Consider the following 144179-nt stretch of genomic DNA (forward strand, 5'->3'; position numbering starts at 1 on the left):
TAGCTCTCATTGTCACCCTCCTTGGTCACGTCCAGCATGACTCCATCCTCTTACCAGCCCACCTGCTACCATCAGGGTTCTTTCCCATGCTCAGAATTCTTCAACCAGCAATTCATCCATAAATAACACCTCAGCTTTTGTGCTTGAGATTTAAGCTCCTCCAAGGAAGTGGTTCCTACCTTGCCCCTGGGCCCAGCCACCCAACTTCATCCCCAGTGCATGCACTTTTACTCCACATATCTACATAGTTCTTGTATGCTGCTGCCTCCATGTATAGAAGGAAGAGCTCGATGATTTTAATGGGAAGATTCAAATCATAATCCGTCATTTACTAACTTTGACTTGGGAAAGGCTACTTTCCCCCTCTTTTCCTTGATTTCAACATCTATAAAACAGGAAACCAAGAAGTATGCCTACTTTATATGGTATACAAATGAGAATGACACATCAGCATCTGGGTGAGAATTACTACACATATGTACAATCCTTTCCCTGTTAGATGCTTCACTCCTGTACCTAACTGTCCTGCCAACATTTTGATATCTGCAAAACCTCAGATGTTGGACCTCAGTGAGCATGTGCTGGGTTGAATTGACACATTCCATCTTTTAGGCCCTAGCAATTACAAAATGTATCATTTATGGAAGGCATTTAGCTTAGCAGTTAAGACAGTGATTAAGCACGTGTCTCCTATCGTAACGGTGGGTTTGATTCCGGCTCTGTCTTCTGACTCCAACTTCCTACTAGTGCGAATGGTGAGAAACAGCAATGGTAATCAAGTAATTGGGTTCCTGTCACCCATTTGGAGACCTTGACTGAGTTGTTGACTCCCAACTTTGGCCTGGCCTCGCTCGAACTGTTGCAGGCTTCTGGGGAGTAAGCTCTGTTTCTCTCTCTCTCTCTGCCTCTCATGTAAATAAAAATTTATAAACACGATCAAGCTTTTGGTTAAGACACTGCTTGGGAAGCCCTCATCCCATATCAAAGTGTTTAGGTTCAAATCCCAAGCTGCATGTTTTCAACTGAAGGAAATAAAATGAAAATAGAAAGAAAAAGAAGGGATTCCTCCTCTGTTCATTCTTCATTGAATCCCTGCATTTTTGTTCTGGAATTTTCTTTCCTTTCTTCACAGGGGATGGTGTCTGAGAAGGAGGGGATCAGAGAATATAAATTGTTTAAAAGATTTATTTATTGGCCAGCGCCGCGGCTCACTAGGCTAATCCTCCGCCTTGCGGCACCGGCACACCGGGTTCTAATCCCAGTCGGGGCGCCGGATTCTGTCCTGGTTGCCCCTCTTCCAGGCCAGCTCTCTGCTGTGGCCAGGGAGTGCAGTGGAGGATGGCCCAAGTCCTTGGGCCCTGCACCCTAATGGGAGACCAGGATAAGTACCTGGCTCCTGCCATTGGATCAGTGCGGTGCGCCGGCCGCAGCGGCCACTGGAGGGTGAACCAACAGCAAAGGAAGACCTTTCTCTTTGTCTCTCTCTCTCACTGTCCACTCTGCCTGTCAAAAAAAAAAAAAAGATTTATTTATGCATTTATTTGAAAGGCAGAGAGAGAGAGAGAGAGAGTGATCGATTCCATCTGCTGGTTCACCCCTAAATGGCTGCAGCAGTGAGGTCATGGATAGCACGGGTCCCACTACTTGGGCCATCAACCACTGCCTCCCCAGGCATACTTGCAGGAAGCTGAATCCCAAGCAGAGCAGCCAGGGTTTTAACCAGCGCTCTGATGTGGGATGCTGCCATTTGTGGAGGTTGCTTAACCTGCTGCACCACAACCCTGGCTCCAAGAACATTGATATTGAGAGCTGCAACTTTCCTTATAGATCTTCAATTCCAAGCTCTTTATCTTTACAAATGAAGAAACCAAGACAGAACAATGGTAGCGGAATGAGCCATGGACCTAAAAGCTGATAATGGCCAGCCAGCTTTTTGCTAAAGACTGGACAGTTATTTTCAATGCCTAGTTCCTGATAGAGCAGACATTGCTGCTTCTGTTTCTGAGAATGGGGTCTTCATTACTTAGGGAGTGTCTCCAATGTCCCCAGATGTGCTTTTCCTAATGCTGTGAACAGCAGTCTCTCAGCTTTACCTGACACTCCCACTACAATAGCTGGGACACTACCCCAGGCCTCATAGAGTTCCTGAGCTTTCCAAGGCTGCCAATTTACCACGAGAGAGGGACTCTGAATTCAGGAAGATTAGATTCTTTATTCTTTCATTGCTCTTTTGTTTGTTAACCTATAGCCTTAGCATTTTCCATCATTATACTTCTTTCCTTCTTTTTGACCCTGAAGCTGTTCAATAAGTAGTGTAAGCTCACCACCTCCCTTAACTTCACTTCCCACTGTTTAATCAGCTTTCTGGCTGCTTTCCATAGCCAATATTCTGCATGTCAGGGACTTCCCTTGCAGATTCATTTGAACATCTTAATCTTCTCCCTCTTGAGTCCTTTGCCATAGCAGATGAGTTTAACCATTGCCCTTCTGGAAAATCTCTGGCCCTTTCTTTTCTGTCGACTGGAACAGCAAATTTGCTGGCCACCGCTGGCCATCCCTCTAATGACACCTCATTCTTCTGTCGATTTCCCAGGGGACCTACTGAGTCTCAGGGATCTTATCACTCTTCTCTCTTGGCATGTTGATGGTCTCAACAATGATGTCAATATTAACCATCCCCAAAGCTTGATTCTTAGATTCTAATCTGATAATTCTAGCTACTCCCTCCATCTCTTGCTATATACCAACTTATAAAGGAGCCAAACTCACCATAACATGAACTAAACTTGGCTCCTTTCCAATATACCATTCAGAAAAAAACTACAAGTTTTCAAATTTTATAACTTAAACATTATCAACTTTGCTCCTATTTTTAAAAATACTTTTGAATAATCACAAAATTCCATTTTTCTAATTTTTAAAATGAATTCCTTCATTTATATACCTGTTGTCATCAGGTGGTCCATTCCAACATGCATCCACTCACCTAACCTCATTTCCACCTTAAACTTCTTCTGGAAAAACCTACTCTGGATGAAGCCCCCTCAATGTCAACTTTCCCTTCATTAAGTATATTACGGGTTGCTAGGTGTACTAAGCAGATCCCCCTGAGAGAAGTGCTAGTCCTAGACTGCCTGTCACCTGACTTTGCTCTAAGTAAGCCCCACGCCCTCCAAGTTGTCCTCTTGCAAACAGGAGGAAAGTTGGAAGGGTAGAAGCCTAAAGGAGCTATGCAAAGTCATTCGTTCTCTCCTCTGTGTTGGGAGCAACTCCATGAGGAACAACGAAGCTGGAGAGAATCACCCACCCCCAACAATCAGAGTTTAGTTAAGAATGTCCTGATACCAAGGTCACCCTCGCTCTTAAGAAATTATTGCTTTGTAATCTCTAGTTGTCGTTTCTGAATTTCGCTGGTGTTCCACAGCTTCCAACAATATCGAGCACTTGGCTGCTCTCCATGGACAGGCCAACTTCCGTGCCAGATGTGTGTGTCATTCTCTGCACTTTATAGCTGCAGTCTCGGCATGGGTCGGCACCTCGGAGAAGAGGCGTCTGTGTCCTAACCCTTCAAGAACACTAGCCATCTATGAGGTGTCTCGAGCATTCTGAAGCCCCCTTTTCCCATTGTTTCAAAGGCTGATTGATGCTTTGACTTAGGGATTCAGGCACTTGACAGAGCTGAGCTCCTGCTAGTGGCTGCCAGGTGCGATGCTTGCTTCTGAGTGTGCAGTGTTGATACAGACCCTGCCTTCATGCAGTGGGGAGGGGAGACACAGATCAATCTCAAGGAGGGTCCTGTTAGAGGAAATGCAGAGCTCTCCGGAAACGGGGTGTCAGTGTCACCAGCTCAGCTCCACAACCCACTGGCAGTGAGACCACAATAAAATTGCTTAACCTCTCAAGGGCTTATTTCCTCACGTGTACCACTGTGGCCTGTACTAACAACGGCTTCCTAGATTTGTCCCAAGGATTCAGTGTTTCAAAAAGGCACAGTATTTATTAACTGGTAAATATGCAATAAGTATTAATGGTAAGAATAAAACAACATGCATTTTTCTATTGCAGCCATTTTTATTGGGTTAACTTTCACCTCAAAAGCAAAACTGGCTTTAGCCTTAAATCTCCGCAGCTGTGTTTTTCACTCCTGGTACAGGCTTCCCAGACACAGGGGCAGTGACAAATCATCACTGGAGAAAGGACAGGGCCACAAGCAGTCTTAGCACTGCATGAACACAGTTAAAGAAAAGCAGATAATACTCATTTATCAGAGCAAGAGGCAAACAAGATTCAAGTTACAAAATCGGAGCAAACTAGTACCCCCCCCCCACTGTTGTGGAAATATTATGCTTTCTTCTAGAGTCCCAGATACTAAAATAAGCAAAGAATAAATATTAATTTAAAGCCTAAAATATGTGTCTCTGATGACCTTCTTCCTCGCTCTATGAAGTAACTGGGGAAAAAAGCGCTATTTATTATAGTTCTACAGTGTGCTACTTCATACAAATAATGACAGTGTAAATATGGTAGCTATGGGATTTTTTGTTGTTTTTCTTTTGTTTGTTTGAGAAGCAAAGAGACAAAGAGAGAAAAGTAGCTCCCATTCACTGATTCATTCCCCAAATGCCCAAAATTAAAAGCCAAATTCAGGAGCCAGAAACTCAATCCACAGGGATGAGAGGAACCCGGTTCCTTGAGTCATCACCTCTGCTCCCCAGGGTCTGTATTGTCAGGAGCTGGAGCCAGGTAGTGAACCCAGATACTACTCTGATGTGTGATGAAGACATGCTAACTAGTGACTTAACCCCAAAGCTAAATGGCTGCCCTGGGCTCTAAGTTTTAATAAAGAAAAATGAGTTCATTTGGAGTGTTTTGGGGGTTTCCAGTCTTCCCGGTTTGCCAAGAATTGAAGAGTTTCACCAGACAGGATTTCAGTGAGCTATGTAGACCAATGATGAAGTATGTCATCAATCACAGATCATGATAAGTCTAATTTGGGTACAAGGCCAAAAATTTTAGTTCTTGAACCTTGAAGAGCAAGGTGCTCTGTTACTTTCTCTCCCCTAGCAGCAAAATAAGGGGGAAAGAATGGTTCCACAGTAACCTTGGTGTAGTTACAGGGGAGATTTTCCTTTTAAATGTTGTCAGTAGTGAGCCTTCTAAATTCTATTGCTGCCTAAAATAGATAGAAAGGTCATAATTTAGCACCTATGTCTCCAGAGGTACTTAAGTAACAACATCAAGAGAGGGAAACTAAAGATGAGAGAAAGACCACTGAAATGATGATTAGATACATGGTAATAGGCGTAGAATGAGGAGCAATGCTAAATTAAATGCTGAACTCCTGAAATTCTTGCTTTTTTCTTATTATTCCCATGGAGGTTGATACACTATCCAAATGTCTTGTTCAGCTTGTAAACCTTGAACCTTAATACAGCATCTAGCAAATATTAGGTTCTACATAAATAGTTGTTGGAAATTTGTTAAGGCATAAGAGATTTAACTTTAAATTCTATTTTTTTCTTTTTACAAATAAGTAATACAAATTTACAGATCAACTTTGAGATCATTGGAAAGTTCTAGAGTTAGTTGTCACATAGATGAATTCTCATATTGGCATTCATTCACTCTCCTATCACTTGGCACCCTTTACCAGCACAGCTTTGGAACATGACGTAGCCAGTTTCCTGAGCTCACACTTCACTCTACGGACAGTTATCCCCAATTGTTGCTAACCTGATATGGAAAAGGCAGCCCTGCATTTGGCAACTGTTCCAGTGAAACATTCTGCAGCTGTCTGGGCATCACAATCTATGGTCTTAAATAGATGTATCTGTCATCGGCTTGACTAGTTTTGCGCACTATACATCATGCATAGGTTTTGGGTGTCAGAAATGGTGCTGGCAAATGTTTTTCTTTTTAAAGGCTGTGTGATTACCTGGCTATTAACTTTGTTCCACAAATTCAGAATCCAGGAGCAATTTTGTATTTTAACTATACAGTTCGTCTATCACATTTTCGTTGCTAATGCCAGAGTCCACCTGAGATTCTGAGAGATGTGGTGGAAATGTGTCAGAGATGTTTGCACTGTGTCATTCCCTAGTTGCCTGTGAGTATGGGCTTTAAGGAGAGCTGCAGTGCAGGCAGGAAAACCCTTAAGCTGTTCGGGAAACTGTAACTGACTGTCTATTTCCAGCAAATTAAAGACTGCACTATTGATTACTGTATATGTAATCAGCTAATACATTTGAGGCAGTTTGTAATGGAAGTATAGCTAGGCTAACTTGAAATAATTACAAAAAAAAAACAAAGGGGAAAGAGAGAATAGTCTACATTAAATAGTCCTTTATAAGTAAATGTATAAGAAAAATGCACAAGTCCTAGCACTGAGCTTCTTAGTTCACAAGTGAAAAAGAAAAACATGGCAGTTGCAACATGTTGCTTAGAGAAATGACTCCCAGGAATTGGTGCTGTGGTGTAGAAGGTTAGGCCTCCACCTGTGGTGCCGGCATCCCATATAGGCACCAATTCAAGTCCCAGCTGCTCAGATCCAGCTCCCTGCTAATGCACCTGGGAAAGCAGTGGAAGATGAGCCAAGTAGTTGGACCCCTGCACCCATGTGGGAGACCTGAAAGAAGCTCGTGGCTCATGGCTTCAGTCTGGCCCAGATCTATAGCCATTGTGGCCATTTGGGGAGTGAATCAGCAGATGGAAGATCTCTCTCTCTCTCTCTGTTTCTCTTTCTCTCTCACACACTTTCTCTATAACTCTGCCTTTCAAATAAATTTTAAAAATCCTTACAAAAAAAAAAAAAAAAGAAAGAAATATAACCCTAAGGCCCTTTATCCCTTCTTCTCAAGTCTTTCAAGAATGGCCAAAAGGATTGAGTATTTTAAGTGGGAAAACATTTTTTTAACATCAGGAAAAAATAAATTTACGCATTTAGGAATATTCTTCCTACTATCATTGATCTACATAATACTACATCTAAACAGGATTATTTTTCCCAGAATCTTGAGAATTAGAAAAGGCCATTCTCAGAGGTTCTACAGAAATCCCATTTCAATGGTGATGAGAAACACATTTGAAGCACGATGTGGATACATTATTACTTGCCTCCTGTCTACTGCCAGCATTTGACTAGAGTACTTGGAGGAAATCCATATCATGTTTAATCATGAAGTTGTCAACACTGTAAGAAGATTTTCCTTGCCCATGGTAAGGTTGCCAGTCTTTTGGTTCGGGCTTGGTTATAAGGTTGACTAGGGATCTCCATACAAACTCTGAATAAGTATTCCCTTGATTTCCTATGCCACATCACCAGCAATGGTCCTAAGTTCTTAAATATTCACCACAGGTCCTAGTTTACATATATTCTGTGGACTTTCTCCCCTCATCTTCTCCTTCCAGGACTCTTAGTTTTCATTCTTTATTATCTCCTCATTTCTCAAGTAAGGAGTTCTTAGGGTGAGTCCATGACTCCCTAAAATTGCATGCAAGACATTCTATATAAGTACACATTTTTCCTGGGAAATGGCACAGTTTTAATAAATTTTTACAAAAGGTGTATGATCAATAAAACATGTGAAAAACTACTCCATTAAAAGTACCTTCCCTCTCAATCTTTTCTACTGGAATTCTTTTTCAATTGTTATTATCTGATCTGTATGTTGAAGCTATAGAACTGTCAGAGCTTCATTTACCATTCAACTTCGGATGAAATCTTCATCCATAGCCAAGAGCTGCCACACCCAAGCTCACTTTTAAGCTCTTGAATTTTATGCCCAAATACTACTGGTTGGACCCCTTACAACCCTTATGTAATTTCAAAATGTTGATTGAAGGCCAACACAGCTAAGGAATCAGCCAGACAGGTCAGTCTCTGCCTTCAAAGACATTGTCATTAACCCATTTACTAAGTACATGATACATTCTAGGAATTGTGCTGAAGATTTCACTCATGTACAGACTCATTTAATTCTCACAACAAATATTTAATCTCTGCAGAGGAGGAAACAGAAGCTTGGAGAGGTTGTACGACTACCTTGAACTTACTGAATTATGCAGCTAGGAAGACTCTCTTGGACTTGATTTTGCCTATTTCTAGTGTCCATGTTTTTGAGCATCGTGTTGTACCACCCCTTGAATAGTGTAGAAACAGTTCCCAGTGGGAAGCAAGCCATTGCAAGCACAGATATTCTATGGCAATCACAGGATCTTCTCCCATTTTCCAGCGGCCTCAAGGATTATGTCCATCCTAGGTAGCCCTCTTTGTCATTTGTCTTTAACCCGCTTCTGCTCCTCGGGTGCCAGCACATCCCCCCCCACCATCCTAGCATCTGCTGACACCAAACTTCTGCACCTTTCTTTCACACAGCAAACTCTCTTTTTGTACCTCTCTGTCTCGCCTGTGTCATCCAGTAGGCTGGAGAGTCATGTGCACCACCTTGTCTTCCTAGAAGAGATTTCTTTGCAATACCTATTAAGATGAGTACAACTTTCAAGTAACTCGCCCAGACAAAATTGGTTCCTCCTCGCCATCAACACTTAGGTTCTTTCCATTGACCTTGAATTTTATACTTTGTTTACTGTTCTTTCTCCATGGAAGAAAGGAGCTCTGTTCCTTTTTCTAGCACATGTGATCATAGTGTAGCTCATAGAACACAGGCAATACACGTTTGTAAGGTGAGTGGTATTGAACCTAACCTGCCTTTGCTGAACATCTTTATACAGAGAGAAAATCTCGATATAATAGACCTTCAGTATGGCCATTTTTCTGAAATGTTCATATAATTTGAATAATATTAGGCAGTTGTTCCTCAAAATGTAGTTATGTTCTTGAAGTTTGCCCCTAACTCTTTAACTGTGACAAGGTGAAAAAAAAATATGAAGGGAAAACTCTTATATGGTTACTTGTAGGCGATTTTTCCTAAATTGCTTGCTTGGTGCAAGTTGTTCTGGGCAAGAAATGAGATTTTTTAAAAAGCCATTTGAAAGGCAAGAAGAGATTTGGAAGAGCTAAGAGAAAGCCCATGATAGTTTGCTTAAATTTTTATTTATGATTTTATTTGCTTGGAAGGCATACAAAAAAAAAAGAGGGAAATATCCCATTAGCTTGTTCACCCCTCAGATACCTGCAACAACTGGAGCTGGGCCAGACCAAAGGTGGCAGGGACTCAATCACTTAAGTACTCACCTGCTACCTCCCAGTGAATGCATTAGCAGGAAGCTAGAATCAGGAGCAAAGCCTTGACTCAAACGCTGGCACTGTGATATGAAATATGGGCTTCTCACACTGTGTTTTAACCACTATGCCAAGTTTCCACCCCTCTAGTCATCTGTTTAAAATGAAGAAGACATTCACTGATAGTGGAGACAGAATATCCATGCCATTCAATGAGAGAAAGAATGGTTTTTCACCAATAGTGCTAGGACCAGCAGATGTCCAGATGGAAAAGAATAAGATCTGATTCTTGCTTTTCCAAATTTACAAAATTAACACAACACAGACAGAATATTGACGTGTAATAACTAGAACTATAAGAATCTTATAGGAGGTCCCAGTTGTTCCACTTCCAATCCAGCTCTCTGCTAGCAGCCTAGTAAAAGGTGCAGAAGATGGCTCAAGTGCTTGGGCCCCTGCACCCATGTGGGAGACCCTGAGGAAGCTCCTAGCTTTGGATAGGCTCAGCTCTAGCCATTGAGGCCATTTAGAAAGTGAACCAGCAGATGGAAGTCTTCTCTCTCTTTCTGTAACTCTGCCTTTCAAATAAATAAATAATTCTTTATAAAATGAAATCTTAGAGGAAAATATGGAGATAAATCTTTGTGACCTTGGATTTGACAATTATATTTTAGATATGACTCCAAAAGCAACAGCAACAATAGAAAAATGTAATAAACTTTATTGAGAGGAAAGTTATAAAACAACCTAATTTAAAATTAGACAAAAGATGTGAATAAATATTTCTCCAAAGAAGTTACAAAAATGGCCAATAAACACATGAAAAGCGCTTACCTCATTAGTCATTAGGGAAATCAAAATCAAAATCACAATGAAATACTTCCATAGCCTTGGGAACTCATGACAAGAGCCTAGGGTGATTACTGAGGCCATAAACAAGAGTGTCAATTTGTTAAGTCAACAACAGGAGTCACTGTGCACTTACTCCTCATGTAGGATCTTTGTCCTTAGTGTGCTGTACATTGAGATTTAATGCTATAACTAGTACTCAAACAGTATTTTTCACTTTATGTTTCTGTGTGGGAGCAAACTGTTGAAATCTTTACTTAATGTATGCTAAACTGGTCTTCTGTATATAAAGAGAATCGAAAATGAATCTTGATGTGAATGGAAGGGGAGAGGGAGTGGGAAAGGGGAGGGTTGCGGGTTGGAGGGACGTTATGGCGGGGAAGTCATTGCAATCAATATTCTGTACTTCGGAAATTTATATTCATTAAATAAAAGTTAAAAAAAAGAATTCAAAGATTAGAGATGAAAAAACACAGTAAATTTTATGTGATGTATTCAAGAACACTTTGGAAGAGAATGCCAAAGATTAAAATTCAAGGCCACAATCATGAAATGCTTCAAGGGCTTTTAAACATGGGGAAATAAAGCAGACCTAATTTCCTGAAATGATTGGCTTCTACTGAGTTTCCAATTGTTGTTTTATTTTTTTAAGATTTATTTATTTATATGGAAGACACACTGAAAGAGAGATGGAAAGAGACACATTCCAAGAGACAGAGATACAGTTAGATAGAGTTAGAGATGGGGATGATAGAGATCTTTCTCCAACTGATTCAATCCTTAAATGACCGAAACAGCCACTGCTGCGTCAGGCTGAAGCCGGGAGCCTATCCATCTGGGTCTCCTGCATGGGTGGGTGGCAGGGGCCCAAGTACTTGAGCCACTGCCTCCCAGGTGTACCAGCGGGAAACTGCTTCTGAAGCTGAGCAGCCAGGACTTGAATGGGTGCTCTGATATGAGATGCTGCATCCACCATGAGTTTCCAGGTTTAGATTTGTTTGTGCCAAACCCTGGGAAAGGAAGAAAAAAAAATAACAACAGAGAAGGAAAATATAAAAGGGGGGAGGAAGAGAAGAGAAAACTTGAAACACAGGAGAAGTGGGGAAAACAAAATGCTAGGAAGTAAAACTGTGGGTAATAAGCCAAAGCTATGTCTGAACACCAACGACCATAAAATAGCTCACAGTGTGAATCTTCCTTTCTGACAGTTACCATCTGCTTTGGAAGATTCCTAGAATATGATCACGCTGAGAAATGGCTCTATTCTCACCAAGGCTGAATTCATCATGTCACGTAGGCATGACTTGGACTAAATATGCAACACTGAGGGCCAGCAACGGGATACAGCGAGTTCAGCTGTCACCTGAGCCTTGCCTCCCACGTGAGCTCTGGTTCGAGTCCTGGCTGCTCCACTTCCCATCCAGCTCCCTACTACTGCACCTGAGAAACCATTAGAAGATGGGCCAAGTGCTTGGGCCTCTGCCTCTCTCATGGGAAACCACAACGGGGTTTCTGTCTCCTGGCTTCAGTCATTCTGATGCAGCACTAGCTATTGTGAACATTTAAGGAGTAAACCATATGAAAGATCTCTCTCTCATTTCTCTTCTCTCTCTCTCTCTCATTCTGTATTTCAAATAAGATTTATATATTTATTTATATGTTTATATATTTATAACTTTCTTTTTTATCTAAATGACTCACTGTTCTAAAAACTCACCAACACCAATTAAACTTCCTCACTCATGAAAGCATAATAGATACTTGAACCAAGTATTTTTATTGGAACTCAAAATCCCCAAATTGTAAGAAATAAGGTCAGGAGAGTGCTGTGGTTCCTGTGGGGAGCAGCTCGGACTAGACTAAGTTACTGGAATTAAGACTTATTCTATGCATCTGCTCTCCTCTGTGGGGAGCAGCTCGGACTAGACTAAGTTACTGGAATTAAGACTTATTCTATGCATCTGCTCTCCTACAATATGGCGCTGGGAGAGGAGAAAACAGCTTCTACCCAGCTGCCTCCAGTTCAACCAATAAACTGTAGGACTTGCTCCTGATTGGAGAGCAGCATACTCGGCGTGTGGGCAGCCGAGTTGGGATTGGCAGAGGAGGACTATAAAGGAGGAGAGAGACGGCATTCACCAGGAACATCTATGGGGAACATCTAGCTGAAGGAACACCTGTGCAGCCCCCGAGACGAGCCGGCCGGCGGTGTGCCGCTCCCCTGCGGAAGTGGGGAATGCGGCCAGGGGGAACTGCCCTTCCACGGAGGTGGAAGGGATAGTAGCCAACCCGGGAAGAACCAGCAGCAAACCCGGGGAGGGCCGAGCAGACGAAAGAACAGCGCAGGGTCCTGTGTCGTTCCTCCACGAAGACGGGGAGCGACATAATGGTGCCGTGACTCGGATATGAAGCCTAGGCAGGGCTTAGTGTCGTTCCTCCACGAAGAGGGGGAGCGACAGTTCCCCTCCCAGTTTCTTCGTAGCACTGATGGCACCCAACTGTACCCACCTCCAGATGTTTTGAGTGTCGGGCGAACTAGATCAAGTCACTCATTTTACTTCTAAGAAAGACCCCTGGCTGGGCCGGCACTGTGGTACAAAGGGTTAAAGCCCCAGCCTGCAGTTCTGGCATCCCATATGGGCACTTGTTCTAGTCTTGGCTGCTCCTCTTCCGATCCAACTCTCTGCTATGGCCTGGGACAGCAGTAGAAGATGGCTCAAGTGCTTGGGGCCCTGCACCCACATGGGAGATCTGGAAGAAGCTCCTGGCTCATGGCTTCAGATCAGCTCAGCTCTGGCTATTGCGGTCATTTGGGGAGTGAATCAGCAGAATGGAAGCCTCTCTCTCTCTCTCTGGCTCTACTTATCTCTGTAACTGTCTTTCAAATAGAAAGGAAGGAAGGAAGGAAGGAAGGGAGGGAGGGAGGGAGGGAGGGAGGAAGGAAGGAAGGAAGGAAGAAAGGAAGGAAGGAAGGAAGGAAGGAAGGAAGGAAGGAAGGAAGGAAGGAAGGAAAGAAAGAAAGAAAAAGAAGGAAAGACTCCTGGCAAACTCAGGGGCATTCTTGGGAACCAGAGCTTTGCAGTAGCCACTAGATATGCACTGTTCTTCCTGAACTATTTGTCCATGAGAACTAATACCTTGCAAAAGTGTTTAGATCTATATTATCTGAGTAAAATTAATGACAAGATAATTCCTCAAGGTAATGTTGACAATTGCTCGGCACATCTCCCCATGTAGGATCTCTGTCCTTAATGTGTTGTACTAGGAGAATTAATGGTAAAACTAGTCTTCAAACAGTACTTTATACTTTGTGTGTCCATATGGGTGCAAACTGTTGAAATCTTTACTTAGTATATACTAAGTTTATCTTCTGGATATAAAGATAATTAAAAATGAATCTTGATGAAGAATGGGATGGGAGAGGGAGTAGGAGATGGGATGGTTTGCAGGTGGGAGGGTGGTTATGGGGGGAAAAGCCACTGTAATCCAAAAGTTGTACTTTCAAAATTTATATTTATTAAATAAAAGTTTTCTAAAGAGAGAGAGACAGAGAGAGAGAGAGACAGAGAGAGAGAAGGGTCAACATTCTGTACTTCCTGAATTCATTTGACTAAAACTTTGTGAACCATTTCATGATCATGGTCTTGAATTTTAATCTTTGTCATTGCACTTTGGAAGGTACGAATGAAACTTGCACATGTGTGTCAGTTAGGGTCCAGTACAGCAAGCAGAATAAGCCAGGTATTTGAAGCTTACAGATTTCATTCAGGGAATTAAAAGTTTGTAAAACAAATGGGAAAGCCAGCAACAAATGGCCAAGGCAGGGCATCTGGGAATGTTTCTGGAATTCTGTAGAACTGACCAACTGGAGGAACACTTTCTTCTACCTCAATCAAGAGGTGAGAAATGCAGAAGTCACTACAGAATTTACCAAAAACGCATGGCAGTAGCTACAACTAGGGGATTAAGCAGCCACTGCTATTGCTCCTAATAGCCTCTCTAAGCCATTACATTAAAACGTGGACACTGGATGCCAGCACAGAAAAATCTTTGCACAATCTTAAACAATGTAAGCAGCAAGAAGATGACCTCCACTTGACTTTCATCTCCAAATCTGAGGCAAATCTTAATTTGCTGAACCTGATTTGTGTTTGGAACTTTTAGGGCACAGAAATCTGGGCAATGCAATGTTTAGCCTTGAGCCTCTGCAGAACAGAAATACATAGTAGAAGGGAGTGACGATGGCGCTTGCCAGTTGACTGTATCCATCAGACCGAGAATCAAAGATCCTAGAAATCCCTATTCTAGGTCACAGAATTTGCAAATGCTGGAACAACAAACCTGAGTGCAAAGACGCTGGCCTCTTGCCCAGTTCTCTTTCCACTACATCAGTCCACGGCACTGATTCTCCCTGAAGACATTTGCCAAAGGAGACATATTTTCAAATCTTGTGCTAATTATATTTTTCACTGAAGCATTAATTCAGACATCTGTGAATACTGTTACCTTTTAGTCTTATGTCAAACCGAGTTCTTCTTCCAAACTTGGACTTAATCTTATTTTACAGTACTTGCAGTTAAACCAACACTGTGAGGGTTTAATACCTTTGAGTGTGTTTTCTCAGCAGGCTTGCTGCTTAATCCATTTAATGTCAGCATCACACAAACCTTCTTATGAAAATGGAGGCAAGGGTGCTCGCTCTTAGAGACTGCATCATTACCTTGCTTTCTGCTAGGTAAAAACCGAACCATACGGCAATATTTCTACCTTATCTTTATTTTAATATGTGCTTTCTGGTGACTCAAAACAGAAAAACATTAAAATAGGTAGGATTTGGAATGTCAAATCCTCTTAAATCTTAATCGCACATAAAAGAAATATAGAACAGAAGCTCTTTTAAGCAAATCTTCCTAGGTATGTACTTGAAATAGAAAACACGGGATATTCAAATAGAATATTTGGATGAAATGAATTTCACTACATCAGTATTTATGTTCAATTACATCATAACATCATAATCTTCTTTTCAAATGTATTTTAAAGTAACTTTGGGAATGTTGGTTGATATACACATTTCATGATGTAAGTACAAACAATTGTAATCTATAACGTAAAAGACAACGTAAATACTGGTTAGACATAAGTAATTCTAGGTTCAAATTAAAGAGGTGGTTAAATTAATACTGATTAGTAAAAGATGGGAAGTTATGGTCAGTATAGGTGGTTATAACTGGTTTATTCTCCTTAAACAGGGAAGTGGTACTGCTGGCCAAAAGTTGTTAGAAAAAAACGGCACATAAGTTTTGTATTAAGAGGTGTATTGAAGAATATACAATAGGGAAACAATGTATCCAGTTGATGAAGAGCAAATAAATGAGATGAAATTATCTGCATCCTTATAGCAGGCTGGGTTGCATCACTAACAGACTGCTTTCCTCAAAATGAATTAGAAATGTTAACACAGAATGCAAATTTCCTAACAATCTAATACATTTTTAAGTCAAAAGGAGCTCTAATACTTAGCATACCACGTTGTGAAGGCTTATATTGTCCCAGGAAGAAGGTTTTGTTTGTGTGTGTGTTTGTTTGTTTTTGGTGGGAGGGTTTGGGGGGATTACCAGAAGAAATAATTGATCCTGAGAAAAAGGTAAGCATTTGTGTTATTGGCTCCTGCCTTTCATAAAGGACTACAGTTTTCACTCCTGAAAGATGTGAAAAGATTATAGGCATACGCACGCTTATGACACACATGTTAAGTGTCGGGGGAAGGAGAAAGGGGTATTAGAGAGATCACATGGGCACAAGTTTTCCTTTGCCTTCATGTGGATAACTAAAATCCTAAGTTTAATTTCCCTTCATATTCCTTAGGATTAGATAAAAATAAAAATGTTGTAATGGCATATCATTAGTACTTTTCCTTGAGAAATCTTTCACAGTAAAGCCTGCTATATTATTTAACAAGTAGGCTGAATTGTAAATTTAGGTCACCAGCTCTGTTATCCAAAACATATAGTGTCCTATAAAATGATTAGAGTATAAATTATAAATCAGAAAACCTATTTGGGAACTTTATGACAATGATGATTTTTATATATGTATCTATATGATTTTATATATGTGTATGTTTGTGTAAATTCTTTTTTAAAAGTCACTTTACAGGCAGTGTTATTCAATGTCAACAGTATTTTTCAGTAGAATGATGAAGTATGGATGATCCTTCTAACAGCTAATTGAAAAATCATCCAATTCAACATTCCTTTTCTTCACTATTGGTTTCCTTTCTGACTATGCAATAAAAAAGATGTGTGGCAAGTTAATGATTCATTTTTTTACAATGCATACATGTCACCTATTTTTCATGACCATATGGAAGTAATACAGAATTCAGACATCACAGGTTTAAACAAGTCATTCATATTATTGATGATCAAATTAGCAGTTAATATTCTAGTCATTTACTAAGCTGTATCAATGGCTTCCCAATAAAATGTAGACCAACTTTCATTGAGAGATTTAGCCTATAAGATGTGAGGGCATCTTAAGAGTGCTTAGCTGTAAAAAGTACGATATTTGGCTTTGAGTACCCATGTTATCTCATCTCTTTGAGAGGATACTCAAAAATAAAGGATAGGGCTATCAAGTTATAGCCACTAAGTCCTATTTCTTGCTATGATTGAAAAGAAAATCTTTCAATTGAATGACATGACAGTAAGTTAGAAATAAAGAATGAGAGGCTGTTCGCCCTGAAACCCACAACCTAGTTCACAACTGGTTAATCTCTTCAGTTTGAACAGACTTACCTTCCAAGCACGACCTGCTGGCTGCAACAGAGGCTGTTGCCTTTATTGCTATTGATTATTAGATAGTTGAGGAAATTCTAGCAGACTCTCAACCCTTTTAATAAGCTAAAATAGACATCCTCTACGCTTGAAGCAAACCATGTGGGGGACTGGACTATCCTGCCAGAACCCCAGGATGCTCAGCATTTTGTTAATGCATTTCTTGCTGAAATTACAGTTTGAGGCCAGGCTGTTCAAGAGTAATTAAAAACAAAGTTAGCATTTTGTATATTTTTTTTTAACAGGCAGAGTGGACAGTGAGAGAGAGAGAGAGAGAGACAGAGAGAAAGGTCTTCCTTTACTGTTGGTTCACCCTCCAATGGCCGCTGCGGCCGGCGCACTGCGCTGATCCACAGCCAGGAGCCAGGTGCTTCTCCTGGTCTCCCATTAGGGTGCAGGGCCCAAGGACTTGGGCCATCCTCCACTGCACTCCCGGGCCATAGCAGAGAGCTGGCCTGGAAGAGGGGCAACCAGGACAGAATCCGGCGCCCCGACTAGGACTAGAACCTAGTGTGCCAGCGCCGCAGGCAGAGGATTAACCTGTTGAGCCGTGGCGCCAGGCAACATTTTGTATCTTTCTTACATTATCCATGTTCAGTCTCCAGGATGCAGGTTGGCATTTTTTCTAATTTGGATGTAAGTTACTCCATCCCTTTTTCCGTGGGGATTTGCTTTATGGAATCATACAGAAAATTGGCCAACAGCAAAAGGAAGACCTTTCTCTCTCTCTCTCTCTCACTGTCCACTCTGCCTGTCCAAAAAAAAATTTGGAATATTACCACGCACAACATGTGCTTAAATAAGCATTATGAAAAAACAATACAAATATTCAAAATACATATCTGAAAAGCATATGGTTCAGATGCACACTGTTTACACGGTAAAATAACCTACTTGGTATTTCTTTAAGCACCAAGATACTACAAAATAAGTACTTGATTTACAGAGTTTTTTCCTCCTTGAAACACATTATCTTTATGTGATCCTTTAAATATAGACTCAGATAATGAGGATGGATGAACCCCAAGCAGTGACTGAAAGAATATGAGATATTTATCCAGGAAGTGGGAAAAATGTGAATCCCAACCCACTCGCATCTGTGTTCTAGCAAGAAAGTCACTCAACCAAAGTTAAAAGTTTTTCTAGGGGACATTTCTGCAGCCTACTGTGGGAGGGATGGGTGGAGAGCATGCTGTTGTATGGGATACTCCACCCTCAGCTATGTCCCCTTGATTAAATATGTAACCAGGTCCACTCATCTTGATCAACCCACCAATCAGGTAATGGCAGATTTTTCTGATGCTTTGTATAGGGTTTGATTGATCTGTGGCACCTACATTGCCTAGCATTCATGTGAAAGATATAACTTGAAGTCAAGGTTAGCATTTGTTCCAAAAGTTTTTAGCATGCTGTTATTTAAGCACATAAGCCTTAGAGATACAAATTCTGAGTAGTGATGTATTATGCAATCTTACAGAAAAACCAGTGATCATATATAAGAAATTAGATATGGTAGAAATTTCACATGTATAACAAGTGGAAAAGTATTTGGAAGGTATTGGCATTTATGAGCATTTCAGTGTACATAAGTGACTGGTGAATATAGCAAAATGAATAATTTGTGGTTAGCGTGAACCAGCTGAAGTCCTGAAATACACAACTAACTGCACTTTTATTCTTTAGCCACACAGGCAGTACAACCGGGATTTAGGCTTTTTTGTTCACAGTCAAGAGAAGTGTAGAAAGTCACTTGTGTCTTTTATTTTCCACTTATCTTTCATCTGTTTCCTGTAATATCAAGAATAGAACAAGTCCTAAAGCTTTATCTTGGGCAAAAGCTGGGTGCCTCATGTTTCTGTCGTACCCACTGAAATGGCTATCAGTCTTTACATAATTACTGTGTCTCCAATTTTTGAACTTGAGAGTAGAAGGTTTTGTTAAATCTTGTGTTTTTTTCCTTTTAACTGTGAACTCTTTTAATACATAGAATGAATACCTGTACACCCTTCAAAATTTGTGTATGAACATACTAGAGCACTCTAAAAAGTGCATTAAAAATGCAGTACAAGAAATTTATTTTCATGCAAAAATTTGAAATCCATGCATACAAGGAGTCTTCAAGAACTTTGTGGAAATGTGTTTTCTGTAAGAATTATACATGGATTAATATTTTTTTTTTGCACCAGGGACAGGCATTTGACATAACTGGCTAAGCTTCCACTTCATATACTTACATCCCATACCAGAGTTCCCTGTGCCAAATCCTAGCTCCATTGCAGCTTTCTGCACCCAGGTAAGCAGCAGCTAATGGCTCAGGTAGTTGGGTCCCTGTCACCTACATGAGAGACCTGAAAGGAACTGCCAGCTCCTGGCTTCAGTATGGCCTAGCCCTGACTGTTTCAAGCATTTGGGAAGTGAACTAGTAGCTGGAAGATCACTCTCTCTCTCTCTCTCTCTCATCTGTGTGTGTGTGTGTGTGTGTGTGTGTGTTTCTTTGACTCTCTCTGCCTTTCAAATAAATAAAAAATAAATTTTTAAAAGAAAAAATGATTATTTGTTCCAAAATAAACTTCTTTTAATTCCATTTTCCATTAACTTAAAAAAAGATTTATTTATTTATTTGAAAGGCAGAGCGAGAGAGAGAGAATCTTATATCTCCTTGTTCACTCCCCAGATGGCCCATACTGAAGCCAGGAGCCTCATCTGGGTCTCCCTCATGGGTGGCAGGGGCTCAAGCACTGAGCCATCTATCTTCCTCTGCCTTCTCAGGGGCGTTATCAGGAAGCTGAATCTGAAGCAGAGCAGCTGCTTCCTGAACTTGAACCAGCACTCTGTTATAGGATGCCTGTGTCCCAAACACTGGTTTAACCCACTGTGCCATGACGCTGGCCCCTTCCATGAACTTTTTAAGTGCTCATGTTTGTGTATGTGTGTGTGTGTGTGTGTGTTACAACCTGAATGTTGCCACATGCATTTCCTAAGAATCTTCTCCTACATAACCATAAAACTATCATCTTTCAAAATCCCAATTCTCCAGACACAACTAGATAAATTGAATCAACATTTCTAGAAAGTATTTTTTAATGCTCCCAGGTGGTTGTAACATGCAGCAAAGGTCAGCAACCCCTGTCTGCAGATTGGTTAAGTTCAAGTTGAGCCTTCAAGAAAAAAATCCATTGCTTTTGTGTTTTAATATGTATAGGATGTAGGCCGGCGTCACGACTCACTAGGCTAATCCTCGGCCTTGCGGCGCCGGCACACCGGGTTCTAGTCCCAGTCGGGGCGCCAGATTCTGTCCCGGTTGCGCCTCTTCCAGGCCAGCTCTCTGCTATGGCGTGGGAGTGCAGTGAAGGATGGCCCAAGTCCTTGGGCCCTGCACCCCATGGGAGACCAGCAGAAGTACCTGGCTCCTGCCTTCGGATCAGCACGGTGCGCCGGCTGCAGTGCGCCAGCGGCAGCAGCCATTGGAGGATGAACCAAGGGCAAAGGAAGACCTTTCTTTCTGTCTCTCTCTCTCACTGTCCATTCTGCCTGTCAAAAAAAAATATATATATATATGTATAGTCTTTGTGTTTAGTAAATTTAAGTAATAGGTTTAAGTCATAGTTTCACAATAATACACATATCTTGAAGCTTTCCTCATCAAGTTAATACGATTTTCTGTTTAAAATAAATGTATTTGATCATTTCAGTTCCTTCATAACATGATCTAAATGCACTATATATTGTAATATTTATCATAAATACATTCGTCTCTCAAGCTAAATGGCTTTAAATAAAAATTATACTTTTACATACATTAACAAAATGTTTAAGAAATCGTATAGGAGTCTTAGCATGTGAAACATAAAGCTGTATCCTAAACTTTCTCATGGTCTGATTTCCCATTCATGAGAATATGAGAATAAAAGTTCCAGAAAGCAAAAAATCAAAATCTAAACAATGAATATTGATATTTTCATAAATAATGTTTTTTCATGTGTTAAAATTTTTGACATTTCTTACATTAAAACATTACCCCTGAAGCATAAATAAACTATTTTTTACTATTAGCAAATTATTCCTATATTTGAATTGCATTAGTATAAACCTAAAGTTTTATATCCAAAATTGTTTCATGTGTGTTAATTACTCGCCTGTGGCTTCTGTCTGTGACACTGCTGTGGAATATCCAGACAAGTAATGAAGACACTGAGCATTTAGCTTTCAGACACTTACCTCTGTTGTGAGGTCTTCAGCATTGATTCAAAGCAAGCCATGTGTGAACTGATTACTTTTAAGAAATGAATTATGACAATGCAAAGTAAGATTCCACTATAGATTTTAGACCGAAATACAAATCACAAGACCTAGATTCTAGACCATGAGGAGCAGCCACTTTACCTCTCTGGCCCTGAGGTTTCTCACCTTTTGGACGAAGGGTTGTGCTATGCCAAAGTTTTCCAAACTTTCTCTGTTCATAGCATTCTTAGTGTCCTCATAATTTTTTCATAACCCTGCAAGCTACAGCAATAACTAACAGCTCCCTTTATTAATTAAATAGGTTCAAACTTCTTTATGTCTATCCTAGCAACATAGTAGCTACATAACAAAATAATACATAAACATTAAAGTTATTTTTTAAAACAAATGTTATTCCTCATGGGACGTACACATCTATTGTACTGCGCCTCATACCTTCAATTGAGATAGAAACCACTACCTGAATTTCACACTCCACAGTAATTTGTCCCCAGTCCTGGTGTTCTCTCACAGCAATAGACAGATACTCAGCTGCACGAAATACAATGCCATCACAAGAAATAGAGAACAATTAAATGTTGAAGTTTTGGACGAGCTTGAGCCAGCAATTGCAGTTGATGTCAGTGGTGTCCACCTGATGTCGATGTGTTGGACTTAAATATTTAAAATACCCCATCATGGTTCCCTGTTTGAGTTTTTGTGGCAATGCTGGGGCACCTGAATACACTGGGTAGGCAACCTGGGCTCTGCTTCCCAAAATGCTTGATGCAGATACACGTGTGATCCAAGAGCAGCGTATGAGTGAAATGGGTAATTCTGAGGGCTGGGGTGAGGAGCTACAGGAAGGAACAGCATGTTAAAAACTGTGATGGTTTCCATATGAATGGACAAACCTTCTTGCTCCACTTCCCCTATGAGATGCCTGGCCATGCTTCCAAACTCAACTCAAGCGTCTCCCGAGCAAGCTCCGTTAATCTAGCCAAAGACACCTTTTACACATTCTCAGAGTCTGCATTCCACACTTACAATTACATACTGAGTGACATAACTGTTGGATTAACTCTTATCCTTCCCCTTACAATGAAGGCTCTAAGAGAGCAGGAAGGCGGCTTAGATCACCACTCTGTCACACAGTTCTTGATATCTTGAAGGAGCTAAAACACCGTGCTCAGTTGAATTGAATGAATGCATGAGCTATGACACAATAGGGTTAGCCTTCTTTTTTCATTATTTTTCTTTACTCTAAAACAACTGCAATTTATAGTAGTGTTCCAAAACCTTCTTTTTCTGACACAATTTAGCAGAAGAAAGGACTCCCACCCACAGATACACAGCTGTATCCAAAATCTCAAAATTAAGCCCACCTCAGCCAACTACAGGATGGCATTATTTTGAGAAGGCAGTCAAACGTTCCTGCACTCTTATAGGATATTAATTGTTGCAATTCATTTTGGCTGGCGCCATGGCTCAATAGGCTAATCCTCTACCTGCAGCACCGGCACACGAGGTTCTAGTCCTGGTCAGGGCCCCAATTCTGTTCCGGTTGCCCCTCTTCCAGGCCAGCTCTCTGCTGTGGCCAGGGAGTGCAGTGGAGGATGGCCCAAGTGCTTGGGCCCTGCACCCGCATGAGAGACCAGGAGAAGCACCTGGCTCCTGGCTTTGGATCAGTGGCCGCAGCGGCCATTGGAGGGTGAACCAACGGTAAAGGAAGACCTTTCTCTCTCTCTTTCTCACTAACTCTGCTTGTCAAAAAAAAAAAAAAAACATTCATTTTTATTTGAGAGGCAGGAAGGGAGAAGCGAGTGAGCACACTCTCATCCACTGCCCAAATGCTCCCCAATGGCCTGGCCAGCTGAAACTAGGAGCTAGGAACTCAATCCAGGTCTCCAACTACTTAAATCATCGCCTGCTGCCTCCAAGAATGCACCTTAGCTGGAAGTTAGAATCAGCAATGAAACTGGGACTTGAACCCAGGTACTCCAATATGGGGTGCGAGTGATGCAGATGGCATCTTCAATGCCCACCATGGAATACTAATTTGTTAAAAAAATCATGTTACTGCACTCAAATTGTTCACAGTAAATTTTAAAATCTTAACTCATGGCCACAAACCACATTTTGACAGACATGCTCTACATTTGTGATATTAGAAATAGAAAGCAACAGTTTCTAGAAAGTGTCAGCTAATTTTTTAAAAATAGCACCATACCACAAAGACAGGTTTTACTGACATGCTAAGAAAATGTTAAGGAGATTTAATGGCATCACTATGAAAATGAAATGGATTCTGGAAATTTTACTGCAATTGCTCTACAAAGACCAATATTTAATTAAGACTTTGTAATGGAATATAGTGTGATATGATCTCTGGATAATGAAAATAATTCTAAAGTAAAGTATAGAAAATAAGGGAATGAAAGTAGAACAGAATAAAATAGAATCATTGTACCAAATAACCTTCAAAAGAATACACATTTTTTTTAAATCATCAAGATTGGTTCATTGGATTTAATATATTTACTGCATCCCTTTTCTGAAGAGGAGTTATAAATTATAGACTCAGTAAACTTGGTTTTGATATGCAGTTTTTACACTTTTAAAGTTCCTATGCTATGAAGAATTTATTCTTTTATATCTTACAGATATAGGTAGAATGGCTATGGATAAGAACACAGAGATGAAGAAATGCAAGAGAAGGTAGATACAGATGGTTGCTCTGTTTCCCTGGAATTGCTAATCCATAAACTTCAAACTGCCTCGGTATGCGTTCTCTTCTCCGGGAATTTGTTCCATCGTTTGCCTTAAAATGAAAGCTGGCTCTCGCTGAGGATATTACTCTCTGATATGCTCTCCAGGTGGTACCTAATAGCTTCTCCTTTCAAGCATCAGGGAATCCAGCTGATAACCCCTTCTTTGTTGCTACTTCCTAAGTCACTCTGTATTAGGCCAAAACTAACAGGAAGACTATTAACCATGATTGATAGATAGATAGATAGATAGATAGAGAGATAATAGATGGATAGATAGATAGATAGATAGACAGATAAAGAGACCCAAAATCCAAAAAACAAACCAAGCCCACCCCTTTGTAGCTCATAATACAGAGGAGCCTTCCCATCCCATCTCCTCCATCTCTCTGATCCAAATTCACCAGTCTGCTACATCTCACCCACCAGCCGTCTTTCCTCTCGCTACTGTACTGATGGCTCCTCAAACTGCAAGTACATTTGAATCGCCTGAGTGAACTTGTTAAATTCAGATTCCAACTCAGTTCAGAACACCCAGAGGCTCCGAATTTCTCATAAGTCCTGTGATAAGCTGTGGTTCTCTTTGAATGGCAAAACATTGGAAGAGCTGTCTCTGATATCATCTAACCTACTGTATTCCTGAGAGTTCATTTGAGCTTTGACACTCATTTCTTCTTGCTTTTGTTATTTTAACATTCCTTTAGTGCCCCTTGCCTTTCTAACACAGTGTTCTCATTCTTTCATCCTCTCTCTCTCTCTCCTCCTCTCCCCTCCACCATCTGCTGAAATACCATCTTTTTTATAAAGTCAAAACTACACTAAAACATCCCCCATTTAACCCTTTATTCTACCCACCTACTACCTACCATCTAATGTCACGCCTTTCACAGATTTTTTTTTTTTTTGGTAGTTGATAGTCTGATTTCATTTTAGAATAGCATAAAGTAAAAGTGATCTAGGAAGTTGCAACAGTCGAGGTGGACAGGAACCATATATCCTGAAAGTGTGATAAGAGAAACTAACTGGACACCATTTCGCGGAGGTTATGGAAATGACCTGCTGGCATTACTATGTATTCATCTCTAATTCAATGTGGGTGTGGGCTAACTACCCCACAAACACAGCATTCCGTGAATTCATCAGTGACCCCACATTGGAAAGCCAAACATGACACTTTCATTCCTCACCTAGGAGAAAGTTCTCAACAACACTGAATGCTGTTAATCACTCCCAGCGTTTCTGCACATTGTCCTTGGTCAAGCAATAACGCCCTAATTTCCTTGATGCCATTCGAGGGACTCTTTATCATCTGCTTTGCAGGTCCAACAGCTTCTATCCAGCTATTAGATTCGGAGTTCCATTAAAGGGCTTCTCAGTCTTTCAGGTCTGATGCCTACTTCTTTGTCTGAATGCAAATATCTTAGATTTATGTCTCCAGTTTATATGACTTCTTTGAGTTTGCCTACTCAACACCTTAGATGTCTCAAAAATAGACATGAGATATGAAGCTAAATTAATAATCTCTACTCCACTAGACTATGCTATTATTACTTAACCAGATACACAGTCCAGAAAACTAAGATTACATTCTTAACACACTCTCTTCTCCCTTGCTACCAAATATCAAATCTATTTTCTCCATCTCTACCATCACCTGCACTCCAGTATCAACAAATGTCTTCTCTTGATAGGGCTACTGCAGTGGCTTCCTATGGAGATCTCCATTCCACTGTGCTTTTCCCTCTTTCATCTGTTCTACATCCTGAAGATAAGGTAGTTTTTTGGAAACAAACTCTTGATTATCCTCGCTTTCCTCTGCTCATACTGAACTTCTTCTAGACCCTCACACTTGCCAGATGCCCTCCCACCATAAGCATTTGCCTGCGTAGAATGTTCTTCCCCTGTTCCTCCTTCTGATCTCATCTCCATTACCATTGTATCAGTAAACCTTATATTCACCTCTGGGAGGAGGCCAACTTCATTCATTAGAAGACCATATAGAATCATGCACTTCTCCACCACATTTGTGACCCTTCCCAGAGAGCACAGTGTATTTCTGCTATTGTTTGCTTGGTCTTCTCAGTACCAGCTCAACTATCAGCCCTAAATAGGTACTCTCACGCTATCTCTTGGAAGTAATAAATACTTAGATACAGTAATTGACTAACAAATCTTGATTAATATGGCACTTGAGCTGGGCACTATCTCTCTGTTTCTACTGCAGAATAAGTGGAGAGAGATGAATCGCAGATACTTCAAAGAACAAATTCCAATGGTATTTGCTGAGAGATCTGTATATCATGACAGAGGAGTTTAAGTTGATTCCTAGCTTGATCTGAAGGATGGACCTGGAGAATGCTAACAGCCAAAGACAATGCAAGGGTTCAGCTAATGAAAAAGGATGAGTCCCATTGACTTATTTTTGGATACACTGAATTTTAGGTGACAGACTCACAGGCAGAAATGGCCTGAAAATATTTTAAAGTGTAGGAAAGGATGTGGTGTGAGGTATCATCTAGGCAACTTCAGCTCATCTGCCTTCCTTCTGCCCCTCTCAAGCAAAAGTATTTCTCTGCCTCCACTCTCTCTGTGTTAATAGCACAGAAAGAGCCAGACATCTTGGAGCCGCTCTTGTTTTTCTCTCATCCCATATTCCCCAATCCTTTTCTGTCACGGTCTGTATTTCCTCTCTTCTCTCATGCCAGCCACTTCCGTGGACTTTCACCTGCCGATTTCACTAGCTTCCTCTCTGCTCCCCTTGCATCCAGGCTTGTTCTCCTGTCATCCACTGTGCCTCTTCCTCCCAGGACCTTTCCAATACAAGCAGGATGTCACTTCCCTGCTGAGTATGTTTAAAAAGCTTCCGGGGCCTACAGCATAAAATCTGGACCTTTAGCTAAGTCTTATGAGTTATTCCTGAAATTCTTGAACAGGTTTTTCTCTGCATGACAACTTATTTCCGCTCCCTCCTTATTCCAGCTCCTTTCACCAACCCAACCCTAGTAGACCTCGTGGTATCCCAGCTACCTCTTGCCTTAAACATTCGCCTCCCTCCTTCTAGTCTTAATGAAAATTGACAGAGGAAAAGACATTGTATTGCAGTGTGTTGTATTTGTTCCTAGCGTAGAGACAATTTTAATTAAATTTATTTATGAATGATTTATTTATTTAAGTCAGAGTTACACACAGAGAAGGAGAGGAAGAGAGAGAGAGAGGTCTTCCATCAGCTGGTTCACTCCCCAGTTGGCTGCAGCAGCAGATCTGACGCCAGGTACAAGGAGCTTCTTCCGGGTCTCCTAGGTGGGTGCAGGTACCCAAGGACCTGGGCCATCTTCTACTGCTTTCCCAGGCCATAGCAGAGAGCTGGAGCAGAAGTGGAGCAGCCGGGACTTGAACCAGCGCCCATATAGGATACTGGCACTGCAGGCAGCGCCTTTACCCGCTATGCCACAGCGCTGGCCCTGACAATTTTATTTTTTAACTCGCCTCCAAGTCTAAACTCAATGTGGTTTTACAAAGCCTTCATCCCTACAACAGTTTTACCCCTTGGTTATCTGCCAGCTCACTGCAACAATGCTTAGCAGAAAGTCTGCTGAGTCACTGTCTGTCACATATGCGAGGTTAAGCTCATTATTTATCTCTTGACGCAGTCTGGCTACAGCCAGCTTGCTTATGCGGACTCTGTGGTCACACCTTTCTCCCAGGTGGCAAATACTGGCCGTGGACCTCACCAAGATGGCTCCCGGAGGGCGTCGGGACGGCCTACGTCATCACGCGCCCGGGTGAGGGTGGAGTCCCTCGAGGGAGAGTGGGCGGGTCCAAGCCGGGCGGGGCGTGGCCTCGCGGCGCGGCGCGGGGCGGGGCCGCTGAGGGGCCGGGGGGCGCTCCTCCATTCAGCCCGTGCGCGCGGCGGCGGCGGCGGCTGCGGCGGCGGGAGGCAACGTCGGGGAGAGTCCGCTCGACGCCCGGTGCGGCGACCTTGCCTAGGGGCAACGAGTTCGGAGCGGACGGAAGCCAGCGGCCACCGGGGCAGGCGCCGCGTGCGGGAAGCACCCCCGGATCGGGGAAGCCCCGGGAGCCGCGCGGCGCCGCTTCCCCTCACCTCAGGGGTCGCGGCGACGGTCACCGGGGCGACCCGGGCCCGGCTTCCGAAGCGACAGACGGCTCCGGCCCCTCCCCCGCCGGGCCGCCTCACCTTCTGGCCGCCGCCCCGGGGGAAGGCACCTGTGCCTCCTCGCGCGCGGGGGTCGGCCCGGGCAGCGCCCCTGGACGGGCGCGCGCTGCTGTCGCCGCCGTCCCCGGCCGCCACCGGGTCCCGAGGACCGTGCAGCCCGCCCGGGGCTGGGGAGGGGGTAGCTTGGGGAGAAGGAGTGGCCGCGGGCCGGGCACCATGAACGGCGGCGGCGCCAACATCACCTACGCCAGCCGCAAGCGGCGGAAGCCGGTGCAGAAAACGTGAGTGTCCCGGGAGCGTCCCCGCCCCCAAAGCCCGGAGTCGGGGTTGGAGAGCCGGCTTGGGTTCTTTTTTTTTTTTTTTTTTTTTTTCCCCGTTCCCCTTCCCTGCGCGAGGGTCCCCGTGGCGCGCGAGCCCTCCTCCTCCTCCTTTTCCTCCTCTTCCTCCCCCTCCTCGGGAGCGGTGCTCAGGCGTTGGCAGCCCCCGCGGCTTAGCGCGCCCTAAGCCGGCGGCTCAAATCCCCTGTGCGCGGGTGCTGTCGGCGGGGCGAACTGATTTAAAGAGCCACGCACGTGCGTGGCCTGCAGAGGTGGTCTTTGTGGGCTGCGGGGGCCGGCGCTCCGTGGCCCCGGCTCGCGCGTACCGACTGGGCAGGAGGTCCGACCGCGTCGGTGGCCGGCGTGGGGCTGCGGGCAGGTGCTGCGGTGTGGCGCGCAGATGCGGGCCCGCGCTGGTGCCTTTTTTTTTTTTTCTTTTTGCGAGGTGTCGGGGCGGTTTTAGGGTTTGCAAAGGAGGACTTAGTGAAAGAGGTTTTCGTTCTCAGCACCCCTATCCCCGGTTTCCAAGCGGTGCCAGTTCTGATGGAGGGATTGCACACTTGGATTGGTGTGGGTTTGGGTGAGGTGCGTGTTAGGTGAGATGGCAGGTTGTAAAAAATAAAGAATAAAAAAAAAATGCGTGCTTTGGGAACAGGTTTTTTTTCTTGCGTGAGTGGCTTACTCCTCACCATCGCCCTCCTGAGTTCCTTCATTTGGGTTCTTGGGATCTCACGCACAGTTTTTAAGAATGCCTCAGCGTTTCAGTGCGAGCGAATCGGAAGCGTGCGTGTTGCCCCCAAGCCCTGCTGTCACTGCTGCGGACCCGAAAGATGACAGTTGGGTATTTTGAGCGATGGTTAAAAGCGGTTCTGATTCCCCCTGGAAGTTCCTAGGGATGCAGACGTAAGAGTGGGCATTGAGTGGCCATGAGGACTCTGGGTAGAATTTGGACGGCTGAGGGTCCCAGGGGTCCCAGGAGTTTTCGGTGCTGGCAGCGAGTTAGTTCCCAGTGCTGTTCATTCAGTAGAGTGGTTTACATTAAAACCTGGTTGATTGCCCTTTATCCTCGGTGAGTTAAATGGGAGACGTCCCCGATTCCTGTCGTAGGTGTAATCCGCAGTAGGGATATTGGGGGGGGGGTGTTTATGGTCAGAAATTGTGAAGGTCTCCCTTGTGGGTTTCTAAGAGACCGAGTTTCAGTCTCTGTACCACCAAAAGGCACTGATGTCTCCGTAAAACGAAAGTACGTGCCTTAATTTTGCATTCATAGTAAAGATCACTTTTAGTTTCTCCTTTGAGCATATTGCATTTTGCTTTAATTTATGTAAGATGTACCTTTTAGTACATTACCTTAACATTTTGATATACTTCCTGAGGATTTAATATATCCTTGATTTAATAATTGATAGTGATGTGATGTAACTAAAGTATTCTGCGTTTATTATTCTGCGTTAATAGAGATGTCTGTCAGCTCTCTGCTGAGCACCGTATCTTGCTTCAAATTACGCAAATGCCTTAAATGTCAACTTGTTGTATAAGAAAAGCCGGGTGCCCCCATGTAACTGATCAGCTGAAAGTGTTTATATTCTTACTTGAATGAAAAATGGTTAAATTTATAATTCACTTAATCAAACTCCACTTTAGGATGTGGCTCATAAGCCCAATATTAAGTTTGACTTGAACTTTTAAGTTAAACTGCTAATTTGTGGCTAATGAAGCCTAAAACATGTCAACACTGTCTGGGAAAACTACATCTTGTTTGAGCTGAAGCTGCTATCAGACTGCTTACGCAATAGCCATTTTATTTTACTTTCAGAAAAAATACACTGCAGCATAAAAGTAGGACTGTTTTAACATAGAGACCCCCATTAAAATATACAAATCCATACAATTTTGAGATAAAGTAAATGACATAATTTTAACCTGAAACTCTTTTCATCTTTAATTCATTAGGCAAAATTTACTCCCCCTAGTGGCAGTTCCCACATTGAAAAATTATCTTTATCCTTGAGAAAGTTTTAAATGCATTAAACTTAAGCCCACTGGAGCATTGTATGTGTAGCAGGCTCTCAGTGTTTTCTTTCTCTGTGGCGATACAAAAGTTAGGAAATGAAAAGATCTGAAACAACTGAACATGGGATCCACATTCTTACATTTAAGAGGCAACTTTGAAAGATAACCTTAGGCATAGAATCTGCTGTAACTTTCCTCAGATTGTCATTCCGTCTTTAGCAGTCCTGCTCAAAAATGGAACAAGTATTTTTATTTAAATCCTGTCTTCTTTTACCTTGTGAGATGAAAGCCTTTCTGTGTGTTTTAATTATTTTATCTTGTGAAGAGAGCTGAAAGACCCGTAAAAGAAAAAAATGAAATCTATTTTTCTCTAGTGAAAACAACTTGGGATATGCTTTTATATTTTGAAGTTTCATCAGTACAGAAAAACTTTTACTGGTGTTTCAATTTAGAGTGTTTCTAGAAACTACTAAATGTTGGCAAATAGTGTTGAATAAATGACCTCCACACTTTAAAGTGATCCCAGCAGTGCTGGGGATCAAGGCAGCCGTCAGGAAGTGTCAGATTTGGAAGTCAATTCTGAGTCTTACCTGTTCCTTTGTTAAAAATGCATTCTGAGGAGAGATTTTACTGTATCAACATGCTAATAATAGTAACATAATATAAAAGCTGTGTCTTTCCTGCTATTCTTGTTAAATTGCTGTTCATTGTATTTAAACACCATGAATCTCAATTATATAATAAGGAGCTACTAAATTTTATTACATTATGTAATATCCATTAAATGCTTCCCAGAAATGTGATGTGATGCTGTTTACTAATAGATCTAAAGGAAAGGGCTAGGTCCTTTCAGTCACCCAATTCTCCATCAGCATTGTTCTTGGAGATAGCTTTATTTAGACACCTTATGTGCAGTGAGCATTAGACACCTTTGCACAGCACAACTCTGAAGTGCAGTGAAGGGGAAGTGTTTAGTGATAAGTAACATTAAATGGCAGGAGGAAAAACATGGCATCAAACTGGAGAACACTAGACCTGAACTAGAAGGTGAGGTCCAATTTCCTCAGTGGTGCAAATCTGGGCAAGTCTCCTGTTGGGGAAAGCGGGACAGTGAGTACCCTTGCTGCCTCCCTTGCTACTCAAACCAGCAGAACCAAAGTGTCTTATAACTTGCAAAAACTGCTGAAGGTTTAAATGAAATGGAGGTACACTTCTGTTTGTAAAGTAATTTCATCTTAAAATGTCACAGAACTATCTGTTCTCCTGTGAAACAGTAAGAGGCAGTATCAATTCCAGATACTGCTGAGATGTGCTGCTTCCCGGGTGAAGAAGCACACGTACTCCATGCTTGTCATGTTTTAATTAAAGGGGTTACTTAGAAACAAGGACGGTGCCCATCTTCCTACCCGGTCCCTTTCCACCTCCATGCTTTTAAAGTTGATTTGTCTCATCGGGGTTTCCCATAACAGAAATACGGTTCATTAACACTTTGATACTGTTGTGCATGGTGCTTTACTTACCTCATATTGTTATATTTTTATAATAGTAAGAAAGGTAGTGTTTGTGTGTGTGTGTGTGTGTGTGTGTATGAATCTGAGGATCACAAACAAAATTGCTCAGGTAGTAAGTGAAGGAGCAGATACTGGGGATTGGCTCACAGCTCTTTTGGCTCCAGAGCTTCTGTTCTTAGCAAGTTGGCAATACTGTGCAGGATACCTGGTAGCCCTCTCCTGGGCGATTCCTCTTGTCTGCTGTCTTTAGTGTTGTGCCTGAAATCACTTCTTCACTTTTTCCTGCGTGTGATATGTACTTGGCTCATCTCATAGGTTGTATTCGTTGCCTTTCCTCCTAGCTTACTGAATTGCCACCTGCCACGCCCTTTAAGCATTGTTTTTAATGACTGCGTAGTACTCTATTTTAGAATTTATATTTTCCTTTGAGGAGGAAATTCTGTTATTTCTGGCTTTCCAGTATTTAATTCATCCTTCAGAAACACTTGAAGTCATGTACATTTTTATGCAAATTATAATTTTCTTAGGAAAAGTTCCTGTGGGTGAAAATTTAGGCTGTAGAAGTATTTGTACTTCTAAGATTGAGCCAAGTATTACACTGTGAAATATAGTGTCAGACAACTCTGCATAAAGTTTGCCAGTTCTGTTGGCATTTTGTGAATGTGCTTGTACCCTTGCATTTTTGCTTAAAAATCTCATTGGAAAAATGTGGGCTCGATCATTGAGCTTACAGTGCTGTGTTGAGAGTGTGCTTGTGTTCAGCAGTAAGGACTGTGTCTGTTCACAGATTTTCTGCTTGCAGTATCTTTCACATGTTGATTTGCTTTGTCTTCTAGTTTTCCATCATCTTTCAGTTCTTTTTTAATTGAAATATTACTTGAAATTATATTCCTATTAAATAATATATGCACATTAAAATTCAGTAATGTATATGTAGTTGTATCTTAAGTTTAGCATGTTAGGTTTTATGTTTTGACATAATAGTGTGATATTTTGGATTTTAGTACTCTCTTATCTTCCCTTTACTTTTTCCACCTTTCTTCAACCTCCCAATATAATTTTTATCACAATTTTGGATTAAACTAACTTTGCTGTTTCGTTACTTTTGACTATGTAAATATTGTTTACCGCTGGACTGAGTAACGGCAGTTACCATTCCTTTCCTGCCCTGTGCCATCATCGTTTTTTTTTTTTTTTTTTGCTACCTATTTTTCATCTTCATATTTATTTGCATCTGGGTTTTACTGTTGCTTGGGAGTATTGGAAACAGAGTTTGTATTGTAGTCTCTGCTTTCCTGTGTGGGCGTGATTTTCTGGAGGAGAAGGATGGTTGCAGAGAATTCTGCATTCTCACATCATGAAGCTGGAAGGGTCTTGTCCGTTTTAGGAGCCTGTTTAGATGCCACATCTCCATGAGCTCTCTTACCTTGTTACAGGATGCATGTCTTCTAGTTGTCTTTGTTGCTGCTCAGGCTTCCTGGTGCCCTGTGTGTAGGACATATTTCACATTTACTGATTTAGCAGTTGACACCATTTAAAATTTTTCTGGTCACGATTTAGTGATTCTACAAGGGAAGAGAAGTTCCTTTATTTTTCCCCTTCTGATCTGAAGGGGAAATACTGGAGGCAGGGGGTATCCTTGCATAGAAGGAGGAGGCAGAGAACATTCTTAATCCTTTCTCCAGGATTATAGAAATTATGGAAATTTCTTGCTTACATTTTATTTTCCTGATTTTCACTGTAAAGTTTTTTGTTGGAAATTGTGCTGTAGATGTCTCAGAGTCTCTACTTAGTAGCAAACCCAGGAGAATGGGTACCCTCACCACAGCAGAGCCCAGCAGGAGGGGGCCAGAAGATGTGTGACTCACTGAAAGTAGCTTCCAGCCAGAGTTTTCAGGAGGCTGGTTTCATATAGGGAAACAGCATATATCCTGCTGTCCTCTGCTAACTGTGAAACATGACCTTATTTGTGTTACACATACTGCTGCAGAATTCCATTGAGCACACACTTTATTATTGTGGACATTGAAAATTAATATTCTGAGGTAAGTGTACACTGAAACTAAGGGGAGGAAATGAAGACTGAATGGGGTTGAAAAAGAGCTGGGCTGCACTGGACATAGTTAGTATGTAGAGGGATACTGTAGTATGGTAGAGGGCTATTGTTGAGGAATAACACTGCTTCAGATTTCCTAGCCATTGAATGGGGAATAGCGTCACAGCAGATACAGAGGAGGGATGACCCAAGGTCCAGGAAATAGGAACGAAAGGACGTTCAAGTACAGGGACTAGAACTAAAGATGGATAAGTTGTTAGTAAGTAGACCAGAGCACCGGGAATAGGTTCAGTCACCAGAGAAAAAGCAAATCAAGCAAACTCAGTGCCTAGTGTGAGGGGCATCTCTTGTCTGAAAATGTCATTTTGATTTCAGAGGAAAACTAAAACTGTATTTTGCATGTCATTTTGAGGTTTTATGCTACATTTATATATATATACATTTTCAGTTACACTATGATTAAATGGAGTTAATTTTGTTAGTGTTGGTTCCAACAATGGGTGCAGATGATGAAGCTAACCTTGTGGCAGCTCTGTCGGGCCACACTGCTGTACCTGTTGCCACCAGTAGTTGGAGCACGCAGGCCTTCTCTGAGAGAAGCAGGGCCGGCAGTTGGCTGGAGGTGATTTCACAGCTCTGATGTGCAGGTTGGGGCAGGATTTTTGAGGTTGCTCTTTTGCCGCATCACCGTCCCACAGGATCTCTTTCAGCAGATTTCTGAATGCTAGTTTTCCCAAGTTCGATTGTAAAGAGATGCTTATTTAGATTTCTGACACGGCCTTTTAGTTAGAGAATGATTGGCAAGGTACTTGGGTAGATGTAAAAACAATACAAAAGTAAAAGCACTAGCATAACCCACAGCAAGTGTAACTGACATACGATTGCTCGCTGTTATTTATTTTTACATCATTGGTGTGAATGGATATGTATGAAATATGTTCACAAGATAGTTCTGGGTATTTCTTACAAAATCAGTGGAAAAGGTGTGTCAGATGTGTTGCTTTAACACTGGAAGCAAGCAGTAGGCTTGCATGTCCAAGTCCCCTGGGTACTTCTCAGCCTTGACCTTACTTAATTCCTCTGTGCAATTTGACTTCCGTCTGTGACCTCCAAGATGTCCTACTCTGCTTCTTCTCCTCCTAAGAGAGGCCTCTCTGCCGGTGCCTCTCCCGTGCCCTGTGCTTCCACGTGGGTATCATGGAGGCCCGACCTCCAGCACTGTACCCCTTGCTGGTACCCTCCATCAGGAAATGTGTGGTGTTTTGTTTGATTGTTTTTCTGAGCCACAAGTCCTCACTTGCCATTTCCCTCCCTTGCTTCTTAGACCATGTCCATTTACTTTGACACAGCTCTGATCAGCTCTGCTCTGGACACTTCTGGCCAGCAGACATTAAGAGTCCAGGGCACTGAGGATGAAAAAATCATTACATTTACATAGTAATAAAAGTTATAGAAAAAATAAAAGTTATATAAAAAAAAAGTGTATGCAGTTGGATTGCTTAACACTGCATATATAGAAATTTAATCTTATTTTAAATATTTCATAAGATGCATGCTAACACATTGGAGACATGGGCAGTGTTTAACTGCACAAGAAAACAGCCTCAGGATCTGGTGCAGGGTTGAATACTGCCAAGAGCCAGCCCAGGCCCAGCAGTGATGCCTCTTGGAGATGCCTTCCAGTTCCTGTCAGTTCTTCCAGCCTGTCTTGCTTCACTGTTGTCACTGGTCTCTTCTCAGTGTCTGTCTGTCTGTCTGTCTCTTTCTTTCTTCTTCTTTTGTAAAGATTTATTTATTTGAAAGGCAGAGTTACAGAGAGGCAGAGAGAGAGGGAGAGAGGTTTTCCATTGGTTGGTTCACTCCCCAAATGTCTGCAACAGCTGAAGCTGCACCAATTCGAAGCCAGGAGCCTCCTTCAGGTCTCCCACATTGGGTGCAAGGGCCCAAGGACTTGGGCCATCTTCTGCTTTCCCGAGAGCATTAGCAGGGAGCTGGATTGGAAGTGTAGCAGCCAGGACTCGAACCAGCGCCCATAGGGGATGCCAGCACTGCAGGCAGCAGCCTTACCCACTACACCACAGTGCTGGCCCCTCAGTGTTTCTAATCATTACGGGAAAGCTACTAAGAATTTAGAAATCAGATACACTTCTGAATTGTTGTGAGCTATCTGTGTAAAGTACCCCTTAATGGAACTGTTGTATAAGACATTTGTATGAGATCCTGGAGACGTACAGGACAGAAGGAGCTCCCACGCCCCTTGCGACATAGGCCAGGGAAGCCTTCCTGTAAGTGCCTTGCTTATTGGTGACTTAAGGGGTGAGACGGAGGTGGGATGCTCTGTGCAAACACTATAGCACTGTTGGTAACCACAGGAGTTGCTTAGCCTTGGGGTATGGCAGGCAAGGAAGACTTGGGCTGGAGGAAACTCAGCAGAGCTTAATGTGGCTGGAAGCTATATATGTTGATTGTGTGCTGGTTCACAGCTACTGACAGTGTGAATCAGAGGAATGGCACAGTCAGGTGTATGGTTTAGAACGAAGTTGCTGGTGGCAGGATCCTCACTTCATTAAGTGCTGCCCTGCTCTCCGTGTTCTCTGGCATCAAAGTCAGCTTGATGAAAACATGACCGGAGCCTGCGCTGTGGCATAGCTGGTCAAAGCAGCCAACTGCCGTGCCAACATCCCATATGGGCACCAGTTCGAGACCGGCCTGCACCACTTCCAATCCAGCTCTCTGCTATGGCCTGGGAAAGCAGTAAAAGCTTGCCCAAGTCCTTGGGCCCCTGCAGCCACATTGGAGACCTGGATTTAGAAGCTCCTGGCCTTGGGTTGGCCCAGCTCTGGCCATTGCGGCCATTTGGGAGATGAACCAGCAGGTGGAAAACCTCTCTCTCTCTCTCTCTCTCTCCCTCCCTCCCTCCTCTCTGCCTCTGTAACTTTGCCTTTCAAATAAATAAATAAATCTTTATTTAAAAAAAAAAAAAAACCACCGGACTAATCCTATTAATCCCAGCTCAACCCTTGAAGTGACTCTCAGATATGAGAGTCCAGTTTTTCACCAGTACCTTGAGGAGACTCGCAGTTTGCTGTCTTAGACGTTCTGTCATCAGACCTCACTTGGGTCACTCCACTTCCTTCTCGCTATCTGCTATCTGTACTAGCGACTCCATCGTTCCTTAGTTCCTTAACTTGCTTCTGTCCTTCAACTGGAATTGAGCTCCAGGAGGTCAAGAGTTGCTATGTTTGTTCATTGCTCAGGGCAGCAGGTAGCGCAGGGTCAGAATTCAGGGTTTGGTGAAAGGACGTGGCCCCAGCCATCTTCCCCACTCTGCCTCTTTTGCCTTGTACTTCTCACTTCCCATGAGAGACTTCTCATACTTCCTCATGAATCCTGTTTGCCTTTCAAGACCCATCACAGAGGCCACCTCTTCTATAAACATCTTGTTTCAAGTGGCTGCTCCTATTCCTTAGCTTCTGTAACAGCTTTTGAGTATTTACTAAGAGAATGTTTTCCTAGGCTGCCCAGGATGTGGTAGGTACAAATTTTTTGACTAGGTATTAACTAGTAAGGAATTATATAGTGAAGTAGACAAGCCTATAAGTAAGGATGAAGTTTGGTTGGTAAATTGGAGAAATGCAGTAATTAGATATTTAATTTAATTATAAATACAGTATGATTAAGGGGAAATAGCTAGGGAAACAATCACCAATTTCTGTTAAATATTCAGTTATGCAAATAGTCTAGAGGAAGTATATTGTCAGTTCATTAACTTTTTTTGGTATAAGTGACATAAGCTGTAATAGAGAAAAATAGAGGAGTGCTAAAGAAATTACTTGCTGGTGACAGTGTGAAAAGTATGCTAAATTCCATACTTATTTTTCTTTATCTTTCTCCACATACTGGGTTGAAACAAATTGTCTAAAAATCTTTTGATTGACTCCATTAATAGCACTATACTCATTTCTGCTTTATAAGAGAATATAATTCCAAATGAGTTGTTAAAAATATCTTTGTTGTAGGGATACTCTGTAGTGCTAATGGGAAGGCATAGAGGCAGAATCCCCAAATCACATTGCTTGTTTTTCCAAGCAATCATCCCTATCTTTCAGCATGGATGTCTGATGTGTAAATTCACTGATTTATTTCTGTTCTAAAATCCTGACTAAGGCCTTTGTGTGAAGTTGTTCAGTTTCTCATTTCTGAGCTCAACTCTTACTCATACTCATAAGTATCTTTTCATTTAAAAAATGTTTATTTATTAGAAAGGCAGAGGGACAGAAAGAATAACAGAGACAGATATTCCATCCACTGATTCACTTCCCATACCAAAGACAGAAGCTGGGAACTCAATCTGGGTCTCCCATGTCGGTGGTGGGGACCCAAGGACTTGAGCCATCACCTGCTCATGTGTATTATCAGGAAGCTAGAAGCAGAGCAGGACTTGAACCCAGGCACTCCAGTATTGGATGCAGACTGCCCAAGTGGTATCTTAACTGCTGCAGCAACCCCAACTCCTTATAAGTAACTTTTCTCTGATGAAAATCATGGTAAATTGTTGGGGCTTCACTGAGCTTTCCAACTGATATACAAGCTATGAAAGTTAATAATTAAATAGAATTACTGCCCAGTCATAAAAATGAAAATTGCCAGTAACCACAGTAAACCTCTAATATTTGTCAATAAACAAGCACCAATAACTAAATTAAGTTTAATTATTTTTAAAATATTTGATGTCCACATTAGATGGCTGTAAAACCATCTGTCAGAAGGGTTTTGGGAAGTAATCATTTCTCAAAAATAAATAAAGTAAATACAGTAATAATAAAATAATAAAAAATTTAAAATATAGGAAGCTGGGGATGCTTAAAATATACTTTTTATTTTGGATTTTCTTGTTAATGTACAATATGAATAATGCTAAAGTACTTTTTGTGGAAGATAGCAAAGAAGGCATGATTTTCACATAATTTATTGTAGATTCCTTTTACTTCCTTCCCTTGACAATGACTAATTGTGTTTGAGGGGAAATCATCCTAATTGTTCATTGAGAATCACTTTATTACAAATGTGTAAAGTTATAAGTTGGATTTATCATTTTCCTGTGACCACTTCATAAGCTTTGTACTGAGGCACATGGAGGATTTTATCCCTTATTTTTCTTAAGATATGAAAGAAAGATTTTGGAAAGATTTATGTAAACTTGAAGTAGACTTTAAGTTTTTTATATTAGAGAAATATTTGAGGAAATGTTATCATGTAACATAAATTTACCCCTTTTATTTTTTAAAAGGATTTTTAGGGTATTTTGTTTGTTTTTCAGAGTAAAGCCAATCCCAGCTGAAGGAATCAAGTCAAATCCTTCCAAGCGACATAGAGACCGGCTTAACACAGAATTGGACCGTTTGGCTAGCCTGCTGCCTTTCCCACAAGATGTTATTAATAAGCTGGACAAACTTTCTGTTCTTAGGCTCAGTGTCAGCTACCTGAGAGCCAAGAGCTTCTTTGATGGTAAGTTAGAAGAATTTGGAAGATGCTTACATTAAAATGGCTGTTTCTATGTTTAAAAACAGTTTTGTTAAGTGGCAAAACCAAATGTATAATAATTCCTAAAATCAGCTTTCCAGTTTCATCATCAAACAGGTACAGCCATTTAAATAATATATGGTATAATTCTTTGAAAGTCATATATGTTGAAGTTAGGCTGAAATTAAGTATGTCCAATTGCTTAATTATTCCCTTTCTCCCTCCAATTCCATTTTTTAAAGTCTCTTTTTAAAAAATAAGGAATAAGGAAACTTTTTTCAGTATTTTTTATTTATATAAGGTGAATAAACTTCATGTATTTCATATATATATATATATATATATATATATATATACAGATTTTGGAGCATAATTATACTTCCCACCCCACCCCCTTCCTTTCTTTTTCTTTTAATTTTTACAATGATATACGTTCAGTTTATTTTATAAGCTTAACCCTCCACTAAATAAAGAATTCAACAAATAGTAAGAAGGAAAAAACACTGTTCCTCAACAGTAGAGATAAGGGCTGTAAACAATAATCAAATTTCAAAATGTCAATTTCATTCATATACTTTACATTTTTTTGTACTTTATTAGTTACCAAAGATCAGGAAAAACATATGATACTTATCTTTTTGGGACTGCATTATTTCACTGAGCTAGTTTCCAGCTACATCCATTTCATTGTAAAAATCAGGATTTCATTCTGTTTTATGGCTGAGAGGTATTCCACAGTGTATATATACCATAATTTCTTTATCTAGTCATCAGTTGATGAACATTTGGGTTGATTCATTATCTTAGCTATTGTGAATTGAGCTGCAATAAACATGGGGGTACAGATAACTCCTTCATATGCTGATTTCATTTCCTTTGTTCATTTCCCAGGAGTGGGAGGGCTTGGTAATAGAGTAGATCTATTTTCAGATTTCTGAGGAATCTCCATACTGTCTTCCACAGTGGCTGTAACAGTTTACATTCCCACCAACAGTGGATTAGTGTACCTTTGTCCCCACATACTTGCCAGCATTTATTGTTTTTTTTTTTTTTTTTTTTTTGTATAAAAGCCATTCTGATGGGGCGAGGTGAAATCTCATTGTGGTTTTATTTGCATTTTCCTGTTGGCTAGTGATACTGAGCATTTTTTCATGTGCCTGTTGACCATTTGAATTTCATCTTTCAAAAATACCTTTTCAAGTCCTTTGCCCATTTTTTATCTGGATTGTATTGTTATTGAGTTTCTTGAGCTCTTTATCAATTATAGATATTAATCCATTATCAGTTACATAGTTTGCAAATATTTTCTTCCATTTTGTCAGTTGCCTCTTCACTTTGTTGAGTGTTTCTTTTGCAGTACTGAAGCTTCTCAACTTGAGGTAATCTCATTTCTCTATTTTGGCTTTGATTACCTGTGCTTCTGGGGTCTTTTCTAAGAAGTCTTTGCCTATGCCAATGTCTTACAGAGTTTTCCCAATGTTCTTCTCTAGTAATTCGATGGTATCAGGTTGTAGATTTAGATCCTTGATCCATTTTTGAGTAGCTTTTTTTGGTGTAAAGTGTACAGAATGGGTCTTATTTCATACTTCTGCACATGCAGATCCAATTTTCCCAGCACCATTTGTTGAAGAGACTGTTCTTTCTCCAGGGATTGGATTTTGCTCTTTTGTCAAAGATTAGTTGGTTATAGATAGTGGATTGATTTCTGGGATTTATATTCTGTTCTGTCGGTCTACGTGTCTATTTTTATGCAAAGACCAGGCTGTTTTGATTATAATTGCCCTATAGTATGTCTTGAAATCTAGTATTGTTATGCCTCCAGCTTTGTTTTTGTTGTTTAAGATTGCTTTAGCTATTCAGAGTCTCTTGTGTTTCCATATGAACTTTAGCATCGCTTTTATAGATCTGAGGAGAATGTTGTTAGCATTTTGACTAGGATGCCATTGAATCTGTAAATTGTTTTCTGGAGTATGGGCATTTTGATGTTATTCTTCCAATGCATGACCATGAAACATTTTTCCATTTTTTTGTTTATTCTTCTGTTTCTTTAATGTTTTGTAATTTTCATCATAGAGATCTTTCACCTCCTTGGTTAAACTTATTCCAAGGTACTTAATTGTTTTTTGTAGCTATTGTGAATGGGACTAATCTTGCAGGTTCTTTCTCAATCATCTCATTGAGTGTGTATATAAAGGCTATTGATTTTTGTATTTTAATTTTATATCCTGCCACTTTACCAAACTCTTAGGAGTTCCAGTTGTCTGTTAGTTCTCCTATATGTAGAATCATGTCATGCAAATGGGGATAATTTGACTTCCTCTTTTCCAATTTGTATCCCTTTTATTTCTTTTTCTTGCCTAGTGACTCTGGCTAAAACTTCCAGAACTCTATGAATAGCAATGGTGAAAGTGCACATCCTTGTCTGGTTCCAGATCTTACTGGAAATGCTTCCAGCTTTTCCCCCTTCAATACGATGCTTACCGTGGGTTTGTTGTATATTACCTTGATTGTATTGAGAAGTGTTCATTCTATACCCAATTTGCTTAAGGTTTTTATCATGAAAGGATGTTGTATTTTATCAAATGTTTTCTCACATCTGTTGAGATAATCATATGGTTTTTATTTTTCATTTTTTAATGCAATGTATCACATTGTTTGATTTGCATATGTTGAACCATCCCTGCATACCAGGGATAAATCCCACTTGGTCTGGGTGAATGATCTTTCTAATCATTCTGATCATCTGTTGTTGCATTTCATTGGCTGGTATTTTCTTGAGGATTTTTGCATCTATGTACATCATTTGTATTGGTCTGTAGTTCTTTTTTCTCTGTTGTATCTTTTTCTAGTTTTGAAATTAAGGTGATGCTGGCCTCACATAGGAGTTTGGGAGGATTCCTGCTCTTTCAGTTGTTTTGAGTAGTTTGAAAAGAATTGGAATTAGTCCTTTAAAAGTCTGGTATAGTTTGGTGATGAAGCCATATAGTCCTGGGATTTTCTTTGTTGGAATGGTTTCTTTTTCTTTTTTTTTTTTTTTTTTTTTTTTTTGACAGCGTGGACAGTGAGAGAGAGAGACAGGGAGAAAGGTCTTCCTTTACCTTTGGTTCACCCTCCAATGGCCGCTGCGGCCAGCGCACCACGCTGATCCGAAGCCAGGAGCCGGGTGCTTCTCCTGGTCTCCCATGGGGTGCAGGGCCCAAGCACTTGGGCCATCCTCCACTGCACTCCCTGGCCACAGCAGAGAGCTGGACTGGAAGAGAAGCAACCGGGACAGAATCCGGCGCCTGGACCGGGACTAGAACCTGGTGTGCCGGCGCCGCTAGGCGGAGGATTAGTCTAGTGAGCCGCGGCGCCGGCCCCTATGTGTACTTTTAATCCTAGATTAAGTATGTTTAGGAGATGCACTTTAACAGTTCTTTCCACTAGAAAAAGCATCGCTGTGTAATTAGATTTCATTGTCCTTTGTGCCACTGACAAACTAACTGTTGGGCTTTAACCAAAGCAGGCAGTATCCCTCTTCCTAAGTTTACTCAGCTAACAGAGTGAGGGTTTTGAGATAGGTGGGTGTAGTGCTGTTTGTCACCTTTTAATAATGCAGAATTTCAGCATCACAAAGTATTTTAAATGGAAGTTTCTGTTTGGAAATCATAGTTTTGTGTGTTTCCTCATTTAAAATAATTCCTTGACTTTCATCTGGTTGTAAGCCAGAAATAGATTTTACAAGAAGTTTCTTTTCCAAATGTCAGGTTATTTTATACTTCACAGACTTTAGTAACAGAGTGAACCTGCATGGCTGTGTCAGTACTTCTCAGGCCTTAATGTGCATTCAGGTTCTAGTAGGGGTCCATTAAGATGCAGATCCGGCCTGCTCCGCCTAGCGGCGCCGGCACACCAGGTTCTAGTCCCGGTCAGGGCACCGGATTCTGTCCCGGTTGCCCCTCTTCCAGGCCAGCTCTCTACTGTGGCCTGGGAGTACAGTGGAGGATGGCCCAAGTGCTTGGGCCCTGCACCCCATGGGAGACCAGGAGAAGCACCTGGCTCCTGCCATCGGATCAGCGCAGTGCGCTGGCCGCAGCGCGCCGTCCGTGGCGGCCATTGGAGGGTGAACCAACAGCAAAGGAAGACCTTTCTCTCTGTCTCTCTCTCTCACTGTCCACTCTACCTGACAAAAAATAAAAAAAAAAAAAATAAATAAAGATGCAAATCCTTACTCAGTAGGTGTAGGTATGAACTGAGATTTTGCATTCCTAAAAAGTTCTCATACTACTGGTTTAAATCACAAGGAAGTGTTGTACCTATTTATTGTATTTGCTGATACTTGAGTTTGTAATTTATGTTTAGAATATTATAAAATACTTAATTTTTCTTTGAGTTTATGTTGCCCTGTTTTGGTGTCTTTAGTCTGAGCATTCTAGTTATTTGCTTGCTTACATGTACTTTCTCTGGTATGGGGAACAGACACACACTTACTTGTAACTTCATGGAAAATTCATATTTACAGATTTCATAGTGGACTTTTCCAGTTTTCTCTAATGTATATCTAAAAAGGCTTTCCAGCTTAATCCTGGAGATGTGTTATACACTATTAAGTGGACTGTCTGTGGCTGTGTTTATCAGCTGTTTGGTCATTTTGTGTTAGAGCTGAAACTAGAACACTAGTTTCCAGATTCCTGGTATATGGTTTTTTCTTTTCCTCACCATATCTCAGTTACTTCTTTTTTTTAGGATCCTTATATAGCAAAGCTCTGAGGATTTTCCCCAAGATCTGTGGTCCTCAGAGGCGTAGTTCCCAGACTAGCAGGATCAGAATTACCTGGGAACTTCTGAGAAATGCAAATTCTTGAGCCTCCACACCTACCTGTAGAATCATAAACTCTGATGCTGAGGCTAGACGCCTGCTGAAATTTGGAAACCACCACTGTAGGTTGTGGCTCCCAGCTCCGTGGAATGGCGCCCTGATCCTTTGGGTTTATGCACATGCTGTGCTCACTACCTGCCCATGTCGTGGGGGAGTCTAAGGCATAAGAGACATGGCTCTCAACCCTAGAGTTTACCCTCTAGAAGCCAGAGAAGCATTATTTGTTGACTTTGTAAAGATTTATTGGCCTGAGTCATTTTGCATTTCCATTTCCTGCTCCTCTTTATATCTGTTAAAAAGAAGGGAAAAAAATGTTTAGGTTATCCCTTGTTTAGAAGCAAAACAAAACTGAAGCTCCTTAGAGCAGCTGGCGTGGCATTTAAGTGCTAACATAATTAGTACCCTTTAAGCAGAAACACTTGTATATACATTTAATGTATGCATTATATGTGTGTGTACACACAGAAACACACAAGCCTGACTAGACATGCCTCCTGTTGTCCAACCCCTCAAGGAAAGCAGGTTCCAAAGTCTACTTTATAAAGAATGTCGTAGTTTAACAGGGCTCATCAAGGAGTTAATACTTGTTAAAAAGTATTTTCTTAGCTCTTCATTAATGAGCTTGTCCCTCTTTCATTCTGCTTCAGTGTATTTGACAGTAGGATCTTATTACCTACATGTATCATTTCTTCATCAAGTATATTGTCTTTAATTTGAGAACCTTTACGTATTGTTTTTCAAACATCAGTATGTATAAGAATTACCTGGAAATCTTAATAAAAAGCTATGTTTCTTGTATTCTGGTTCAGTAGATTCTGTGTAAAACCGAGGAATCAGTATATTAACAAGCACATTACAATGTCTGAGGCAGAGACTTACCGGGCCTTGATTATTTCCTGAATAAGTTTATCTTGTTTTGTATTTAGTGTTTTCATTGCATTCAGAAAAACAGATCGAAAGGTACAAAATGTTAGGAAAAATGTGTGTTTGTACACTAGGGGTGTTCATACATCTTAAACAGTGTCTTAGGTTGTTCAGTAAACAACATAGCGTAAGGTAGAAAGGGAGGGAAGTAATTGGTAAAAATAACAAAATAGATCCCCAAGTCTGCCGTACGTTGCCCGTGCTCTGGGAAGGCAGTACAACAGAAAAACACCTGGAGGTCACCCACCCACCTGAGCTGAGTGACTGCTGAGTGCAGCCGAGACAGACGCTTGTTGCAGTTGGTCCTGCTCTGTCACCACTAGGGAAACAGTATAGTGAAGGGAAGGGAAGCTCCAAGTGAATAACAGGATGCAAACAGGGGGTGTGTGAATTCCTGCGGAAAGAACAATATAAACCAGTAATCATACAATCTTGTTAGAAAGGAAACTCAAGTTTTACTATAACAATAGATATTTTTCCAAGAAAATACATCTATTTATTGCAAGTTTAAATAATCCAACTTGGATGGATCATCTTAAACAGCAGGGCCGTGACTACACTGCTGTTACTGTCTGCAAAGCAACACTTAACTTTTAAGTACAACAGTGATATGTATGTATTCCTAGTTAATTAAAGCATTCTGAAATGTAACTTTTGAGTACTTCATTGATGAAGTTTGAAGCAGTTTCTTTGACATTATTTGAGTATTAAACTCAAATATCACATTATCTCTGACATGCAAAGTATATAAACAGTTTAAGTAAATTAAAGTGATCACTAGTAGCTTGTTAGCACACCAGAATCTGGGTGGCCACGGCTTAACCTGTAAAATTTGGTGTTAAAGTAGGGGGTTGTTTTCTCCTGTGTTATCTTGCATATTTGTCCCACAGTAAGCATTGGGCTTGCTGACCAACCCGATCCTGTGTGGTAATGTTTTATTCGTACTAAGAATAATTTCAGCATATATTGCATTATTTGAATTAGATTTCCATATTACCGTTTGAAATGTTCAACATCTTGTATGTATTCAAATTTATTCTGATTTTTGAGAGTGAATCCCACATATTGAATTTTTGGGAAAAGAACCAAAAATTTGGAAATAGGTAATCTAGGTTTTCTATTTAGACGCATGTATCTAATGAGCTGAAAGAGACAGACAAATTTTTTTCCTAGGTGATGGTAGTAGGGGAAATGTGTGATGTAGTATTTATTCCTTCAATAAAATCTTCATAGTAAATATGGTACTATTTATACTCATTAACTATAAAATATTTTACATCCTCTATTATACCTGAGTCATGGGTTATTCATTATGGCATCTTTAGAATTAAGGTGTATATATTTAATTCGTGGAAAAGAAGTGTCAGAACAAGAAAAGGATGAATTTCACTAGGTTACCATTAAGCCTGTCAGAACTGAGTTAGGGGTTTGAGTTTCTAATTCTAAATTCCACACTGGCTACCATCAGGGGAAGTAGTTTTCTGGTTATTTTCAAAACCTGGTAACAGGGGAAATCTGAGTCTTGACTCATGTTTACTTGCTTAGAATAATCACTGTTTTATAAAGTGTAGAGTTAATGTTAGAATATTTTAAATTTCCCAGGTCTAAAAATAGTGTGAGAAGAGAGGATGCCAGTTACCATACTAGATGTCATGATCTAATACTTATTAGACGTGAAGTTGGATGTGATGTTAGATAATCAAGATGTAACGTTTATTGGATGTGAGGTTAGATGCGATGGTCTAACATTTGTTTGACTCATTGCTTATCATGGATCTTGGCTGACTTTATTTGGGGCTTTTCTTGTTGTCTTCCACAGGTGCTTTCATAATTGGCCCTCAACCATCACAGTTATTAATTTACTTACAGAGAGCTGTTGTGTTTATTCACCTGCAGCTGATGCATCTCTACAAACTTCAGTCCCGCTTTGGTACCTCTTTAAAGCAGAATATTGTTATTTATTCGTGGACTATTTTCATTTTATTTGAAAGGCAGAGAAAGAGAGAGAACTTCCATCTGCTAGTTCATTTCCCAGCTGCCTACAGTAGTCAGGACTGGGCCAGGACAAAGCTGGATCTTGGAACACAATCTGGGTCATTAGCCATCACCTGCTGCCTTGTAGGGTGTGCATTACCAGGAAACTGGAATCAGAAGTAGAGCTGAGACTCAAACCCAATCCCTTCAGCATCCCAAGCAAGGTTTTAGTCACTGCACCAAAGCCTACCCAAGAATATTGTTCTAGAAAAATAAATATATATGCATGTATATATGCCAAGCTTGAGCAAGCAGTAAAAATGAATTAAATGATAAAGCAACTTTTAAAGGTTGATATTTTATAAAGTCTAATGGGTTTGTACATCTGCTTTTTCATTCATGGGAATTCTATAATTTCATCTGCTGTAATGTTTAAGTTACCAAATACCAACTGATTTACCAATTTTAGTATCACAATATCATAGCAAATGTTATTTCTTAATTTTAGAAATATCTGAAGTAGGTTTGTTTATCTGAGTTTAGCATTGTATAATCAACAAATAAAGTGTTTGGTGAGTTTTATTTACCCATGGTACTATCCACCTTTGGATAGATTTTTGGTTTAATGATAAATAGTGTTTTGATTTTGAGATGGAAATTTGCTATTTAATTCTTTTTAAGCTTTTTGATGTAATATATATGGGGAGTGAACCAGCAGATGAAAGATACCTCTCAATGGAAGATCTCTATCTCTCCCTGTCTCTGTAACTGTCTTCCAAATAAAGAAGCTAAATATTTTTTTTAAAAATATGTAATAATTACTGATCCATATAATTTTCTTTCATCAGAAGTGGCACATACTCCATTTTAGACACTGTGTTCAGGGAAGAATGACATGGCTTGCTTTGGTGAGAATATAAATGATGGGCGTGGTGTGCTGTTTATTTGGATGCATTGAGAATTTTGTGTTACTGCCATGTGTTTCGTGTGTGCTTCAGTTTTTGTGTTTGTAAAAGTGTTATTAGGGCTATTGTTTCCTGAAGAAATTTCTACAAGTGTGTTCTTTAAACATGGTAATGATGAGAGACATAGAGAACATTTCTAAATTGTTTACTAAATCCTGAAATTCTAAGTCACTGGTTCACAGAGTAGCCCTGGTACCAGTGCTCTATGGGAACTTGTTAGCAGTAGCCCAGACTACATAGTACAGACTATGTCCTAGCCTACACTTACTGAATGAGAGACCTGAAGCATTATGGCTGACGCGGCTTTCCAAGTGATTCTAATATCCCTGACAGTGTGAGAATCCGTGTTGTCATTTATGAGTTATAGTCAGCTATAGTCATTTATGAGTTATAGTCAGTGCAGTTTGAATTCCCCTCTTATATATATGAAAAGTTAAATGCAAGTCATTTCTCATGGAAGAGGTAAATTAATGGCTCTTGTTGGCTTAGTTAATGTAGAGATTTAATGAATCAAAACAGAAGGCTTGCATGTCACTGTGTAACTAGAACAATGTTAAGTAACATCTTTGAAAGTCAGTTTCCACTTGAGTTGAAATAGGACCCACTTCTAAGGATTTTTTCTGCTTGAGAAATTCTTTTAGATTTGCTCAAAAGACAGTGACCACTTGTTTCTTAACCTACAGTCTTGTATATGTAAACTAACACTCACATTTTTAAAAAACCCAGTTTACTTTTCTGCTGTCTTGGTGATTAGAAATTTGTAGCAGAAAAAAAAGAAGACATGATCTGTATCATCAGAAACTACTGAACTATGTAGACCTTACATTTGTTTTCTAGGGATTAAAAACAACACAGTTTTATTTTCAATTTCTTCCTTCCCTCAAAAGGAGAAAGAACACTTCATTTACAAAAGGAAAGTGAAATGTATCTTTTACTCCAGCATATGTAAAGGAAACTCCCTTTAGGTACACTTAATGTCTTATTTGGAAATTATTTATAAATACGCCTTCATATCAGGCTAAAATAAACTAGGGATATTCTCTTTACGTGTAGGAAATAACCCCCTAATTAACCCTTTCTCATTCATAAAAGTTTATGTGGTTGGTTAAGTTTTATAATAGGTCATAGTTTTGCTGTCTTTTATGCTTATGTCTGTGTGGGAATGGAATTTAACTTTCCCTGCCAAAGTAATAAAGGGATGATAAATATTATTATAAAATCAATTGAATTTATGGCGATGATTAGGGATTTAGAAAGCATATGTTCCTCCTGGCAGGATTCATCCTGTCATTTTTCTGGTTAAGTGCAAATTACAATAACAAAGTACAAAATAAACAATAAACTTTATCACAGTCCAGTATTTTTTTACCATGAATTTTCAATCTTGAACAATTTAAAGCATTTTTTTTTGAAGAAGAAATATTTGGCATGTAGGGAGAAATGGACCTCTGAGCTTAAATATATAAGGAATGAAAGTTCCATATTAGGAAACATGAGTATGTTTAAATGCAAGTGGGAATAGGCTGGAATCATCTAGAATATGATATGTTTACACTCTAAATCCTGTCACTGATTAGATTAACTTCTTATTTGTGTTGTGGGGTTGCTTTATAGGCCTCTCAGTGAGCAGATAGTGGAAACACACTGTGGTTTACTATTTTGACATTCCACTAAATGTTCAAAGTCAAGTCCTTGGGCTTTGGAAAGTGGTGCTTCCTGGCTGGTGGAGGAGACTGTAACACGTATCTGCTACAGCACAGCACATGCTCCCTAAGTAGCAGAATCAGTTGATGACTTGTTTTCAGAGATTATACTTTGTTTCTCTGAATTGTGCATTTAATTCTTGAGATGCAGTGTTTAAAGTGTTCTAGATATCTGATAATTAATGCATGAAATTTGTATAACAACTTGCAGTTTTGAAGTACTTTCAACGCCGTGTCATTTAGTCCTCAGAACAGTCCTGCTAGATACTTGATCATTAATACTTCTATGTAAAAGTGGGAAAACTAAGTTTACCCCTGGTGTGCACCTTTATCTCAAGCTGTCTGTGATGACTTGAGGGTGTGTAAACTCAACATTGTTTATTATCTTTGCCCTTGACTGTCAGTGAGTGATTCCAGACTACTCAGGTACTCCACACGGTGTTTTGCCCTCATAAGAATTTGTCTCAAGGGCTGGTATTGTCCTCACTTGAAGATGAGGAAACTAGAGGTCAGAGGTGGATAATATAGTGGAGGAGTCCAGGAGGCAGTTCATAACAGCTCACATGTTGGCATCAGGCTCCCTGTGCTTTTATCTAAGTTCTGCCACTTAAAACTCTGGCCCTGGGGACGTGTGTTAACCTCCCCTAACTGAGTTTCTTCATGTGTTCCGTGCTGACGTCATAGGGCTGTTCTGCAGATTAAATAACACCGTCATGCCTAGGCAATGCTGGGTCTGCAGTTTGTGCTCAGTACCACACAGCATTGTGAAAATCATGTATTGAAAGTCACCCAGGCGGTAGAGATGTGATAGTGTCACATGGCACCTTCCTTCTTTGTCACTGCTTTCTAATCAGGGCAAGCAATGCATGAGCACAAGTAAGTGGTAGTAATATACTTTCTGGTAATTCTAAGAAGGGAGTGGTAGTTGGTGAGAGACCAAGAAATAGAAAACTTCACAGAAAGGTAAAACATTACATAGTCTGGTAAGGCCGGAGCATAAAGTGAGTTTCTCAGCAGGCACAGTAGTGTGTTTTAGATGACTCTGGGAAGGGAACACACCCTTCCTGGACACATCTTTGCATAATATTTACTTAAATCCTTTACCAGTGATTGACCTTAGATACAAGAGCAACAGAAATATTTGCTTTTCGTAGACCCTTCGGTGATCATTGCCCAAAATGCACTTCTTGCAATATTTAATGAAGTAGTTAATGTATTAAATATTGCCCTTGCAACTATTTACAATCCTGTGCATCGTCATTTAGAAGGAATTTGTTCCTATTTTTTCCTTTAAGTTCTTTTAGTACTGTAATTAAATCCCATCTGGTACTTAATTTTTTTTACACTTTTTTCCTGTTCCTTGTTTGCATAGATTAAATTTCCTACTAAAAAGCAGTGTTTGTCTACTGCCTACTTATATTGTCTCATAACTCCAAGATAAGTTCAAAGAGAAATCACCAGTTACTCTGCGATGAATGATGTCTCTTACTTCTTCAGCTTACCAGTGGTCAAGATGTTATCTCTCCGTCTTTTCTCCTATCAGGTTCTCTAGTTGGGATTAACTCCAGTTCCATTTATTAAAACTTAATTTTAAGAGCTGCTTCATGTTAATTTTAGGCACTTAAAATATGATGCTGTTGTTATATGCCTCTTTCAGGTTATTTTTTTTTTTTTTACATGGCAAGCAATGTACATGTTTTGGCTTTGTTCTTTTCTTTTTACTAGGAAGTCTTAATGATTTTTCAGTATAACAGAAACTATACCTATACTGGAGCTTTTGGAAAAGTAGCAGAGTGTAATTAACCCTGACATTCTGAGGTTTTAGTGCGTGTAAGATGTCCATACATGGGTGAAAATGTTTGTATGTGTAGTGGAATATTATTCAGCCATAAAAAACGAAATTCTGTCATTTGGAGCAAAATGAATGGAGCCGAAGGTCATTGTTGTGAAGCAAGCCCGAAACAGAAAGAAGAATGCTGTGTGTTCTCACTCATGTGGAAGTTTTAAAAGGTGCTTAGTGATAGCCAGAGACAAAGAAGGGAGGTTGGGTAATGGGCACCAAAAATATAGAATAACAAGTTCTGGTGTTACACAGCACAGTGGGATGACCGCAGCTCACCGTCAGATGTTCTTCTCTGTGTGAAAAGCTGGGAGAGAGGAGCTCATAGGCACAAAGCATGGAGAAAAGACCAGGAAATGTCGATTATGTTCATGACCTGGCTTGAACACTTTGTGTTGTATACATGTGTTGAAATATAGCACTGTGCTGCGTAAAGCTGTACAAATAATGCGTGTTAATCAAAACTCTTTTTTAAAAAGGAAGGAAGGAACAACATTATACAGAATAGAAATGGAAAGAAAGGCCATTCTTGCTCCTACCTTTCGGTCAGAAAACATTAGATATTTCCTCTGGACATGATTAATTGTTGGATCAATTTACCTCAAGCCATTTTTTGGCCTAAGGAAATCTGTTCTCTGGCCTTTAAAATTATCATATTGAGAGGCCATATTTCTGGCCTCCTCTTTAGAGAAAAATCTTTCCACTTCAACGACAGCTAGAACTTGGCATAAAGTCCCGGTGTGACACATGCTCTGAAGATTTACCAGAAAATACACTGCAAACACGAAAATGTTTTATATGGGATGCTTTATTCAATTTGAGAGAAAACTGGTGATTAGTGAATCTTGTATTTCACGGAGGCAGATTATTTTGATCTATAAACACAATGAAATAAGAAGTCTTAAAAGGACTGGCCCAAGATGGTTTTGTTTACTAATTTCCCCTATTTAAATATCCTAGATTAAAAAGAGATCACAGAAATTGAGAGATAAAAATTGAAGGTATCAGGCCGGCGCCACAGCTCACTAGGCTAATCCTCCGCCTTGTGGCACCGGCACACCGGGTTCTAGTCCTGGTCGGGGCACCGGATTCTGTCCCAGTTGCCCCTCTTCCAGGCCAGCTCTCTGCTGTGGCCAGGGAGTGCAGTGGAGGATGGCCCAAGTACTTGGGCCCTGCACCCCATGGGAGACCAGGAGAAGCACCTGGCTCCTGCCTTCGGATCAGCGCGGTGCGCTGGCCGTAGCATGCCAGCCATGGCGGCCATTGGAGGTTGAACCAATGGCAAAAGGAAGACCTTTCTCTCTGTCTCTCTCTCTCACTATCTACTCTGCCTGTCAAAAAATAAAAATAAAAAAAAATTGAAGGTATCTAGATGTTCATACCTTACATAGTAAGACAGTCATTAACCTCTGGGAATTATGGCTGAGTTTTTTTTTTTTAATTTTTTTTTTATTTATTTATTTGAAAGAGTTACAGAGAGAGGTAGAGACAGAGAAAGACGTCTTCCATCCACTGGTTCACTCCCCAGATGGCCGCAACGGCCGGAGCTGCGCTGATCCGAAGCCAGGAGCCAGGAGCTTCTTCTGGGTCTCCCACATGGATGCAGGGGCCCAAGAACTTGGCCCATCTTCTACTGCTATCCCAGGCCATAGCAGAGAGCTGGATCGGAAGAGGAGCAGCTGGGACTAGAACCGGTGCCCACATGGGGTGCCGGCGCTTCAGGCCAGGTAGTTAACCTGCTGCGCCACAGCGCTGGCCCCTATGGCTAAGATTTAAAGCTATTTTTTATTGAACTATTGATGTGCCATGTGCCAGGCACTTCACATATGTTCTCTAAACTCTGTAACAACCTTGCAGAGTTGGCTTTGTTTTTTTTTTGTTTGTTTGTTGGTTTTGGTTTTGTTTTTTTTTTTTTTTTTTTTTTTTTTTTGGTTTCCACTTCAGTTAACAGGAAACAAGCTCGAGGAGTGCACACATTTAGTAAATGGCAGAACTAAGATTTGAACCCAATTCTGTCCAACACCAATATCCACATGCTTAAAAATGAGAGCGTATTTGAAAGTGCTGGGCAAAATGCTTAACTAAGTAAATGGTAACTGTTGTTATTTCTGTTTAGCTGTGCTGCCTCCCAGACTGTAAGTACATCACACACACACACACGTGTGCATGCACACCTTGAGAGAGGATAGAGACCATCACAATTAACTATTTGGAGATGTGACTCACAAGCTAGTATGACAAAATGATAGACTTGAACCAGTGGTGAAACATTCTTGGAAAGAACCATTTGTTGATTTATAAATTTAACATGAGCCTAATAACAGCATTGGCAGTTTTTTACCCAAAAACTAGACAAGAGAATTCTCAATGTGGTAGAAGTATCTCTCAGTGAGGTGTGTGGTTGATTGTTGCTCCTCACCATTGCTAGTCCCTGAAGCTCAGATACAGCTCTGCAGACCTTCAGACCCTTCTAAAGGTCGCGTTCTCGGGAACTGTAGTGTGGGAAGTAGACTGGAAATGGAGGGAAGAGTTCGTAGCAGCACTGTTACTAGAAACTTCTAAGTTGTGTGGTAAAAATCAGAGTGAACCATCAAAAGTTGTCTCTGATAGCATCAGCTGACATCTTGCTTCAATTTTATTGTTAGCACAGAGTTGGAAACCATCATTGGCAAAAGGATTACCTGGTCATTACAGTACCAGTGAACGCCATTATTTCAAGTTGTCTTTTTGCCCCTGTGTTCAGAGGTTTTCTGTCTCAGTCCTTTAACGTTGCTTGTTTTAAGATCTGCTCTACTATCTCACGTGTCTTTCCATTTTTTCCCATAGTTGCATTAAAGTCCTCCTCTGCGGACAGAAATGGAGGCCAGGATCCCTGCAGGGCAAAGTTTGGAGAAGGCCTGAACTTGCAAGAGGGAGAATTCTTACTGCAGGTAAATTTTAGTGAGTATGATTCTTTGAAAGAACAAATGTAAATAGAAAAAGAAAACTAGAGCCATCTCATGTCCAGTGCCACTTTTACCTGAACTACAATAAAGATGTAATGTGAAGAAATTGTGTTACACGAAGTAGACTAATTAAGGGTTTAATCATCAACCCTGTTGTATTTCTTCATATAGCAATGACTCTTAGATTAGTGTAAAGTTTCCATTTAAGGTATTGAACTTGTATATACTTTTTTGCAGAAATGCAGCTCAGTTAAAATAGTTATATTTACTTACTAGTTAAAAATTCTTTTTAATCAGAATTTTTTTCTCCAATATTTTATCTTACATTTTATTTAAGCACCTGGGAGAAACTTACAGGCTGCAGATTTTCTCAATTATTGTTAGTCCTGTACATTTGGAGAACTTGGAGAGTTTCTAATAGATTTTTCTGTAAAAGCATTTTGAATACTTGTTTTCCTCTATTGTCTTTCTCTTAGAACTGACACTTGATTGTCATGCAACATTTTCAGATATTTATTTATTTTGTTGAAAAGAGGTAGAGGGAAGTAACCACAAGTTTTATTAGCTCCATTAATTCTTTCAGTGAATACTGAAGTTTAGACTAATAATTTTTGATGTTTTTATTATGATTCTGCAATTATGTTTAAACTCCAGATAACAGAAATTAACCATTTCTATTATGTTAAAAAATTGAATATATTCAAGCAAGAGTCCTCCCCTCAGCTCCAGCTGCAAATCTTTATGCATATATTTAAAAAAATGACTCTTTATTCAGGTCATAGGAAAAATTCTAATGATTGCTGCTTTATGTGATTATACACTTATTGGGTTATGTAGTCAGGTGGTCCTTTATTTCAATTGAAAATAGACAACTGTGAATTGATGGACATAACAGTTGCTAAATTGTGGACCAGTGATTGAGACAAACTGCGTACATATCTTTAGTCAAGGATGCAGAATAAAAATGTACTAATGCAAAGCTAGAGTTTTTAAATTAAATTTTAAATTATCTGGAAATTGTAAGTCTTGAGGTAGTTATAATAAAAGCACCTTGGGGGTGTGTGCGTTGATTTGGCTTTTGGTTAAGACTTCTGTTAGAACCATCTGCTTCATGCCTCAGAGTACCAGGATTTGTTTTCCTGGCTCTGCTCCTGACTCCAGCTTCCTGCTAATGCAGGCCTTCAGGCACAGCAGTGATGGCTCAGGCAGATGGGTTCCTGCCACCCACATGGAGACTTGGTTTATGGTCCTGGTTCCCAGCCCCAGCCATTGTAGACATGTGGGGAGTAAACCAGCAGGTGGGATCTCCTTCTCTTACTCTGCCTCTCAAGTGAATAAAGTAAACCCACCTGTTTTGAATCATGTTGGATACCATTTGTAGACCACAGTATTGTCTTTATCTGTTATCGCTTTATGAAGAAGGTGATGAAAACATTGTACACCTGTGAAATGGCACATTTCATTTTATACAGTTGTCATAACAGCATCTGGCTGTATTTTCTACCTGAAATTATTAGCCAATTACTGCTACAGCGTGGAAGATGTTTTTGCAATACGGCCTGGAACTTGTGATAAGAAGTCTTTTCTTTTGCTTTTTTTATTATTATTATTATTTTTTTAAAAGGTTTATTTATTTGAAAAGCAGAGAGGCAGAGAGAGAGAGAGAGAGAAAGTCTTCCATTCACTGGTTCAATCCCCAAATGGCTGTAATGGCTGGAACTGGGCCAATCCAGAGCCAGGAGCTTCTTCCGGGTCTCCCATGTGGGTGCAGGGGCCGTAGGTCTTGGGCCCATATGGGACCTTGGCACCACAGGTGGCAGCTTTACCCTCTATGCCACAGTGCCAGCACCATTGTTTATTATTAATTTTCACTTTACTTGAAAGAGAGAGAGATACAGACACAGAGAGATCTTTCAGCCACTGGTTCACTCCCCCAAATACCTGCAACAGCCAGGGCTTAACAAAGCCAGGAGCCCAGAACTCTATCCGGGTCTCCCAAGTCGGTGGCAGTAGCCCAAGTACCTGATCCATCACCTGCTGCCTCCTTGAGTATGCATTAACCGGAAGCTGGAATCAGAAGCAAAGCTGAGACTCGTATCTGAGCACTCTGATATAGGATGAGGGTGTTCCATGCAGCATCTTAACCACTGTGCCAAATGTGCATCCCCCTTTGCTCTTAAGAAAGGTCATAAAGAAAATGTTAAGGAATTCATTAACAGAAATTTTAGTTTCTACATTAGCTTGTTTATTAATATTTTATAAGAATAAAAATGACTTTTTATCTTTTCATTGTCTGTGTACTTCATAGTTTATTTCATACATTTCAGGCAGGTTCTAACTGGTACTGTTTATTTATGTCCCTTCATCCTATGTGTAGGACACCTATAAAAACTAAATATACCACTTATGAAAACTTTGCATAAATATTATGTCATTGAAATAGTCACAGAATTGAAAACTCAGGACTTAATGGGTTAATACTATACTTATTACAAAACTGCAACTTTATTTTTCAGTAAAGCAGTTAGAATTACATATAGCAATATTGTACTTTTCTTCTTTATATTAAATAGTAAGAGAACAATAACATGATTTTTAGATAAATGGGCAAATCTTTGTGATTAAGACTAAAAGAAAGATAATCCCTTTTATGATTATGAAATTACCTTTTTAATCCAATTTTTGAAAATTTTTTTATTTATTTATTTGACAGGTAGAGTTTACAGACAGTGAGAGAGAGACAGAGAGAAAGATCTTGCTTCCGTTGGTTCACTCTCCAAATGGCCGCAATGGCTGGAGCTGTGCCAATCTGAAGCCAGAAGCCAAAGCTTCTTCCTGGTCTCTCATGCAGGTGCAGGGGCCCAAGCACTTGGGCCATCCTCCATTGCCTTCCCAGGCCACAGCAGAGAGCTGGACCGTAAGAGGAGCATCTGGGACTAGAACCCAGCGCCCATATGGGATGCCGGTGCCGCAGGCCGAGGATTAACCTAGTGCGCCATGGCGCCGACTCCCCTTTTACTCCATTTTTTAATTCACTAAGATAATTTAACATAAATAAAAAGCTTATTTTTCACAGTATATAGGATCATCTTGAGATCTTAAGATCTTCTAAGATCATTTAAGATCATATTTAAAATGCATTGATGTATGAAAATTAACATGCAACTATTTTTAGTTTTTAATTTTATTTGTGACAATTAACATTTGTCTAAAGGAATTTTCAATTGTTTGAAAAAATACTTTCCCCAAATAATATGAACATGATCAACTAATAGTATTCTCTAGGAAAAAAAGGTATTTTTGGATGAAATAACACCATGATGGGTATGTACTGTTACTGTTACTGCCAACAAAATTTACTGATGCTCATTTTTGATGTGTTTATCATTAAACATTCAACTTCCTGGTGTACTGACTCACCACTCTTTATCCTGGCAAAATCTCTGTGTACTACATATGCTTTCTGCCCTCAGGGGCCTGAGAAGGCAGGTGTGGTTAGAGAGAGAGAGCTGGGTACCAACTTTGCAATTCGCAGTGTGTAGCAGGGGGGTCAGCGTGGGTCCTGGGGGAGGCTACAGAACCGTTCTGAGTTTGCCTCCTGGCTGACTCTGGCTCTGACCTTGGAGCATATTATGAACAGTGAGTTTACCTCCTATTCCATTATAAAACTGGATTACAGCCCTGCTTCAATGAGTTGCTGGGAGAGTTCAGCCCCTTGGATACTCTGAAACACTTAGCAGAAAGATTGTCGGAGAATAGGTATTATCTTTGTGGGCAAGATCAGAAGCACCAGAGATCCTGGCTGTGAAGGAGCGAGCTGAGAGAATCTGTCTGCCTCACCTGCAGTGCGGGTGCTCCCTAAGCTGACGAGCCCAAGGCTGAAGTTTCCATGAAGTCCTGGACCCCAGCACTGAAATATGTTCTCTCACCTGTGGTCGAAGTGGTTGTCACAGAAACTAAGTATTATTTCTGTGGCTTCTTATAATTCTCAAAGCATGATCGCATAAACCAGGTTTTGCTCATTTCCACACTCTGACAGTGTAGTACCTTACATCAGGGAGTGCCAGTTCTGTGCTGGGCAGAGTGCAGTGCGTCATCACCCACCTCTTAAAGTGACAGTTTTTGAAGTGACGACACCAAAGCTTGCAGAGCCACACAGCCAGTGAGAGACAGAGATAGGAGTCTAGTCCAAATCTGTGTGACTAAACCATACTACTGTCTATCCATTTGACAAATGAGAATCTTGGAAAGGTTTAGCCATGATCACATAGCAAAGAATAGATCGAGGACCAAAATCAGCTCCGGCAGGAAGCAGTGAGTTCCCATAGAACGGAAACTTGTAACAGTAAACACTAAAAGTGGCATCACATCTGTTTATTATTACCCAAGAGGAGCAAAGGAGAATTAACACTAGCTTGAATAACCACTGAAAGAACAGAAAAAGAGGGTAGAACTTTCAAACTAAATCAAGGAAAGATATGGAAAAAGAAAAAGAAAAATAATTAACGAAAGCAGGCAAAAGGGAGAGAAAAAGAATGGTGTTTCAGATGGAACAAATGAAGAAATAGCACTGATAGCAGGATAGATTGAGAGAGAAAAACACTGTTAGTAATGGCATTAGATGTTAGGGGACAGATTTGTTTGCAGGAGGTTTATATGTGTATTTGAATGTCATATATATGTGTTTGTGCACACTGTTGTTTCCATTAAGTCTTAAAACGTCTTAGAATACTTTGAGGATATCCAATTTCGCATTCCTTAAGTGTATGAAGTATCTGTACACACACAAAAAATTGTCTCCTATCTAGATTTCTCTTGTTAAAGAGTCTAATCAGCATCCGCACATACTATCATTCTCTAAAATAGCAATGTGAAAGGTTCTAGTGCATTCCATATACAGTTTATGTTTAAAAATAGATACAGTATATTTAAGGGAGAACACCTGAAGCAGGAGGGGGAAGAAGAAGCCTGTGTTCTGCTAAAGTGGTTGCAGTTAAGCTTTGAGGCTTAGCTGTAAGTTGTATTTTTTTTAATTTCTGAGATTGTCTTATGTTGCTTTTTTTAAAAAAAAATCTAATTTATTTGAGAGAAAACAAGATAGAGAGAGGGAGGGAGGGAGGGAGGAAGATGAAGCTCCTATTGGCTGGCTCACTCGCTCCATAGAGCCTACAACAGCTGGCCCAGAGCTCAGTCCAGGACTGTCACGTGGACTGCAGGAACCTGCACTTGAGCCGCCACTGGTGCCTCCCAGGGTTTGCACGAGCCGGAAGGTGGAATGAGAAGGTGGAATGAGGAGTGCACCCAGACCCTCTGATGCAGGCCATGGGCTTCTTAACCAGTGTCGTAACTGCTAGACGAAGCGCCCACCCCAGCGGGCAAAGCAGAAGGAGTAAATAGGTTTTTCTCACTCCAGGACTGTGTGATGTGTCTGAGGTACAATAATTTAAATCATTTTGAAAGGAAGCTTTTTCAGAGATAGAGTCACTATTTTTGGTTAATGTATTGTTGTGTTACTAACTTTGTAACCTTTTTACTCTAGGCTCTGAATGGCTTTGTACTGGTTGTCACTGTAGATGCTTTGGTCTTTTATGCTTCTTCTACTATACAGGATTACCTGGGGTTTCAGCAGGTAAATATATTTTTCTGATATCATTCACAGTAAATTTTTCTCAAAAAATGAACTTTCTACTTGTGATATATAGTATACCTTCAGATATACATAACATTTAAATATATAAATTATCAGAATATATAGGCTGTGGAATAAAAAATGATCTATTTGCAGCCAATATATTTTTTCTAACATTAACATACAGCTTTGTGATTTCTCTAAGTCTGTATGATTATTAACACCTGATTATTGTGTTAATTAATGTCTTATTACATTAGTTACTTAATAATGGCACTCATATATAAGGTTATTAATTAATGTACTTAGTACATTTATTACTTAAGAATAATTAATTATAGTAAGGAACCTTGAGTTCAGAAGAACTGACAAAAAACGTATGGATGACTTCTAGATTGCTGAGGATAGATGAACGAGGTACTAAGAGATAGTACTAGCAAAATTCTATGGTTTGTACCTTTAATTCTGATATATGTGGTTTATGGGAAACACTTAAATGATCTTTAAGCTGACCTAGAAAGTGTGGAGGAAGGAACAGAGGAGGAAGCAGGAAGCCCTGTGAGAGGAGACTGGGATTCCTTGAAGGAGGCGTATGTATTCAGGTTAACATCTGTGAATGATGGGCCAATACTTGGAGCTGTAAAGTATTCAGCCTATTTGAGGGGTGAGATTACCTGAGATAATTTGAGAACAGAGTGTAAGTACACTAGCGTGCTTGCTGTTCTTAGATATCTGGTTCTCAGGCTGCAATGTGTGTGAGAATCACCTGAAGAATCTAAAACCTCTGGGTTCCATTCCCAAATGCTCTGGTTCAGTAGGTCTTAGCGTGGCATGGACTTGCATTTCTGACAAGCCCACAGGCTCTGGATATGATTAGCACTGTCTGCATGAGACTTCAAGACTGTTTTTAACTCCATCACACATGCAGTAGAAACCAGGGGCAGCGCGTGCTTCAGTGTGTGTTTCAGATAATTCTGGCAGCTGGGCATTGGGTGCCATAGAAATGGTTTCATGGTAGAAGATGAAGTTCCTAGGGAGATTTAATGGAATCTGGCTACCACCACAAAGCCTCAATTTAAATTTTCTTGCATTTTTGCATTTTAAAATATATTGATATCATAGAAAACTTGTTTGAATTTTAATGAATTACATAATTGTTAACCATATGATGTGGTTTTAACTGTTATAAAAACAGAAAAGATTAGCCATTTTCCTGTCTTTTTTTTCTCACACATAATCATAGCCTAGATATTGTTTGTTTAAGAAAATATATCTGACATGAGTGACAGTTTAAAGCAGCATTTTTAAAACTGCAAGCTTTGACCCATTAGTGGGAAATTATGCAGTTGATATAGTGGATCAAACATCAAACTTTTTAGTTCCTTAGGATGAAATCAAATAAAATAATATAGAATACACAATGTCATCACTCATAATGAAGGAAAGCATTTTGTGAAACTTTTTTCCATGTGTATATGTGTGCATGATATAGATGGAAAAACATGTTTCTTACCATGAATTGCAGTTTTAAAACAGTTAGAAAAACTCGAATTTCAAAGCTAAGGGCTCAGCACTGTGATAAGCACAGAGAGGCAGAAAAGGGCAAGGGCTTTGATGTGGTGAAGGCATGATCCCTTAGTCTTACAGACTCTACTGGCAGTGAAAATGTAATACAAAGAAAAATTTGAGACTGTGAAGGAACTATGTAATAAATAAGCTTAGAGAAGTCATAGAGGACTGGATTTTCAGGGAGGGATTCATGGAAGAGGTAGGATTTCAACAATAAATGGACAAGGAACGTAACTAGATCTTAATACAGTACAGTAAGGAATGCGGAGCGTGGCTGTGGAGCAAGAGCATTCATGTTGGGAAGTGGTGGCGAGTAGCTTGCTGATCAGTTATAATCTGAAACATTCATGGTGGCTTTCCCAGTCGTGGGTGACTGGGCAGCTTTTGCAGTCATTCGATTTGCATTCATCACCACTAACCAGCACCCACTAATCCAGATAGGTTCTGAAATGATTTTAGTTATCCATGTGTTTTTTCATCAGTAGTTTTGTTTTATTTCCTTGTATCTTTTTTCTTTAGTCTGATGTTATACATCAGAGTGTGTATGAACTTATCCATACCGAGGACCGAGCTGAATTCCAGCGTCAGCTACACTGGGCATTAAACCCTTCACAGTGCACAGACCCTGGACAAGGAGCCGATGGTAAGAACATTTACCAAAAGATAGTGTGACTGTGTGGATGGGTTCCGTGAAAGGAAGCCTGGGCTCTTCAGGGCATAGAACTCCGTGCTGAAATGAGGAAAAGTGGAAAGACATGAGTCTGTAGCCAGGTCACAAAGAGCCTAACACGCTAATACGTTGTTTTGAGTTGAGAGCTGGTGGTGAGGGAGCGATGGCATACTCAGTATTACAGAAGGAACTGCTAACCTCGTGAAACATGGAAGGACTGTAGAAGATTGATCCTGGAGTGCGTGTCAGAAAGCAAACTATCATGTGCGAGTATAAGAAGGCTTTTCCCAGAAAAGTACAGAAACCTGTGAAAGTATTAAGCAAACCAAAAGATGGTAGAAAATATGACAGTGATGGCTCAATAAAGACAGAAACTAAGTCAAGTTCTGTGCTTATGAAGACAACTAAATTTTTTGTCTTTTTGGATCATATTTGAAAATTATTTAAAATTTTCAGGATATAGATTTTTTTTTCAGAAATTAGCCTGCATTTTAAGCAAAATGGAAGGTATATTTGTGTTGTTTTTATTTCTACAGAAACTCATGGTCTTCCACAGCCAGTATATTATAACCCAGACCAGCTTCCTCCAGAAAACTCTTCCTTCATGGAAAGGTGTTTCATATGCCGATTGAGGTGCCTACTGGATAACTCATCAGGCTTCCTGGTAAGCTGCAAAATCTTAGGACACTAACTCTCACTATGAGGATATAACAAAAAAAGGCCAGTGAAGCCAGCTTTCTTTGATTGTATTCGAGTTCTGTTTTTTTTTTTTTTAATCCATCGATTTTATAAAATCAAGTCGCTTCATAAAATCGTTAGTTCAGATTTTGAGTGTCTCCCAAAATTCAGAAAATCCTTTCCTTTAGGGCCATAATAAAGACTGAAATAAAATGGAACCTTATATTTTGACTAATTTTAGGACTCTTTAGGATGAAAATAGAGCATTGTCTAGCCTTCTTTTAATAGGAGAATGTATGCTATTTTGTAATTTAAGGCCTGTTAGCTGGGAAAAATTGTGACCTTTTCTACATGTCTGGAAAGATGATTATATATTCATGACTGCAGAGTCTTCATGTGATAGGAGATGCTCTGTCTTATTGCACAGGCTGAACACCTGCTGGGGTGACACCAGGAGCTCAAGTGGGGTGTTCTGAGTGGAGGTACCTGTTCTCTTGATTGTGTGCTTGGGCCCACTCACTCCAGTGAGTACAGGAGAACTTGTAACACAGACTGCCCATTCTTTGGATGAATTCTCAGGCAATTAAAGCAGAACCAAATTTTACATTCAGCATTTCCACTCAATGATTTTTGTTGTTTATTTCTGAAGATAGTTGTGGCAACTCAGAGTTAGAATTGTGCTTGATGGTAGTTTTCCTGGCACTGATGTTCAAGATCAACACTGTGAATCCTTGGGATGAATTTCTGCATGTAGTAGGATCTTTTCTTCCTTGTGCTACTCTGAGATTGGGGTCAGACTCATCCCTTTATCTGGCTGATATTGTTTTAGTGAAACAAATTGAGCATGTTTAAAATGTCTTCATTTCCTCTGTTTCCTAAAAAAATTATTTTTGTTCTAGTAGAGCTCTGTATTCTTTATATGAGTTCATAATGACTGATTTTAGTGTTTTAATAAAGCTGTATTTTTTTTCTTGTAGGAAATATCATGTTCCACATAGTTCATGTAAACTTGAAAATTAATACATAAGTGATGACTTCATCACTGTTCATTTACTCAGTGGGAAATGCATATTGAGTGCCTAGTATACAAGGGGCTATGCTGAGTAAAAGAGATGAGGAAAATGCTCAGAAAATGATTACAGTAGTCCTGTGAGGACCATTGGAAGCAAAGAGAAGTTCACTTCTCGGCACTTTTAGGACATTGCTCACACTAAGCTTTGGAATCATTTTAGTGGACTTCCTATGGAGACAGGAATCAGAGTAGCAGTTCTCAGTCTTAGTAACTTCTATGGAGTTAATCAGGAACCCCCAGAACAGCCACCATGCAGCCTTTCAATTTTAGTGAATGTTTGTGTGTGTGTGTGTGTGCTTTTAAGGCAATGAATTTCCAGGGGAGGCTGAAGTTTCTTCATGGACAGAACAAAAAAGGGAAGGATGGATCACTACTTCCACCCCAGCTGGCTTTGTTTGCAATAGCTACTCCCCTTCAACCACCATCCATCCTTGAAATCAGAACCAAAAATTTCATCTTCAGAACCAAACACAAACTAGACTTCACACCTACTGGCTGTGATGCTAAGTAAGTGAAAGTTTTCACTTTTATTTCATCAAAGTACATTTTATTTCAATAAGTCTCCCTTAGCATATAAAGCATATAATGTAGATTATAATATTGTTTATTATATTAGCTATTTGCTTGCATGTTCTTTCAGTGCATCCTTTTAAAGTAAGATATTTTCTCAGGCCCACAAATTATTTTGTTATTTTGTAATTGTTTAGAACACTTGCCACAAAAGGTGATGGTGATGGACTTCTATTAGTAAGGTTTATTATTCTGATTACAGTTATTATTGGTTTAATTTACATTTTAAATTTTACAAATACTATTTATAGCCCTAGAAATTTAGTAGCTTTCAGAACATTATGTGATAGAATCTGATGGTAAACATTCATATCATATAAAAACAGATCAATGTTTTTCTGCTTTCTAATGTGGGAATTTGAGATGTAATTTGAAAATCCTCGTCACTAAAAGATGAAGTATAAGCATTCTAGATTTTTATTCAAGGTCTTGTTTTGCCTACACAAACTGCTTTGATAGTTCTTCTAAATTTTATGGTTGTATTCAGGAGAAGAAAATAAGCAAAAACTGAGCAAAAGAGAACAGTTTAGATAGTTGTGGTTGATTTTTTTGCACCTTGTTATATGAAATTCTGAATTTGGTCAAGCAAAACATAATATAGAAAACAACATAATTAATGAATTTTTGGATACTTTTTTGTATTCGATTTTCATTTCTTCTTCTTTTACCCTGTTGTTCACCAGAGGGCAGATCGTCTTGGGCTACACAGAGGCAGAGCTGTGCATGAGAGGGTCGGGGTATCAGTTCATCCATGCTGCTGATATGCTGTACTGTGCCGAGTCCCACATACGGAGTAAGTTGGTGTTCCCCACAAACATGTCAGGACTCTAATGTCTGTTCCAAGGCGTCACTCATAGTGTGTGTTGAATGAAACTGTTTGGACAAACTTCTTCAGAATGACACTCTTTATTCATTGTCTGCCTTACAGCTGCCACACAAGAATATAATAGGTGAATTACTACAAAAGTGACCATTTTGGTCATTGAAATTTTACTCAGGGATTTTTTGAATAGTGTCATTATTCTTTATAAGGGTAGATTAATATAGATTTAAGCTTTAAAATCGTGAAGTACTGAGCTGTAGAGGAACATGCTATTTTTAAAATGAAAATAGTTTTTATCTTTACTTCCATGTGTTACCTCCAACATTTTAAATAATAAATTTTAGTATGCAATAGGAAAAAAAACCTGCAGAACTGCTTTCATTTCTTTCAATATATTGTATTTAAAAGTTGTCAAGATAGGGGCTGGTGCTGTAGCATAGCAGGTAAAGCCACTGCCTGCAGTGCTGGCATCCCATATGGGTGCCGGTTTGAGTCCTGCCTGCCCCACTTCCTATCCAGCTCTCTGCTATGGCCTGGGAAAGGTAGAAGATGGCTCCGGTCCTTGGGCTCCTGCTCCCACATTGGAGACCCGAAAAGTTCCGGGCTCCTAGCTTCAGATTGCTGTAGTTCCGTCTATTGCGGCCATCTGGAGAGTGAACCAGCAGATAGAAGACCCCCACCCCGCCTCTGCCTCTGCCTCTGCTTCTGCCTCTCTATAACTCTGCCTTTCAAACAGATAAATACATCTTTAAAAAAATGAAAAATGTTGTCAAGATAGTAACTTCTTTGGTCATAGATGCATCCAGAAATATGTCAGAGAGACTTTCCGGGATGTTCTTTAATATGTTTATTAGGAGTTTGATCATTTAATTTTTTAACTTTTTTCTGTTCTTTTTTTTTTTTTTTTTTTAGTGATTAAGACTGGAGAAAGTGGCCTAGCAGTTTTCAGGCTTCTTACAAAAGATAATCGATGGGCTTGGGTCCAGTCTAATGCACGCTTTATTTATAAGAATGGAAGACCAGATTTTATCATTGCAACTCAAAGACCTCTAACGTAAGCACAAAGACTCAGAATGTTTCCTATTTTCATTTTTTATTGTAATGACATTTGGTTCACAGGTCCTCTTACGTGAAAACTCAAAAGTCATTCTAAGAGAATTGAGTCTGACAGGTAAAACTGAAGTACACTAATGTGAGTATGTGCAGGAAGAAGAGGACTTTGGTGAGACCATTGAGTGGTTGGGATTGGCAGACTTAGTGCAGCCAAACAGGGAGGGCTAAGAGAACAATCAAAGAAAACTCCAAGGTGAAAAGCTGGTGCCATCTGTAAAAAAAGTAGGAAAGTTACCATGCTTTGTTGGGATCGCGATGTTCACCAAGCCCAGCAGGGATTTGGGAGGAATTTCTACACACTCTGGAAGTGAGTCCTTTGTCAAGTGTTTGCAGTGCAAATATCTTCTCCCACTCTGGCCAACTAATTTTTGAATATGGCTTAAGAGGAGAGCAAGGTTGGTTTTTCCTTTTTTTCCCCTTTTATGTATATCTAATTGGCCAGTCAGATTTATTTAAAAGACACTTTATGAAAAGGCTGTCCTTTACTCCACTGCAAAGGATTTTGATCAAGGAATTGTGCAGCAGTTCTGTTTTCTGGACTTTTTTGAAGTTGGCTGTTTTGTACCATCACGTTGTCTTAATTACTGTATTTTCAGGTTTGATATCTGAGTGCATGTCTTCATTTTGTTTGCTTAGCCCTTGTTCTTCAAGATTGCCTTGCCTCTTCTTCCCCTGTTATGCTTCCATATGTATTTTAGAAATCAACGATAATTCCCATTAGAAAATCTGTTGGGACTTTGAATGGAATTTCCTTGAAAGTATAGGTCACTAGAGAGAATGAACTCCTTGGTAATACTGAGTGTTCCAACCCATGAGCCTGGTGATGTATGTACCTGTGTGTGTGTACTGTGGAGGTAGGCAGGTGTACGGCTGTGTGTGTACCTGCACAGAGCGGTGCCCTTTCCCCTGCTCACTCTTGCTGGGATCTCATCATCTCTTCTACAGTTCCACTTGTAGTTTGTTCATTTTTGCTATTTTACCTTTGTGTTTTATATTTGCTCATTATTTCATACCTTCCACTTTCTTGGCTACAGTTGGCTATTTTTTCCAACTTTTTCTATTTTAATATATATTTAGACATATAAATATATGCACACACATATAAATTTTCTTTTAAGTACAGTTTTAACCAAGGTCCTCCTGTTTGATGTGTCTTATTTTTACCATTCACAATATTGGCAAAATTTCTTTTTTATTTATTTTTTATTCACAAGCTTCTTAAATATGGTATTATCTGTTTTAGAGTTAGGGGACTTTTCTGGTTGTTTTAAGTAATTAACATTTAGCATGATTCCATGATGTCAGAAGCATTCTCTGAGAAGGATTTCGGTCCTCTAAAACTCAGGGTGGCTTATTTTATGACATAGCGTACAGTCAGTGTTAATGAAATATCCCATGTGCTCTGGTCAAGAATGTATGTTCTGTTGTTAAGGAGTTTGGTGTTTTTTCCATGTCACTCTCTAGTTGGTTAATTGTATTGTGAGTATTCTGCATTGGTTTGTGGTGTATGGTTGCTCTGTCAATTCCTAAGAGAAGTTAGTTGTTTTCATTTTCTTAATGATTCAGGGCATTTCTTTATCTCTTTATGATATATCTTTTTTTTAATGAATTGCCAGTTAGTATAATTTGTCTTCTGTTGAGTGTTTTGGCTCTCTCTTAGACCTACTGGAGCTCTGTTCATATCTACTATGGATATGAAATTTAAATATATACATATATCTAATTATAAATTATAAATATACACATATGTCCCAGATGTTTTCCCCATGCCTTAATTTGGTTTATGACATCTTTTGCAAGGCTGCAGGGTTTCAGCTGACACACTGCCAGTCACACCAGTCTTCTCCTGTGAGCTCCTCAGGAAGTGTTCTTCTTAGACATGGCTCTTCTACTCAGATTCCTTTTCTTTATGCTAATGATGAACTCCCTGAGAGACAGATGAAGAAAGGGATCCCATTCAAAATAGCCACAAAAAATAAAGTATGTAGGAATAAATTTAACCTAAATCCTTATCATTTGTTTTTATATTTAATTTTTATTCCATACAAATTTATTTCTCTGGAGAATATCACCTGAGCTTGAAATCACCTACTATACCAAGTTTTGAGGGGGAAAAAAGCTCTAAATCATTTTAAAAATTTTATTTACTTATTTTTATGGATTTGAAAGGTAGAGAGACAGAGATAAATAGAGAGGAAGAGAGATCTTCTTTTCACTAGTTCAATCCCCAGATGCCTTCAACAGCCAAGACTGGGCCACACAGAGGCTAGGAGCTGGAAATTCCATCCAAGTCTCCAACATGGGTGTCAGGAACCCAAGTCCTTAAAGCCATGGTCTGCTGCCTCTTGGAGGTGCAGGAGGTGGAATTGAGAGGGGAGAGCTGTGGAGTAGGGACTTGCACCCAGGCATGCAAGTGGGATATGGGTGCCCTATGTTGCCTCTTACCCACTGCACCACGTGCCCTCCCCTAAATCATTTAAATGTGTTTGTCTAAAAAAAGTTTTCTAGCACTAACCATGAGAATGATTTGGGGCAAAATAAAATCTGTCTTCTATGTTGTCAACTCACTTGCAGCGTATTTTTCTTGCTCTTTTTTTTTTTAATATTTTAAGATATTTGTGATGGACTTCTGCTAACATATACAGACTTTCTTGTACCCAATTTTAGAGATGAAGAAGGAAGAGAGCATTTACTAAAACGAAACACGAAGTTGCCTTTTATGTTCACCACTGGAGAAGCTGTGTTGTACGAGATGACCAGCCCCTTCCCGCCCATCATGGACCCCCTGCCAATAAGGCCTAAAAGTGGCACTTGTGGGAAGGACTCTGCCACCAAACCAACTCCAAGTAAGGATTCTGTCCATCCCAGTTCCCTCCTGAGTGCCCTGATGCAGCAGGATGAGTCTATTTACCTCTATCCTCCTTCGAGTAACGCACCTTTTGAAAGAAACTTTTTTACTGAGTCTCTGAATGAGTGCAGTAACTGGCCAGAGAACGTTGCGTCGGTGGCCGGTGGCAGTGTCCTCAAACACGAGCAGATCGGTCAGTCTCAGGAAGTGAGCCCAGCGTTCTCCGGAGATCAGACGGTGCTCTTTCCAGATAATAAAAACTGTGACTTGTACAACATTATGAAAAACCTCGGTGTAGATTTTGAAGATATCAAAAACATGCAGAATGAGGAGTTTTTCGGGGCTGACTTTTCTGGTGAGGTTGACTTCAGAGACATTGACATAACAGATGAAATCCTGACTTATGTCCAGGATTCTTTAAACAAGTCCCCCTTCGGGAGTCCAGGTTACCAGCCTCAGCCAGCCACAGCACTGAACTCCAGCTGTATGGTGCAGGAACGCCTGCAGCTCGGACCGCCGCAGCAGCCTCCGTGCCGCTCGGAGCAGGCGACAGTGGAGCCACAGCAACAGCTGTGTCAGAAGATGGAGCACATGCAAGTTAACAGCATGTTTGCCAACTGGAGCGCTAACCAGCCGGTGCCTTTCAGTGAGCCTCAGCAAGACCTCCAGCCATACAGCGTCTTCACGGACTTCCACACGGCTGATCAAGCGTTTCCCTACACGGCGGCGATGAATACGATGCCTTATACACAGAACTTTACTCCTTGTAATCAGACTGTAGCACCACAGCATTCCAGGTGTACACAGTTGGATTTCGCTATGGGGAATTTTGACTCATCTCCATACCCTAGTACCTCTAATCTAGAAGATTTTGTCCCTTGTTTACAAGTTCCTGACAGACAGACACATGGAGGGAACCCACAGTCAGCCATGGTGGCTCCTCAGACGTGTTATGCTGGGGCCGTGTCGATGTATCAGTGCCAGCCGGGACCTGCACACACCCTCATGGGTCAGATGCAGTGCGAGCCACCAGTGCCAGGCCCAGAGGCATTTTTAAACAAGGTGAGTGATTTTGAACCCAGTAAACCCTCTCGTGATTCTTCTTACCTTGTAAATAAATAGACCTGAGTTATAAATATTTCATCTCAGTGGCCGATTTTCATCTATTTTCAGTAGTGTTCATGGAGATAGGGTTTCTAATTATATGTGTGACTACGATTTTTATAAGCCTGTACTTTTTCTAAAACATGCTATTTACCTGAATCTTGAAAGAAAGACGGCAAGGGCTAATGCAAAATGAATGTGTCCTAAATTACTTGGTGAAATTAGTTAAAAATGGGTTTAAATAGAGAATTTGTCTTGAGTGTTTCAAAACATAGAGCTTTTTAAGATCTCAGACTTGAAAATTTCACTCTTCAATGGTGTAACCCTGCTGGCTGGCTTGATACTGTATTTGCATTGTTTAAATATGTCCTCAGAACTCTGCTAGCAGCAAGTACACTTTAAATCCAGAAGTGATCATTAAAAAAAAAAAAGATAATGTAACATAATGATCCCAGCTGCTTTCTGTGGCCACCGGGGAATATATTGTTTGCACTTGTACTTTATCAGAAAATACACAGTTCATTTTAAAACATATTTGTTTAGCTTCAAAGAATATCTTGACTACAGTTAAGTTCACTGACCTCTGTGTATTATAGGAATTTGCAAATGTGACTTGAATCTTTATCCCTGATTTTTTTTTCTGGCTTTCTGTCATGCATTTGGTTTGTCTGATTGAATATGAGCTTTGTTAATAGAAAATGATGATGCGTTCTGATCATCCTTTGATTATATTAAAATTTAATAGTCAATTACAGTCTGTCTGACAACGTTGTTGTGACCTAATCATATTTCATTCTTGAGTAAGATGAATTGTGCAGAAGTGAGTGATGTGAAATTACATTTTAAATAGTGCGTCAGCATCACTTGAGTTCCCCCCCCCACACACACACACACTGCTTTTTATGCTTTTCTGTGAATAACAAAATACTAATTCTGCAGCATGCATTTTCCTCCATGGTGCCACTTGTTACCTGTGTCTGTTGGGCACTTGAAGTGTGGCTAGTCTGAAAGGAGATGTGCTGTCACCATGAAGTAAACACCCCGTTTTGGAGATTTGGCTTGTAAAAGCAGTGCAGAATGTTGATTTCATGTTGAAATGATAAAGTTTGATATATTAGCTTAAGTAAAACATTAAAATTAACTTCTTTTTTATTTTTTATTACTATTTTTTATTACTATTTTACGTGATTATTTGAAAAATTGAAGTTTTGGGCCTCACATTATATTTCTAATGGACAGCACTGCCCCATACAATATATTTAAAGAGACTGTCTTGCTTTTCTTCTGTTATATGGGATGAGAAAAATTCATTTAAAACCCGCTATTACCTGGGGAAATAATATTACCTTGTACTTGACAAAGCTGCAATTCAATCTGCTTGAAAGTTTTCACAACTTTTGGTATCATATACAAAAATGTGAAGGCTCTGTAATCTGTAACATTCTACAGAACTATGTATTTCCAGGCTGTTTGTCCTCCCTCCCTGCCTCCCTCCCTCCCTCCCTCCCTCCCTCTTTCCTTCCTTCCTTTAATTTCTATTTCTCTTTGCCTTTTCTTTTATTTTCTCTTTTCTTTTCTTTTTCTTCTTCCCCTTCTTCCCCTTCTTCCCCTTCTTCCCCTTCTTCCCCTGCCCTTCCCTTCCCTTCCCTTCCCTTCCCTTCCCTTCCCTTCCCTTCCCAATAGCATTATAGAAACCAAGCTAATTTCAGTGTAGGAAAACAAAAACGAATATTTTCTTTTGTTAATTGGACTCAAAGTAGAATGATGCTTTTAGTAGTATTCATTGATTGGCAGTTCTTATAGATAAGAAATTAAAGAAATCATACTCATGGTATACTATTTTAGAAATGCCAATCAACCTTTAGAAACTCAGAACTGGCCTTGTTGGAAAAGCCCAGGTCATCTGCAGGCAAGGTCACTGAGCCAAGCACTTGACTGGGAGCAGTCTGCTCAAAGCAAACCCACCTGTGGCCAAGCGTGTTTGTGACTCAGGAGTGGCTCTCGTGGAGCTGTCCTTTCCTGACCGACACAAAGGCAGTCTGAAAAGAGGCAGTTGTGTCACTCACCTGTACCAAGCTCAAAATGTCTTGTTACACTAGCAGAAAAACCAAAAGTTTATAAGTGCATGTAATGGATAATATGTAATCAGGATGTCGTCACCAAATGGAAGAGTTAAAGTTTGGTAGTAAACCAATGTGAAGTTTAACAATATGCAGAACTAAGATCTTTGCAACACATCTCACTATGTTTTCTAATGGCTTAAAATATCTGGAGGATTATTCAAATAAACTTCATTGCTATTTTCGTCTTCAGTTTCCGAACGGGGGCATGTTAAATGAGACATACCCAGCTGACCTGCATGACATAAATAACACTGTGGCCAGCACACACCTCCCGCCGCTGCACCATCCGTCCGAAGCCAGACCCTTCCCTGACCTGGCATCCGGCCGACTGCTGTGATTCCAAGCCCAGCGTTCACCTTGGTTTTCTGCACTGAAGTCACTTGTGAAGGATTACAGAGTATTAAACCGTCAGTGCTGGACAGCAGGTTCACCTGGAGGCTTCGGCGCATGCACCGTTACTCTAAGCCAAGTTTTAATTTCTGTTTTCAGAAAAGGAGTCTTAGAAATAATGCTGGCATTTCATATGCTATAGTCATTCAGATGGAATGTGTGCAACCATGGAATCGTGAGATACCATCTATATGTTACATGGCTCTGAGCACCACAAGCATGCAGACTTGTTCAGGGGATTTAAAGACTTAAATTTGAAAACTTTCTTTGAATTATCCTTTCAGGATAACAATGAAAAACTTTGACGTTTCCATCTTCTTTATTGTTAGTACACCAAATACAAAGTTACAAAATAAACCCATTTCTCTATCATTTTAGCCTCTGCTTTTGTGTCAGATGTTAAAATAAGTGGTTTGGTGCTTTTATAAGAAGAAAATAATCTCAGTGCTCTCCTCTTTCACTGTTACTCTAAGTGCCTCACATTTCTTTCTACCTGTAACACTGTAGGATGTATATTTTATATAAAATAGTCTTTTTCTTGTTTAAATTACTAGCATTCTCTCTGCACCCAGATATATTTGTATTTCCTAAATCCAATTGTTTTTATTAATTCAAACCTATTTTAACTGCACTACTCACCCACTTTTTTCAGGTAAAGGACAAATAATGATTGAAAAGATAATTATTTATTATATAACCTAGTTGCTTCTAGACTGTAACTGTTGCTATGTGCCTTATGTTGGAAACATTTGAAAGTAAAACATCTTCCCAAGTTATTTCTTATCTATATAAAGTTTAAAGCTGTAGCACTTAATGTCAAGGATGATTTCAGAAAAAGAGATACGCACTCCGCTGTATGCCTTTCTTGAAATCTCCATGATGGTGGTTGTATGTTGCAGTGTAAAAAGTCTGCTGTTAAATGCAACCATGTGTATTATAAAATTATGTTGAAAAGAAGCAGCACATGTTAGTTTGTAATTAAATTAAGCAAAGCACTCATTTCAATGTGTTTAAATTATCTTTGAAAACTGTTTTAGATCTGTAGTCATTAAATGTTATGTTGACTTTATAAATTTCACTTCTTAAAACAGTGGAAACTTTGTTTTTCCTCATTTGAGGAATGTTAAGATTGAAGATAGCAATGTTTGATGCAAAGTATTGTAATGAGTGAAATGGATGGTGCATTGTACAGATAAAATGAACAAAATTAGTTGTAAAATATTTCCAATCGTTCATTTAAAAATAGGGCCAAACCTTATATAGGCACATAAATAATTTGTTTTAGTTTCACGCATTTTATCAGTGTGTCTTTTTTAAGAAATCATATAATGAACTAAACTGCTTTTAAGTTACTATTAAGAAAAAGACAACCACGTAGTTTTTTACCTTCAAACGTTATGTCTTTATGATATAAAGACCTTTATTACAAATAGATTCCGCACTCTAGCAACTTTTCTGATCTCAAATTATTAAAAAGAAAATATGTCACCATCTGTCATTTTTTACTTAAATAAAGGCATCCAAAGGACTTAGACACACATTACATAGATTACTTAAAAACTGATGGAATCCCAAACTGAGATGCAGTGTTCAACTATAACATTTTTCATTTATAAGTAAATTTAATGTACATAAAAGTGGCTTCAGAGAAAAATCTCTCAGTTCCATGCAATTTTAGTCAAAATTCTGAATCTGTAGACTCAGTGTAAGTGTTGAAAAAGAAATCTGCCTAAAGCATTTCCTAATTTGTTTCCAGCTTGAGGTGTCACTAGGGATTTCAACCCATGGTTGTGATTACTATTCTCTTTCTGCATTTAAACCTGTCATTAAGAGCCTTTGCATAGCCACTTGTGTTGGTCTTTCCACATGGTAGCAGACGCATTGTGCAGTGGAAAACATAAGGCTTTTAAAATTGTGACTCTGATGACCATTATACACTTCTAAAACTAAAAGTTTTTAAAGCAATATTGTATATTTTTACCTACTTAAGTAAAATTTATCTCAGAATAATAAAATCATGTTAAACCAAATATACCTTTGTCTGTATTGCTAAGTGCCAAACCAAGAAGGCTTTGTGGCCCACTGCAGAGGGCTTTGCTTGCAGGTGACGTGCATGTCTAAGGGTGTGTGTGATATGTTTAGTGTGGACTCTTCCTCAACCTGGGAGATTCGCCAGCTTTCCAGTGTGTTACAAAGCCAGCCCTCAGAGCTATGCACGGACTCGTGTGTTCAGTATTACTAAACTGTAGATAAATGTTTTCATGGCTTTGCTCTTTTCCTTCAAAAATGTTACTGCTTACATATGCCATGCATAGATTGTTGTTTAAAATATGATTTATAGTCTCTTTATTATCAACATTGTATATAACAGTATATATGGTAATAAAGTAATCACCAAGTAAGAATATGTTTTAATGTAAGTTCTTTCTTTTGGTCTACGTAAAGGAAATGATCACTTAACATTAAAGGTTTATAACTGTTATATGGAGGCAGTCCACATTATTTAAGAAAGGGCTAAGTCAGTAATTCATAAACTTTTATTTACCTGAAAGGAACAAATTTCATGTATGTCATATCTGCAATTTTAAGAAGTTAATGATGCTTCCCACACTTCCCTCCCCGCTGGTTCCTACTCTCCCAACTTTGCTCTTTCTTTTTTCTTTTAATTTTTTCAGTGACACACTTTCAGTTTACTTTATAATCACAAGCTTGATCCTCCACTAAATAAAGAACTAAACAAGTACTAAGTAGAAAAGCTGCTCCTCAGGAGTATAGACAAGCACTATAAACTATAAGCAAATCCAAAATGTCAGTTTTGCTCATGTATATTACATTTTTTTCTACTTTATATATTAGTTACCACAAATCAGAGAAAACATGATTTTTGTCTTTTGGGGACTGGCTTATTTCAGTAAGCATAATGGTCTCCAATTGCATTCATATTGTTTCAAAATATAGGATTTCCTTCTGATTTTTTTTATGGCTGAGTATTCCATCATGTATATTTGCCATGGTTTTTTAATCTAGTCATCAGTTGATGGACTTCTGAGTTGATTCCATATTGTAGCTATTGTGAATTGAACTGCTATAAACATGGGGGTAGAGTTAACTCTTTCATATGCTGATTTCATTTCCCTTAGGAAGATTCCCAGGAGTGGGATGGCAGGGTCATATGGTAGGTCTCTTTTTAGATTTCTGAGGAATCTCTACACTGTCTTCCATAATGAGTATACTAGTTTACATTCCCACCAACAGTGTATTACAGTACTTTTTTCTCCACATCCTTGCCAGCAATTTCTTTTCTTTTCTTTTTTTTTTTTTTTTTTTTTTTTTGATAATAGCCACTCTAACCAATGGGGTGGCCCCTCATTGTGGTTTTTGTTTGAGTTTCCCTGATAGCTAGTGACCCTGAGCACCTTTCCATGTGTTGGCCTTTGTGTTTCATTGTTTGAAAAATATTTGTTCATATCCTTATCCCATTTCTAAACTGGATTGTTTATTTTGTTGTTGAGTTTCTTGAGCTCCCTGTGTATTCTGGATATTAATCCTTTATCAGATGCATAGTTTGCAAATATTTTCTCCCATTCTGTCTGTTGCCTCTTCACTTCGTTGAGTGTTTCCTTTGCTTTGCAGATGGTTCTTGGCTTGATGTAATCTAATTTGTCTATTTTTGCTTTTATTGCCTGTGCTTGTGGGTTTTTTTTCTAAAAAGTCCGTGCCTATGCCAGAGTCTTTCAGTGTTTTCCCCTAGGTTTTCCTCTAATAATTTGATAGTTTCAAGTCTTAGATTTAGACCCTTGATCCATTCTGAGTCAATTTTTGTGTAGGGGGTGGGATAGGGATCTTATTTCATACTTCTACATACAGAGATCCAGTTTTCCTGACACCACTTGTTGAAGAGACTGTCCTTTCTCCAGGAAGTGGTTTTAGCTCATTTGTCCAAGATTACTTGGCTATATATGTGTGGATTAATTTCTGTGGTCTCTACTCTGTTCCATTGGTCCACGTGTCAATTTTTGTCCCAGTGTTTTGATTATAACTGCCCTGTAGTACGTCTTCAGATCTGGTATTGTGATGTCTCCAGCTTTGTTTTTGTTGTTTAAGATTGCTTTAGCTATTCAGAGTTTCTTGTGTTTCCATATGAATTTTAAGGTCATTTTATTCTGGAACTGAAAGAAATCTTGGTATTTTGATTGGGATCACATTGAATCTGTAAATTGCTTCGGATAGTATGGACATTTTGATGCTATTAATTTTTCCAAATCATTATCATAAACTTCTTATCCAATTCTGACCTTAAATGTTTTGGCCTTTACCTAAATAGAAAAAAATACAGACTTTTCAGTAACATCAGAAATTAAAATGCTTCTGGACTGTTCTTTTAAACCCTATGTTATCAGTGTTACAAATGGAGTATTTTTAACATCTCAGGAAAAAATAGAGAGTCCTGTTTTTAGTAAATAACTTCTTGAAAATATTTCTGAAGAAATTTGAAACAACTTTTTTTTTTTTTTTTTTTTTTTTTTTTTTTTTTTTGACAGGCAGAGTGGACAGTGAGAGAGAGAGACAGAGAGAGAAAGGTCTTCCTTTTGCCGCTGGTTCACCCTCCAATGGCCGCCGCTGCAGCCGGCGCACCGCGCTGATCCTGGCAGGAGCCAGGAGCCAGGTGCTTTTCCTGGTCTCCCATGGGGTGCAGGGCCCAAGCACCTGGGCCATCCTCCACTGCACTCCCTGGCCATAGCAGAGAGCTGGCCTGGAAGAGGGGCAACCGGGACAGAATCCGGCGCCCCAACCGGGACTAGAACCCGGTGTGCCGGCGCCGCAAGGTGGAGGATTAGCCTATTGAGCCACGGCGCCGGCTTGAAACAACTTTTATTGGCTGTATTTTGTCATTGGATTCAAAAAATTCTTGCCCAAACCCAGATGCCCTCTCTAATAAATATTTTATACAAGAGCCCTTGCCCCAAATTCCTAATTGTTGAATGAAGATTCACCAGGAATTCTGCAATTAGAATTGATTAAAGAAAAATTCTGAGAAAACAGTTTTCATTCTCATAACAATTATGCATACAACCTTTTTGTATTTATCCTTTACACTTAGGTATTTTTCAGAACCAGGCTACAAGTGCCATCAAACTTAATTCCAGACATTTTAGAATGGTCTAAGAATGACATAAAATTCTCAGCCTTAACTGTTTGAAAAAAATCCAGTACTGTTTGCATTCAGTTGATGGATTCTTTTCTAAGATTATTTATTTATTTATTTAAAAATCAGAGTTAGAGAGAGAGAGGGAGAGACTGCGAAATAGCGAGATTGTCCATCCCCTGGTTCACTCCCCAGGTGGCCACAGTGGTCGGGACTGGACCGGGCTGAAGCCGGGAGCCTGAAGCATCTTCCAGATCTCCCATATGGGTAGTAGGGGCCCAAGCACTTGAGCCATCTGCTGCTTTTCCCTGCCATTAGCAGGGAGCTGGATCAGAAGTGGAACAACGGACTCAAACCCGTGCCCCAGTGGGATGACGGCGTTGCAGAAGGCAGCTTTATCCACAGCACCAGCCCCGGTAGATGGTTTCTGTCAGTACAACTGGTTCCATCTCATCAAGCCTGCTCAATAAACACTGGTCCAGGGCCTTGGTGACGCCTGATCCCTCTCTCACGGTCAGCAGATGAGTAAGGTCCCAGTTTTACTACTAGAACTGAGAGCATCATCCTAAGTGTGTTCCTTCACCCCAGCAACACCGCTGTTCTCAGTCTCCTGACCTCTGGTGTATGGGGAGAGGTTAGGTTGCCCGGATTCTAAGGTCTGCACTTATTTCTTACTGTGGTGCATGGAGCTTTACCCTTCCCTTGTTGAGTCTCCTCACAGGCTGTGCTGTGTGCAGGTATGCCCTCCACCCTGGAAAAAACATTACTTGACCCTGATCCCTTTTCTTTATTAAACTACCTCTCTGCTTCCTGTCTGAAACAGTTTTGATCTCCTGAAATCTGGTTTGGTTTTCCACCCTATTGTACATGTCATGTAATTTGCTTCTTACTGTAGGCTGATTTAAGTCTGGCTTAGCTGATATTGTTGTACCATTGGTAAGTGTCAGATTTTGCCCACTACCCCGTGGTTATATAAAAAATTAACATTAAAGGAATCTGGATGAAGGCAAATAAAGAGGCTGCAATTCAAAACTTCTACAATAATTTATTTAAGAATAATTTTCTATTTAACTGCGACATAGAAAGTACTAAGTGTCTGCCGTTACTATTTTCCTGTGATGTCTAAACGGCCTTTTTGCAGATGGAGGTAAAGCTATACATGGGCGCTAAATCTCCTTCTGTGGTTTGATGACTGGCTGAGGTTTTAGTCTCCTACGATCCTCCTTTCCATTGTGATCTCCCGACATCATCCTTGGCAGTGATCCTTCCAGCCTCGTGTTCATAGCTCCTACACACCAACTTCTGCATCGTGTTTTTCCATTCCACGTAAATACAGCCATGCCTGAAAACACTGAGCACTTGTAACTGCCCTACCTCTGTCCACTTGAAATTGCCTTTTGTTATCTCAGCCTTTCCTTCCCACCTCCCAGTCCTTTTCCCCATCTTCAGCCAACCTTGGGATTCCCAGACCCCTGGGTCTGTGTGTTTCCTCTACAGGCCCTCAGCCTGGACCGCCACTGCAAGCATGCTTGCATCCTGGATTTGTTCATTGCCTTCTTGGCTTCTGCTACTCCAGTCCATAGCCTTGGTCTAACCACTTTGTCTCCCCGATTAACCGATTGCTAGAGAAACGTCACACACTGAAATAATGGCCTCCCCATAGACTCTTCACCGTGCCTGTATTGCCAGTTGACTCCCCTTGTATCATCTTCCTGGTTCCTTCATCAGAGATTTATCACTGGTTATAGATTTCCCAGCCTCTTCTTGGGGAGAAGTAGCTAACAAGGGTGCAGGAACACTCAATGAAACAAGCAAGAAGCCACTGCTTTTCTGATGTTTGCTCTTCATACCCATACATGGCTGCAGTGGATGGAGATCCGTTATCTACCTTGATCCATGATGACAGAAGACATTGACTAGGTAGTGAAGCAAAGCCAGGTTGAGCCAAGGTCCTGCATGCCCTGGAGCCACTGAACCCTGCTCTGCCTGCCTCTACACTTGGTGTGTATTACAGAGAAACATGCGCACGCACACACACACCATGGGATCTGCCTCACCTCACTGTCTACAATGACGTCACCTCCAACTTGACTGAAAACGTCCAACATAACCTGTGGTTTGCTGGGTTTTTGCCCTTGGCATTTCTATCAGCAGTCCCCTTATATTTTCCTATTTTTTCTACTTTTTCTTGTATCTTCAGTCATTGAATGCTTTGGTTTCTACGGCTTGGAAACATAATCATCTTCTAAAAGAATAATAAATGAAACTGCCACTTCTTATATTTTTATTCTCTTTTTTTTACCACTGTATATCTGAAAAAGCAGCTGATTGATAACTTGCTGATCTTTATTTTTTAAATTTTCCATCTGAATTTAACTGGATCAATGTTACCTACTAAGTGAAGAAATTACCCCTGGATACTTGACTTGTTACCTTGGCTTCTTTCACATTGTGTGCCCCTAATTTCCTAATTTCAGACTCTGACCCTGTCGCTCCTAGAGTCCTTAAAAATCGCTAGCATGGTGTTCAGTACAATCAGTAGGCTCGAGGGGCCTGCCTCGGGCTGTGCCGTGCTCTGAGTGACCCTACGTCACCTGCCTCCGGTCACCTCCATTGGGTGAACTGCCTTTCTCTCCCTGCGTGAGCTTCGCTTGTCATCATTGTTATAAAGCAGCTCCATCTGGTAAAACCTTTGAGGAAGGGCCCTTTCCCATGTCCCTTCCATGGTGCCATGGCTTCTCATGGTGTGGGAGATGCAGAGCTAACTCAGATTTCAGACTTAGCAAAACCTTTGTCTCTTCCAACAAAGTGCTGTATCATTGATTGCATTTACCTCTGTTTGCACGGCCAGGAAGTGCAAAAATCAGTTTTGTACTTAGGTTCAACCTCCTCCCCTGCCTTTACTTGAGGGAAAAGTATTTGTGCTTCTGTATTACTGCGAAGCCTACTTCCTACTTCTTGAGATTGCCTGCTTTTGTTTTCAAGTTTTAATGTAAGCTGCACAACTTCTTTTACGGTTGGATAAGAATTACCTGTATAAGGATACCGTCAATAGGCCTGCACCGCGGCTCAATAGGCTAATCCTCCACCTAGCGGCTCCAGCACACCAGGTTCTAGTCCTGGTCGGGGCGCCGGATTCTTTCCTGGTTGCCCCTCTTCCAGGCCAGCTCTCTGCTGTGGCCAGGAAAGGCAATGAAGGATGGCCCAAGTGCTTGGGCCCTGCACCCCATGGGAGACCAGGAGAAGCACCTGGCTCCTTCCTTTGGATCAGCACGGTGCGCCAGCCGCAACACGCCAGCCATGGCGGCCATTGGAGGGTGAACCAACGGCAAAAGGAAGAGCTTTCTCTCTCTCTCACTATCCACTCTGCCTGTAAAAAAAAAAAAAAAAAAAAAAAAAAAAAGGATACCGTCAATAAATGAAGCAATGTTGAAAACTATTGGAAGAGACATAAGCTAGCCATAAGTGTCTTTAAACTAAAATGTGCACCAATAACACTCCACAGAACATAGGAGGTAGATGGGCCCAGTGTAGGTGTAGGACCTAAGGGAAAGGGATGGTGACCGAACAATGGTTTCAGTCCTGTCTGGCTTCCCAGAGGCTGTGACTTTTTTCCCCCACGCTTATTCTCTTTGACACAACTAACTTAAAATGATTTGCAATACTTTGTTTTTTTGTTTTTTTGTTTTTTTTAGCCACTCTAATATTCTCATCATAGTTGTCTTCTATCATCTGTCATTTCCTGTTCTACTTAGTTTCTGTTTTCTTTGCTGGACCAGAGGAAAGCAACAGGCCCAGAGTGGAAAGATGTGAGAGCTGATTGTGAAACTACCTGTGAAACTCTCTTCGTCCTCCCCTAAACAAGCAGGTGGGGAGGTTGCAAGCGTGCGAGGGCTTTCTCATTTAGGTCAGGTCATTTCGATACTTGAGTCGTTATGACCGTTTTGCACTGGCTGATGAGAAAGCCCAAGTTACACACTTGAAGATTAGCAAATGGGGGCCCAAGAGGTAGAGTGGTCTATTTGAACACACACAGGGTGGTGCAGACAGACCCAGGGTTTGCACTTGCTAATTAAGAGTGCTTTCAAAGGCACCAAATAAGAGCCGCTATCTCTGCCTTGCTCTGTTTGGTATTCTGCTAGTTGCTTAGTTCCAGCTATCTCACTTACTTACTGCCTCCCATGAAGTAAATCTAGTTATCCAAATTTTACACATGATTAAGCTATACTTAGAAAAAGCAGCCAAAATAATCAGTGTGCTTGTAGTAGACAGAATAATATCCCCCACCAAAAAAAAAAAAAAAAAAAGTTCATATCCTAATGCCCCAGAACCTGGGACTGCGTTAATTCAGATGGCAGATTGGATGCTGTGGTTTGGTTAAGGCTTTGGGTATGGCCTTCAGAGATCTGTGTGTTGGAAGCTCAGTCCCCAGTATTGACAGTTAGAGGTTGTGGGCCGTTAAGAGCTGGGTCCTAGTGGGAGATCTTTAGGTCACTGTGGTGCAGCCCTTGGAAAACACTAAGGGCCTTCTCTTCTCCCGGGGCACTGGTCAGTTCTCCCGAGAGGGCTGTTAGCAAAGGGAAGGCTGGCCCCTCTGCACTCAGGGCTCATAGAAGATGCTGGCAGGGCAGTAGGAGCAGTTGTGAGAGGAAGAGGTCCTATCGCAAAACACGAAGTCGGAGAGGCTGGGCTCCCACAGCCCTTCTCAGGGGCACACCCAGCGACTTAAGGACCTCTTAAGAGGTTCATAAATTCTGACCACCTCCCAGCACTGCCTCTCTGGGGCCCACACTTCTGACACATGAGCCCTTGGGGGCACACTGTAACCACATCCAAACCACAGCGCCTAGCTCCAGGTGTTCTGCGACAGCAATGGAAACCTGCTACAAGGGACTTCTCAGGCGGTTTTAGGGTTCTTCCGGATTACCTGGGTGGATCCAATGTAAACACAAAGGTCTGCCGGCGCCGTGGCTCAATAGGCTAATCCACCTAGCGGCGCCGGCACACGGGGTTCTAGTCCCGGTTAGGGCGCCGGATTCTGTCCCGGTTGCCCCTCTTCCAGGCCAGCTCTCTACTGTGGCCCAGGAGTGCAGTGGAGAATGGCCCAAGTGCTTGGGCCCTGCACCCCATGGGAGACCAGGATAAGTACCTGGCTCCTGCCTTCGGATCAGCGCGGTGCGCCGGCCGGAGCGCGCCGGCCACGGCGGCCATTGGAGGGTGAACCAACGGCAAAAAGGAAGACCTTTCTCTCTGTCTCTCTCTCACTGTCCCTCTGCCTGTCTAAAAAATAAAAAAATAAATAAAATTAAAAAAAAACACACACAAATGTCCTTATAAGAGGAAGATAGGAGTTCACAGAAGGAGGTTTTTTGACAGATGCATAGGGGGAGAGAGAGAGAGGCTTGAAGATGCTACAAACCAAGGAATGCAGCGATCCCCTAGGAGCTAAGAAAAGCAAGGAGATTATTTCTCTCCTTGAGCCTCCAGGAGGCACACAGACGCGCAGAGCTTGGAATTTTTGACTGCTCGTGCAGAGAGCATACACCTGTGTTGTCTTAAGCCACTAAATTTGTGATAATTTGTCACAGTAGCTTTGGGAAACTGATACAGTGGTTACGGATTTTCAGAAAGCCAGGGATGCACTCGGGATTGCAACATCTAGTCCTGGAGAAAAACAGAAGAGCTGTTCTCTCCACCTCTCCCTGACTATGGCCATTCTGTGGGGAAGAACAGATCAGAAAGGTCCAGTGGTACTTCTCATCCCCCCTGTCCACACCAAGTGAAAGACCTACCCCTACAAAAGACCGTCCTAGTATTATGAGGCCAACGGTGGCTCCTAATGGGCTCCAGCCTCGCCTGGGCATTGCAGAGACACGTGGAAGAGCACCACCAGCTCACAGTTCCATGGCAGCCTTGCCTTGCCAGATCTTCAGCTCATGTCGGAAGCCAGGAAATGCATCGCTTACAACCCCATGTGTGTTTCTGAAAAATGATCCTGATAAGCAGAGCCTGCTGTTAGCAAATAACGCTACAAATTAGTCTCATTCCTAGAAGAAAAAAAATGACTTCTCTACAATGGATATTATATAAGCAGTGTCAGTTTGTACATCTCAAGTGTTTTTTTATTCCCTGTGTTGAAAATTAACAAAGCTACTTTGGAGTCACCTTTTATAGCTATGTAGCTAAGGTGCTGGGAAAAGAGAAACAATTTTTTAAACTTATGTCTTCCTAGTATCACCCAATATGGTCAAAGGAAGGATCACTGCAAAGAGGAAGTGGCCCCAAGCTGTCATAAATGTATTCGTTCAGTGCCTAATTTGCATAAGGAGTTGCAAATCCATGGTTGGAATCGATTCTGACTCCCACTACACTGAGTGAGGAGCCACGAACTGTTGGTTGAACTGCTTGCATCAAGCATGCAGTTCTGTTGACGTCCACCTGTCCAGCTGTGGCTCAGTCCCTGATAATCGGACAAGAATAACATCACCGAACCTACTGAGGAATTCTTCTTTCTGCTGAGGGAATAGAGGCGACAATGTAAGATAATGAATGCTTTTCAGACTAGAATGTTCCTCATTTGTGTAGGAAATTAATATAACCAGGTGGAAGAATGATTTGGTCACTTGACTGATCTTTCAGATTGCTTTCCTTTTTTTAAAAAAAAAAAAAGATTTATTTATTTATTTATTTATTTTTGACAGGCAGAGTAGATAGTGAGAGAGAGAGAGAGAGAAAGGTCTTCCTTTTGCCATTGGTTCACCCTCCAATGGCCGCCATGGCTGGCGAGCTAATGGCCGGCGCACCGCACTGATCTGAAGTCAGGAGCCAGGTACTTCTCTTGGTCTCCCATGAGGGTGCAGCGCCCAAGCACTTGGGCCATCCTCCACTGCCTTCCCGGGCCACAGCAGAGAGCTGACCTGGAAGAGGGGCAACCGGGACAGAATCCGGCGCCCCAACCAGGACTAGAACCCCGTGTGCCGGCGCCGCTAGGTGGAGGATTAGCCTATTGAGCCGCAGCACCGGCCAAGATTTATTTATTTATTTGAAAGAGTTACACAGAGAAAAGGAAAGGCAGAGAGAGAGAGAGAGAGGTCTTCCATCTGCTGGTTCACTCCCCAATTGACCACAGCAGCTGGAGCTGTGCCGATCCAAAGCCAGCAGTGGAGATCCTCTGGGTCTCTGGGTCTCCCATGTGGGTTCAGGGGCCCAAGGACTTGGGCCATCTTTTGCTGCTTTCCCAGGCCATAGCAGAGAGCTGGATCAGAAGTGGAGCAGCCGGGACTCGAACCATCGCCTATATGGGATGCCGGCACTGCAGGCGGTGGCTTTACACATACGCCACAGAACAGGCCCCAGATTCCTTTCCTTGATTCAAGTGAGAGGTGAAATGGAATGTCTCTCATTGGCCATCTAGGATTCTCCAGATGGCGCTCTCTGGAGCTGGCGCTGTGGCGCAGCAGGTAAAGCCGCCGCCTGCAGTGCTGGCATCCCATATGGACCCCGGTTCGAGTCCCGGCTGCTCCATTTCTAATCCAGCTCTCTACTATGGCCTGGGAAAGCAGTAGAAGATGGCCCATGTCCTTGGGTCCCTGGACCTGCGTGGGAGACCCAGAAGAAGCTCCTGGCTCCTGGCTTCGGATCGGCCCAGTTCTGGCCGTTGCAACCATTTGGGGAGTGAATCAGCGGATGGAAGATTGATCTCTCTGTCTCTGCCACTTTCTGTCTATAACTGCCTCTCAAATTAATGAATAAAACAAACAAACAAAAAGTGCCTGGTTCGACTCCCTGCTTCCTTTCAACTCCCAGATCTGTGTCCAATTCCAACTTCCTGCTAATGTGCACTCTTAGAGGCTCAAGTACTGGAGCACCTGCCACCCTTGTCAGAGATCCAAACTGAGTGCCAGGCTCCTGACTGTTGTGGGAATTTGGGGATGAACCAGGGGATGGAAGATCTCTCTCTCTCTCTCTCTCTTCCTGTTTCTTTCTTTATTTCTCCCTCTGACTTTTAAATAAAATTAACAAATAAATTACAAAAAAGTTAAGGTATAGTTCCACTAGCTTTTTAGGATTTTTGAGAAAGTCATTCCATTTTACACCTGTTTAAAGTAGTTATTCCAAATTTCTATCCTGGCTGTGGGTATGCAAGATGTTTATGTTAATGTCTACAACTTTGTTTCCTGTAAAATTCTACACAGTGACATTTTCTTAGTGATTTTAACCTAAATAGTACAGTGAGTCACTCAATGTCTTCAGACACAATCTACAGAGTGTGTGTTTTTATGAATATCAGTCACACGGTGGAGCCGGTGGTGTGGTGCAATGTGGGTTAAGCCATCACTTATGATGCTGGCATCCCATAGCAGAGTGCCAGTTCAAGTCCCAGCTGCTGTGCATTTGATCCAGCTGCCTGCTAATGTGCCTAGGAAAGCAGCAGGTGAGGGCACACGTACCTGGGAACTCGCCACTTACGTGCGAGATCCAGATGGAGTTCCTGGCTCCTGGCTCCTGGCTACGGCCTGATCCGGTGCATGCAAGCCATTGAGCCCATCTGGGGATTGAACCAGCAGATGGAAGATCTCTCAGTCTCTCTCTCTCCCTCCCTCCCTCTGTCTCTCTCATCTCTCATTACCAGGATAGGCAGTTGGGTAACACACATTACTGAACTTACTGCGACATGGGACACGGGCATCCCAAGTGGCTTCTTAACTGCTACACCACGTGTCCACCCCAGCATGCTGGATGTTGTGACTGTTGCACACATTGCCAGAATGACCATCCCCATCGTGCAGATGCCACCTGTTGCAAAAGAAAGCCACAGGGCCACCTCCCCCTGTTCCTCTCCCGAAGCAGCTTTTCAGAGAAGCTGACCTGCAGGTCTGTTTCTGTCTGTGAGCTGTGCTTCAGGATCCTCCCACACTGACTACCTTGACGTTGTCAATGATGCCGGGAAGAGAGCTGCACAACCTCTCCTCCAGGACTCAACCGGGGTGGCCAGGAGCAAGCGGGCATGGCACGGGTGCCCCTCTCAGCACCTCCAGGCAGCAGCTAATCCTACAGAGTAGGCTGGGATGTTGGGTGTGCGTTCATGTACACACAATGTTCATGCAACCAGCAAGGCAAAGGATGCCACCGCCAAGCAGCAACTGAGAGAGGCACACCCCTTCAGTAGGCTCAGTTTCGAGGTAGGAGGTGGAATTACCTAAGAATCCAGTGACTGTTTATTGATTGACCAATGACTCGATTCCAGAGGCTGTGTATTGATAGCTGTGCGTCTATGGCACGCACTGGATACACACCCTCTCTTTCGGATGTTTACACGCACAGAGCCAAGCCAGACCCTCACGGGTAATATTGACAATGGAGGAAAGCAGTGGAATCCCTAGAAGATCAGAAAAAAAAACATAGAGATCCTCTTGTCTCCACTGCTGCTTTCAACAAAGGAGAACACCCAAGCCCAAGGGGTAAGCCAGTTTTCCCAAAGCAACATCACTAGTTGCACAAAAATGCCTGCCAGGTTGATAAGGGGAACATGCATTTTATCCACAAAAATTAGGGCTTGATTAATACGGAATGGAGGCTACCAGCAACGCTGCGGATCTTCTTGGTCTTTCCCACGTGGAGGAATCTCTGAAGGCTCTTGTTGCAATGGGGATTCTGATTCAGAAGGTATGGGAAGGCCCTGGGGTTCTACCCACCTCACTCACTCCCACGGGGATCTTGACTGCCAACCTACATGTCTGAATATTGAGCATTTATAGGTAACACCCTGGCCAAGTGTGGGTGCAGAAAAGCGCCCTCAGCTTTGCACTGTGCAAGAATTCTTTCCTGCTTTGTGGAGCAGTTCACAGTTCACATCAGAGAACTCTGGTCATGCCTCGGGCAAATAGATTTTCTTGTGAGTGCTTCTTTCAGGAAAAAAAAAGTCAATCTAATGAATCATTTAAATGTCTTCTATTTGTGTAAATGCCCAAGCCGTATTCCTGAGTGCCCTTGGCAGAGGGGCTTTGTCATCATTAAGAAAGTTCGCCTCCCACTTAGCTCTGCTTCCTCTTAAGTGATAAGCAACATTGCAAAATTGCAACTAGGCAACCAGCAAACCCTTCCCAGCAACCAGAGCTATGAGCTTTCAGAGTGGCGAGCTCCCTTCTCTAACCTACACTGCTCCCTGCTGCAGGCTCTCATTCTTGGGTTTCTCAAGCTCCTCCGAGCAGTTGACATTGTAGGATCGGTCATTCCTTGCTGTGTGAGGGCTGCCCCCCTGCACAGTAGGATGTGTCACAGCGTCTCTGGGCTCTTCCCACCAGATGCTAGTGGAACACAGGAGCCTCAGGGGCCGGCGCTGTGGTGCAGCGGGTTAAAGCCCCAGCCTGCAATGCCGGCATCCCATATGGGTGCTGGTTCAAGTCCCAGCTGCTCCACTTCTGATCCAGCTCTCTGCTACGGCCTGGGAAAGCAGTAGAAGATGGCCCAAGTTCTTGGGCTCCTGCACCCACGTGCGAGACCCGGAAGAAGCTCCTGTCTCCTGGCTTCAGATCATTGCAGCTCCGGCCATTAGGCTATCTGAGGATGAACCAATGGATGGAAGACCTCTCTCTCTGAATCCGTCTCTCTCTGTAACTCTGTCTTTCAAATAAATAAAATAATTCTTTTAAAAAAAAAGAACATGGGAGGCTCAGATATTGATAGATGTCCCCTAGGAGGCAAAATCACCCTCCAGTTAAGAACCATGCACTTAACAAATCATTTCTATCACGTTGGGGAAGATAATGAGCTTACAGTGTAGAATTATGTAGCTCTAGATCTGAAAGAGGTCCCTGCACTCACACGCTGACTTTAGAAAGATCCATTGGGTACAACGCTGTTGGTGCACATGGTGAAATCAATGTATATGCAATGTTCCAGCTTTAAACAGTGCAAAATCCCAGGTTCCACGTCTGCTTTGTCTTTGCTGATGTAAGGGACGTTGGAGGGAGTTAGTCCGAGCTTGGTAAAGGTTAGACCAGAGCTGTGTGCACCCTGCGATAGGTCCCCTGAGCAGAGATCATCCAGCTGGGTGGTGAGATGTTTTCTGTCTTACGTAAAGCACTAGTGTGCAAACATAACTTCGAGATAAATCCCTAATCCAGCCTTGCTGGATTCTGGAGCAGTTGACGGGCGCGGCAGTGAGAGTAAGTCGGTTTACGACATGCTTGTTGCACATGGTTTCAAGGGTGTTTTTCTTCCTGAAGCATTCGTGGAAAGAGTTTTATTAATAACCCATTGACAGCAAAAGAAGACAGCGAGAGGGAGAGAGTAATTAATCAGCCACTCACCTAAAGCTGAGCGAACGTGACCCACTGAATAACCTCTTGTTCTTGGAGCAGTTATCTCACTGTTAGGAGAACCCTGAAGGAAAACACTTCATTGCCTTACTTAGAAACTCATTGTCTGCACATTGGTTGTCCAACACTGTTAGGAGTTGGGGGGCCTAGAAATCTGCTATACAGTTGGGGGTTATTTATGGTAGCTGACATTCAAAGCTGGAGGCTCTGGGACAGAAGAGGCTGTTTCCACCTCTTGCAAAGACAGCCATTGTCTCCTGGCTGTAGGCTGGGGGTGACAGCCATCACCTTCCAACCAGCAGGACCTGCAGCTCTGCAGCGGCCAGCTCCACCCCCACTCACACTACTCAACCAAGATTTCTTGTCCATCCATCTTATGCTGGAGACTAACGCAGGCATCAGCCCATAATTATCTTATTTAACAACTTGGGGCATTGAAGAGCTAGCGACAAATCCAAGGGGAAGCATTAGTCGAAATAATACCAAGTCTATCTGAGGGTTCTCGAAAGAAGGAAAACAAGGCTTTGAATGAAGTGAAAGTGCTTGAATGAACTAGACGTGTAGTGTTTGCTTGCTGGCTGGCTCGGTTTCCTGATGCAGTCGGTGTGCCTCACAACTTGGAAGCAAATTGCAATTTTGCAAGCTGACTCACGTTTGAAATGTTTTAATATGGCTCCAGGGTGCTTAGGACTTCTGCAGTAAATTTGCTTTTAGAAACGAAGCATCCTTTGGTAAAACGACTAACCGCTCGCCCTGTATCTCATTTTTAATTCTGATTTTACCGAGCAACTTTCTCAGAGGACTCTATCCGGTGTCTTTGGAAGTCATCAATGAAATCTAAGTGAACAGATTTTATTTCTCTCTCACCGTTTTGTTTATTTATTTGAAATGTCAGAGAGAGAGACAGACAGAGGGAGGAAGGAAGTTGCTATATGTTGGTTCACTCCCCAAATGCTGGTGACAAACAAGGCTGGGCCACAGCCTAAGCTGGGAACCACGAATCACATCCGCGTCTCCCACGTGACAGGCACCGGAGCCACCACTGCTGCCTCCTGGGGTCTTCATTTACAGGAAGTTGGAGTTAGAAGCTGAAGAATGGTTTCAAATCAGGTGCAGCCATCTGAACTTTTTTTTTTTTAAAGATTTATTTATTTATTTGAAAGGCAGAGTTACAGAGAGGTAGAGAGAGAGAGAGGGAGAGCGGTCTTCCATCCACTAGTTCACTCCCCAAATGGCTGCAATGACCAGAGCTGTGCCGATCCGAAGCCAGGAGTCAGGAGCTTCCTCCAGGTTTCCCACACAGCTGCAGGGGCCCAAGAACTTGGGCCATCTTCTACTGCTTTCCCAGGCCGTAGCAGAGAGCGGGATCACAAGTGGAGCAGCCGGGACTCAAACCAATGCCCATATGGGATGCCAGCATTGCAGGCGGCAGCTTTACCTGCTGCGCCACAGCGTCAGCCTTGCATCTGAACTTCTAAGACAAACAGCCACATCAGGTGATTTTGACAGCCGTGTAGTGGCTTTTAGTCTCGGGAGTAAAAAAAACCCATAGATTGTCTGCCTCCTCTTCAACAGCTTTGTGACTGTTCAAACCAAGAGTTCAGCAGTTTTGATGGCAAAGGGATGGTCCAAGGCCCAGAAGTTGGAAGAACCAGGAATCTTAGGTGGAGCAAACATGCACTCTCAGAGGCCTGAGGTGCCATGCAAAACAGCCAACTGGTCCAAGGCTCAGGTACCAGCAGGAGCAGGGCCACGTGGGGAGCTGGTGAGTAAGGTTTGGCAATTGGTAGTCCCAGCTGCAGCCAGCCGTAAGCTCATCCCTGCCTAGCACCAGGTATGTGTGCCAAGAAGCCTCCAGCTAATTCCCACCCATCACCATGCAAGTCAGGGGCAGCCAGCCGCTCTGCTCCAGCTCCTACAGCCCCAGGAGTGGAGACAACCCACACCCACATGCCGCCATGGGACCTGGGAGCAGGAGGGAAGGGGGGGGAGAAGAGAGGGGGAGGGGAGATGAGTGGGAGGGGGAAGGGTGGGAGAGGCGGGGAGAAGGAGAATTTGATTTGGTGGTTTATTCCCCAAACACCTACAAGAGCTAGGCCTAAGCCAGGAGGCAGAGACTCAGCCCAGGTGTCCCACATATGTGGCAAGATCTCAAGAATTTGAGGCCTCACATGCTCATGTGTGTGTCCTTTCCCATAAAGGATGATTCCCTCTCTCGCCCTCTCCTAGTATTGATCTTGAACCGAACCGACCTCACAACACTTCACACTTGGTGGCCATTTCCAGAATTGACACAACATTACTTCGTACTGTAGTTCCATATGGTTCAGGAGAAGCGTCCTAAGCAGTGTTTGCTCTCCTTTAATCTTTCTGGAAATATTTTTAATTTTTTTTCAGACTTAGCAACAACATGATAGCATCCTTGGTAGAGAACCCGCTTCACCTTCATGTCTCTTTTTCCATTTCTCAATCACTGTGCCTCAATTTGCAAAGTCATTATTCCTCGACTCGGGGGATGAACTTCTTGGAATAATGGATTTCCTTAAACTGGTCAGTTGATTAACACTGACCGAGCAGTGAGAACTGCTGGATGAGAAGGGAAGAGACTCAGTTCTAGCCCTTCTACTGAGGAGGGACAGGCAGCAGCAGGTCACCTGAGGCTTTTCAGGGCACACCTAGAAAAGGAAACGATTTGTCTCAGGGTGGGAGGCAGGATGTGGCATTCTTTTGAAGGGCACTCACAATGAAATGCTTTTCAGGGGAAAGCTTTTATCTAACGGCCATTAACTCAATCAGGGGACTCTTGGACCAAGAATAGGCACGGGCAGAACCTTGGAATACAAACTGGTACTCAAAAGGCAACCTAAGAGAAAGTAACTTGCCAAAGATTGCCATCTAACAAAGCCCACGATGCCTTATCCCAGGCACTTGCGAGTGTCCTGTCAAGACCTTTTTGGGATCTGCCTCGGTCCATTTTAATGATTAACACAACAAACAGAAGAGAAAACTTGTGGAAAAATAACTTATTTAACCAAACTGTGTTCCATCACAAAGTTCAAATGGTGACATGTGGCCACACAGAATCTACCTTGGTTCTGAGAGCTTTCAAGTTGTGCCCAGCTGTTTTTCATTGCACAGTTCCTGCATTTGAGATGCTATGATCAATCATAAGATTTTGTTCCAGTGTCTTCCAATGCAGGTTTCAGTGAGTGTTCTGTGAGTGGTACATTTTCATTAATAATGTATTTTTATTCATTAGAAGTTGGAATGCATCTCCCTAAATTCTTTAAAGAAGGAGAGAAATTCCAAGTCTTCAGGTAAATTATGTATAAAATAGTCAAGCATATTAATTTTTTCTTCCCTAAAACCAAAGGACTAACCTGAATATATTAGTCAGGTGGTCAATATTGAGTTTTCATATTGAGACAGGGTTGATGATTATACACAGAAGGAATCTTAGCCAGATGGCTAACATGATTTGGATCAGTTGCACTGGTCATTAACTGAGGAGTTACCGTGACCCAATCTTAGAAACTTCGTAATTTCAATTGTGAAAACACTGACAATCATTATTCTCAGAATGTGGTTCTTGTCTCCGGGAAGTACACAAGACAGTCCATGAGAATACAGGAAATTAATACGGGAACTTACAAATTTAAAATTGTATATGGGGCCTGGCACTGTGGCATGGCAGGTAAAGCCGCCGCCTGCAGTGCCGGCATTCAATATGAGTGCCGGTTCGAGTCCCGGCTGCTCAACTTCCGATCCAGCTCTCTGCTGTGGCCTGGGAAAGCAGTAGAAGATGGCCCAAGTCCTTGGGCCCCTGCACCTGCGTGGGAGACCCGGAAAAAGCTCCTGGCTCCTGGCTTCAGATCGGTGCAGCTCCAGCCATTGCGGCCAATTAGGGAGTGAACCAGTGGATGGAAGATTTTTTCTCTCTCTCTCTCTCTCTCTCTCTGCCTCTGTCTGTGTAACTCTGACTTTCAAATAAATAAATAAATACATATTAAAAATGAATAAAATTGTATATGAAAAGGAAACAAGACATTGATTCACTCTTTAACACCAATGCTGTAGTTAGGGTAGTTAGGGACCTTTTTTTTTTTAAGGCACAGTGACAGGAAGCAGAGAAAGATCATCCATCCACTGGTTCACTCCTCAAATGGCCACAGTGGCTGGGACTGGACCAACCAAAACCAGGAGTCAGAAACTCCATCTGAGTCTCCACATGGGTGGCCTCGACTCAAGTACTGAAGCCAGAATGCACTGCTTCCCAGGTGTATTAGTAGGGAACTTGATTGGAAGCAGAGTAACCAGGCCTTGAACCAGTGCTCCATTATGGGATGTGGTGTGCCGAGCAGCGGTTCCACCCACTATGTCAAAACGCCCACTGCTGTAGCACAGTTCTGAAGTCACCAGTCATGGACTGCCTGTGAGGTGCCCCTAGGGTAGCAGTAAAGGGAGTCTCATCCGTAGTCACTCACTGCTTTTTACAGTTTGAGACCTGCCACTGTTTACTTATGAAAATTTTTTGCTTCAGTTTTCCTCTAGATGTCAGAATTACTGGCCTTATTATTGTTTTGGTGTGTGTCTTCTAATAGTTTTATTTACAGTTTTCCTTGAGTTCTTTAGTAAATAATTCTGAGGACAACAAATTTTAGGATAGCCCAAAAAAGAATGTGTAGCTTCTCATGTCTTAGTGAATGATCAGACAATTTGTATCTTTCATTCTGTTGATGTGGTTTATCATGTTTACTGATTTCACACGCTGAACCTTCCTTGAAGCTCTGGGATGATAATTTTCCTAAATGCGAATTCTCTAGGCAAATTACATATAAAATAGTCAAGCATATTTATTTCTCTTCCCAAGAGACCAAAGGATTCATATGAGTGTGCAGTCTACAGCCATACCACACTGAACGCGCCCGCTCTCATCTGAGTGTGTAACACACTCAATGTTAAATACATTATGGTAGAGTTGATCAAATGTTTGAGTCAATTTGTTCATGGTGATTAATCTTTTAACTGTGCTGTTGGGCTTGGTTTGCTAGTGTTGCAACATTTCACATCTATGTTCATCAAGGCTATTGGCTTATAGATTTCTCTTCTTGTGTGTTCTTGCTTTATTTGATTTTGAGTTTGAAAGAATTCCCTCCTATTCCACTTTTTGGAATAATTTAAGAAGGACTGGTATTAATTTTTCTTCAAATGTTTGATAAAATTCAGCAGTGAAGCTGTCGAGTCCTGGGCTTTTTCTTTGATAGTAGTTCAATCTTGCTACTTGTTATTGGCTTATATAAGTATTCTATTTCTGCAGGATTCAGTCTTGTAAGGTGCATTTATCCAGAAATGTGCCCATTGCTTGTAGGTTATCATATTGCTATATAGTTATTCATATATAGCAATATATAATTATATAATTATAATTATATAAATATAATATACTCTTAATAAAAAGTTATAAAACTTACAGCTTAATAAGGTATATTTGAGCTTTATAAATTTCAAATAAATTTTACTTCAAAAGTTTCATGGAAATGGAATTAAGAAACAAATTTATTTTATGCCAGAAATTTAAATCAATGCACAGTTTTTCACAACAGGCACTTTCCAAGAACTTTTTGAAGACCCTTCATATCTTGATTGAGTTTAAGCTTTTCTACTGTGTCTTTAAAAATGTATTTTAGGGGCGGATATTTGGCTTAGTAGTTAAACCACCATCTGCCTGTCGGGGTGCCCACGTCAATGTTAGAGTTCCTGTATTTGAGCCCTGGCTCTACTCCCAACTCCAGATTCCTGCTAATGCACATCCTGGAAGGCAGCAGTGATGGCTTAAGTAATAGGATCCCTGAACACCCACATGGGAGTCCTAAGTTCCTAGTTCTAGCTTCAGCCTTGCCTAGATTGGCCTTCGCAGGCACTAGGAGAGTGAACCAGTGGGTGGGAGCTCTGTGTGTGTGTATGTGTGTGTGTTGTGTGTGTGTGTGCCTTTCAAATAAAATGCATAAATAATTAATTTTTTAAAATTTATTTTCCCCCAAATAAACCGTTTATTTAAGGAGTACTCACTTCATGCATTTCATAAGTACAACTTTAGGAATATGGTGATTCCTACCCACTTTCCCACCCCTTGTCCTCCTCCCTCTCCATTCCCCCCTCCCAGTACCATTCTCCACTAAGATTCATTTTCAATTAATTTTATACACAGAAGACCAACTCCATACTAAGTAAAGAGTTCAACAATTCGCACAGAAAGAAAAAGCAAAGACAAACAAACAAACAAAAAAACTGTTCCTCAACAGTTGAGACAGGGCTATTCAAAGTCATTGCATCTTGAATTTAATTTCACTTTTTTTTTGGAAACGTAATTAACTTTAAAGAAGCATCCAAGAATAATGCATCTTTTGCTAGCACTTAGACATACTTATAATACAATTCTTTTTTTTTTTTTTTTTTTTTTTTTTTTTTTTTTTTGACAGGCAGAGTGGACAGTGAGAGAGAGAGACAGAGAGAAAGGTCTTCCTTTTTGCCGTTGGTTCACCCTCCAATGGCCGCCGCGGCCGGCGCGCTGCGGCCGGCGCACCGCGCTGATCCGATGGCAGGAGCCAGGAGCCAGGTGCTTTTCCTGGTCTCCCATGGGGTGCAGGGCCCAAGCACCTGGGCCATCCTCCACTGCACTCCCTGGCCACGGCAGAGGGCTGGCCTGGAAGAGGGGCAACCGGGACAGAATCCGGCGCCCCGACCGGGACTAGAACCCGGTGTGCCGGCGCCGCTAGGCGGAGGATTAGCCTAGTGAGCCGCGGCGCCGGCCTATAATACAATTCTTTGAGGACAGAGGTCCTGCATGGGAAGTTAGTGAACTGTGACTCTTGTTGTTTATTTAACAATTAACACTCTTACCTCTTACGTATGACGTCAGTGACCACCTGAGGCTCTTGACATGAGCTGCCTAGGCTATGGAAGCCTTTGAATCCACAAACTCCATCAATATTTAGACAAGACCATAAACAAAGAGGATGTTCTCTCCTCCCTTCAGAGAAAAGTACCTGCTTCTTTGATGACCACTTCTTTCCACTGGGGTCTTACCCACCAAGATCCTTCATTTAGGACAATTTTTGCCACAGTGTCTTGGCTTTCCATGCCCGAAATGCTCTCATGGGCTTTTTAGCCAGATCAGAATGCCTTAAGGGCTAATTCTGAGGTCAGAGTGCTATTTAAAACCATTATCATTCTATGAATCTGCTGTGTGGACAGCTTCCCATGTTGGAACATTCCCTCCTTTTTAATTCTATCTAATATTATTACCAGACCCTTAATCCTATCCATATGATCACTTTAACATTTAAGATGGTATTTTTACCACCAAGCTTAAGGGAATTTGGGGTCCCATGGCGAGTTTTTAAACTGTATCCTTAGAAGTAAATCCATAGGAATGTTTGCAGAACTATACAGCTTTACAGTTACAAACATCACACACTTCATAATTACAACTTTAGGAACATGGTGATTCTTCCCACCATGCCCACCCTGCCACCCATACTCTTAACCTCTCTTCCTCCTCCCTCTTTTACTCCCACTCTTATTTTTTAACTGACATATATTTTCAATTGACTTTATACACATATATTTAACTATGTTAAGAGTTCAATAAATAGTATAAAAAGGTTGTTCCTCAAAAGTCAACAAAAGGGATGTTCAAGTCATTGCTTCTCAAAGTGTTGATTTCACTTCTACAGATTGCCTTTTAGGTGCTCTATTAGTTATCACAGGTCAGGGAGAAGATGTGGTATTTGTCCCTTTGGGACTGGCTTATTTCACTAAGTATGATGTCTTCCAGATTCATCCATTTTGTTGTAAATGACCAGATTTCATTTTTTTTACTGCCGTGTAGTATTTCATAGTATATATATCCCATAATTTCTTTATCCAGTCTTCAATTGATGGGCATTTGGGTTTATTCCATATCTTAGCTATTGTGAATTGAGCTGCAATAAACATGGGGTAGGTGCAGATAACTCTTTCATATGCTGATTTCATTTCCCTTGGGTAAATAAAATAATTAATTTTTAAAAAACAAATATCAAACTGTTGAAAAAGCCTAAAAATAGTCCCTAATTTCAAGTTGCTCTGGAAGTGCTTCCTTCAATCCTGGGATATAGAGAAGGAGCCCCTTACACACACATTCTGTGTCCTCATGAATGTATTTCAAAGAATCTGGTCTGGGTCTTTGGTTCCAATTGTGCTGACCATAAGTGTTGTCAGTGGTTCAGTGGCAGGGTGCACCTGTGCCGAGCTTCTTTAAAGTCACAGGTAGTTCCACTGGGGAACAAATAGTTAAAACTCACAAAGCTGTCCATTTTAGCAGTTGTACACAATGATCACCAACCAATTGGTATTTGTCACATCCAGGGCAGAAACTGCAGCAATAGACTCAGATCTGAGGTTAATATACTTACTATTTCATTTTGTTCATGTTTTCCATTTATTTTGGTTAACTTCCATAAATTAGTGTGGATTAGCAAATTGCAACCTTTTTAAAAAATATCTTGACTTTTACCCACAATCCTTAGGAAAGTGGGTCAAAATCAACAATTCATTTAATAGTCAGTTGACTTCCATGATTTACTGAACGTAACATTTCTGTTATGCTCTCTGAGTGATAAAGATAATAAAGTCTTTCATTTGAAATGTCATGACTGCAAAGATTCTTTTAAAAAGTTTTTTTTTTTCATTTTCTTTGAGAGTGGGAGAGAGAGAAGACACAGAGAGATCTTCTTTGCTTGCAACAGTGAGGGTTGGGCAGTTCAAAGCCTGGAGCTTAGAACTCCAACTGGGTCTCCCACACCTGGGTGGTAGGGTCCCAAGTACTTGTGCCATGAACTTCTGCCTCCCAGGGTACACATTAGCAGGAAGCTGGATCAGAACTGGAGTGGCCAGGACTCTAGCCAGGTACTCCAATCTGGGATTCAGGTTTTACAAGGACAACTTAACCACTGTGCCAAAAGCCTAGCCCTGCCAAAACCCTTCTTAGGTAATACCAAACATCTGTCACTTCTATTTGAAATTTAATCAGATTTTTATTTGATTTTCCTGTAATCCAAGCAAAGATAATGTTCTATATCATCTGTCCTACCAAGACTTGTTAAGGTTCTTTGATCTACAGAAAACCTACAGCTCTCTGCTTTAAGCTATAAACTTCCCATGTCTTCAGAGGTTAAAAACTCTTGCTTAGCAACAGAATCACCTAAAAGAAAAATTAGTACAACACAATATAAATGTTCTTGCAAACTTTAAATTTGAATTAAATTTCTACCCAGGGGGTCCATTTGATGTTAAATCTATTCTGCTTTTTCATTAAAACATAAACTCTCATAGAACTTAGGAGATCAGCTAAATCCTAAAAATCCCTTAGGCAGAGCCAAACTAAAGCAAAATAATTTTTTAACAAGTTATTTTCCCCCTTGGTTTACCTCCAAAACACCCATCCCTCCTCCTTCTACATCCTCAAAGGTGTACTTAATCCAAATCCCACACATATTTAATTTCGGGTTTGTGATACTATTGCTCATAAAAATTTAGCCCAGGAGAGGTCAAAGCCTCTCCCTTATTTTGCCAAAGAAAGGTTGCATTGTTAAGTTTACATTATTTGCAAAGGCATCCCTCCCTTTCCCATAGGCCTTCTGTATGTGTCGTAAATTAATCAGCCGTGTGGTTCTAATCACATTTCTCTCTGCTGCCACAGCAAATAACCAGTGTTTGGAGATCAGGTCAAATTGATTTAAATGAAGAGAAATGAGAATAGCTATACAGTGTAATTTCCAATGAGTGTTTTCCCTTGGATCATTTATTAACCTCATATCAGAAAATGGACCAAACACTGAAGTGCTTATTTCACTGGGAAGAAATGTGATGATTCAATGAGCTGCTCCCTACAGAATCAATAGAAAGCAGATGTCTTGTTACCTCCCCCACAGCCCCACCACCCCTGCCTTCCTGCCAGTGGGTCCTTGTGCTTGGAAGCCCCGTTTTTAAGATTATTGAAGCACAAGGCTGTCTACACCTAGATGAGAATTTGTGTCATTGGAAGTCATGTGTGAAGGGTGGCTTGCCTCACTCTCATTAGTTTTTAATACTAGATGAGTGGAATGCATTTTGTTCAACTTAGCTTTGAGCCAAAACATATTTGTCTAATCTGTGCAAGACCATCATGGCGTACTAGAGCCCATCTCTTTAGCAAATTTCAACCATCCATATGCTGCTATAGAATAGCTTAGGTCAAATTAATGACTTCCTAGCCAAAGAAAACACCAGAACAAGATAAACATCATTTATAAAACAGAGTGTTTTGGTGGTAATGTGGGCAGAATGAGCCTATTGGTTTCCTAGATGAAGGTCTTAACTTTGTTACTGTAAGGAATCATTTGGAGAAACTACTACCTAAAGCATGTGGCTTGAAAATACTTGTTTATTTCTTATATTAACTTGATTTTTTTCTTATTATCAATAGTCCATGTCAATTATGGAAAGATAAGAATATTACTGGTAAGAAAATGCACATTGATCTGTAACCTGTCAGTAGGAAATCTCCATGGGCATTGAGCATTTCTAGACCTTGTACACTCACTCTTGTCCTAACACCTTTGCACTGTTGGTTGCTGGTTCTTCTGCTTAAGGTGCTTGCTCTCTGATGTGCTTCACACAGGATTCAACCCACAGGTGACCTCCGAAGAGAAGCCTTCCCTGACCAGTGTAGACAAAGCATCCTCATGCCATCTTCCTGCTCATTATCACACACTGATCTCTTGTGGCTCATCTGTATCCCTTATCAGTACCTAAAATTCATTTGTGTGTGTTTGTACTGCAAGGGGCCTCCTACAAGTTTATGGAAAATGCATACTTTGGGGAGAAAACATGCATAGATTTTGAACATTTTTTGCACCACAATAAACTTATCTTTTAATTCCACTTTTCCAGGCATCTTTTGAAGTACCCTTCTGTGTTTCTTGCCATTTCACCATCACCGCAATCCCTGAGCCTACAAGACTACCAGGCACATTTCTGTTTCTCAGGAACTATTTGTCTGCCTATTGAGTAGAACTGACCAGATTGTGAATGCTTTTCCTTGTCAGTGAATATTTTCTCTAACACCTCGAGGGAGCTCTACCCCGTGGCTATGTATGTATACACATGTGTGTGTCATATTTTTTTTTTTTTTTACAATTGCAGGACCTTCTGGTTATTTACAAGTCTTCACTCTACTGGTTGGGTAGGGATAAGCATTATAATCACCACTGTCGTGTGCACATCCAAAATTGTTTCCTTAGAAAAAATTGCTAGGAGGAGGGTGCCAATACAAGGGGTGTGCACTTGTCAAGATCTCTGGGTATTAAAATATGCTACAGAAATAAGGGAACGCTCAACACTCCCCCAGTCCTGTAGGGAAAAAGCTCATTTGCCACATTGATCAGTTTCCCCATTGTTGCCAGCTAAAAATTCTTGCCTATGTTACTGCTAATGCAAAAACTGAGTTGAAATTACAGATACTTCTATGTCTGTTCTTGTCAAGCTAGCACTGAGGGAAAGTGACTAGAGTGAGTCTTAGCATTGCTCACCAGGATACTGATTATAGCATGCCTTTAGCTGAACATCCTCTGGCTATATTTATAGATCTTTCTTCATTAGTTTCAAAACTGAAACTGAAACTAATTGTGTCCAAGCAGGTTGCTTTACATTGTAACTATTACCCAATGCATTTAAATACAGTCATGTTCTACAATTAGACATCATCATTTGTGTTTACATCTACAAATCATGCATGAGGAAATAGTTTCAGACAGAAACCAATGTGGTTTGGCTACAGTATTTGGAGATTGATGCTAAACTTCTAAAATTCCTCATTAGAATTGCAGAAATGCTAATAACATCTGAAAATTACACGAATGACAAATTCAGTCTACTTCCTGGCAGACTTGAGCAGAAACAGACTGGGGGAGATTAAAAGAGCTCTTCCCGTGTACCCAGGGTGCTCACATGTTTCTTTGCTCAGAACAATAGTAGCTGAACATCACTTCAGTGTAAAATTCACCAGAATACAGAAGATAGCAACAGACGTCACCACTGATTCCCAAATGTGAGGGGTCTTCTGAAAACTGCTGGAAATCCCGTATTATGAAAAAACTATGCATGGACTTAAACATTTTTGTTGCACTGAAATAAATTTCTCAATTCTATTTCCCATGAACTTTTCAAAGTACTCTCAGATACATTTGATTGCTAAGAATGAATACCAGGAAGAAAAAAAAAAAGTTTTGGCACAAGAATGTTGAGTGATCTCCGGGCAGAATAGGGCAGGCTAAATTTGTATTCTATGGAAGAAAGCAAGCACAGGGAGTCACAGGGGATTGTGTGACACCTGGTAAAAGTGGAACTGGGAGCAGAGCCTGGGGAAACTGGAAAATGAATTTTGTAGTCAGATGTTTAGGTAGAGGACTCAGGAACTGTGTATGTGGGAAGGAGTATTTGTTCAGGAGATGGGCAGTAACCAGCAGGTGCAGGTGCACGCTAAGATAGGGTGAGGGGCATCAGTTGCAAGCAGACCCCAGAAGACCACAGCTACTAGCGTGAGCACCTTCATTAAAAAGAATCTGATTGTGTTGCACTTTAATATCTTCAGGTAGAAGAGAATGCTTCAATAAACATTAAAACCTCCTCTGTTTCTTTCTAGCTAGATAGTGGATGACAAAAACTTGAACAGATCCAATTACCTTTACAAAGAGACCAAATGTATAACCTGTCATTTAAAACCTCCCACAATGGATTCCAAGCAGCTTTGAATATCATGGCTTCCAACCAACCCGGAAAACCAACTTTCAGCAAAGCAATTGCTTACCCACTGTTGCCTTTTCTGTCACTGTTGTCTTAGTGTGAACACTAACTAAAGTGCTTCCCACCTACTCACTGCCACCTGTCAAAATCCAAGTCCATCAGGCCTTAGCCAAATGGCTCCTTCTCTGTTAATTACCTCTCCTATCCTCTGATCAATTCCTTCCTTGCTTTGGGCTAGTGATGAACACATTCTGCTCTAAATGATTGTTATTCCCATTTTTAACTTTAAACTTCCTGAGACAGATACCATGCATATCTTCTTAGTTAACTCAAGCATTTCAATAGTTTCCCCTCTTTGAGACTAATATATACTCTTTTCAAAAATGATTTCTTTTACTTTCTTGAAAGGCAGCTTGATAGAGGAGGAGAGAGGGAGAGAGAGATCTTCCATCTGCTGGTTTGCTCTCCAAATGGCCTCAATGGCTGGCACTGGTTCTTGCTGAAGCCAGGAGCTGGGAGCTGGGAGCAGGGGCCTAAGTACTTGAGCCATCCTCCCCCGCTTTCCCGAGCACATTAGCTGGGAGCTGGATTGGAAGTGGAGCAGCTGGGCCTCCAACCTGTGCTCTGATATTGGATGCCACATAATAGGCAGCAGCTTAGCTCACTGCAGTGCAATGCTGGCCCCTAATACATAACTCTTAAAATGTCACAAGTATGAAGTGAAAGATTATCCACTGTGCTACCAGGTACAGACATCTATTTATGTTGAGGGGTGTTTAATTTCAGCCTTTTGATACACGTTTTGTCATTGTGACTTTTCTATGAATATACTATAATGACTGTATATCACTAACATAGAAAATTCTTTTTGAAATTCATGATTGCCAATTTCTTGGGTAAAAGTATTGTCATTATATTGGTTCCATTGCTAGGGGGAGACAAACTGCCTTTTTATAAAAAAAAAATTTTCTGACAGTCTATTCCAATTCTTTGCTTCTTAATGTATTAAATATCTTAGTATTTATTTATTTTATTTTTTGACAGGCAGAGTGGACAGTGGGAGAGAGAGAGTCGGAGAGAAAGGTCTTCCTTTTCCGTTGGTTCACCCTCCAATGGCCGCTGCGGCTGGCATGCTGTGGCCAGTGCACCGCGCTGATCTGAAGCCAGGGTCCAGGTGCTTCTCCTGGTCTCCCATGTGGGTGCAGGGCCCAAGCACTTGGGCCATCCTCCACTGCCCTCCCAAGCCACAGCAGAGAGCTGGCCTGGAAGAGGGGCAACCGGGACAGAATCCGGCGCCCCAACTGGGACTAGAACCTGGTGTGCCGGTGCCGCAGGTGGAGGATTAGCCTATTGAGCCACGGCACCGGCAAAATATACCTTTTTAAATGGCTACAAATGATAGCTACCAATGTGTGTTAGTTTGACTATCTATTTCAGTTATTTCCAGATGTAAGTTTAAATCTTCATATTTTGATGTTTTAGTTATGGTTTCTTCTACCATCTCATATGTAGGAAGGTCTTGACTGCTCAGAAAGTTATTAAGCATTCACTTCTATTTTAATTTAAGAAAAATTACAACAATAATTTTTATTCTACTGGAATCAATTTATTGACTTGGTGGTATAATTGAGACAAGATCAATTTTTAGGAAAAATCTATCTTTTCCAAATATCTAACCAATTAGCACCAAGGACTCTTCGTCATGTGTTTGCACTGGAGAACTCAACACGGAGCTTTACGACATCCGGGAACAACAGGAACACTTGTTACACCTCCCCTGGGACTCAGGTTCTAAGTCCTTGGTTGTCCTTTAATGAAAATGAACTGAAGTTACTGACACAAAGTTATTCGTGATGGTGTCAGGTCCTCCTGAATGCTATATGCCTTTGCCATTTCTTTCAAGGTTCTTTTAATGTACATTTTGTTTTCTTTCCATTAAGGAAACAAAATGCTTGGAGAAACATTTTGCTATTAGTTTAAGGAAAAAAATATGTGCTGTATTGGACAGATGTATTGTTCTTTGAGTTTTCCTTCCATTCACTCGTGCAATGCAGTGCAGTCATGGTGGCTTCAATATTCATGCATAACAAGGAAAAGCTTTTGCAAAATTAAAGCCATATGACTAATCCTAAAACAGCAAGCATTTTTAGTAACATTTATGCTAAAGTTAAAAACTGCTTTATTTAGAATGCTGTAAAATTGTGAATTAGCTAATGTGTCCAGTTTTTACATTTGTGACCACTACAAATGTTTTTGGAAATATATATGTAGTATGTACTTATACTTTTTTAAAAAATTTATTTATTTATTTGAAAGTCAGAATTACACTGAGAGAGGAGAGGGGGAGAGAGAGAGAGAGAGAGAGAGAGAGAGAGAGGTCTTCCATCCAATGGTTCACTCCCCAAATGGCCACAGCAGCTGGAGTTGTGCTGATCCGAAGCCAGGAGCCAGGAGCCAGGAGCCAGGAGCCAGGAGCTTCTTCCCGGTCTCTCATGTCGGTGCAGGGGCCCAAGGACTTGGGCCATCTTCCACTGCTTCCCCAGGCCATAGCAGAGAGCTGGATCAGAAGTGGAGCAGCTGGGTCTCAAACCGGGATGCCAGTGCTTCAGGCCAGGGCGTTAACCCACTGCGCCAAAGTGCCAGCCCCTGTACTTATATGTTTATAATCAATATAGTAATGAAAGAATGAAATCCTATTTAAATATAGCATAATTCCCCTTAACAACAGGAACCCATTCCGAGAAATGCACCATTAAGGGATTTCATTGCTGTGTAAACACCATACACACCTACGTAGTGCCACTCAGTCAGTGAGCATGGCTCCTGGATGCCATCAGGAAAGATGATAAGCAGGCAATAGGTGAGGGTGCTGCTGGCAGAACGTGGCAGGCCGTGTTATTATAGTAAACTTTTTTATAAGTAGAATTGCATTCTAAAATGACAATAAAAAGTACAGTAAATACACAGACCCACAACAGTCATTTCTTGTCAAGTATACATCAGCGTATATGCTATACTGTTTTACAACTGGCAATGCAGATCTGTCTACACCAGCATCGCTCCTAATGGGTGAGCGATGCTTTGCATTATGATGTTAGGATGTTTATGCCATCACTAAACGGGAAGAATTTTTCAGCTCCACTCTAATCGTATACATGCGGTGTGTTGTTGGGCGAAATGCAATTATACCGGCAGTGATTGTACTTTGAGAAATGACAGCTTCAGTTGATAGTGACTGCTTAGAAGGGACACTGCTCATTTGCACACCAGGTCCTAAGACCTTTGTTTAAAGCTATCATTTTTCTATAAATGTCACATATATATAAGAGACCTTTCATCAATAATTTTAGCCTGTAAGCATTTCTTTCAAATCTTCTCCAAATAGTCTACCCAAATCCCTTCATTGTAAAAAATAATACCAGCCAATACTTTTTGTCAACAAAATGTTGGAAATGTTTGTCAACAGAATGAAGCAAAACTTACTCCTCATCAAAAACAAAAAAACTAAGTCTGAGGTTGAAATAACATATTAAATTATAAGTATTGAGAATAAATTAATTGTGACTCTAAGAATTCAAAATCAGATACCCACTGGTGACTGCTGTTAATTTTGGAGATTAGTGTGAATCATGAAAACACTGCTGTGTAAACACACTCTACACTTTACACAGAAATGCATAGGGGCTGTGCACTCAGAGCTGCAACAGAAGAAGATCAATTTCAGTGTGGAATTTGCTGAGTCCCTTCTAATGTGAACTTTTGGTTAAAGAAAATTCTGACCAAAGTAGAAAAAAATAAGGCATAATTCCTTGGCAGGACTTTAATTTTGGACTAGATGGAGCACTTTGAAAAGTTCAGGGAAATGGAATTAATAGATAAATTTATTTGGGGACAAAAACAATGAGATCCATGCATAGTTTCTTCTTCATACACGTTCTCTGACCTTTGACCTTTGTGTAGAGCACTCCCACGGACCTCGCACAGTGTCATAGATGAGGCCTCATCCTTTCCTGGGCCCTTGCTTCTCATATTTATGATCAGGGGTTGATTCCTGAGGAAATCTTCACAGTGCCCAAGACCTTTTCCTTTGAAGTGGTGCTCCACCTTCAGAGTTGGTTTAGGCCTAGAAGCAGCATTAGCCCGGCTGTGGCCTGCTCCCGTGGCATTTTAGGGATTTCTGTGTGAAAACTGGGCATTTTGGTGCCATCTTCTGGACCTTCAATTCTATCCCAGATATTTCTGTTTATATTTTATCCAAATTGTTTTTCAACTGAAGGCCTCATGATTTTTGTAAAGGGAAATATGCGTTCTCTCAAAAACAAGGTCCCTGTGTTTCCTACTGTATTTCCAATTCTTGACATGCATTTTTTTCTTCTTAAAAATGAGGAAAACACCCCTTTGTCCTAATGATGTAGCGATCTGCAGAATGTTCCTTGTGGGTCATCCTGTCCTGTTACCTAGTGCCCACATCATCCATGTCCAATTTCTTTACTTGGCAGCACCAAACACAACCACACCTCCTGCCTAGACCCTAGCCCCTCCTCCATCTACACACATGAGTCTCAAAGTACAATCAAGGGACCCTGAGGGAGCCTGAGATCCCCTGTGGGGCTTCATGACAACACCAAAGTGCTCTGTCTCCTTCCCTCTGGTTTTTTTGCAAGTGCCCCGTGGAACTTTCCAGAGGCCACATAACCTGTGATGGTGTCATCGACCTCTAAGAGAACAAGTGCTTCTGCACTCCTGTGTTCTTAAATATCTCCATTTCACTGTGGTAAATATTTATAACTGTGACCCACATAAGCACAGGCCTTCGTGTTCCTCCCGGGAGCTCCTGAATGATAACTTGTGGGACCAGAGCTCGCTGTTTTCAGTAAATCACTGACAAGTTGGCCTTCAGAAATGCCATTCATAAATAGCTGATCTTCTTTTTAAATGTTTATTTACTCATGTTTTGTTTATCAGAAAGGCAAAGTTTTAAAATTTTTTTTGAAAAACCACTTTTTAAAACATTTTTATTTAAGATATACAGGTTTCATGTATTTCATACTTACAGATTTAGAAACTTGGTGATACTTCCTCACACCCAAACTCCCACCCTTCCTTCTCCTTCCTCTCTTAATTTTTACAATGATCTACTTTCAGTTTACTTTATACTCAGAACATTAACCCTGCACTAAGGAAAAAGTTCAACAAATAGTAAGAAGAATAAAACCCTGTTCCTCATCCATAGAAACAAGGTCTGTAAACAATCATCGAATCTCAAAATGTTAATTTTATTCCTATATGTTACATTTTTGGTGCTCTGTTAGGAGTTACCACAGATCAGGGAAAACATATGGTGTTTGTCTTTTGGGGACTGGCTTATTTCACTAAGTGTAATGGTTTCAAGTTGTATCCATTTTGTTGCAAAAGACAGGATTTAATTCTTTTTTATGGCTGAGTTGTATTCCATAGCATGTACATACCATAATTTCTTTAACCAGTCATCCATTGATGGACATCTGGGTTGATTCCGTATCTTAGCTATTGTAAATTAAGTTGTAGTAAACAGAGGTACAGATAACTCTTTCATATGCTGATTTCATTTTTGTTGGGTAAACTTCCAGGGGTGGGATTGCTGGGTCATGTGGTAGATCTATTTTCAACTTTCTGAGATATCTTCCATCTGCCAGTTCACTTCCCAAAGGCCCATGATAGCTGGAGCTGGAACAGACCAAAGCCAGGAGCCAGGGACTCTTATCTGGGTCTCCCACATGAGTGGCAGAGACTCAAGTACTTGAGCCTCCCAGGCACATTAGTGGGAAGCTGCATCAGAAGCAGAGGCGGGCTCAGTCGCAGGCATGCCAACATGGGATATGGGTGTTCCAAGCAGTGGGTTCAGCTGCTGCACCGCCAGGCCTGCTGACCTGGATCTTCTGTTTGTGTAGGAGGCAAAATACCAAATCAGACCTGCTCTGTTGTCAAAGTGCAGCAGAGGCTCCTAAAACCAGAAACCCAAAATCCTAAACGAAGGAGCAGTGCTACCTGTTCAGGACGTGGTAAATTGTGTAACTGGTCCTGCACATCCATTTCCCACAGGACCAATCCTTGAGCAGAGATGAGGACAGTGATGACTCTTTTGACACAGTAGTGAATGTGTCAGGCAGGGGGTTCTTCCCATTCAACTCAAATCAAGAGAAGGGAATGCTGGAAGGGCATCTGCAAGGGCCTGTGTGGTGGGGCAGCAGGATAAGCCACTGTCTGTGATGCCAGCATCCCATACTGCAGCAACAGTTCAAGTCCTAGCTGCCCCATTTCCTACCCAACTTCCTGCTAATGTGCCTGGGAAAGCAGTTGAAGATGGCGACCATTTGGGGGGTGAACCAGTGGATGGAGGCTCTCTTTCTCTCTCTGAATCCCTCCCTCTCTCTGTCACTCTGCCTTTCAAACAAATAGAAATAAATCTTTTTTAAGAGCATCTGCCAATCATGCCTCTTTGCCCTGGAGTATGGTGGGAGGGGCATTGTAAAACTAGGTGGAGACAGTGAGTTGGTGTCATTTTGAAAAGGCAAAGTGGAAAGAGCAAGGGTTGTTCTTCAACCAACACTTAAGAAAAGACACAGGTTTTCCTTCTGGCTGTGAGCACAGCCAACATCAGTTATGAAACAGAGGAGCTCCAACCAGAAGCAACGGAAGGCCTGGGAGGTGAGAGGAAGCAGGGTCTCCAAGGAGCTCTCAAAGTACCCCAGGAGGTACCCATGCCTGATTAACTGTGCTAATCAAGCAAGGCTCCTCTGAGCTTACCTCCTCCTCTCACCTTCCTTTGGCCACCAACAAACAGCTAGAGAGGAAGGGAGGTGGTCCAAGTGGGAGAAGAGGCCAACCACACCCCTCACTCCACTGCAAGACCCCAGCCATGCAGAAAACAGAATTTGCAATTTGCATGATGGCTTTGATCATAATTATACATGATGTATGGGGTACATTGTGACATTTCAATACCTGTAGGCACTGTTGTCATGATTAGGGTAATCGGCTTCTCCAAGGAACATTCTAAATCCTCTCTACTCGTTATTTGGAAATACGCAGTTGCCAACCAGAGTTACCACACTATGCTATCGAGAATGAGAAATCATTCCTCCTGTCCAGGCACTCCTGTTCCTGGTATCCATCCTGTCTCTGCTTTGAATGCAGATGTTCCATTAGACAAGGCTTTCCCATGTATCTGGAAAAAAGACTGCCTCCTGACCTGCATCGGCTACAAGATCTACCCAAGGTTGCATGCAGGAGGGGGAGCATGAAGTCCACAGAGTGATTCAAAGGCAAAGAAGATGCTGAAGGAGGAGGAGGAAGAGGAGGAAGAGGGGAGTGAGAAAAGGATAGAAGGAAGGGATAAGGGAAAGGAGAGAAAGAGAAAAGAAAAAGTTACGTACAAGGTGTCTTGGTCATGTGTTCAAGCATACATGTTAAAGATGACTGATTCCGGCTAAATTTCTCACAATGTATTCATCCTGGTTTCAATAGGTCCCCAGCCTCTCTTTTCAGCATTATGTCTCCTGAAACACTTGCTTATATCTTTTTCCAGACAAATAGGACTCACAGCAACCCCTACCCCTAGACTTCCTCCAGTCTTCGGCACACCTGCAGATAGATGATTTCCTCTTTCTAGAATTTTCTTCCTCTGGTTTCTGCCAGTTGAAATCCTTTGTGACTTTCAAGGTTCACTTCAAAAGCTCTTTCATAAAGCTTGTAAAGGAGAAACAGCTGGGATGTCGAATCCTAAAATCCTTTACAAGCTGCCAATGGCATATGACACCACCTCTGCTCTGATTCTGAGGGCTGTTTCCATGGGATTCACTCAAAAAAAAAAAAAAAAAAAAAAAAAAAAAAAAAAAAAAGTAGAAGAAGAAAGAAGGGCTCCTGGTTTTTCCTGCTCCAGCACACAGGCTAGGGTACTTGCACTGTGCCCACTGCACGTACGGCTTTGTCACAATGCTAAGAGCTTTCAAAGGACCTCCCATGGCTGCTGCTCAGAACGCTGGTGTTCCCATAAAAACCACCTCAGCCCCCATGCAATGCAAGAGAACACCACAAAAGGAAAATTAGACTTCCCTGTGCTCCAGTACAAAGTGGGTTCCACGCAGTATTACTGTATCTTACAAATGCATATTTGAGCATTTAATTCCCTCCACCTGACACTCATTACCATATTAGGCTGTCTTTGGGAAGGTGGCTTTTGTTGATTGATTCATGTCATTGCTTGTGAGCGTAGGACAGTTAAGCTCTCCCCTAGTGACAGGAATGATACCAATAAATGACTTACCGTCACCACCACTAAGCAAGCAGAACTGTATTGTTTCTCTGGTAGCACTTACATTTAATTTGGCTAAGAGAGTTGTCCTGGTTCTGTGCTCACCTGGGAGGCCAGGAAAACATAAATTCTGCAAAGATAGAGTCTGTTTTCTCTTTCCTCTGAATATTTGTATTCTCTGTGAAAGCCAGAATATTTGAAGGTACTTCAAGAAGTATGTGGGAAAATAGATTTAAAAAGTAAGCTCTCAGTTTCTGTTTTGAAATCCATGCATGGTTTTTTTCATAATATGCATTTTCTAATGAATGTTTTGGAGACCCCTCTAGAAGGTGTACAATAAAAATATTTATTATGTAATTAAGACATTACTATACTGCAATCTCACTTGAATATAACAAGATAAAATATGACTTTCTAAACTACAACCCAGACGTTCACTTATTGATGTTCTGGGGATCCTTCTCTATAAAGTAATCTCCTTTTTAGACCCTCTCAATACATGGACCCTTACAGTAGGATGCAATGTATTAAGTTGCTTATCACCTCTTTGTATAGAGTTTGGAAAGTCTGTTATCCATTGTGAAAATTCTTGTGAAAGTACATGGGCCAATTTCATTGTAGCACTCTTTTGCCAAGTTCAAAACCACAGTATCTTAGCAGTTTTATTTTTCTTCCAAAACACCATAAGTTATTCTACTATATTATGCATTGCATACTTGCCAAAGCATTTCAGCCAGACTTTTTTTTTTTGTTACACAAGCAGAAAAACATCCAATGTTAATAAACTCTTGTTTTTTCATCCCATTTTAATATAAATTCAAAGGGCAAATCTATATTTCTTATGCCTCTGGGTTCACAAATGACAATGACATTTAAAATGCATAGTTCTAAGCATAAATTGCAATAATTCTTTTTCTTACAGGTAAAATGTATCTGGCATTAAGCAAGTTTTATCATAATTTTTTCCTGGCAATACACTTGAGATGGTTGCTTTATGGATCCAACACGGTAATCATTGATTGTTCTTTCTGTTTGCTTGCCTGTTTTTCTAAATGATGTATGTTTTATTGTTTTGTTTGCCCATCTAATAGTTTAATCCTCTGTGTCTAATATTTGAAAATAAAATGCACACACATATACATATTTAAACAGTAATTTGGAAGTTTTTCTGAACCATCTAAAGAAAAAAAATGAAAGTTGAAAGTTTTCTACCAAATATTGTAACTTTACAAGCCATGGTCCAAATCTTGCCTTACAATTTTACATAAATGTCTCCAAACTTCATACACTATCTGAATTCATTTGCCATACACATTTTTTTATAATAAAGCATTAGTTTCTTTCTTTTTTCATACTTGCACGTTAGTCTGGAAATTAGACTTGTCATAAGAAAATAACAAAGGATGATGGAACTACTCAGAAGGGTGGAAGCTACTGAGTGAAGACAAGAAAACAACCTTAAGGGAAAAAGAAGCCACTCTGGGGAAGGGATCTGCAGTTCATCAAGAGCTATTTTTCATTTTCCAAATCTCACTCAACTATCTTTGCAATGTAGTGAGAAATCTCACTTTTGTCTGTGAATAAATACTGCAAGTGAACTATGTTGAGTGTTCTGACTCAATGAGATGATGGAAACATTCTCTATAAGCCTTCAGGGCCATATTAAACAACAGATGTTCTTCTCGGTGCCTTGGTAAGTCACAGCATCACCAGCATGGGCTTTGTGAAATACGAAGCTTAAATAATGAGCATTTTTCAGGATGTCCAAAGTGAAGGGCAGATCAATAGAACACCAAAATGACCAGTAAAACAATGAAGACGTTGGTACCTGCTCCTTCTTCTGAAAAATATAAACCATCAATGGGCCTAGCTTTGTGTTCTACTTACCCTTTACCAGGGTGAGCTGGGGCATCAATTTAGATGACAGTTCCAGTAAAAATGGTCAATATGTATCACACAGTGTGAGTTTTTAAAGTCTGGGCTGGCCATGCCCACCATGTCACAGATCATCACCGTGACGAGACGGATCAAAATTTAAGATTAGAATTCTAGAAAAATCACGTAGCTGGAGATAGTGCCTTAGTGAACTGATGGCTTTCCTGTGTTATAGCTACAACTAGAGATTGGCAGCTGGGAGTCTCACTTCATTGTAAAATTCACTGTCACGTCCAAGTTTCCTGTGAGATATATGGAGGCAACAGTGAGGTGAAGACAGAGGACAGTTTTTATTTGAAAGGAAGTTGAACAGCTGATCAAATTAGGTTATTGCACCTGCATACACACCTCATCATCAAACAATGTGCTATATAATGGAAAATAAGGCAGATACTCTGCATCATTGAGAGTCTAACAGAAGAGAGCAGATTAATACCAGAAAATGCCTAAATGCATTCTTCCAGGTTATGACAAGTGTTGTGAAGAACAGAATATCACAATAGAATAGTAGTGAGAGACTTTTCAAATTGGATGGTCAAGAATGACCTCTCAAAGGAAACCCAGGAAAAGGAGCTAACAAAGAAACATGAGGAAAGCCAGGCATCCTAAGAGGTTGACAAAGGATCCAGAGGTGGAAACAAACTGGCCTGTGGGACAAAGAACAAGGAAACCTTGGTGGTAGGTATGGAAGACCAAGATTGGGTGGGGAGACATGAACTGACGAGGGAAGAGGGCCAATCGCCCAGACCTGGAAGGCCATAGAGAAGAGCCTGTCTTTTCCTGGGGAAAACCAGAAGCCACAGCAGGCAAGAGGTAGTCAAGATACTAGCTTTATGTTTTTTAAATAAATTAACTTTGACTGTTGAGTGGTATATGGTGGGGCAGGATGATAGAGTCAAAGCTGAAAGATGCCTGTGTGTGTGCATGTACATATATGGATGCATAGATATGACATACAGTTTCCATCTTCAGGATGTTAAAATATTCTCCAAGTGCTTATAGAAAACAGTTTTGTGTTTGAACATTCTAAATGTCAAGTAACCATGTCAACAAGTAGATAGAAGAATGGGAAAGCTAGACAAAAGAATTTTAAGGATTAGACTCTAGCCATTTCTTACTGCACCAAGAACCATAATTTCCCGTGGGCTGACAATCACACATTATTTGTCTTTGTGTGTCATGTGCTTAGATACCAAATTCTAGAGGCAATTTTTAATTCCCTCTCCATGCATTTCCCATGAGGATGCTCCTGGCTTGTAGGGCCCTCATCTTTTCTTCTATCTTGGCCTGTTCCCCCAGGGCAACATTTGCCATTCTTGCTTTTCTAGTGTTAATGAGTTTGCATCAGCATTTCTCCCCATTATGTGTTGTCAGGTAGCTCCCATGAATAATGTGTGGGGGAATATTTGGGGTGAAGCCTTGTTCAAAGCATAGTTTTTATTTATTCATGTTGTGGTATCTGCTGAGGGGCATTCCAGAATTCCACATTCCTAGCTTGATTAAAACTGCAAGAAGTTTGTCATTTGGGGAAGTTGTCTCTCTGGTTGCTTGAGGCTTAGCATATCAAAAAGGATAGTGGGCCGGCGCCATGGCTCACTTGGTTAATCCTCCACCTGCTGTGCCCGGAATCCCATATGGGTGCCGGGTTCTAGTCCCGGAAGGCAGTGGAGGATGGCCCAAGTGCTTGGGCCCTGCACCCACATGGGAGACCAGGAGGAGGCACCTGGCTCCTGGCTTTGGATTGGTGGCCATTTGGAGGGTGAACCAACGGAAGGAAGACCTTTCTCTCTGTCTCTCTCTCACAGTCTAACTCTGCCTGTCAAACAAACAAACAAACAAACAAAAAAGGTCTGAGCTGAATATGGGCTGAGCTTTTGCTCCTTCATCAGAGCCCAGATCAGTATCCTGCAGCAATCTAAGGGTCATCCAGCCCAAAGCCTACGACCTGCCTGGAAAAGCAATTTAATACCCTCTTGAGAGATCTTGAAAACATCAAAGGGTTATTCTGCTAAATGCCACTCAGAAAAATTTCTTAGATTATTTTTTATCATCACACTCACCAAAAAAAGCAGTGGCCTTCCTCTTCCTCAGTTTGAGCCAAGCTCTTCCAAGTTGGCCCTACTCTCTGTGCACCGAGGCAGCCGTGCAGGTTTCCTATTCACCAAACTGTCTGCCCTTTCCTGTCCAATTCGATCCAGGCTTTGTAGATTCTTTTGAACTGGTTCTTTCTCTCACCTGTTACTCAACTTTACCCAACGAAACTAGAGTGAACAGAAGACCCAGGAACCTCGATGCCGCCATCAACATCCATCCCCACAGGGAGGTAGACGGTGAGGCTGAGACCATGGATCTTTTTTCCTGAAGCACATGTACTATTTACTTCCGAGATCACCTCTGACCTTCCTCCTGCTATTTACTTCCTGGGTCACCTTCTCCAAAGCGAGACCTGAAATACAATATGAGTTGAAGACTTCCTATCAACCATTCATGTGTTTGCAAAAGAACCATCTCATTGGAATTGCTTGATTTGAAAAGGAGACTTAATGGCAAAGACAGAAGCCAATACGAATTCTGTGCTGCATACAGAAATGAGCAGCAGGGAAAATGACCCCAAATCATTGGCTTTGCCAGAGGCCAACCTCTCCCTTCTTTCCTGCTTGGAGCGAAGGAAGGCCAGCACAGAAGAAAATGACCCTAGTGTCATGTCACTCTTCCGTGCACTTCACATGAAGCCCCGTGGAGAGGTCACTCTGTCCTGTCATCAAAAGAGGGAAGTGATAAGCTGGCCTGGTCCGCGCCTGGCTTCCTGTCCGGCGGCTGCCAGCGGAGCTGTACACACCCTTCCTGTTGCCCTAGGTGCTCAAGAAGTTGAAGTTGAAAATATCTGAACCCTTGGAAATCCTGACGATATCCCCTGAGATGGCTATAAAGGGACACGCCGTGGTCTCTGTGATGCAGGAGCAGACACTGCTGTTGGCTTGCATCTCATCAGGGGAGGGAGATTTGGGGTTGGCTCCTTACTCCCATGACACTTGTGACAACTCCACATTTCTCTCTCTTTCTCCTTCTCTTTCTTTCTCTCTCTCTTCTCCCCTCATCTCTCAGGAACAGGTTTTCAATGGTTCAGTTCTTTTCCCCACTATTTTAATTAATTTATTTATTCGCAAGCATTTTGTAAATACAACTTTAGGAACATGGTGATTCTTCCCACTGTACCCACCGTCCCACCCACACTCCCATCCCACTTCCCCTTCCCTTTCCAAACAACAGGAGTCACTCTGCACTAACTTCCCATGCAGGGCCTCTGTCCTCAGAGAGTTGCATTATGAGACTTACTAGTAAATCTTTTTTTTAAAAGATTCATTTATTTATTTGAAAGTCAGAGTTACACAGAGAGAGGAGAGGCAGAGAGAGAGAGAGAGGTCTGCCATCCGTTGGTTCACTCCCCAGATGGCCTCAATGGCCAGAGCTGGGCCGATCTGAAGCCAGGAGCCAGGAGCTTCTTCCAGGTCTCCCACGTGGGTGAAGGGGCCTAAGGACTTGGGCCATCTTCCATTGCTTTCCCAGGCCATAGCAGAGAGCTGGATCGGAAGTGGAGCAGCTGGGTCTCAGACCGGCGCCCATATGGGATGCTGATGCTTCAGGCCAGGGTATTAACCCACTGCACCACAGCGCCAGCCCCACTAGTACCTCTTGATCTCAAAGAATTACTTCGTTTTAGTGTATGAAATGGAGGATATTCTTTTCCCACTTTTACCTGGATGTGAGCAACCTTGACAGAGGATATCCCCAGTTAGCCTCTGCCTATTTTTCTCGGTGGCTGTAGTGATGAGGGGAAGTGTGTGGTCGCTACAGAAATTTGTCAAAGGACAGGTGGAAAGTTAAAGGCAATCCTGTTGTGTATTCAGGTTTTGACCACAGTAAATAGGGCCTGGGATGCTTCTGTTTTCCTTCCCCACAGGCAGCAAGCCAGAGAGAGATTTATCTCAGCGCTGAGACAACAATGATTTGGGGTCATTTTTCTTCCTGTTTCTCACTTCTACAGTTCATGGATTTACTAGTGGCTTCTGTCTTTATCATTTTAAAATATTTTTTATTTGTTTATTTGACAGAGTTAGTGAGAGAGAGACAGAGACAGAGAGAAAGGTCTTCCTTCCGTTGGTTCACCCCTCAAATGGCCGCATTGGCTGGAGCTACGCCGATCCGAAGCCAGGAGCCAGGTGCTTCCTCCTGGTCTCCCATGCAGGTGCAGGGCCCAAGGACCTGGGCCATCCTCCACTACACTTCCGAGCCACAGCAGAGAGCTGGACTGGAAGAGGGACAACCGGGACTAGAACCTGGCGCCCATATGGGATGCCGGCGCTGCAGGCGGAGGATCAACCAAGTGAGCCACGGTGCCGTGCCCTGTCTTTATCATTATTGTTTTCAACTTGAGCAAATCTACTGGGCTGACTTTCAGATGGATGGATATATAGATAAATAGATAGATATGAGAGTACTCCAAAATGGGCAAAAATGGAATGAAAAAGATGTTTATTTTGGTGTGAAAAATTCTAAAATATATGTGTAGATACTTAAAGGAACATACATGCAGATGTTATAGACATTTTTGAAAATTATTTTTCAAAAAAAATTATTTATTAATCCAAGATGTAGAGACGGAGGAGGGGAGATATCATCCATCTGCTTGTTCTTGCCCCAAATACTTGCAACAGCTGAAGCCAGGCCAGGCCAAAGCCAGGAGCCTGAAATTCACTCCAGGTCTCACACATGTGTGGCAGGGACCCAAATACTTCAACCATCATCTGCGTCCCTGGGTGCCCATCAGCAGGAAGGTGGATTAGAAGTGGAGCTGGAACTAGAACTAGATCCTCTCATGTTCAATGTGGTATCTCAAGCGGGGACCTAATGGCTAATACCAAATGTTCACTCCTCGTGCATAAATTGGCATAATATTCAGTCTGTGAAGTTTTTTGAAGACTCTCATATGCATGAACTCACTTATCTTTTAATTCTGTTGTCCGTGAGCTTCTGAAGTAACCTCATACGTCAATGTTTTGTTGAAATGAGTCTGTCAGCCTTATCAGTCTTAAGGAGCATGGCTGTGAACCCAGAGGTGAGAGTGAGGCCACAGAGCAAAGAGGAATTGAGCAATTATGAAACACTTGAACTTCTTCGAAGCAAAGGATGCAACATCTTTCATGTCAGAAATTACTGAAGTGTGGGCAGAATTACAGCTACTGGTGAGCAGGACGGGTGCTTGCTTGCTTGTTTTTTAGGCTTCCTATCAGTTAGAAGAGCAGTCTGAAAGGGGTGAGCTGGCGGGAGTTTCCTGGGAGATAACGAGATGAAAATTGACAGCTGAGATGTAAGAGATGCTGTCAGATTTCAGGTGCCCCTCAGAGAAGCTCATCAGAAAGAACTTTAGACCTTGAACTCAGGTGGATGTCAGAGCTCCTAATACATCTGTGAAAATCAGCAGGGTGGAGCCGGTGGTTGATGACTTAAGGAGATCAGACAGCGCGAGAAGAGATGACCAAGGAGGCGCACTGCAGGAAGAGCAATACTTGCAGAGCAGCCAGTGAGGGAGTGGGAAAGGAAGGAGCTGGAGAGGCAGCAGAAAGTGGATGTGCCATGCCCACTTCTGGTCCCCAGGGGCCTCCCCACAGCACTAGTTTGGTGCCAGTCTCTTGTCAAGGCCATCAGCCCTGATCTCAGAACGTTATGAACTCTGCCATCTCAGGTCCTCTTCTCTGACTCTGCATTCAAGCTGAGCTTGAACAATGTTATTTATAAATTTGCATTACAAGGACATTCTAGCATACAACATAGAGAGGCAGGTCTCATAGGGCTAACAGAGTGGTGCCGAGCTCTCTTTTCCTGTATTTTAAAAACACTGGAATTTTTAACAAAGTAGATGCATTTAAGGTGTGTAATATGATGTTTTAACATACATGGTGAATTGTGAACATATCCATCTCCTTACGGTTAGTTTTTTGTGTGTGTGTGTTTGATGAGAACACATAGGTTCTACTCTCGTAGCAAACGTCAAACAATGCTATTAACTATAATCTCACTATAATCACCATGCTGCACATTTCATCTCTAGAGACTGCACATCCTACATGCCCGAAACTTTCTGCTCTTCAGCCAACATCTCCTCATTTCCCTCACCTCGCTCCTGATATCCGCCGTTTCACTCTCTGCTTTACCACATGCAAGCTATCTTCTCTATTTGCCACTGTCAAAGACTCACTGATGAGCCTGCATTCTGCCTCCTGGGTGCCCCTAAAAATCAAACCCCCACCTGGGGTTCTAGCGTGGACGTGACTTATGACGCTCACACCTTCTGCTTCTGCGCCAGTCTTTCCACAGCAGATTTCCTCAAGTCGACCTCTACATCAGCACTGCGGGATGGCTGCCATTGAACATGGCATCTTGCCATTTACTCACTCCTAATTCTAAGCAGATGAGCTGGCCGCGAGCAAGTGTGCAAGGACATCCACAGTGGATAGGATCTTAAGCAATAGGCAATTTTTAAGATGGGCTGGTGCATTTTTTAAAGATATTTATTTACTTATTTGAAAGGTAGTATTACAGAGAGGCAGAGGCAGAGAGAGAGAGAGAGGTCTTCTATTTGCTGGTTCACTCCCCAGATGGCCATAATGGCCAGAGTTGCACCAATCCGAAGCCAGGAGTTTCCTCTAGGTCTCAAACGTGGGTGCAGGGGCCCAAGGACTTGGGCCATCCTCTACTGCTTTCCTAGGCCATAGCAGGGAGCTGGATTGAAAGTGGAGCAGCATGGGCTGGCGCCGTGGCTCACTTGGCTAATCCTACGCCTGCGGTGCCGGCATCCCATATGGGCACCGGGTTCTAGTCCTGGCTGCTCCTCTTCCAGTCCAGCTCTCTGCTGTCGCCTGGGAAGGCAGTGGAGGATGGCCCAGGTGACTGGGCACCTGCACCCGCGTGGGAGACCAGGAGGAAGCACCTGGCTCCTTCCTGGCTTCCAATCGGCACAGCACCGGCTGTAGTGGCCATCTGGGGGGTGAACCAACAGAAGGAAGACCTTTCTCTCTGTCTCTCTCACTGTCTAATTCTACCTGTCAAATAAGTAAAATAAATAAATAAAAAATTTAAAAAACGAAAGAAAGTGGAGCAGCCAGGACTTGAACTGGCACCCATATGGGATGCCGGCACCTCTTGACCACAGCACCAATCAGGGCTGGTGCATTTTAAAAATAGATTAATGGCAGAATAGACTTGAGAGACTAAAGATTCTTGAAATAAGAAAGAGACATTGAGATGTATGTTCACTTTCTCATGGAACAGAGACAGGATGAGGAAAAATGCAGTGGTTTAATATTTCTGGGGCTAGCATTGTGGCATAGCAGGTTAAGCCACGGCCTGCAACATTGGTACCCTATATGGGGGTTTGTTTGAGTCCCAGCTGCTCTGCTTCTAATTGGCTCCCTGCTAATGGCCTGAGAAAGGAGTGGAAGATGGCCCAAGTGTTTGTGCCCCTGCCACCCACATGGGAGACCTGGAAGAAGCTCCTGGCTCCTGGCTTTGGTCTAGCCAAGCCCCAGCCATTGTGGCCATCTAGAAAGTGAACCAGAGGATAGAAGATATCTCTCTCCTTTCTCTCTGCCCTCTTCTTTATCTGTCCCTATCTCTCTGGAACTCTGATTTTCAAATAAGTAAATCAATCTTTAAACAAGTAATATTTCTCATAGACATTTTTTAGGTGAAAGGACAGTGTGAAAATAGAATCCTAGCAGTTGATAATGGCCAATCCCTGGTGCATGCGCTTCTTGTGCCTGCAGAATCTTATGAGATAAGGTTAGGGAAAAGAGTGGCTCAGGGCGAGAGTGGACAGTGGTTTTTCAAAAGCTGCAGACTGAGAAAGCTCTTGATGGGTTCTTGTTCAGGGATCACACGGTCACTGGTGACCTTAGCCAGAGTGGATCCTGTGAGATGTTGGGGGCAAAATTTGGCTACAGGAAGGGGAAGAGTGGACAGGGACTTCCTTTTCCAACAATACTGGCAGAGTGAATATCCTGAAAATCTGTCCTACAGCAAAACACCTAAAAGTAGTTGATACAAAAAAGAAAGAAAAAACACACTTTAATGCCATCCCACATTGGAAAACATCAGAGAAATCATGAGAGTCATCAGAGGCCAAGCATTCTGTGAAGAATCAATTGGAGGGTTGTGAGTGGAAATCTTCTTAATTCCTGTGACTCAGAGCTTTAGTTTTGTTGCAGATAAACTCAGGTCTACACTGGGAGGAGACCTGGGTGCAAGATCTGTTGGGAATGACATCATCATTGAGATTGTGTTAGAAAAAGGTCACAATTTAAAAAAAAAAGATTTACTTATTTATTTATTTGAAAGTCAAGAGTTATATAGAGTCAGAAGGAGAGGCAGAGAGAGAGGTCTTCCATCTGCTGGTTCATTCCCCAGATGGCCTCAATGGCCAGAGCTGTGCCAATTCGAAGCCAGGAACCAGGGGCTTCCTCTGGGTCTCCCACATGGGTGCAGGGGCCCAAGGACTTGGACCATCTTCTACTGCTTTCCCAGGCCATAGCAGAGAGCTGGATCGGAAGTGGAGCAGCTGGGACTTTAACCAGCACCCATATGGGATGTCAGCACTGCAGGCGACAGCTTGACCTACAGCACTGGCCCCAAAAGTTCACATTTTTAACAAAAGGATCTACTTTGAAGAAACGAAGTGTTGGCTTAGAAGACATAAAAGTCAGGACTCTTCCTCAAACAGCAATAATTTCAGGTCTGTGATAGTTAATTTTAGGTGTGAACTTGACTAAGGGATCCTCTTGTATGATTTGACTTTTTTTAAAAAAAGATTTATTTATTTATTTGAAAGGCCGAGTTGAGAGAAAGAGAGAGAGAGAGAGATCTTCCATCTGCTGGCTCACTTCCCAAATGGCTGTGACAGCCTTTGCTAGGCCAATCTGAAACGAGGAGCCGGGAGCTTCTTCTGCGTCTCCCACACAGGTGCAGGGGTCCAAGGACTTCGGCCATCTTCCACTGCTTTCCCAGGCCATAGCAGAGAGCTGGATTGGAAGTACAGCAACCAGGACTTGAACCAACGCCCATATGGGATGCCGGCACTGTAGGTGGCAGCTTTACCTGCTATGCCACAGCACCAGCCCCCTCATGTATATTTTCAAAGGTGATTCCAGAAGAGACATGCTGAGTAAGGAAGGTTTATCCTCAGCACAGGCAGAGACCATGGTGTGGGCTGAAGGATCCCATAGAACAAAACCACAGAAACAGAAAACGTCTCTTCTGAAGTGGCCACTCTCTTGCTCTGCCCTCGGACATCAGAACACCACAATCACCAGCCTTGGACTTGGGATCATGCACCATACACTTGCGGGTTCTCTGAGTGTGAGTCACACCAAGTCTGTCTCCCAGAGTGTGGGTTAGCAGGAAGCTGGAATCCAGTTCTGAGACAGGACTCAACCCAGGCACTCCAACATGGGAGGCAGGTATCCAAAGACTGCCTCCTGCTAATGCATACCCTGGGAGGCAGCAGATGATGGCTCAAGTAGTTGGGTTCCTGCCACCCTCATGGGAGACCTGGATTGAGTTCTTGGCTCTTGGGGATTTCAGAGTGAACCAACAGATGGGAATTCCTCTCTCTCTCTCTCTCTCTCTCTCGCCCGCCCTCCCTCCCTCTCTCTCACCCTCCCTCTCCCTGCTCTATCTCCTTGCCTCTCAAAACAATCCAGAGAGATAAAAGACTACCTCCAAAGAAACATTCAGAGTGATTGCTGACTTCCAATGACAGCACTGGAAACCAGAAAACTACGAGATAATATTACACTGAGGACAAAAGCATTTATAGCCACGTACCTAAAACTGTAAAGAAGTGTAATGTCAACTTCCACATAAAAATCAAAGTTCCAATGAATACCTCCTTCCTATAGGAGCTTCTAAGATATGTACTTTAGGAGTATGGAGAATGATTTGAGAAAATGTATTGAGTTCAAGAAGAAAAGTGAGCAAATAAAGTATTTAATGTGAGCAACTCTGAACAAATGTTAATTCTGAGAAGCAATAATAACACAGTTGAACTTGAGAGTGTACTTGCTTTCAGTTACCATGTTACAGGTGTCTGCAAATGTAGTGGCTTCATACAAGACATATTATCTCTTAGTTGATCCTACAGGATCCAAGTGTAGCTCACTGGGTTTTCTGATGTGAGGTGACTGTGCCATAAGCATGGTTTAAGCAGGTGCCACTGCGGAGGAATCCTCTGCCATGCTCCTTCAGGTTGCTAGCAGAACTCATTTCCTTGAATGTCTACAACTGGCCCAGACCGGCTTAGCTTCGAGGCTGCCTTTGCTTCCCACAGGCCACTCTATCCCATGGATCCTCTCCCAGTGTGGCACTGTCTCCTGCAAATCAGCAAGGACAGTCTCTACACTTGCTGTGTAATTCTCACCAGTCTCATAACCTAAATAATTCCCAGAATGACATTCCCTCACCCTCCCCCACCCCATAGGTTGAGCTAATCAAGGGAGGAACACCCCATTACCTTGCTACACTCCATCAGTTAGAAGCAAGGCCTAGATTCCACCCTCACTCACGTGGACAGAATTATGCAAGGGTGCTATGTGTGGGTCACTCGAGGGTGTGTTCATGACAGAGAGGTTGGAAAAACAAAAAACAAGATAGAATTAAAACAATAAGTCAGGAAGGATGCTGAAATTTAAAGTGTGCTGAAGTCCCATGGGAAGTGCAGATAGATACAGAGTAATTATTAACTGTGTTAAGCATGAAGGAAAAATACAAAAGATAGTAGACATAAATCAAAATATATCTGGGATCTCAAATGAAAAGGCACAAACATCTTGAAATAAAACACTTATCAAATAAAATAGACAGTAAGGTAAAAAGCATAACTTGGGGAGAGGACCATTATATAATGACAAAGTAGCCAAAAGTATGCACTGAATTTAACAATTCAAAATCGTATTGAGTAAAAGCATGAGAGGTTGATAATTTATAGTGGGTAATGCTGAGACTTATTGCTTGGCAATTAACTGGTAAAATAGAAAAAAACAGGGGCTGGCGCTGTGGCGCACTAGGTTAATCCTTTGCCTGCAGTGCCAGCATCCCATATGGGTGCCGGTTCTAATCCCGGTTGCTATTCTTCCAATCCAGCTCTCTGCTGTGGCCTGGGAATGCAGTAGAAGATAGCCCAAGTGCTTGGGCCCCCGCACCCGCATGGGAGACCAGGAAGAAGCATCTGGCTTCTGGCTTTGGATTGGCGTAGCTCCAGCCAATGAGGCCATTTGGGGAACGAACCAACGGAAGGAAGATCTTTCTCTCTGTCTCTCTCACTGTCTGTAACTCTACCTGCCAAATTAAAAAAAAAAAAAAGAAAAAAGAAAAAAACAGGATAGAAAAGACTAAGAACTGAAGTGACATACATGAAGAAATTGTGGTATGGAGAATAGAGCAGGAAATAATTAGAGACAGCATGCTATTTTCAAACACACATGGCACATCAACTGTATAACCATATACAAATAGCATAATAAGCTATAAAATTAGATTTAACAAACATGAAAAATTGATAAAATATGGGTCACATTTTCTGATCACATAAAGTTTGGAATCAGCACTAAAAAGATTACAAAAAGCTCAAATGTATATAAATTTGAAAACACACTTCTAAATAACACATTAAAGATTAAAATAGATGTTAGAAATCTTCTGACATAAAATATATAAAAGCTCTGAGTATCAAAACATGTAGAGGGGCCAGCACTGTGGCGTAGGGGGTAAAGCCCCAGCCTGCAATGTCGGTATCCCATATGGGTGCCAGTTTGAGTGCTGGCTGCTCCATTTCTGATCCAGCTCTCTGCTAGGGCCTGGGAAAGCAGTAGAAGATGGGCCAAGTCCTTGGGCCCCTGTACCCATGTGGGAGACCCAGAAAAGCTCCTGGCTCCTGGCTTTGGATCGGTGCAGCTCTGGCAGTTGCAGCCCGTTGGGGAGTGAACCAGTGGATGGAAGACCTCTCTCTCTCTCTCTCTGCCTCTCCTTCTCTCACTGTGTAACTCTTTCAAATAAATAAATAAATCTTAAAAAAAGAAAAAGTAAAAAAAAAGTAGAATATAGATAAAACAGTTCACAAAAATAGAAAAACTGAAAATCCATAAATCAAGCATAATAGCTCAATTTAGAAAAATATTGAAAAAACCCAGGAAGTATAAAAAGATTTAAAAAACAGAAATTAATAAAATAGACTATACAAATGAAGTAAGGCGAACCAACAAAACCACGTCTCTTTGAAACAACAAATGATATCCAGATATCTATGATGAATTTGGTCAAGAAGAAAGGGGAAAGAGTCACAGTGTTGCCAAAGCAAAAGGAGATCGCTTCAAAAAAAAGCAAAGACTAGGGAGCTAGCAGAATGTTATAGACTTTTCTTTAAGTTTTACTTGAGAGGACAAGAGACAGAAAGGAAGTAAGCTCTCCTACCCGCTGATTCATTCTCCCAATGCCTGCAACAGTCTTGGCTGGGCAGGGCTAGCCCGAGCGCCAGGAACCCATTCTAGGCCTCCCCTGTAGGTGGCAGGAACTCAATTACTTGCGCCAACCCATGATCTGCATTGGTGGGAAGTGAGTCCAGATCCAGAGCCAGGAATCAAAACCTGAATGAGACACAGGTGTCTTCACCAGTAGTCTAAAATTCCACTCCCAAAATATTTATTAAAAAAAAAAAAAAAACAAAAAACAAACAAACAAAAAAAAACCCTTACTATTCAGGAAGCCTAGTTCTTGAAAGTGTGAGAAATAACTGTAAAATCTTGTAAAATTATCTCTTAGTTTTGCAAATGAAAGTCAACATTCATTCACATTCGACATAGCAAACTGAATAGAATGAAGAGAGGTGGTGAAAATAATTCACTTTAAAGAGGGGAGCGAAAGAAGGATGCTCACTACCATCACACAAAATCAACATAGAACTGTGGGTCACAGATATCAGATGACAACGAGACAGAAAAACAGGCAAGGACGGAAAACAATAGCATTCTTAGTGTTTTAGACAGTGTGGTTGTATTTATAGAAAACCCCAAAAAGCTACAAATTATTTCAAATGAATGAAAGAGCCTAGCGGGCCGGCACTGTGGCGCAGTGGGTTAAAGTTCTGGCCTGGAGCACCAGCATCCTATGTGGGTACCGGTTCTAGTCCCAGCTGCTCCACTTTTGATCCAGCTCTCTGCTATGGCCTGGGAAAGCAGTAGAAGATGGCCCAAGTCCTTGGGCCCCTGCACCCACGTGGGAGACCCGGAAGAAGCTCCTGCCTCCTGGTTTCGGATCAGCACAGTTCTGGCCCCTGTGGTCATCTGGGGCGTGAACCAGTGGATAGAAGAGCTTTCTCTCTCTCTCTCTGTGACTCTGTCTTTCAACTAAATAAACTAAATCTTTAAAAAAAAAAAAAAAAAAAAAAGAAAGAGCCTGGCTAAGTGACTATACAAAATATACACAAAAATTAACAAACAGAAAACATAATTTGTAGAAACAAAATTAGATGCTTAGGAATCAATTTAACAAGAAATGATCAATCGTTTTATGGAGAAATTTATAGGTCTTGAAACCTTTTAAAAGATCTGAGTTTATATATATATATATATAAAATTCAGAAATAATAAGATCAACATTATAAATATCTTGGTTATCCTCAAATTGATAAACAAAAGCCAATTAAATGTCTCGCAATATCTGAGCTGGGTTTTCTTTGAAATTTGAAAGACTGAAGATTTCAGTAGAAGAGGTAAAGAACAAGGAAATAAAAAATGAAATGTTGTAACCTACCTTATCAAATACCATGCTCTCTTTGGGAGCAGTAAAGGACTAACAGTGGAAGTGAACAGTTAGCCTAGAATCAGAACATTTCTTACACAGAAACTTGTCATTTAATAAACGCAGCATTGCAGATCTCTGAGCATAGCATGGATTATCAAATAGGTGATGCTATGGGAATTTCATTTTTAAAAAATGAAAATGTCTACTTCTCATCACGCACAAAAATCAGTTCTAGATGAATTAAAGAATGAAATGCAAAAATTAAAATGTAAAACATTTTAGACAGCAAAATAGGAAAATATACCTACAACCAGAGTGAAGGAAAGAGTTCTTTAATGAGAAAAAGGAAAAGAAAATCCTAAATGCAACCAATTGGTGAACCTCTTTGAACATCAACACTTCTTTTTCACCAAAGACAACATCAAGATTGAGGGAGGAAATGGAGGCCCAGGTGGAAAGATGCATTTGCAACCCACCTCACTGCAAAACAGTTGATGTTCAGAAATTTGTAAATGACTGTTACTGAAAAATTTTTAATAGGAAAAAAAAAGGCACAGTAGAAGAGAAACCACAAAAGAACAGTTAAAACCTGAAAAAAAGATACTTAACCTCAGCACTACTCGGGAAAACAGAAACACATAATGAAATAAAATTTTCCATCTTCATCCAAGATTTGTAATCTCTTTTCAGAGGACTAAGCATACCTTATGTGTGGTTGACAATGTCTACCATAAGAGCATATGCTGAGGCGCCTTGGCTTACTTGGTTAATCCCCCTCCTGCAGTGCCACCATTCCATATGGGCACCTGGTTCTAGTCCTGGTTGCCCCTCTTCCAGTCCAGCTCTCTGCTGTGGCCCAAGTGCTTGGGGCCCTGCACCCGCATGGGAGACTGGGAGGAAGCACCTGGCTCCTGACTTCGGATCGGCTCAACTCCACTCCAACCGTAGTGGCCATTTGGGGAGTGAAACAGTGGATGGAAGACTTCTCTGTCTCTCTCACTGTCTGTAACTCTACCTGTCAAATAAATAAATAAATAAATAGCAATGTCTGCTTTGATGGGTGGAGGTAGCTATAGACTGAAACAATAACTTTGGAGATCAATCTATGAACTACGAATTCCACTTCCAGCCTAAAGAAGTGGCACAAGGGACATGTTCAAGGTTGTTCACAGCAGCATTGCTAAACTATAAGAAATTGCTGCCAAATATTTTTAACCTACAAACATTGTCATTTATGTTGTTCATTGTAATAATGGCAACGGATGGAAACAACAGCCCATTTAGAATAATGCTAATACATGATAAACCACAGCTGCTCTGTTCATCAGTATTGCATAGCGAAAACTCACAAAGTTAATGTGAAGCAAATACAGTAAACCAAACAAGCCTCAGAAAAAAACTGACAGTATGATAGGAATTATATAAAATCAATACTTGGGAAAGTAGATGCTACATTGTGTGGGTTTAAGTAAATTAAGAAACTGAAAGCAAGCAAAGATTGATGATAGCCTTTGTGGAGAGGGCAAGAGGCACACAAATTCATTTTGAAGGCGGAGCAGCGGGCACGTTTTGATCACCGTTTATATCTTACAGGTATACTGTTTCACAATCAGCAGCTGATCAAGTGCAGGTGGAAGGTGACGCTGAGACAAAGGGCGCCCACTGCTCCCTCTGCAGATGCTAGGGTGCCAGAGGAAGAGAGAGGAGAGCAGTGACTGGAATAGAAGAGCACCGGAAAGGGAGCTTAGAGAGACTCTGGGGCGAGCTCATTCGGATTGCCGGTGGAGCCCAGAGGCCTTCGACAAATCCCGAGACTCGAGAGGAAGTGGTGTGCCAGCGTACTTCCGGTGTGAGCTGCACCTGGGTAAGGGCCGCCCTGGGAGCCGGCCAACTTCCCTTCCGGGTGTGTTCCCACCCAGAACTAGCAAGCCAATCAGCTGTGGTCATCAAGAAGCTCCGCCCCCCCACTGTGGGCGGCATCCAATCCGGAGGCGGCCCCAGTAGACTCGGAAGGTGGGGGCGGGGCAAATTCCCTCCCTCCTCTTAAGCGAGGACTCTCCATCCGCTTGCTCCTGCTGAAGTTCCTGGTTCCTGGGGCTCCAGGCCGCAGGGCTCACCCCACCGCCGGGTTCCCTGGGGCTCAGGCAGGGGCCTAAGGGACTGGGACAGAATTTGCACTGCTGGTTTTCCGCATTCTCCAGCCTCGCTGGTGGCAGAGCAGGGGAGCTTCTGGCATCCACGACACTGTGAGTCAGTTCCTATAATCTCCTTTTGGATACCTATATAATGCTTGTACTCAGAAATCCTATGAGATCATCCCACGTATTGCACCTGTGCATGCCGACCACGCGTTTCAGGGATAAGAGTCAGGGTCCAGGCTGAGCGGAGGTTTGCATTGTCCTCAGCCGGGGCTCCGACAGGCACACCTGGGTGCTAGTGGGTGATTTCGGGAGCCGTGTGCTTTAGGCATCCTCCGGTCAAGCAGAGAACACGGGAAAAGTGGACGGATTGAGAGGAACCTGTAGGCCTGCTGGTGGTCTCTATGTGGTCGCAGAACCTAGTGCTAAGAATAATAGGGAAGGCCCCGCTGGGAGCTTAAGAATCCCCAGCAGAAAACCCACGGGGGCCTGATGAAGCCCACGTGTGGCCCTGGTGTATGTGACGCAGGGAGGCCTGATGATGCCCGTGGCCCTGCAATAAGAGACGAGATCAGGGAACTGAGAAGCACCTGTGTCGGATGTTGGCCCTGGTCTGGAAATTGCGCAGGTGGATGGTATTGAAAAAGAGAATGTGGGTGCAGAGGTCCTGCGTGAGTGCAGAGGAGCGACCAGAGTGCAGGTTAACCCCACCGTCAGGACGGTGGAAGGGGGTAAGCCGACAGCAGGAGCCCCCAAGGATAGAGTTTGTATCTGAGGTTTTATGACTTGGGAGCTAAGTGAGGAGGCTGCAACAGTCTTCCATGGAGTGGGGCACACACGGGGCAGGAGAAGTTTGTGGAGAGATAGAATGCTAGGCTTAGGGTGTTTTCAAATATGATTAATGCAAGCCTCTACCTTCACTCTTATTTGCAACTTCAAGCTTTTTTTTTTCTACCTATCCTTCCTACTCTCATTTCTCTTTAACCTTGCATGAGGCTCTCCTTGCAGCATCTAATGACAATGCATTCTGATCCTGGGAGGTATGGCTATCATGATTAGCATTAGAGTCCACTCTGCTTAGGGGCCAGCGACACCCAGTATTGGCATTTCTGGCCCCAGCACCTGGCATAGTGACAAGAATAAGCAAGGCGTCCATGTTTATTGAATAAATGGATGAAAGCAATAGAGTGATAGCTACAAGTGGAGAGGACTGTGAAAGCAATGGACTGTTAGGCGATCAGACTCTGTAACTGTTTTGAGGATCTGAGAAGGTGTTGGGCAAGGAATAGCGTTTTAATCTGAAGTGCCAGGAAAAGTCATCAGGAAGACAGAGCACTATGGAAGGGGGAAGAAAACAAATCACAATTACTTGGGGGGGGGGGTGGGTAGGGAGACACTGAAGGGAAGAATGTTAATATTCTTCCCTGCTGGTATATTCTGAAACAGAGCTGTCTATACCTGCCGTGATGTTTTTCATTGAAAACGTTAACTTCCCACACTCCAAGAATTGCAGGTGACCGAGTCAACAAGGAAGTCTTGTTTCATAGTGTTGGGAATTAGAGTTCTATGAAATCGAGCTTACCACTGAAAGTAGGCTTTAAGAAATTTGGAAGCATGGGTGCTACTAAAGGAAATTTGGAGCCGATGTTACCTCAAGTGGGGTCTTGGATAAAGTTTTATACGAAGCTGGTGAAAAAGGGTGATATTGTTGATATGTATATTTGACAAAATCTATATACCATCTAATCTATGGTATTCAACTTCTTCTGGATCTCAGAAACAGCTAAACAATATTAAGTGGTGTTAGAATTTAAGTTTAATAAGCCCTTTGTTTCGAGAAGCTATGAGATGAGGTTTTGGAGGTAGAAATCTTGCTCTTCATTCAATGGAAGTATTTCTCATTCAACAGTTGGTTCCAGACCTTGTAAGTAGGTCTGCCTAGAAGGTGTTCCTAAGGAGATGATAGATGGCAGTCTAACAGTGTATGTGACGTGTGTGTGTAAACTGTAGGATGTCCTGAGAAAAGTTAAAGACACATTAACAGTGAACAGAATACACCCTGTTCTCTTATCAAGGAAATTCATGACATTTTAGAAACAAATAGAACCTGGTATTTTGTCTCAATGTTCTCACGTTTTTCTATGGAAAAAAAAAAGGAATTTAAGGGAGATGACTGATCACTGACAGAGCTGGGACAGATCTGCCCTTCAGGCTTATAGTTCCTACCCTTCCTTGTCCTTTGCCTGTATTCCAAAACCCTATCCCTGATAGTAATATTTGATAGCTCCAGCAAATGATCTTTAAAAGTGATCTTTAAAAGTTCAGTCTAAGCTTTATGATAGAGGTATGGCGCTCAAGAGAACTCACATGTGAAAGATCGAGTGTCACCTGGAAAAATGTAGAGTAACAGGACCCAGAGCCAGGAATCATACTAGCCTATAAAGCTAGGCAGACACTTGGTGTTCATAAAGTAAAATACACACTGATCCGCCCTTTCCCAAAAACAGTTGCAAAGTTTGCATAGCAGAAGTTTGCATTGCAGTCCTATTCCAGTATTATAACCTGTTTAAGGGGTTGGACACCAAAACACTGGGCTCACGGTTGCACAGAATCAGAACAGTAGCTAGAGGGGCTGGGTTGAGTGGCTGGCTGTTTAAATGGTGCAAGCAGCTGTCTTGGTCTGACTTCCCCTCATAGCCACAGAAACCCCAAGAGTGCTTTCTTTCTCTCCTCCCAACCCAAATGAAAGATTGGGAAGTAAAGTTGAAAGCAAAAGTTCAGAATGTCAGACCCACTGATTTTTGGGGTTTAGGAGTATTTCATCTTGGTAGGCAATCAAAAAGCTCTGACTGGGTATTTGGTTTTATTTGGACTAACACTAGACTCCAAATCAGAACAAGGCATCAAGAAGTTTCACAGTTGCTCCAAATAAGTTTTGGCTTAAAGAGAAGTGTTTAAACCAGATATCAAAAAAAAAGTGATTAAAACATGACACACAGTTATTTCTATTGCTGAATTTTGCAAAACTCAAAGTATCCAATTTTGATCTCTAGATATTATTTTTAGGGGCAGGAGTTGGGAGCAGTGGTTAAGCCAGTGTTTGGGGTGTTTGCATCTTAGAGTGTCTGGGTTTGAGTCTAGGTTCCAATCCTGACTTCAGCTTGCTGCCAGTGAACACCTGGAGAGGCAGCAGGTGATGAATTAAGTAATTGGGTCTCTGCTCCCCATATGTGAAAATTGGGCTGAGTCTGGATTCCCGGATTTGGCATGGCCCAGCCCTTGCTGATCCAGGCCAGTGGGGAATCAGCAATGAGATCTCTCACTTGCTCGGTCACTATATCTTTCAAATAAATAATTTAAAAAATTTTTTTTCTCTGCCTATCTTCTTCCAAGAAAGAAGATGTGACATAGTCACTTCTTTCAGCCAAAGGAAATTTCCAGTTAAATCTTTTCCCCTCTTTGGGTCAAAGCTATATTCCCTCTTTTTCTCCTGCTTGAAAATAGTTTCACATAATTTGACTCTGAGAAATTTGCCTGCAGGCTCCCATCCAGTAAGTGTCACTAAGATATTTCTTATGCACTAGCTGCCCTAATTTTAGAGCAAAAAGTATATTATAGTTTGGGAACTATAAAAAGTATAAACTGATCTGGTGCTAGAACCATTTTCTAGGTGGTTTTACCTCAGTTCACTCATCAAACCTGTAAATAAAATGATTAGAAAACACTCAGAACATGTGTGATTGGGGGTTGAGTTCCTTGAGAAGTGCACCTTGAGTGAGAAGTGTTCCAGGAGTGCTGATCAGACACACAGCTGAGCTCAATGAGCAGAGTGAGGAAGGAGTGACGCTTTCCTTCTGGTATTACCTGTGGCATCATCTTGAGGTTGACTACAGATACTGGTCCTCGACTTAGAATGGGGCTATGTCCTCATAAACCTGTTCTAGGTTGAAAATACCCTGAGGTGAGTGTAGCTGCCATCACCTTGGGTTGCCATCCCTTCACTCAGGAGGAAGTGGAAGCCCACCTGGATTTTCCCTGGAGCTAGTCAGTTTTTACATTTTTTTTGTTTGCACAGAGGAGAGCCATTATCAGTGTGTGTTTGCCTGTTGGTCATGAAAGATTTTTGGGCTGGCAGATGGAACAGGTATCTCAAATCCTGCCTTTACCACAGTCGGAGTTAAAAGCTCAATTGCCCAGCCACTTTTTCCGCTGCCAGGGGTTACGTAACAGGGTTCTGGCCAATGAGAGGCAAAGCTGACTGACAGCTCTTGATGCTTTCTGCTCCCTTGGTGCCTCCTGCCTGCCTGCAGCACTGAAGTAGAGCAGCCATCTTGCAAATACCAAGATTGAAACCATATGCCAAGGATGGCTGCATAGAAAGCCTAGGATGTTTACCACTGCACCTGCTTGGAGGCCCTTTCTGAACTTTTCTCCCTTCTAATTTTTTTTATTGTGCTGGAAAAAACATGTAACATAAAATTCACCATCTTAACCAGTTTTCAGTGTACAATTCAGTGATGTAAGTACATTCCTATTGTGCAGCCAGCACCGCCATCTGTCTCCATAACTCCTCTCAGTTTGCAAAACTAAAACTTTATTCTTTTATTTATTTTTATTTTTTAAATTTTTTTTGACAGGCAGAGTGGACAGTGAGAGGGACAGACAGAGAAAGGTCTTCCTTTGCCGTTGGTTCACCCTCCAATGGCCGCCGCGGCCGGCACGCTGTGGCCGGCGCACCACGCTGATCCGATGGCAGGAGCCAGGAGCCAGGTGCTTTTCCTGGCCTCCCATGGAGTGCAGGGCACAAGCACCTGGGCCATCCTCCACTGCACTCCCGGGCCACCGCAGAGACCTGGCCTGGAAGAGGGGCAACTAGGACAGAATCCGGCACCCCGACCGAGACTAGAACCCGGTGTGCCGGCGCCGCTAGGCAGAGGATTAGCCTGTTGAGCCGTGGCGCCGGCTTAAAACTTTATTCTTTTAAACAACAATTCCATAATCCTCCTCCCCCTGGGAATTTCTGTCACTTTGATTTTGACTACTCTGGGTACCTCATATAAATGAGAATCATAAGAGAATTTATCTTTTTGTGAATGGCTGATTTTTAGCATAAGCCCCTCATGGTTTATCCATGTTGCTGAATTTCCTTGCCCTATGAAGCCTAATATCCCATTGTAATACACCACGTTCTGTGTGTTCCTTCATCTACCCATGGGTGCTTGGATTGCTCCCACATTTTAGCTATTGTGATCTGCTACGAATGCAGATGTACAAATCTCTCTTACGGAGCCTGATTTCCCTTCTCGAGGATATATACTCAGAAGTGGACTTGCTGGATCACATGGTAATTCTATCTTTTTTTTTTTTTTTGACAGGCAGAGTGCACAGTGAGAGAGACAGACAGAGAGAAAGGTCTTCCTTTGCCGTTGGTTCACCCTCCAATGGCCGCCGCGGCCGGCACGCTGTGGCCGGCACACCGCGCTGATCCGATGGCAGGAGCCAGGAGCCAGGTGCTTTTCCTGGTCTCCCATGGGGTGCAGGGCCCAAGCACCTGGGCCATCCTCCACTGCACTCCCTGGCCACAGCAGAGGGCTGGCCTGGAAGAGGGGCAAATGGGACAGAATCTGGTGCCCCGACCGGGACTAGAACCTGGTGTGCCGGCGCCACTAGGCGGAGGATTAGCCTAGTGAGCTGCGGCGCCGGCCTGGTAATTCTATCTTTAACTCGTTGAAGAACTCCCGTCCTGTTTGTACCATTTTACATCCTCGCCTATAGTGTGTGCAAGGGTTTCAGTTTCTCCACATCCTTGCCAACCCTTACTTTCTGTTTTTCATGAGTGTGAGGTTAGCACTGTGGTTTGGGTTTGCATTTCCCTAATCATTAATGATGTTCAGCATCTTTTCATTTTCAGATTAACTGTTCATACATCTTTTGAGAAGCATCTATTCAGGTCCTTAGTCCATTGTTGAATCATGTTTTTTTTTTTTATTGTTGAGTTTTAGGATCTCAGGATATTAATAACATATCAGATATGAAAATACTTTCTCCCATTCCACATGTGTAGTCTGAATGGTGGCCCCCCAACATTCTTACGTTGAAAGTTCCTATCCAATGTGATGGTATTAAGAGGGAGGACTTTGGGAGAGATGTTGATCATGAGAGCTCTTCATGAATAGGACTGAGGCCCTCTGATGAATGTGCTGGGAGGAAATAGCTGGACCCTTTCCATTCTCCCCTCTCTGCCCCACGAGGACCCCTTGAAACGGCTGTCTAGGCAGTGCTGTCTCTCACCACACACCCTGGTCTCAGACTTCCAGCCTCTAGATCTGAGAGAAATAAATTTGCGTCATTTATAAACCACCCGGTCTCTGCGGTAGCAGCACCAGCAGGCCCAGACACCCTGTATTCGTTGCCTTTTCTCTCTGCCATCTCCTGCACAGAAGTTTTTAAAGTGCCCTGAAGCCCAATTTGTCTATTGATATCTTTTGCTGCCTGTGTGTTTGGTGTCTAGTACAAGAAGTCATCACCCAATCCAACGATTGGAAGATTTTTCCTGTGTGCTTTTTTTTTCCTCAGAGTTTTGTAGTTGAAGTCTTTATATGAAGGTCTTCAACCTATTCTGAATTAATATTTTGATCTGGTGTTAGGTAAAGGTTCAGTTTCATTCTTTGGCATGTGTATACTCAGTTCATTTTAAATCACCATTTATTGAAAAGACTGTCTTTTCCCCTTGAACAGTCTTGGAACCTTGTTGAAAATAACTTGGCTATATAAGCATGGGATTATTTCTGGGCTCTTTATTCTATTCCACTGGTCTAAATGTCCGTTTTCCAGCAACACATTCAACACATTGTTGTAATTACTATGGCTTTGTAGCAAATTTTGAAATCAGGACGGTTGAGTCCTACAAATTGGTTCTTTTTCAAGAGGTTTTTTTTTTTTTTTTCGATTTTATTTATTTGAAAGAGTTACAGAGAGAGGTAGAGACAGAGATATCTTCCATCTACTCATTCATTCCCCAAATGACCGCAATGGCCAGAGCTGGGCTGATCCAAAGCCAGGAGCTTCTTCTGGGTTTCCCACATGGGTGCAAGGGCCCAAGGACTTGGGCCATCCTCTGCTGCTTTCCCAGGCAAGTTAGCAGGGAGCTGGATTGGAAGTAGAGCAGCTGGGATTTGAGCTAGCACCCATATGGGTTGCTGGTGCTGTAGGCCAGGGCTTTAACCTGCTGCACCACAGCGCTGGCCCCAGTTTTTCAAGATTTTGTCTGAACTTTTTCTTTACCTGTCAAATGAAAAAAAAAGTTATGTACAGAGAGAGAGAGACAGAAAGACAAACAAAGGTCTTCCTTCTGTTGGTTCACTCCCCAAATGACCACCACAGCCAGCACTGTGCCAGTCTGAAGCCAGGAGCCCAGTGCTTCCTCCTGGTATCCCATGCAAGTACAAGGGCCCAAGGACCTGGGCCACCCTCCACTGCCCTCCTGGGCCACAGCAGAGAGCTGTACTGGAAGAGGAGCAGCCAGGACTAGGACCTGGAGCCCATATGGGATGCTGGCGCCACAGGCAGAGGATTAACCAAGTGAGCCACGGCGCTGGCCCCTGAACTTTGTCTATTTAAAAAATCTCCCTATTTTAGTTTCTCATTATATGCTGCTGAACACAATTTTGCTACATTAGTTAATGTATTTTTGATACAAAGCTCAATAACATTAGAATGACTTCCAAAAAATAGTTAAAATTGAGTTCTTCCTCTTCAATATTTTAAGATAAAATTGTGAAGATTAAGATCATTTTGTAAGAAAAGGATGTTTTTCCTTTTTTTCAATGTAGCTATCAGAAAATTGACAATCCTTATTCATCTAGAACAATATCTCAGGGACTTCTACACTCAAGGCCTTATTGAGAATGGCTGAATTAGATTTTCATCTGCTTCTGTGCTCAATGTGTTATGATAAATTATTCAGTGAAAGTATATAAAGAATCTGTTTTATATGAATGGGTTTGGAAAAGAGGACTATTTTAATAACTTTTTTAAAAAGTTTTTTTATTTATTTGAGAGGTAGAGTTACAGAGAGAGAGGTAAAGGTAGAGCGAGGGAAGGCGGTGGAGGGGGGAGAGGGAGAGAGAGAGAGGTCTTCCATCCACTGGTTCACTCCCCAGATAGCCACAATGGCCGGAGCTGTGCCAATCCTAAGCCAGGAGCTAGGAGCTTCTTCTGGGTTTCCTACGTGGGTGCAGGGGCCCAAGGACTTGGGTCATCTTCCACTGCTATCCCAGGCCACAGCAGAGAGCTGGATCAGAAGAGGAGCAGCCGGGACTTGAACTGGCACCGATATGGCTTGCCAGCGCTGCAGGCAGAGGCTTAGCCCACTACACACAGTGCCGGCCCCTTAATAGCTTCATAAAAAGCTACTAGTAATAATACTAAGAGAATATTTTCTTAAATCAGTGCAGTGTGGAATATGAAGCAGTATTAGTGAACTCGTCATCTGTATGTATCATGATGAAGCTGTTGATCTCCCTTCCACATTGAGTGGACTTTTACCATTGAATGGCTTTGTACTGGCATGCCCTGGACATTAGAAAATACTGGCTTAGTAAATTACGCAGCTCTCCTAAATGCTGACCCATCCCATCCCATAATAGTAAAAGAATCATATCCAATAATATAAAAATTTGCTTCATTAGAAAATTCTTAAGTATTAGGAAACAGCTGACAATGATGAGTCCTGTTCAGATTTTGTGTGACAACAAAGGCACTTGCCAAAAAATGTCAGTCAGTGATCAGGTGATAAAAGCCATTGCTTTTTTGCCAGTCACCTTTTCAAATTAAAAACTGTTCAAGTAACACTGGTTTCCCCTGTGCTGAGAAAGTGACAATTCAGCTCACAGCTTGGTCCCAGCTCAAGTGCATGTCCCTGGGACAGTCATCCTGCCTAACGCACTGCAGGTTTACATCCACTGTGTCACAGAACATTAGAAACACCCATAGTAATTCTTACTATTTCCTCAAGGACATTTTGGAATAAATTTAATTTTCAGAATTCTTAAGTGTTTTTTTTTTGTTTTGTTTTGTTTTACAACGAGTAGGTAATGGCAGAGTAGAGTGAAACTATTACTTTGATTCGTATTAAGGCATCTATAGTTTACTTCCTATGGCTTTTGCACTGTCATTGCAGATGTCAACACAACAAACAGGGCAATGAATCTCCAATCTAAATTGTGGAAGTACTTCAGAGTATAAGGCTCACCTGACATTTTGAGTAGCACTACAAAAGTGATTCCAAACAGGTGAAAAATTAAGCTCTGGAGATGCAATATAACAAGTAAAGCCAACACTTAAGAAATCGGAGTCATTCACAGAACCAGAGCTAAGGGTCCATATCTCCACATATGACTCAGTCTATCTGGTTATTTTGGAAGGTCACATAGAGCTGCAGTTTTCAACAGCACTGATGGTAAAATGATAACTGATGTATGAACCAGGAAGCCACACAAGCAACTACATAAGAAGTGAGCAGGACTGTGGACTGTGCTGGGACCAGTTAGGTCCCAGGACCCTTGGAGGAGAGTATCCTGACTGGTTCAGATTGGGAGAAGGGGGAGTGGCCAGATTTTAGAAGTCAAAGGTTGCCAAATGGGCTGCTACCCTCTGCAGAACTGAGATATATTTAGAAATACGTAGAATTTAGTGGTCTGGGGAGACGGGTTGACTTGACTACAAAACCCTAATGCAGGATAACAGGGAAAAATAGCATGCCCACTCTGCCATTCCCTAAAAAGACTGTTGTGGCTACAAGTTGTATAACCACTGTCTGGTGAATGACATCTATTTTCTAAATTTAAGCTAATGACAAACACATGAGAAAGGGGTCATTATCAGTCTTTCAGATTGATAGAGGAAGTCTAAATCCAGATAAGTAAAGCCATTTGCCTGCCATCACGACTTGTTCTACAAGTCATAGGCAGTAGTTCAGAGCCAGATCTGACCTTACACTTGTTGTGTGTCTAAGCGATGGGCCTCAACTTTGCATGTTAGAAACAGCTGCAGAGCTCTTAAAATTCTCAATGCCCTTGTCTCCATCTAGCACCTGAATTCCTGACCTAATTAATCTCAAATGGGACCTAACAGTTTGTAACTTTAAATGCTCCTCACCTCTCATCCCCAATTCTCAGGTGCATCTACATTTAGGGGAAAAATTGTTATGGACTATACTGTATAGCCAGCCAAGGGCCTTGGCATTCAGTGGATGATTGTAGAAAATTTCTGGACTTGCCTTTATGAGAAATTGGGAAAGGCTGACTCTGAGAACCATAGGAATCATTAGAAATGAGACTCGTGGTGCTGTGTGTGTGTGTACACGTGTGTGCGTGCGTGCCTGCTTTGACCATAACTTCTGAAACATTCTAACATGCCCAAAATTAAAGAGGCAATAATTATTTTGTGATCTAATGAACCCTGCCAAAATGGGACCACTGAGTTGTCAAGACTGGCTTTTTGGGAACTGATGATAGAGCTGCTGGATCCAAGGTCATGACCTCAAGGACATCTTTCAGGTGGTGTGCTGTCATTCACTTTTGAAAGTTTGAGTATCCACAAACCTGCATTGTAATGATTCAGGCCTGATTCACCCCATGGTGCTTTTACTCCAATGATAAAATTTGTTGAAGGTCTATTCACTTCATTGCCTGTTTTGTTAAAAGATTTATTTTATTTGAAAGGCAGAGTGTGCGTGTGTGTGAGATTGATTGATTTATTGATCTTTGATCCATTGGTTCACTCCTCAAGTGGCCACAGTGGCTGAGGCTGGACCATACTAAGTCACGAGCTTCATCCAGGTCTCCCACATGGGTGGCAGGGACCCAAGCACTTGATCCATCATCCACTGCATTAGCAGGGAGCTGAAATGGAAGTGGAACAGCCAGGATTTGAACCAGTATACTCTGATATGGGATGCCACTGTTGCAAGCACTGGTACCTTTTTTTTTTTTTAATAAGAATTCCTCCTCTTCTGTTACTCTAGTGAAGCAGTCATTCATGCCATCCAAGAATCACATTTAGATGAAGGACCACCTGCCACAGGCTGTTTAGAAATCCTCTGACATCTAAAACTGGGCCAGGGATAAGAAAACGCCCTCGGAACTGGTCTTGACACTTGGTGTGGCCAGTTCCCAGCAAGTACCTCTGTAGTAAGTCATGAATGCAGCTCAGTTTAAGGCCTGACAAAGGTTACGACCTTGCCTTTGTGTAAATGTGCAATGCCCGATGCTGTGTTTCATCCTCCTTGAACCCCAACTGCTTTGTGTGGCAGCTGCCTTCCCACCTGCCTTAGGGACTCTCAAGGCTTTTGCCTTGATGACTTTTCAAGGAGGCCCGGTTTGCTGATTTCATGATGATGCTCTTGTGTAGCTGTGCTATTTCACCAGCAGGATACAAGATTGGTGCTGATTACATTTATGTGGACTTGGTAGGACATGATGCTGAATTTTTTTTAAAGGAATATACTCCCTAAGAGAGGGATCCCTGGTGAGGAGCTAGGGTGGAAGGAGTGTGGTGGAATGAGAAGGCCATGCCAAGATGGCCGCTGGCAAGCAAGCATCAGTTACTCAGGAATGGCTTTGAAACCCACCTGGCAATGGAGCCTGCCTGGCAACAGGCTGTGATTGGATGGCTTCAGAGCCTGCCTGGCAACAGGCTGTGATTGGTTAGGGCATAGACCACCCCTTGACCAGATTGGCTGCCTTGGCTATATAAGCTGTTGTACCAACTGAAATAAACGAGTCTGCGGGCTGCTCGCCTCTGGCCCGCTCTCACCTGACTCCCGGGGTCTGTGTGGTGACTCCGTGCCTCTTGCCCCCGCCACGCTCCTCCTCTCAGAACGAATCCTCTCAGAAGAAAGTAACCTCAACAAAGTCCTTCCTTGCCCTGCTGTCAGATGTTCAGATGAGCTGGAGTGACTGCACGTGGTGGGAAACCCCCAAATCTCTTTGTCAACCTTTTATATGGAAGACAGCTGTTCTGGGACAGCAAGCCTCTTGCAGAGAACTGCGAGACAGAAAGGTGCTCAGAGGGGATCCTGTAGTAACTTAGTGTTCTCTGGTCCTGCTCAGTTGTGTTTGGCCCTGTTCTTGAAGGGCTTCCTGTGATCCATGGAAATTCTCTCTATCCAGCAATGAGGGGAAGTTGAGTGAATCCTAATACATGGGCAACTCACCCCCCAGGAACCTCAAGCTTCCCTTTGCTGTTTATTCCTAGACTATCTGCTAGGCTATTGTGAACTAGTCACTCTTCTGTGCCACTGTGGAAAGCTAGAACTTACTCCATCTAACGGTTTTGGTACTGATTATCCAAGCTCCCTGTATCTGTCTCCCCACTACCCTTCCCAGGCTTTAGTAATCACCACTCTAATTCTCAAGGACTGTTTGTCTTAGCTTTCACATTCAAGACAGAACATGCAGTATTTGTCTTACTCATGCGTAGGATGAGGGTGCTGGTGGTCATGGTTCCCATCTTGTGCGTGTGGATGTCCAGTTCCTCCAGCACCGTTTATTGAAGAGGCTGTTCTTTCTCCAGTGTGTGTTTGTGGTCTTTTTCGAGCAACAGTTCACTACAAAGGCATGGATTCATTGCTGGGCTCTCTGTACTGTTCCACTTGCCCATGTGTTTGTTTTTATGCTACTACCATGTTGTTTTGGTTACAATAGCTCTGTAGTAGGTCTTGAAATCAGATACTGTGATGACTCAAATTCTATTCTTATTTTTTTTTTTTTTTGCTCACGGTTGATTTGGCTATTTGGAGGGGCTTTTGTGTTTCTATATAAATTTTAGGATTTTTTTCTAGTTCTATGAATAATGTCATGAGTATTTTGATGAGAATTGCAATGAATATGTAAACTGCATTGGGGGGTGTGCATATTTTAGCAATAAGAATCTCTAATCCATGAACATGGGAAGCAACTCCATGTTTTAATTTGCTTTCCTCAGTGTTTATAATCAGTGTTTTATAATTTCCATTATAGGGGTCTTTCACTACTGTGAAATTTATTCCTAGATATTTTTGCTAGCTATTTGGAATGGGACTACTTCTTGACTTCTTTCTCAGTGAGTGACTTATTCTATAAAAATACTGGGGGCAGGAGTTGTGGCATGGTGGGTCTGCCACTCAGAATGCTCACAACCCATAATCAGAATGCCTAGGATCAAATCCCACCTCCATTTCTGATCCAGGTTTCTGCTAATATGCTTGAGAGGCAGCAGATGATGACCCCAAGTGCTTGGGTTCCTGCCACCCATATGGGAGACCTAGATGGAATTCTTGGTCCTGTTTTCAACCTGGCCCAGTCTTGACTGTTGCAGGCATTTGGGGAGTGAACCAGTGGATCAATATCTCTCCTCTTCTGTCTCTCCCTCTCTCTGTCACTCAGTCTTTCAAATAAATCATTCTTTTTCATGTGCTGATTCTGTGTCCTGCAACTGTTCTAATAGTCTCTGGGGGACTCTTTCAGTTTTTGTATATATTGAATCAGATTATCTGGGAACAAGAACAATCGGGTCTAGCTAAGACTTCTAGTCCCTCAGTAAATAAGAATGGAGAAAGAAAATTATTTTCTTGTTCAGATTTTACAGAAAGTACTTTTAGCTTTTCCCCATTCAGTATGACGTTTGTCGCTCCCCCTCTTCGTGGAGGAACGACACAGGACCCTGCGCTGTTCTTTTGTCTGCTCGGCCCTCCCCGGGTTTGCTGCTGGTTCTTCCCGGGTTGACTACCAACCCTTCCACCTCCGTGGAAGGGCGGTTCCCCCTGCCACATTCCCCACTTCCGCGGGGGAGCGGCACACCGCCGGCCGGCTCTCTCGGGGGCTGCACAGGTGTTCCTTCAGATAGATGTTCCTCTTAGATGTTCCCTCTCTCCTCCTTTATAGTCCTCTTCCACCAATCTCAACTCTGCTACCCACACGCCGAGTACGCTGCTCTCCTCCAATCAGGAGCAGGTCCTATAGTTTATTGGTTGAACTGGAGGCAGCTGTGTAGAAGTTCTCACTCCCTTCTCAGCGCCATATTGTGGGAGAGCAGATGCATAGAATAAGTCTTAATTCCAGTAACTTAGTCTAGTCCGAGTTGCTCCCAGTTGCTCCCCACAGACGTTGCCTGTGGGTTTGTCATATATGACCTTTATATGTTGAGATATGATCCTTCTATACCTAATTTGTTGAATCTTTTAATCGTGAATGGATGTTGATTTTATTAAATGCATTTCTGCATCTACTGAGATGATCATATGGTTTTTATTCATTATATGATGTATTGGTTGATTTGGATATGTTGACTCATCCTTATCACTGGGATGAATCTTACTTAATCATAAGAAATGATATTTATTATTTTATTTATTTGGGAGATGACTGACAGAAGGACAGAGCTCCTACCCACTGGTTCACTCCCCAAATGCCTCAAATAGTTAGGGATACACTGGTCTGGAGCCAGGAGCCAGGAAAGCAATCCAGATCTCCCATATGCGTAGAAGGGACCCAAGAATGTGAGCCATTATCTGCTGCATCTCAGAGTGTGTGTTAGCAGAAATAGGGAGTGGAGCCATGACTTGAACCCAACCACTCCAATTTGGGATTCAGGCATCCCAACAGACATCTTAACTGCTTGACCAAATGTCTGCCACCTGAATGATCTTTGTGATGTTACTGGGCTCGATTTGCTGGTCTTAAGAATTTTTGTTTCTATGTTTATCAGGGGGAATGGTCTGTAGTTTTATATATACTTGTCTAGTTTTGATATCAAGGTAATGCTGCCCTTATAGGGTGAGGTTGGAAGGGTCCTATCCCTTTCAATTATTTTAGAAGAGTTTGAAAAGAATTGGTGTCAGTTCCTCCTTCAAATTTTAATAGGACTTAGCAGTGTAGCCATCTGAGCCTGAGCTGTTCTTTGTTGGGAGATTTATTATTGACTCTACCTCATTACTCATTGTTAGTCTTTTCAGATTTCCTACATCTTTATTTTTCAACTGTGGTTGGTTATATGTATCTCGGAATTTACTCCCAGATTTTCAGTTTGTTGGGATGTAGTTGTTCATAAGTGTTTTTTTTTTTTTTTTTTTTTTTTTTTTTTTTTTTTTTTTTTTTTTTTTTTTTTTTTTTTGGTGTTTTTTTGACAGGCAGAGTGGACAGTGAGAGAGAGACAGAGAGAAAGGTCTTCCTTTTTGCCGTTGGTTCACCCTCCAATGGCCGCCGCGGCTGGCGCACTGCGCTGATCCAAAGCCAGGAGCCAGGAGCCAGGTGCTTCTCCTGGTCCCCCATGCGGGTGCAGGGCCCAAGGACTTGGGCCATCCTCCACTGCACTCCCTGGCCACAGCAGAGAGCTGGCCTGGAAGAGGGGCAACCGTAACAGAATCCAGCGCCCTGACCGGGA

At 41.7% G+C, this 144179-nt stretch overlaps 1 protein-coding gene across 1 annotated transcript; it reads left to right on the forward strand.

Moving 5' to 3' along the window:
• The first annotated feature begins 27974 nt into the window (after positions 1-27974).
• AHR (aryl hydrocarbon receptor) lies at positions 27975-73843 on the forward strand. Its single transcript, NM_001082205.1, is given in 11 exon segments — positions 27975-28313; positions 39250-39437; positions 54543-54646; positions 60201-60290; positions 62379-62502; positions 63066-63193; positions 64584-64786; positions 65533-65642; positions 66585-66726; positions 69453-70695; positions 73051-73843. Coding segments are annotated over 11 exon segments (2544 nt in total). The 5' UTR covers positions 27975-28248; the 3' UTR covers positions 73198-73843.
• Positions 73844-144179: the final 70336 nt, after the last annotated feature.

The sequence above is a fragment of the Oryctolagus cuniculus genome, chromosome 16 (genome assembly GCF_964237555.1).
Source record: "Oryctolagus cuniculus chromosome 16, mOryCun1.1, whole genome shotgun sequence".
NCBI classification, from domain to species: domain Eukaryota; kingdom Metazoa; phylum Chordata; class Mammalia; order Lagomorpha; family Leporidae; genus Oryctolagus; species Oryctolagus cuniculus.